This window comes from Thunnus thynnus, chromosome 7, assembly GCF_963924715.1.
Source record: "Thunnus thynnus chromosome 7, fThuThy2.1, whole genome shotgun sequence".
NCBI lineage: Eukaryota > Metazoa > Chordata > Actinopteri > Scombriformes > Scombridae > Thunnus > Thunnus thynnus.
Genome location: NC_089523.1, coordinates 11,088,929 through 11,233,107, shown reverse-complemented (window position 1 = coordinate 11,233,107; position 144,179 = coordinate 11,088,929). Strand labels below are relative to the sequence as shown.

General features: G+C 40.2%; 2 protein-coding genes across 3 annotated transcripts in view; both read right to left on the bottom strand.

Annotated features, from left to right (window-relative positions):
- The window catches only part of gramd1bb (GRAM domain containing 1Bb), a 107,988-nt gene extending 93,704 nt beyond the window's left edge, over positions 1 to 14,284 (bottom strand). The window contains exon 1 of one of the 2 annotated variants that reach the window (XM_067594277.1): positions 13,936 to 14,284. The gene's annotated coding sequence lies outside the window, so the exon portion shown is untranslated. The remainder of the gene's footprint in view (positions 1 to 13,935) is intronic. The other variant, XM_067594286.1, reaches the window with a different exon arrangement.
- A 24,768-nt stretch (positions 14,285 to 39,052) lies between these two features.
- Positions 39,053 to 104,657, bottom strand: clmpb (CXADR like membrane protein b). The gene is made up of 7 exons (XM_067594274.1): positions 104,210 to 104,657; positions 56,568 to 56,719; positions 50,703 to 50,907; positions 47,613 to 47,780; positions 46,051 to 46,173; positions 45,380 to 45,521; positions 39,053 to 43,166 (listed from the first exon to the last, which is right to left on the bottom strand). The coding sequence occupies exons 1-7, from the start codon at positions 104,256 to 104,258 to the stop codon at positions 42,830 to 42,832; spliced, it is 1,176 nt and encodes a 391-aa protein (XP_067450375.1). The 5' UTR covers positions 104,259 to 104,657; the 3' UTR covers positions 39,053 to 42,829.
- Between the last annotated feature and the right edge of the window lie 39,522 nt (positions 104,658 to 144,179).

The following is a 144,179-nucleotide window of genomic DNA, read 5'->3' as shown; positions in this document are numbered from 1 at the left end:
TATAAAGCTTTATACCTACATGTACAGTACATAGCTTGGGTCAAAGCAGTAACATGGATCACAGCAGGGAGCAAGGCTTCATATTGTTTGATCAAGCTCACAGCCAACAACTCAAATTGTTGTCTGTCTGTGGATGTCAGCTCTTCAGTCTCTTTTGAAAAGCTTTTGGTGACAAGCTTCCAGTCCTTTTCAGTGGATGAGTGTTTCTTTTTCATTCTTTCTTTTTGTTAAAGGATAACAAATAGTGTGCAGTTGAGTCTGCAGGCAGGGACAGTCTGTTGTCTCCACAACACTCTGAAATTATTCTTTGATAAAGTGTGATGAAGTCATCGGAGTGGAACTCACGCTCCCAGAGATGTGAGACTGCTCAATATGTCACTGTAGCCATGTCTACATGCATTGTGCACCTCAAGCACATGGCTTTACATTTACTGTAACTTATCTTGACTCACGGATAAGTTTTTATAAGCAGATTCTGATCATAAATAATCTTGCATACATACATTTAAAAAAGCTAAATGTGTGAAACAGAACATACCAGAAAAAACCCAGCAGATATCAGAATATAAATGAGTTCATGACCATCACTTTGGACAATAGAAGTATTGAAGATGTTGATTTGCTTTTGTATTACACAATTTTTAACAACTTCTACCATTTAGCAAAAGCCAGGCTGACAGAGGAAAGTGATGATTTGCATCTTCAACAGATTATAGATTTGATTTATTAGACTCATTCACTTTCAGAAATCAATAAGAAGTCAACCCAAACTATTGTGATTGAAAAGAATCAAGGAAACGGTAATGAAGAGAAACCTGACAGTGTCTGAGAAGCCAGGGCTCTTACTGCTATCAGAGAGATAGATTTTTAATTGTTGGGGACCAGAGGCTGAGTCAGTGTCTGTACAGTATGGTGCCCATGGATGCTGCTTCAGCACAGATAATGAGCCTCGAATTTTTCAAGTATGTCTACCCTGCAGAGCTTTCCCAGTCTTGAAATGATGAGGACAAACTCTGGGACTGACAGGTCAGAACTGCTCTGACTGACGTACAGTATGAACTTTGTTACTGTTTGCTTATTACATGGACTGTAAATGGCTGACAAAGCATCAGCAATATCTTTATGATGGCCATTTGCAGCCCCTTTAACTTCATAAACATGGTTGCTATAGATTTCACAGAGGAAATTAATAATAAAGCAAAAATACTGTACGAAAAAAATATTTTACACATGTATGTGGAGTCATATTTTGAATTAAATCAAGAAAACAAGTAAGAAAAGGAAATTTAAAGAGGACAATAAAATCAGACAGGGATGATGAAAACAAATTTCAATAATGACCTGTTAAATATGCTTTAAGTGATTATCTGGAACATGTGATTATGCAAACCTAAGCTTTTTAGATGTGGTGTTGCAAAGCTAAGTGGTTAAACAGGAAGTCCCTGGAGCAGCAGGCTCTCAAAATTAATTCATAAAATCTGTACTGTAAATTGACAACCAGTAGGCTATACAGTAATTGGAGGACATTCTGTGCTAAACAACCGTCTTCTACATTGCTATTTCATATTAGTATTATTGCAAAAGAAGGATAAAATCTAAGCAAATAACCCTAACTTAGTTAAGGCTTAACTCTGCTGAAATTACATTTCACATAATTAGATGATGCTTAACTTTCTCTGTAGCAACACATTGAAAGGTCAACGCTTCAGGGAGAAGGTTATGTACAGATATAGATAACTGCATGCTTTTATAATTGAGGTGAAACGAGAGAAAAATATGTGATTATGCAAAGGACTGGCAATTTTCACACTTTTCACAACTTCTATTTGAAGATGTTCTGGCTGTGCTGTCAGTGGCATTGCCACCATGCTTTCATTTTAGGGAATCAAAGGAAGTTGTCATGAATATCTTGTTCAACCTATGAATCACTACCATTTATTAAAAGCACATAGCCTATATCATGTCATGAGACTGCACAGTATGACCGCTATATACAAGGCTGAATACTAGACAAAAGTTCAGTGTGTCAAGTAGTTTGTGATAATTTCATTAATTGCAATTATTTTCAGTAATACTGTATGCACCACTAAATAATGTTATAAAATGAAACAACAGACAACATCTGCATTATTACCTAATATTGAGACCTCATTTAGATTGTGAGTTAAAAAAAATACTTATATTGTGCTTACATGGTGCATTATTCTAAATAGATTTGTGCCAAATACATACACAGTGCACATAGAAAGGGAGGTCAATAGGGGCCCATTTTTGCCCCAGGTCCCCTAGTAGATTAATCTGGCCCTGTCTATACAGTACAACAGTAGCAAGAGCAGATGATATACAATTAAAATGCTGTTATATTAGGCTGTTACCTTCTAGCATTTAGCACAAACATTTACATTAGGTGCTGAAAACTTGAAATCTATAATGAAGTTAGTGTGACATTGAATTTGATAATGTCTATTGTTTTGCATGTTGTACCACACATTATGGGGGAAACAAGCATGCAAAAGTTAACTTGCTATTTCAGTTGAAGGCTTGACATCTGTCAAGACACTGTCATTTATAAACAAGCGCATGCTATCTACCTTGATGTTTCAGTGTAAAAAAGCAGCAACGTGTGATTAAGCAGCTGCTGTCAGGAGTGAATAGCCATCTAGAAACAGCCACAAGTAGATAATTAGTGCTGAAAAAATTGGAACCTTTCCAGCTACAGCTGAGGAAAATGTCGAAGATATTCAGCATCTCTCTAGGGACCTCAGCATGAGCTGCTCATTTGCAGTTAATGGGGAAAGGTTTAGTTTTTGACAGTAATGGATATCTTCAATTTTGCTCAGTTTTCCCTGAATCAATATGCTGTTCTATTATTTTACAATGCAGCCCTAATTTGTTAAGTTGAACAACTCTCTGACTACTCTAACTACTCTTACCACTTATATGCTACAATGAGATATTGATTTATATAACAAAAACACACAGGACGTCAATACTTTGCAAACTATCCTTTCCATAACAGCACTGTACACATGGAGTACCCTGAGATACAGCATGAAAAATATGTGAATATGAGTCAACAGGTGTCACAGTCAAGGAAACCAGGAATTCATGCAATTTATTTCTCAAAAGATACTTCATATCTTATATAAGATATTAAAGTAAGTTACAAAACTCACTTCATATCTTATTCATAAACCCTTTTGGTGTATCATCTACAAGCCAGAACCTGTTCATATAATAAAATTCATTTTGTCTCAGTTACCTGCTGAGTGTTCATTGAGATCTACTGTAATCTCTGCATCATCAATTGCTGATGCAATTTGGCAGAATAGACAATGCAGAGAAATGAGAAGAATAGTACAGTGAAAAAAAGGTAAATAGTGAATTTGGAAAATTAATGTGAGCTACTTTTTTGAAAATTGACCACTGGACTACAAAGATCTTATTAATGATTAATAATTTAGCCACAAACATTTTGATATAGTAAATGTGCTCTTGATTAGAGAGTGTGTCTGAGGTGATGACAAATGCATCTGTGATAGAAACCACATCTACAGTGATGTACATGTATGCTACAAGTCAGAAAAACAGAATAAAATGGCTCAATTTCAGCTGTTTCAGACAATGATTATCTAAGCTATAGAATTACTTTGTCCACTAGTGGGGCGATAGAGCAATATGTTTAAAAGTTGGTCTCCATTTTGTAGTCAGATGCCTCTCTGATGGTATTACATTATAGATAAAAATCTGGACGTCTAAAGTGCAAAAACCTTTGCACAGTACTGTGCATATTCATCGCATTTGTCAGACTTCAAGGATACGAAAAATGTTTTTGGGTGAGAAACAATGAACGTTATAATAACCAGTAAGTGATGTCATATAAACTTTTTGCTATAGCTGGCATAAGATGATATGCTGAATTTAAAATTTGACTGCATCTACCCTACACACATCTACACACTGCATCTACATCTCTAATAAGATATTTCTGAAGGGGACGCCAACAATTACCTTGACAAAAAAAAGATGTACGGACTGTCAGAACAACAGGCAGATCATCAATTAATTGACAAAACAAAGGCATTTTTCAGCCATACTTAGGATCAGCACCATTTAACATGGCTGCTGTCCATGTAAATCTGTCATCATGGTCCTGTGTTCGCTCTACTGTATTGTTCTAGCTGGAACAAAGAAATGAATCAGTCTGACAGCGACTGCTAAACAAGAGCAAAACTTGTTGCTAAACAAGTTCTAATAAAAGCTGCCTGGATATCTGTAAATACCTGTTAATCAATGTATAAAAAGTGGAATGACACAATATAAATACTGACAGTCATGCCAGTTTAGTGACACTCCACTAAAAATATGTTTTAAAAAGAAAAAAAATTACACCAATTTCAGTGTGTCATCCCTCTGACCTGTCATGCAGCAGAAAAAAAGACATACATTTGAATCTAGATCCATATGACTCAGATTCATTCTGTGTGACTAACATGATGATCTGTTTGAAGAGGTCACAGATCGTTCAAATAAAAAAAAGAAAAGAGGAATTCTCCCTGAATCTGGAGGGAGAGTCATTTTCCTTACAGTACTTCCCAGTGAGAATGAAAGTGGGAGATCCATCCACTCAATTCATCTGGCAGTTTTCACATTTCACAAACTTATAATAACGGACTGTTTCATTAATTTAATTTGTCCGTGCAAATCAATCGGCACAATAAATAGAATAAAAATGAAATGGCTGTTTCCTTTTGATCTCTAAGGGTAACAGACATGGTTTTCTTAACTAAATTTGATCAGATATTCAGAATGTGAAAACCATAGCAAACCAAAATATGCCAACAGCTCGAGACTTTTAATAGTTTAAAGTTACTTTATATTGGATGACACAGGTCATTCAAGATGCAGCAACAACAGCGATCAAACTTTTTTTGCACTTTTTTGCACTCTTTGTCTATTTTTTTGTCTCTGATGTTCCATTTTTCTTTTGCTTCCACTAGTATTTGATGTTATGTGTAGCTTGCAATTTGAAGACAATCCTGCAAATTTTATTCCCGCCTTATTCCCTTTGCAAGCTGGCAGATATCAAACACATAACACTACTGCATCAGCATTTTATTGTACTTAAAACCATGATAAGTGGTGAACATTAGAGGTTATTGTCTATCTTTTTTGTTTCTTCAAACACATTAATTTGGAAACTGAAATAAAACCCTAATCAAATATGCAAATTTCTGGTGACACAATGTTTTATATCGACTTGTAAATGATTGATTATTGTTTCCAAGAACACAGAAAACCATTAGTAAGCCAAGGCATCAAGAACACTCCTGCGGGGGTTTCAAATTTCCACAGCTGACCATTTTGCTGAGACTGTAAGAAAAAAGTAAAATGTAAAAAATGACTACTACTAGCTGAATGATTCTCTGTTTCAGTGCACTGTTATGTGTATCAAAGAGCCAGAAAGCTGCATGCACAAGCTTGGTCCCATTAAAAAAATGTTTAAAATGGTTGGAGACAATTCTTTTACTCCGTTTCTGTTGTAGCTGAGATATGAGGTGTAGGAGCTTTGGACACATTCATTATGTTACCTCAGCAGCCAAGTGTACCAGAGTTGGATGTTTTTAATGAACATGACATCGCTCCATGTAGCTCACCATTCCGGGGCCAATTTCATTAAATTTGTTATATGTGTCAGCCTGCTTGAGCTGCCTTGGTGTCTGTTAGACTTGGCTGTCTTGCAGGTAGCTGGTGGGCAGGGATGTGCTCCGTTGCACTGCAAAAGCTCTTCTAAGTCTCATTCTCACAGCATATTCTTCAGACATCCCAGTGCTTTTTGCAGTTTGGTTTATTTTTGTGTCTCTGTCTTTATTTACCAAAAGCTCACCCATGTGATATTGTGTTGAGATTTGCAACACAATATTATTTGCTCTTGCTTTTTTGAAAATGGCATGATGCACCTCAAAATGGGTCACTTGACAGTCATGGGTACATTAAAAACTGATATAGTTGAAAAATTCAGTAAAAACGCATAATAACGCACAGAGTCTCACGGTTTTATGGAGCTCTGTTTACTGCAATAGGTTTGTGATGACCCCTGTCATTTTGGGGTTTACTGCTTATGCACCTGTCTGTTCTGCTCCACAGGTAGCTCATTGGCTTGTTACTCCAACTGGAGACACTTTGCTCTGGTGTTCCGAGGTGATAAAGCTTGGCTGCAGCTAGCAGGCTCTGTCACTCTCTTCTGACTGCTTGCGGCTGCTGCTGCTGTCTGCTCTCTGCTCTCCCCTCTAGTTTTGGTTCAGATTTAATTATGTTGCTTTAGTTATTTACTTTGTTTTTATGCACATGACAACATCTACACCCACACACACACACACTCCATTCATGAATCACGCACCTCACACTGACCCCACTGACATCCACATCCCATGTTGTAAGTATTTAGTTAACTTGTTAATTTGTTTAAATATCCTTTGATAAACTATCTCCCGCTCATTGTGGCCGCTTGAGCCAGGTCATGACAGGCTAATATATGAAGCTTGGCTCTTTGAGGTGGACAAGAATGATGGATTAACTGAAACACTGTAACGACTGTAAATAAATCAATCAATTACTCAACATTGACTAATAAATTTTGCACAACCCACTGAAACGGCCAAACTGTTATTATTATTGGTATGGCGAGGCAAAACAAAATTTACTTTTTGGTTAGTTTGGTGAGCACATGACACTGGATTGTAAAATGAAGAAGCAGCAGGAAATACAGGAAACACAACCTGAGGGTCATCAAAGATCAGCTGAGACATAGAAGACAATGAAAGATTTTTTTTAACCACATGAAACAAAAAGAAGCAGAAAGCAGGAGACAGGCCGGTCGAACAGGACAAAGAAAAAAATGGTTCCAGCAGTAATTGGAAAGGTTGCTGTCAGTGGTATTCCTGAGAGGTTTGATACCATGCAGCACTAAAGAGGTGAGAAATGTAGTGCAGACAGTCAGGCCCTCACACAGGAATCTAGGCACACTGGCCTCCTGTGGTGATATTTAAATACTTAAAGCGTAAGGCTGGCGATTTTCTATATTTTTATCATTGCCAACAAATCTCAGAGCCAAACCAACAATGAACTCTTCTACTTACAATATATCTTATTCTACTGTCCTGTAGACCTCTGTTGTTCTCCAAAAACTATTAAAAACAGCCACAATCCTCACTCCTGAGAGAAACACTCTTATTGCTGCCATTACACTGGAGCAGTTTCTAAATAAACAACTGAGGCGAAGGAACATGTCACCCAGTGTGACGGTGTGGCTCATTGACGTGTTTTTAATAGTTTTTGGAGACAACAACGAAGGCACAGAGGAATATGATATATCAGGCTTTGGACACACACATAATACTTGTAAGTAGGATGAGTTCATTGTTGGTTTGGCTCTGCACATGAGATTTGTTAACAATAAGAAAAACATAGAAAATCTCCAGCTTTATCCCTTTAAGGATAGGTTCACAATTTTTCAAGTCTGTCTTAAAACAACAATCTGGTGCCCATATGAGCACTGACAGAGGTCTTCCTCGCTGTAATCATTCCTACTGTTCATTCTGGCTATTAAAAGATCCACAGTGTGTCCACAGTCATTTTGTGCAAAAATGCATTTAAAATTTTATCTGAAGCTTATACGAGGCTTCAGCAATCTGAATTAGTCATATCAAGTGGATATCTGCCACATTTACAGTCTTTTTAGCATCAAATTCCCTCTTTGTGTTTCCTCGGACAGTGTTTCCCTGTTGAGCTGCGGTGGAAGACTTTGGCACCAAAAAGACTGTGAATACATTTTTGCTATGGATTTTGGGCCCCATCACTGTTGTCACATCACATGTTGTAAGTGCATTATGAAGGGATCATCTAATGGCTAGTATGAACAGGAGGAATGATTACAGAAATCTAGTTCAATGTTCATTTGGGCACCTGACTGTTGTTTTAAGACAGATTTGGAAAACTGTGAACCAGTCTTTCTGTTCAGAACAAATATGTTCAATAGGTAACTCTGTGCATGTGTTATATTCCATTTATCACACCCCAAGTGTTGAACAAAGCCAACCTACTGACACAATGATGTCAGTGACACACAAATTCCAGCATTCAAGTTCTGCCTGCAAAAAAGGGTGTCAGACATTAACCTCTATCCTGCTGAAGAGGCCCTTCTAAACATACAACTGAGAAGAGAAGAGGTGACTTACTTGTGGTAGGAAAAGGCTAAAAATAGAGAATACTGTGTTGAAAAAAAATATTGTACACAGGTGCGTCAAGTCTGCAAACTGCCTTTGAAATCTGAAATATTTGAGATATATTTGTGGGTTTCTTGTGACTGATTACTGTTTTAGGACACCTTTTTTTTCACTTTTTCAAATTTCCTTTTCAACATAATTCTACTGTTAGTTTAAAGGCAAAAAGGAAAGGATTAAACCAACAAAATTGACCCCTTCCTCCTCTCACTCCTCCTCCACCTCCGCATCCCTGCTTTCATCATCTGGCACTAAAATTGGTCACTTTCAAACAGATGCTGTGTATCACCAAGCCTGCCATTAATTATGTTGATTCTACTGTAAATTCAGGGCTGTACAGAGGAGATCCTCAAAAACTGTCCAAGCATCTAATTCTTGCCTTCAGCATGCCAAATATTTTCTCCGCCAGCACTGACAAGCTGGGTTTATTGGCCCTACTGTACCCAAGGTTCCTACACGTTTTCCATTTCAAAATTCCATACTTTTCCGTACTGTGGAAAAGCACTAATGTGTGGATTAACCACTAGGATGAGACGCCAAGTCTCCAAAGGTTATCTGTAGAGTGGAAGCGAGTTTAATTTTCTGTTATGGCTAACTCTGACACACACAAAAGGCAGAAAAGCAGTCATTTGTGAAACATGACTCTACTATTTGTAATCTAAATGTACACAATACATGCAAATAACAGCTTTTGGAAACATCCGTGGTTTGTGGTAAGCAGTAATACAAAAACTGTCTTCTCTTATATAAGATTCATAATGGCAGCTGCTAATTATAGATTGTGCTGTGCCCACCCCCTGGTTGTTGTTTTTGTCTCATCTTCTCTCTTGTGTGACATGTACTGTAGGAAGCTAGTTTTGCTTGCTAGTTGCTTGTTAATTTCCCAGTGGTAAAGTAAGCGGTTTCCCTGAATTCGCTAAATGATCATTGGATGTTATAATTTCTCTTCTCCTAGATGGAAAACCAGGAATACAGAGCAACAGAACTGAACTAATATGTTAAACAAGATCCAGAACGCTGATAACTAAACACAAATAACTCAATATAATGGTGGGAGATGTAAACAGGAGGAACAAATATGTGGACCTATTCATTTTCTGTTTGCCATCTAACCCCGTTAATGGCTTTCTGTCAGAACCTTTTGTCCTATACATTCCAAAAACCTTGTTTTCTTCCATATTTTTCTCGTTCGGTAATAAAGTAAGAGAATGTTTTTAATAGAAGATGTAAAAAAATACTTAGAACTCTATAATAAGTGTTAAGGAATCTTCTGTCTTCACTAACTATCTCCAGAGATTAAGCTGAAAGCCGTAACATCCTTGAGTTGCTTTCTATTCTACTTATTTAACTTCTCTACACTGTCAGAACAACAACTACTGCTGTTAAGTCTCTGTCAGATGCTTCAAAATGGAGAATGAAGACCAACACAAGCCTGTGTTATTTTTAATGTCAACATAGTAGTAATGTCTTACACATAATGCAGATGTGGTGTAATATTAAAACAACTTTTTTTTAAACTAAAATCAAGTTTCATCCATCAAATAGTCAAGTGGAACACTGAAATAAAAACTATCAACTTGCCATATGTGACAAATCCTAGAACAGACACAGTACATTTCTAAATTACAATGCAAATCAGTAAGTCACGACCCATTGTGTAGAAAGACTTGGCACTAATTAAATAGTGAACTAAATAAAACTCAGCATGTTGCCCCACAACTAGAGTCAATCTGGCTTATGGTAACACCTGTTAATACCACTCAAACATGCCAACTATGTTAACCCTCCCAGCGTTTGATTTTTATTAGGGGGTGAGCAGGTGATTAGTGGAGGAATGCTAATAAAGATCGTTTATTAGCACAGGGATTACAAGCAATACAATTTCAACACAGCCTCTTAAGCACTGGATTTTATTACATTTATACGACAGTATGGAACTTTATGTGAAGGAAAAGCTTTAGAGCTAAGCCCACATACCACAGCATGTAACCACAGTCTGACCTAACAGAAATAATACAGAGAAGTGTCACACTGGAAGCAAAAAGAAGAAAATACATGCTCTCCAGATGGCGATTGTGTCACCAGATAATGATAATGCAGCTGCTCACTGGAAGGTGGTGAGGGAAGAAGGCTATAAATGATAACAATAATTTAGAGGCAGGAATAACAACGTGGCTATCAGCATCAAATAACCTCTATGAAGTGAAGTACAAGAGAGACTGAGAGTCAAACTCAGACTCACATGGTAACTACTGTAGAATCCATAAATAATGTTACGAAAAGATAATGTGCAGAGACGAATAACTCTTCTTCTCAACATCAACATTGCAATTACTCAACAGCTTATTAACTTACAGAAATGTGCAAGAAGTTAAATAAGTCATGTATTGCTGTATAAAGGGGCAAGAGGGAGGTCGTAGTTATATGAAATCCAAAATGTGAAATAAAAATGTGAAAGGAATTTAAAAAATAAGGCAGAACCTGTCAGTTTGTTACTCCGGAGAAACAGAAATACAGTATTGAAATGCTAAAAATAAGGAAATCATTGCAAAAAGACAATGAAAACCTGATCTTTCTGTGTATCACAGTCATCTCTAGAGGCTTCTAGTTTGTGTAACAAATAATACTCCAAAGGTCATACTCTAATTGTAAACTATGTCTGCAAACCTCTGCCCCCTGACTTCATACAGTACACTCACAATCTTACAAATCTGTCAGTTTGGCTGAAATTGGTTAAAGCACACTGAAAATCATCTGCTTTGTCACTTTGTCTGACTGGGAGACAGGAAGTCACAGCATCCTTAATCTAAAGCTAATGTTGTGAGTTCCAGTATGGGCAGTCGAGAGCAGGAGAGTGACCCTGGGAATGCAGTGGGAAGTAAACTGACATCAATCTTCATATTGAGCAGGGTCAATGAACACTAAAAATAAACACATTAAACTGACAGTGACAAAACACCACAGTTTGAACCTCGCACCTGCAGACACCTCTTTACAAATGGGTAGCTACAGTACATACTGATAAGACTAACTAAAGATTTTTTGATCCACTATATTGTATAGTATAATATGCTGTGTAAAATGATGGAGAGAAGATAACCACAATGCTGTCAGGAACTCATATACAAAGAAACTATGCCTGACCGCGGTTAAAAAATATAAGCACAATATTATAAGATTAATTATTAAAATACTACACTGTCCTGAAGGTTTTGTAAACTGGATAAAACTGTTAACCTCAGAGCAGTCTTATATCTGATGTGACTGAATAGGTCTGACATCTGCTTTGCTATGTCTGCTAAATATTTAATTAGCTTCTGGTTTAGTATTTCTAGTGCACATGCATGCCGAGGGTCTAAGATGCTTCTATTATTATCTGATATAAATCAGTAATATGGAAAAACAGGTTTATAATCAAGCAGTTTGTGTTCATGCAAATAATTGTTTTTTGCCTTACTATGCAACCTTTTATGCAAGCTTTTAGAGGACAAAGACATATTAAAATTCAGTTCAGAGATGTGTTAGAGTCATATCGCCAAAACTGAACACATACGAAGAGTAGACACAATAGAAACATTGAGGAACTATAACTTATAAACTTATAAACTTTTCATTGACAACACTGTTAGTGTTTCATCTGTGTTTAGCACGCAGCATGTTGTCATGAATCTTGAGACTTTGTCATTTGAAATCATTCTGATGTAGTTTTATCTTTGATTTGACCTTTGCTGAATCACTGGTGCTTTGAAAACGCACATATCAAAAGGATGAGTTTTTTAAATAGCAGTTTAACACTGTCTGGTGGCATTCAAGCTAATATATTTCACCTCTGCAGTGTTTATTATAATTTTGTTACTTCAGAGTCCTCTTTCCCTCGAGACAAACTGGTTTTACATTCATACTGTAGATCCCATTTGTAATTTGCATTTCCACTTTATGCATTTAGTTGACACTCTTTAGGAATGGTAGTGAGTGTGTAGGGAGGGAATCATTATCCTGCACAAGGACACTATGACACACCCACAGTTGTTGATGGACACTTGTGAACTTTTGTTAAATCTCATGGCACTATAGTGACACAGTTGATGTGATCATTTAATACATAATCTAATGAATTCTTGGAGATTTCAGTAACATAATCAGAAATATCAAACTGTTTTTCCAGTGTAGTAACAAACCTTAAAATACACACACAGTAAACATGTCCTTTGTATCAAAAAGTCAGATAAGAGTAAAATGATTTTCTTCAATCCAGTGTTTGCTGCTACAAGCCCAGGCTACTCATGTTATTGTGTCACATAGTTGTCGTATTTCACCTATTAAGTACAATCAATGTTCTATTCTGAGGATCGCTCTGAACATCAACCTCATGCTGACGCTGAGAACAGGATTTAGAGGACAGGAGACAGTGGTGCGTGTATGTGTGTGTGTTAGTGTGAGTGAGAGTGAGTGTGATACTGTGTGATACAGAAGGCGTCGAGAGGGAAGGTGAGTGAATTATTACGCAGAAGGCAAGCTCAGACACTCAGCTATTGTTTCTGATGCAAACTTCCCTACATTCAAAAATCTAAGATTCTCACTAGATATTGCTGAGACTTCCATCTATTTTTCTGAGGAAATTAAACAATACATTTCCAACAGTGTCGGCTGTTTGGGAGAAGCTAGCACATTGTGTTGAGAGCATGGATCTTAAAAGAAAGGCTGGCAAATGTCCAACAAGTCATCTGATGTTAATCCTGAGTTACAAACAGACCAAAAAGTAGAGCAAAATCAAAATACCTGAGCCTATATGTATATGTTTATGAGTATGTAACTATTTATTTGTCATTTTATGATCTAGATATGTGTATGTAAATACAACAATACACTTGTTATCTCAGTATGTCTGTTATCTCAGTTATGACATTTTGTGTTTAAGCTTAAACAAAGTGCTTTACATAATTATCAGGTACGAGTGCAGACTCTAAACTACCTTTTTTTTTTACAATAAGATCCACATAGATCCCAAAATCTCTAAGCATCACACCGCAAATGCTACACCTGCAACACTCCACATGACTTACAACTCCACTCCAGGGACACTGCTTATTATTACCAGCACACCACCTGCTTCTGTTGCAACTTGTGCCACCATGATTGATTTGTAACTCAGCTCCAGCCAATGGAAGCATGGAGAAGAGCCATATCGGTTTTATTTACGAAGGTTGGTTGGCAAAAAAAAAAAAAAAAAAAAAAAGTGCAGGTGTGTGCAGCAGGGTGCTGCCCTTCAGCTTGTGGAACTCAGGTTACCCTACAGCATATGAAGGTCAGTCATGGTACAGCACTATCATAAGAGGAGAAATCACTACTGATAAAACACACTTAGTAAACAGTTCCACCAACTGAGCTGTGTTAAATAACTCCACTCTGACTAGGTGCTGATGAGGTGGTGCTTGAGCTACAATACTTCTAGACTCACCCTGTCCACTGTCACATCCCTCTCGGCCCTGCCCCGTGAACTAATATCTCAGACATACTTTCGCACACATTGAGCTGTCATATTCATTTTGCACATTCATTCAAGCACATTCAAGGCAAACAGTGCAGCGGAATGCATGTATGGGCACGTAGCTTCTTTTGTTAAAAGCTGTGGAAAGGAACTGACATACGTTACCTCAGTGAGTGGAACGAGGACTGGTTATTGGGTGAGAGTCAAAGATCATTCTGCCAGTACCATCTGTCAAGCAGGTTGGGTACAAAGGAAGTAAGAGCAAGTCTCCCTCTCCCTCCTTTCTGTGTGCCGCTCTCTTGCTTTACAACAAAGTCCTGTGTTACATTAGAGGACGGAGCCGTACTCCAAGAACAGGGGAATCCTCCGTCAGACAGAAACGAATCTGAAGCCAGTTTAAATCCCCCGTGAGAAGATGGAAGGATGCACCTCCCTTTTCCTGGGGAACCGCGACTTGCTCCTGCACTATCTACCACTGCACAAAGAGCCCCCCTCTCAGTGTGTTTCTTCTGTCTCCTTCTCTGTGCTCTTTCTCTCTCCTTTCTGATCCTGCTCCACTTGTACACTCGCTTGCTCACTCACGCTGGCATGCATTCTTATCCACTGAGGCTCAGGCACCCACAGACACACACACACACACACACACACACACACTGTAGTATACACAAACACAAGCATACCGGTATGCAAATAACGCAGACACACATACACACACACTGTACTGTACACAAACACAAACATACCGGTATGTAAATAACACAGAATGTGTGGTCAGCTTCTTCACAGTCCGTTTTTCCAGAATCTATTTGGTTACTTCCTGCTGTTACAGTGTTACAGTGGAACATGTGTTTTTGCGTTAATATTCCTGTTATCAAACATGTTCTCAAACATACCAAACTGTGAGATTCAGAAAATGTAAGCTCTTTTGACAAATATTCCCATTTTTGCCTGTGCAATTATACTGGATTATATCCATATCTTTCTTAGTGGATGACAACAAATTACTCACACATTCAACCAGAAGCAATGTGTGTAGAGGGATTCAGACAGAATGGAGGATGCCTTAGTGGATATCATGAATAAAATGAATCTTTCAGAATGAGTATGATTTCACTGGCTAATCGTATTTCCCCCATGATCACGTAAAAAAAAAAGCGGGCTATAATGTATGTGTATGTGCCCGTGTGCATGAAGATACCGTACACGCGATTGGATGCTCTCTAGAGATGTTCTATTTTGAGCCTTCGGTCGTAATGCACAACAGAAGAAAGAGGACAGCAAGGCGCTCTTATGAGAATCTCCCCTAAAACTACACCACCCACCCACCCCTCACTCATCCACCCCCCTCCTTCCCTACATCGCCCCTTCCTCCCCATCTCTCTCCCCATGCTGAAAATCTCTATGCTTTAAGGGGATAACAGCAGGAGGCAGCGAGGGACAGAGTTGTCTAAGGGATAAAAATAGTGTTGCAGTGACCTGAGCTATTAGCAGGTGGTGGGGGAAGGTCCAGCAGCTAAAATACTGACGGGTAGTTATTACAGTAGGCTTTGTAAACTGAACTCAGACATTTATTTTTAAAACATGCCTTTTTTTAAAAATCAAATGACAGTCAGTAAATTGGTGTTTTCATGCATTTATATTAAGTTCTCACATGTACCGCTCTGTTGATTTGAATGATGCAGCCCTGCTGAGTGGAGATATGTCAGTAGGGATGCCAGCTGAGCCAATCGTCTTCCTGAGTGGAAGGATCGTCAGTCAAGTCCAAATGCAGTTATAGATTGTTATGGTAACTGGGTTTAATCTGAAACTAAAATCTCAAAAATATAACTCACAGCACTGCATAAAAATGAGTAATACAGAGCAAAATTTGATTTAAGTCTTGTTGCTGGTGGCACTTTTTTACTGATGCTTGATCAAAGAGTTTGTATTGGCAGATAAGGAAAGGTCAGCTGTGTTAAATAGTACATATCTGTTGATCTAAGGATATTAATATTTCACTACCTGTTTGATGTAATTGAGCGAATGTTTTCTCTGTGAAGGGCACATGTGTAATCTACAAAGGAACACACACACACACACACACGCACACACACAATTTGCATCTATCATTACATATACCTGCACACACGTCTCTGCATGAACAAACACACAATTAAACACATATCTGCCCTTTTCCAGTTAACCTTAGACTACATAGTGATAATCAGAAATAAAACTACCGTTCAATGAATAAACTAGATCAAATCCAACAATAAAGTGAGCCAGCACTGTCTACATGTAAGAATTAACATTTTGAAATATAAAATCAGCCTCAATCAAACAAGCTTTGAAATTCTTCCAAGAATTAAAAAAGCACAAAGATTTCTTTGTGATTAAAAAGTGAAGCATGGCAGCTCTAATCTGTAGATTAGCTCAAGGTTTAAAAAGTCCGTGCGGTCACCTGCCTACAAGCAGCTAGACACAAAAACTCACATTCATTCACTCACTTACACTAGTTTGTCTTTATCGAACGACCATTACAAAGCAGTTTTCAGTTGTTTTTGCAGAACAATGCAGTAGCTGAACATGGAAACTCCACAGGGAAAGACTAAGAAGTAAAATACCTTCTGTAGCTTTATTTTACAAAAAATAGAAAAATCAATCCATGTATCACTGGTTGAGATTAAATGTTGAATTATTTAACTCAGTTGCTCTTTATTCTGTTCCTTATGCTGGTAAAACTACAGTATGCAGTCTTTTTAAGAGTAGAAAAATACATTTTTCTCTTGTCTTGGTTGTTAACAAGTAAATTCATGTTATTAAAGTGTGTTGATGGCAGATTTCCCCACACAGTTAATGAGAGACAGGTTCAGGGAACAATAATGCCTGTTAACTAGCACTTACTGAAAATGTCTACTCTTACACGCTGCAGTCCCTTGTGTCATATTGTACGCTTCATTAAAATTAAACAGAAACACTGACCCAGCATCAAAACTGTTGTAGAGGTGTGGATAATGCGCTGCTGCCTTTTCATGAACACTTTTCTTTTTCAAAGGTAATAATTAATGGATGTTGCAAGTGTAATTAGGAATCAGTATTCATGTAACCTGTAAAACATGAGAGCAAATGTATATGTATATAATATAAGTATTTTGATGTTGTACACCTAAAACCGCTGAACTGACTGGCTTTAAGTACTACCAAGAAAAAATTACACAGTGTTTTAATATATTTCATTGTGCATAACAGATGTAATTGCTTTGTAGCTGCCTGCAACTACAGAACACACAGAGCAAATTAGTCTGTAGGGATTTGTGGGAATGTTCACTCTGTGTCTTGAATAAGATTTCATAGAGAAAGAATGAAAACTGGTCCTGCAGTAAACTGTATGCGTTTTGGAAAAAATCTTTGGAAAAAAGGCTTTAGGGAAGCATCAGGAACCTGATCTTATATGCAGCCATCCATGGAGTAAGAAGCTCCTTATTTGGAATGGTAATTGCAAAAAAAGTTAATCTTACAAGTTTGGAAAATGGATTCTGTACCTACGCTACGTATGATTTGTGGTTGAGGGAAATGTCAAACACATAACACCAGGAGAGACTGAGATTTTGTAATGATGAAATGATGTATTTGGGACCCTGTATGGAATTTTTTTCAGGGTAAGAACTTATGGGTTGTATCCAGTGTAAAGCACCTTGCTGTGTAAACTCCTTTTATACTATGTATATACCCTTTCATACTTTTTCAAGAAAAACGGTTTTATATTTAATTTATTTTATAACTGTTTAATTTATAACTTGTTGTAATTATTATGGATGTGTTGTGTTCGATTGTGTTTGTTTTTTAGGTTTTTTTTCCCCTCTATGTTCCCGCAAAAAAATAATGAACATATATTTGAAAAAAAAAAATCCGATAACATTGATTTCCCTTATTTCTACAAATACCTCACACATCTAAACATTTAAATAGTTACAAGTTTATTTTCTGTGGCAGTGTTCAAAAAGGGTTTTTAAGCAAAATTACATTACAGCAGGCCAGCTGTGAGGTCAGGCTGACAGGTGCATCTTCTCCTTATACAGGATCGCAAGTTGGCTGAGTATCTACAACATATCAATAGAAAAGGGCTCTTCTATTTTATATTCCCAGCACCTTCAAATAGGCTAAAAAACCTGTTACAGTACCATGCCAACCTGACCATGCAACAAATGTCAGTCTGACCCAGCCTTTCTAAAAAGCATCATATAAGAGATACACTCAATGTAATAAATATTATGAGCACATAAACATTTCGATTGTCTCAAAGCTTAAGAATTCTGCTCAAATTCATCTGTTTGATGAGACAAATGGAGCACTTTTCCATTCTAATTTTCTAAAATGTCAGTTTATAGTAGAAGTTACCCAAATTATAAGTCACTAAGCATAATTAGCATTAATGAAGTGCAGCTGATAAAAAGTAAAAGATCTCATGTGGAGTAAACACAAACCTAAACAAAGTTCTCAGTCCTAAGTACTGTATGTGCTAACCAGAGTAAACAGGATATAGAGAGGTTATTTTCACTTTTAATCAGTTACAGTTATTATGCCTCTGCTGAAGATTATGCAGCCTTCTTGTTTAATATTGGTAATAAATGGTGACATTTTCTGATTAATATATTTGGTATGAATACAAAAAAAAGGTCATTAGAGAAGATGAATTTGAAAATTACTTGCTGGCATATTTTGAGGCAGAACATCTGGTCAAGCACTGATCAGTAATTGATTCTTTATTAGAGCCACCCAGCTGGGACCATGGGTGCGCTAGTAGCAGTTGGTTCTTACTTGCATTTCCACTGTGTACTGCCTGCATCTTTTAGAAAAACTCAACACTGAAATAAGCGACACATAACTAACTACTTATAGTTGTAATGTACATTAGACCCAGGATTATGTCCCAGATATAAGCCAGTGTAATGGCAGTGAAGACTATAACAAGAATATACTGTAAATAAAATGGCCCAGAAATACATGCTACACTTTTAAGGCTCACTTTTTGTCTAGACTGTTAGAAGTTTTTTTTAAATACTTTTTTGAGAACTTATAACCATTATGTGTAGGATTTGAAAATGTTTGACTTAGGTCTACCCCTGTGGTGGACAGTTTTGTATACCACTACAAAACTGTCCTCCCAAGAAAAACAATGGCTTAAGTCAGCTGTTCAAAGCCTAAAATGATTTATCTTTGCTTGACCATTGATGACTGACTGAATTATGAGTCTTGTCTGTCTGGAGCAAAGGCAGAAGTAGCCTTGTTTCCGTATTCCCGTTTCCTACCAAGAGTTGGAACCAAACCTTAACCATAGTGGTGGCAGAAAATACTCACGTGAATCATTTATTTAATGATCATTTGTAAAGGTTTTGAAAGGCACTAACACATAATGTTACAACACTATACACAACATTTTCTTTTTTAATTTAAAGATTTTTTGTTGCCTTTATTGAACTGTAGAAGAAGAGGCAGACAAGAAACAATGGGAGAGAGATGGGTATGAAATGCAACAAAGGTCTGGCTAGAATCAAACCAGAGACATGTGGCATGCATAGTAACCATTCGGCTACCAGAGCACTCCGGTAAAACATTTCAGTGCAATAAAACTAACTCCTTTTTACCCATATGTAGCTTCATGATGCCAGAGCTCCCTTTTAAACAGGCTCTAATAATGACTAAAAGACAGATCACACTAATCAGGGTGATTGTTCCTTGAATCAAATCAGAAGCCATCTCATCTGTCATTCTGAGTGTCACTTGGTGGCCCTGAAATGAGAGACAGCAGCAGATATCCTACTGTAAGTTGATTAGTGCCTCAGAGATGAGCCCCTGCTGTAAGACTTCACTGTATTATATATTTAAAGCTGAATTAATGAATATTTTATAAACTAACATTACATCAAAATACAACAAACACACATCACTCATTTCTCTTACGTAGATTTTAAGCTTCTTTTAGTTCATTGTTTTGGTTTTACAGGGCCACACAGTTACTATACAGTTCAACTAACCGCTCTCATCACCCGTTTCCAGAAGCTAAAAAAGCTTTGATAAACCAGTTGTACACTAACTGCCCAGAAACAAACAACAAAGTTAGTGAAGAGCTGCTAAAGAAAGCTGAACATCTAGCAGCTATAGACACAGATATTTTTCTTCTAGCTAAATGAGAGCTTTTACATCAGTCAGAAGCCCAAAAAGCACAACTAGAAAAGGATGAATTTTATGACTCACTACTAAAGTAAATGTCTTGTTATACTTTTGCGGTCTACATAAATGAGCCACTATTTATCCTCCCTGATTTAATGGAGCCGAGTGATGAATACGACCTCTCTCTATTTTCAATTCCCTCAATTCAACAACAGCATAATTGAAAGGCTCAAGCACTGCAGATAGCGCTCAACATAACCTCTCTCTCCAAAGCAATGTAAGAGGGAAGCACCAGTAAGAGCATAATTACAGAAGAGAGGGGAGGAAGATTAAAGTCACAGCACATGAGAAGATATTGTTACATAGTGACACTTTATTCCACCCTCTCTTGTCCTTTGTAGGCAAGAATAAAAAACCCCAATATTACACATTTGAGGAGGATTAATCTGGAATTAGGCTTCACGTGGGAGAACACGCACGGGGGTCGCTCAGTGGCTGTTTCTTTTATACTTGTATGTAGTATCTTTACATTTGTTTTCATCTCTGTTCCATACCCACCACCCGAAAGGAAGTGAATCAACCAATCAGCTCGCTTGATGTGTGAGGTGCGACCCACGGTTTCCCTTAATACCCCTCTCTGTGTAGGTTTGCAAAGACATAAATCCAGCTTCAGTAAAACTGTTCTTTCTGCTGACTGTATGTGCTATAAAGATAAAATTATAAGCTTGATTTTGATGAGTCAGCTGAGTGGAGGTGCTGCACTGTATTCTATAACATGTACAGGTATAATCAGTAACAGAAGAGGCTAATTCCTCTTAGGGTGGATGAATGGTGTTTGATTACAGAGTAGCCATTACCAGGCTTAAGCACAGGAGCTAAATGATAGGTGTCCCAGGGTGTTGTTAGAGAGGAGGGTGAAGGAGAACGAGATGTGTGTGTGTTCATATGCTCTACTGATGTATTGCCTAATGAATAATTTAGATTGGTAGCTCAGCTGTGTGGTAAATGAAATTCTGTACAGATAACATTCCCATGTACTGTATCTACGTACGAGTACTGGTGGTTTGTACATGTCGTTGTGGCTTTTGGATAATAGCTTCTATTTTAAATGATTATGTAAGGCCGTTATGGGTCTGTGCCACTATGTCATTCAAACAACCACTCTTGACAAAACAATATCCATAAAATAAATGAACCGGCACTGCGGGAACCTAACTCTGGGACAGCTGCTTAATTAGAAAGAGAAATACAAGGCCTTAAGGCGCTGTACGGCCCTGGAAAAGAATAGAGAACATGATCACGTCTCAAAGTGAGAATACTGTAGATAGAGAAGCAAGAAAGTTGCAGTACTCCCTTGATTATGTGTATTAGTATGCATGTTATATATTGTGTCAGAGTGTAGGGGATGATCTGTTTAGAATACCATGATAATGCACCATTGTTTCATCTTAATCAACTCATTCTTTGGGAAAATGGTAAATCCTGCATTCATACAATGCCAATGGCTTTGTTTATTCACACACACAAGATGAATATAGCAATGAAATGCACCGCTGTGAGACAAAACAGCTGTATAGTCACCGTTTATTATAGCTGCTGTGTGATAAACAGACCTCTCTTTAATATTTGAATGCCCAGCAGTACACTCTCTTACTCACCAGCAGTGTGTGTGCAAACACATTCTGAACTGCAGGATTAGTTGCCAACTGCAGGAGTATTTTGAGTTCTACTTTTCTGGTATAATAGCCAGACAGCTGGAAGGGGAACGAGATATCAATATTTCATATGTTTTTCGCATGCATTGTTATCTTGTTTGATTCAGAAGAATGCAATGTATGACTTCAGAGCAAATGGGACAGACATTCTCATGAGCCTTTGCTGAAATTATGGTCTCATTAGCTGTGAAGATATTTACTTCTCCTTCTGAACTAAGCTGAAACTTGCAAATTGTTGGGCATGCATCTAAATATGATTCACTACCCTTAAAAAGGCATCCTTCATATGTTGTCCTTGATTTCCATTAATAATCCAAAACAAGGAAGCAGCAGACAGAGAGCACTCATAGTCTCTGACATGTGACCCGTGGGTGCTGTTAAAAAGCAACATTCATGCTCATTTCCCACACTCAGCTTAACCATGGGAGCCAGTCCTTGAAACAGTCTGTAGTGTGTGTATGTGAGTATGTCACCACAGTTGTGCTCCAGTGATGCACTGAAGATCAGAGATGTCAGAGATTTGTTTGGATCCCCATGAGAAGAAGAACCATTACTCTTTGGCCTGCAGCTGCAACATCATTTAACTTGTCTGACAGTCTTGGCAGACCCCTGACCTTATAACAAATTTCAGTGATAACCTGAAGGGTAACCTGGTCTGACTCTGTTCATTAATAACACAAAGCCTTCCATTTATCTTTGCATGGTTTTAACTTTCTGGATGCTGTTTTCCTGATAATAAATAATTTGCTAGTGGTTCTTAGCGAGGAAGAGTAATGCTATTGTGCCACCATCTGGACAAAAATCTACACCACACTGAATGATATGGTAACTACCAATGAATAGCTGGGAATTATATTAATTGGTAGAAGAGCTTTAATCATTTTACAAGGTTCAGTTTTAGTCGACTTGAGAGAGTAAAAAAACCCTCTTGATCATACAAATTGTATTAAAAATAATCTTCATGTCCTTAATCTCAAAGGATTTATTTTAACCATACATGCAAAACTAGTTGCTGAAACTTAATGTTGTATGTGGTGTTCTACTGTATGTTGCACAGAAATGCATATTCACACAGTATGTTACAGACATTAATGCTTGGTTCCTCAAGACAGACTGAGTATTATACTACTAGTAGTAGCAAGTAGTGTGAACAGATAGATTTTATTATGTGGATCTAGAAGAGAATTCTGGTTATTTACTGTATTTGTGTAGCTATTATGTGTTAATTACTGGGAATCCAGTATGCCAAAAAGATAACTGGCTTTATCTGAACATGAGTAGAAACTGAACATAATGGAGGACAGCAGAATACAGCAAGGGTGCACTGTTACATTAACAGAGTATAGAGTAAGTGTTGAGCAACTTCGTGCAAATGGTAGCTTTAAGAAATTAAATGAACTTTTAGGAACCTGTAGCACTTTAAATATGAGGTCAGTGTGTGTGTGTGTGTGTGTGTGTGTGTGTGTGTGTGTGTGTGTGTGTGTGAGGGGAAAATTCCATTAAAGCTTTAAGAGTTTTTACTTTGTGTGTATTGTTTCTGCAATAATTTCTTTTTTTTAAATACTTGTGCATACTTCCATTTCCACCTTGGGATAATAAAGACTCGACTTTATTTGGACAACCTTAGTGAAGATGAATAACAAGGCACATTAACACATTAGATTCTGTGGTGTATTACCTCTGGTAAATTGGCTTTGCATGTTGAATGCTTTTTTTATTGTCATGCAAGAGAAATAAATTAAACTAGCCTGAGGAAAAATGCATAGCATTACTTAAAAGAACAGACACATCTTTACAGCCATTAAGGTACTTGCTAACAGTGCAGGATTACATCTATTCAATATGCTCACTAATTAGACCTGATGCTAGTTTTTATTGGTCTATAATTAATCTGGCTCTTCAGTCAGAGGAAAGGAAATGACTTTGGAGGGCTTTACTGAGCCATGACCCTGGGGACTCACCCTGTTTTATCTTTGGCCTGCATGGGATGGAGATAGGAAGGTGGAGACTAAATCAATTTCCCTGCATTGACTCATTAGCTGGGGCCCTTGGGTTGGCCAGGCTCTGTGGTGATGCCCTTGGAGGAACAATCCAAGTCACTTGCAGTGTGGCCTGTGGAGTTGTAGGAAGTGAGAGGCTGTGAAACACATGGTAAATACACATGGTATTACAAATCACATTATTGACAGACATGATGCTTTGTACAGTATAAAACTAAAGCAATGGTGGCAATACACAAAACGGTACCACAATAAAATCTCAAAACACAAAAATTGACAAAAGTTTAACATTTTTTCATGAAACTATTTACTTCTATTTATTTCTTTACCATTTGTCATTAAGGGCTTCCAACCACCATTATTCAAGTATGCATCAGGATAAAAAAGGGTGAATATTGTATGAACAAATGTTTTCTAATGTTTTCAATCACTGCAAACCACTGTTTTGAGCACACATCAAATGAGGACATAAGAAAAAAATGTCCATCAACTGTTGAGGGGTTGAAGGTTGATTTAAATTATTACAGTATTATACTGTGTGTTTTAAATTAACAAATTGTATATTTTTCAGAAGACCCACTCTAAAATCCTGTAACTTCTGGCTACCATAATTACAAAACCTCTCTACAATATTCTAATTATTGTCCATGATCATCTTTAACTTTACATTTGTTACATTCTTTTAAAAAATGTAACAAATAATGCTAATTATCTCATGGAAAGTGTATGAATATACCCATCACTGAAAATGTAAACTTCATGTTATAACTACTGTAACATATAACCATCTGATTTGGCCCTTGGTGAATTTGGTGGATTGCACTGTTGTACTGAGATAGCTATGCCTGGACACATACACACACACATAAACACACATGCACACACATGTGCATGCTGCACGCACACACACAGCCACACACAGTTTCTATCACTTCAGAGGACATTACATTGACTTAGATTCATTTCCTGGAGACTTATAACCTTAACCATAATCACCACATGCCTAACCCTAACCTTAACATAACCCTAAACTAACCTTAACTTTAAATCAAATCTTCACCCTAAAATGAATGATTTATGTTATGGGGACTTGCTTTTTATCCCTATAAGAGAGACGGGTCCCCACAACATGAGTAATAGCTGCTACACACACGCACAGACACACAGACCCATATTGCAGTGACAGTGTGAGGCACGCATACAGTTCTCACCATGACATATGGCATAACATTACTGTTGGTAAACTTGTGCCTTATGATCCAATAAACAGCTCAGTTTTATAATCTCTCGGGCTGCAGTTTGTTAACAGGTCTGCCAGTTTAACACCAACAGAATGCAGTGAATTCGAGTAGGATTACGGCTTTTGTTGTTTGGATTATCTGAATCTAATTACCTTGCAGAGGAGCTTAACTGGCTCTGCAGCCTATCGGCTTGATTTCTCTGCTGTCGCTGAATGCTGGGCAAATTGATAATTTATGGACCAAACGCACCCGCTAGACATTCAATATGTTATGGAAATGAACTTCTGCAATGATAAATGTTGAACTACACAGATAATTGTGGGTTCACTGCTGTGGATCTACACCATACTCCTGCCTGAGGGACATAAAATTCAAGATTCAAGATTCAAGATGTTTATCGTTATCGATTATACAAGTACAGTCATGTGAAATACTTTGGCTGGGAGGCTCATTACAGAAAAACAGTAAATAAATATGTAAAAAAGACATGAAATATAATAAAAAATATAGAAAGTAATAAAAAATATATAAATGTATATATTTTTGAAAATATATATCAAGGCACAAAAAGGTTGCAAACATAAAAATGCAACAATAACTTCAAAGTTAATATCATGTGAGTGGATGGTGTCTATAGGTCTTTTTCACGAACATTTGACTTATTAATAGCATTAACAATTGGCTCTGTTCTATTGAAGTGTCTCACTATGCACAATACCAGGACCTTGAAAATGAAACAGCTAAATGGAATTCAGCCATCATTAATGTTATCATTTACACCTGTACTTTTCCTGTTGTGACATATCAAAAATGTTTTCTGTGAAAAAGGACTATTTGCTGCTCTCATAAGAGATTGTTAGAATCCTTCCGATCAAGAAATTTTGTCTCATTTGAAGTGACACAATCTAAAAGCCTCCCCTTACCACATATATCTTTTTAAAGTCAAGAAGCATATCATATGCCAATAAAGGTACAGTATTTTTCGTTTTTTTGACTTTAAATCATATCAATATATCTTTACACAATGACGTATCGCAACCCTCCTGCACCTTATGTGCAGCAGTTGGCATAAAATCGCTCTTCAATTGCCCTTTCATCATCTGAGGGCAGAGCCTTGTGGTTCAGATCATAAGGTTTTCAAGTGGGACCCCCCCCTCACCAGTGTTTCGTCGATTGGCCCATGACACCTCAGAGGGGCTCCACAGTAGAACCAGCTCTCTGGAACCACCCCTCAGTCCCTCAGGTCCACTCACCACTTAGCTCTGGCCTCCCTCTCCTCTGTCAGCCTGGTTGCGTCATTGCTCACTCCTCTTCGGCCAGAATCATCTGGACGCTGTCTCCATCTGCCTGGTGATGTCCTTGACCAATTTCTTGTGGGCTGACCCTCTTACCCAGGGACTCCAATGCTTTCCAGAGTGACTGCCCTGGGAAGCCCCTGCAACCACCTTCCACCAGGAGGTTCCAGGCTCTCCATTCCCTCTGCTGGTTTTCAAGGATGAGGGATTGATATTTTCCCAGCTTGTGCTTGTGCGCCTCTTCAATCCTTTCCTCCCAGGGTCCTGTCAGCTCAAGGAGTGCCACTTGTTTTGTAGTTCTTGACCACTGTACGATGTCAGGTCAGAGGTTGGTATCTGCAATTTCTTCTGGAAATCTGAGTTGTCTTCCAAGGTCAACTCTTATTTCCCGAGACTCCCGGCCTGTCTTCTCTCCTGGCCTGAGGAAGCCGATGGAGCGATGGCCTTTGGCTTGGAACTTGGTGTTTTTTCGCTTCTTCTCCTTCTCTAAACACATGGCCAGCTGGGCCAGCAACTGATCATGCCGCCATCTGAATCTTCCGTCTGTCAGACTTGTTCAGCATGATGACGGGATGTGTTCGAGGTTGGCTGGTCTCCCGCGCGGCGAACAGCAGGGATTCTCAGTTAGTCTCTAACTTTGGAGGATTGTTGGTGTTGTTAATTAGTAAAATTTTAGCTAAACTACATTATTATTACTATTGTTCTGACTGACATAATATTTGAAAACAAAATCATGTTAATGTAAAACCCCCATAATCCTATATTCGCACATTTGTGGTCTTTGATCTAACATTGCATGTAACATTAATGCAACTTGTATTATTATTATTATTATAATTGTTATTATTAATTGCACACTGCATATACTGTTTACTCCTAGTCAATATTTTGTACATTTCATCTCATTCTCTTCCATTTAAAACCTTTAGCAGCTGTAGCATTTTAACCTTTAGCAGCTGTAGCAGCTCTTCTCACCTAGAATATATTTTACTTTTTTTTTTTTTTAATTGTAAATTCTTTCTTTCTTTTTATATTCTTTAGGATTTAATTTTCTTACATTTTTGACTCTTATGGACCACAACAGCAAGACACATTCCCAACCTACTTGGCAATTAACCTGATTCTGATGAATGGAATAATATAAAGGAAATACAGGAATTTCCAGGCTCTTATAAATCTATGCAGCCACACCTCATCTGTCTTTTGCTTACTACACCGGTTGCCAATAAAGTGTCGAATAGCCTACACATCTGTGTTTAATAATACTGAGAGGCTCACATACAGCAATGTGTAGGCAATAAAGACATGCTAACAGATCCAGATGGGGCAACCAGAGGTCATAAAGACAGGAACACACTAAACACTGAACAACTAAAGGGAGAGACGCATTACTATTATTGAGCAAATTCTAAATATAATTTGGGCATGATGACTGATGGAAACAAGTCTCAAGTCTTGAACACTCAAGTCACGATCCAAGTCAGATAAACTGTTGATGCTTTGAAGCTCAACACAAAGTTCATACTTGAGCTTCAACGCATCAACAGTGAATTAACAGAATTCATATTTGCTCAAGACATGCCCTCTGCTAGTCCTGCAGCAGCTACTCTGATTACCATCATAGTACACACTCCTGCATCTCTGGCACTGTACTGTACTATACATGTTCCTCCTTAGCCCTACAATTCATAATCACTTTTATTTTGCATTTACAATGTATTGTATTAACTTTTTTCTTCTTAAATATTCACCAAAATCAGTTTTATATGGATATTTTAAACAGGCAATACAATTGTGGAGTCAAACTTCATATAGTATCTTTTATTTCTTGCCATTATCTTTCATTTTAAATGGTTGAAAATGCAGTGTTATGGAGTGGATTGGCTGTGCACCAAATTATGGAGATAATGGGCAATTAATAATCCAAAAATGTGCACACAGAAGACCAAGACTATCTGCATTCCTTTGATCAGTTCATTCCTTGCAGCAGCAAACTGTTTCTCATGTTATAGCAATCAGGTCTAGCATGGACTATTTGCCATAACTGGAAAACTAAACCTCCCATGGGAAATATTAAATCATAGATCCAGGTGAAGGACCCAAAGTAAAGCAACCAACTCTTCGTTCAAATGATGAAATATTTGTGAGCGTTCAAAAGGCATTTATTTAAAGCCTGAAATGTTCTCACTGCAAGTGGCATTTGGAATTTAAAATTTTAAGTGTTTTCCCAAGCTTCCCAGCAGGTTTCATGGAGCACTGCACGGTAGAGGAAGACTTAAGACCAAATACAGCACTGCTGCATGCAAATGAGTACCAGTAAAATAAGTAGCACAGAACTCCTTTAATATAAACATGCGCTCGTCCAAATGTACTGTGAAAGAAAACTTGGTTAAAAAAAACACTGCTTTACAAAAACATTTTGATGTGAATGTAGGAAATCCAACAGACTTTGTCTCTCTCTATTGTCAGCATTCAACTATTTAACAGTTTTGCTTGCCAAAATAGATCAGGACCAGGGAGCCTGCTTCTTAAACCCAGATTTAAAATGCACTACGTCATGGCTTTGATCCTGACTGTGTTTGTGGATTATCAGAGGGAGCTGGTGCATAAGATTTTGCAGGGATAAAAGAAAAGTTCAATTCCTCGACCAAGGCTTGGATCTGCCTCATTTACCAATCGCAGCTTTGACTGAGTCCTCATTAGTACCCTTACACACAGACTGGATCCACTGTCACAGCATCCATGCAGGGCGCTGCGACAGAGAAGAAAGTGCTCTGGAATCAGCCGCAGAGCTGGAACTGACACAATTCAATTATTTAAACCACTCAGTCCCCATATGAAACACAGTCTCATTTGAAATGTACATGTTTCCGTAGCCCTAGGAGGCACATAAAGTACATGCATGCATACGTTTTATAAGCAGGATCAGATCAAAGCCTGATATGGCACAAGTCTGGACACTTTCACAAAGGTTGATACATTTATAACTTCTGGTCGTGGAATGGCTTATCTACCCATCAAGCTACTTGTGGCCACTGGTGTTGACTTCCCTGTTGAGCCTTTTGAACTTTTCATTTAAACATGTAAAGCTTGACAACAACATGAAGGCAAAAAATCGAAAACTTTTGCTACAGATACTGTAATTCTTGCTTGAAAATGAAACTGTTGCTAATTTGCTTGGTTAAAAAAATGTGAGAAAGGAAGAAGAGAAGAATGATTGATTAATAATAATCCTGTAGGGGAGCAGCTCTTTCTTCTTTTCTCTCTCATTTAAACGATTGCTACTTAGCACTCACTATAATACTATTTTTTCTAATTTTCTTCCTACCCATATTTCCCTTCACTACATTTGTAACATTTAACACTTTGTGCACCCATTAAACATGTGTGATATAATGTATTCACTGCTACTCTCCATCCAAGCCACCATTCAAGTTTGGTTTGACTCATGACACTGTGAACAATCTATTTCTGGAGGCAATATGTTGCTGACGATGTGGGGCTCCCCTGACCTTGACTGATGCAGCCTTTGCATCACCTCACCCCAGCCAAGTCCACCTCCATCTGTGCTGAGTCATGTGTTACCTGTGAGCTAACCTAAGGTGAAAGCTCAATCAAAAAGACATTAATTACGACAGGAAGATTGCTAACCACGGTTCCATGCGAGCACTGTGACACTAGGCTCCTGGCTACTGCTAGATTTAAGAGATGAGAAGGCAAAACTGAAGCATTTGCACAACTTCACAGCCTGATTGACAGGATGGGATTCCATCACATATTTCTCTATTTGCCCCTATGTCAGTACAACTCACGCTAAACAAAGATGGTAAATGTGGTAAACATCATACAAGGTTAATATCAGTGTCACCATTGTCATTATGAGTATGTTAGCGTGCTGACGTTAGCATTTAGCTCAAACCATCGCTGTGCAAGTACAGCCCCGCAGAGCTGCTAGCATGGCTGTACACTCTTAGTCTTGTTAAAGGGGATATCATGCATATTTCCAGGTCTATATTCATATTATGGGGCTTTACTGGAATATCTTTGCATGATTTACAGTTAAAGAAAAAACTCCTTATTTTTTTTTATACTGGCCCTTTACACAGCCCCTCAGTTCAGCCTCTGAAACAGGCTATTTAAACTCCTGTCTCTTTAAGGCCCCCCTCCAATGAGCCCACTCTGTTCTCCGCAGACTTCCAGCAGTTCTTGAAGCTACGTAATGGAAACTTCTCAAATACATCTGTACATGTTCAAGTCTGAATCCGAAATATATGAGTGGATGCAAACAACCCATCGAACAACCGAACAACAGCCTTAGCAACAAAGGCTACAGAACGGATATCTGTTTATGAGCATGCATGAACAATCTCATGTCATCACAAAGAGGAAGTAGAAGTAACTTTGCAAAGAGAGCTTTCAGAGGAGGTCAAAGCCTTGGCTTTTGACTTACAATCACTTAAAGTTTTGGAACTTTGAACATAGACATCCAACATCATAACGGTATAAAAATAACAGAAAATCTAAAAAAAACCCCATTATATGTCCCCTTTAATATATGTATTCAAATACACTGTATAGCTGTAAAGTGTAGTCACATATCACATTCAACAAGTTCTTTCGCCTCAGTATAGTGTGAAAAGAAATTAAAAGAACACACCTTTCTGTGAAGAAAAGTTACAACGCCATAACATTTTACAAAATACCATTACTGCTCTTTTAGCAGTTTGATACCCCTTAACTTCCTTCTCTGTCCTCAGTATCCCCAAATAGGTCTATGACATCATGGTTGGCAGCAGTGGCTGTTAACTCTGCTGACTGGAAATTAGTTTCTGGAATAAAGAAAGCATCGGTACTCATCCATTTGGATTAATGCTAGCCTAGGAGAAACATTATGGGCTGGAAAAGATGAATTCTTTATTAGTGCTTTCCTAAGAGAAACTGGCAGTAAAATGTCCAGTAACTGAACCTGTACGCTATGCGCCAGAAGAGCAGAGCAGAAGTTACAAGTTTTCTGAATAACTAGTACAAGTTCTGTGACACTGTCATGTTGTGTTGACACAAACTTGCATAAGATGAGTTTTGTAAGTTGTCACATTATGATTTGATATGTGAATCTCATCATTTGGTCAATGAAGACAAACTTACTAGCAGGCAATGCAGAAAAAATTATTCATTGATGAGTAATGTCACAGGTTTATAACTGGCGACCAGCAAGACAGCGCTGACATTTTTACAGTGTAATACTGCAACAGAGACAGCCAGAGGGGCTGGCACCACAGTTACATGAAACCTCAAATTACATCCACCTAGTACAAGCTCAGGCACCTGACAAGTGACAACTGTGCACCATTATTAAAGCTGACATTTTACTTTCAGCTTGTATTTTCACATAAAAATTGATGTCACCTGTTCTTCCTCGGAAGTGCAGGTTAAAATGGTTGCAGACTCTACTGCAGAATATTTAAATGAAATGCTATTTGCAATATTAAAATGTACCATGATGCCTAAAAATTGCCAGTGTGAAGACATTATTTGTACTTTGTACAGATATTTAACAGTTAACAGTGTAACACACAAACACACAAAAATACATTCAATTTCTTTCCCTGGTTACATGGTTCCTATTTGATTAAAGCAACAACACCGAAGCAGCTCCTTAGGCTAGAAAGCACCCTTGTGAATTTCTGCCCTATGTGAGGGTATGTCATAAGAAATTTGGCATATTTCACACTTTTGATTTAATCTGATCACTGTGCAGAACAAAGTTTTACCAGCCCAGAAGCTGTCTATAGAAACCACATCATTAGAGAGATGTCCCATAGTGCTGTAACACTATCACTGAGCTGTGTAATCCCGCTATGACACAGTTTGCATGCATCACTTCTACCCAGACAATCACAAGATAGATTCATGACATTGGATGGTCTGATAAGTGTTCAGGAGAGGAGGAGATGGATGCCTAATCACCATACCACTGTGCCTGCTAACAGCCAGTGTTCATATTAGACAAAGCCCCAATTAGAGCCTAATTATCCCAGGTGACAGCTCCCGTGGCAACAGGCAGGGACGTCTGCAGTTTCACAGCAATCTTTCATTCCACAGTTGTGTTGTAACATCTTGCAACAGTCAAGATCCTAAACTTTAACTAAAGATTCATGAACCAGCCTCAATCACACCAAAGAAAATTATGACAATACAAACCTAACTATGGAATAAATATGGTGTCCCGGTTGCTGTATGTGTGAATATAAAATATCACTATTTTGACATTTACTTGACAAATTAATTGAGAAATTAAGTAATTTTCCTGATTAATTTTAGAATAAGCATGAACCACTTCCCAAGGATTTTATATGTTTTCTTTTTGCGTATCTAAGATTTGTTTTTTATTTTTATTATCTTTGAGTATCTCTTTAATTTCTCTAGGGCCTTTCATTGTGGGACAGTGTCTATTAACACCAGTGAGAACACACTCTCAAGTCACACAATTAGAAGGCCTATATATAGTGTGAAACTGGAACGTGGAATTACATGAATAACTTTGAATGGGATTCAGCCCTCTTTAATGTTGTTAATTGCACCTCTGCTTTTCCTGCTTCGACATGTCAAAATGTCTGCTGTGAAAAAGATCCATTAAAGCTCACAATCTGACACCTTTAATTCCCACATCAACAATCTGTGAAACTGTCATTAAGACAACAAGAAACAGCTGGTCACAAAAAGCTGTGGCTGCCTTTGGAAGAACTTGTTATCAACAATGAAAGAGACTGCATTCATTTACATGTATCACTTTGTTGGTTTAATATTTCTTTTTTGCATCAGTCTAACTTGCTATGTGCTTATATGTTTACCAGCTTTAGCTACTATAACTTAACTGTAATATAACTGTAATATCTCTGACAGTCAAAATAGCAAGGGTGAGGGTTGAATTTGCACTCACAGTGGATTACTATGGTTTATTTTTCATGACAGTATATGATGAGCTAGGCTTCAGCTGTATATCTTGGCACCCAAATCCTTTAAGCATCGTCTATTTTGGCGCTGGAAGCCTTAACCCCTCGTCCCAACAGCTGTATATAACTCTTACTTGTGTCGCTTTCTGTCACAGCTGGGTGAACTTGACTTCCCACGTTGGTTGTGTCCACGCTGGAAGTGGCGGATGGGGTCCTCCGCTGGCTCCTCCAGCCTCAGCTGAGGGATGAGATGCCCAAAGGCCATGTCCTCCGCAACACGTGTGCACTGTTAACGATCTGTAACAAACCTGAGAATAACTGCCTGCTACTGAATTCTCCCACTGATATGTATAGCTGCTATAGTCTGCAATTTAGTGCGGGGATGCTACCTGCTACCTACACTGTTATTAAGCTGCAGCTGGAGCGTCTCTGTCCTCTCTTGTTACGTCTTTATTTGAGACGAGGGGGCGTTTGAGTTTGTCCGTGTCTCAGTGTGCACAAGAGCAAAAGCATTTCAACTCAGTTTTCCAGTTTTTATACTGTAATTGCTTAATAAAACTTTACTTTCATAAGCTAACTGTAATGTTTATGAGGTAAATGTAGCCTGGGGTCTTTTTTAAGGTGAAAAAGTATCATAATTTTGTATATTTCTTTATTGTTAAATAAATGATGTATTCTTAGTCATTTTTAATAATAATTTTATAATTATAATTTAATTCTTCTGAAGAATAATAGATTTTTGTCCATACTGATGGTTGTCTGCCTGATAGTAATCCTACACCACCCATCTTTGATTTTACTGTGATGTGTGGCTTAAATGACAAACACCAAAGGCACATTTTATTATAATTATGGTCATGATTATTCATCTTGTGAAGCACAAGGATCAGATATAATTAGGGTTCCCTTGACACATTAATTAGTTGTAATAACAACTTTGTTAAAGTCATTGCAGGTGATTTCTATAGGACATAAGTGGTAAAAAAAATGTATTAAAAGGTGTTTATCTGCCATCACCAGGTGACATTTCATGCTGATGTTTGTTTTTTCATTTACCTGCTGTTGTAATACAGTCTGTAATAATCTAAAGAATTATTAATGATGGCTTTGTGATGATGAGGAATGAATTTAGAGATGATGCAAACTGTGGCAATAGCCTCAATGTAAAGCATATTTGTGGCAGCATTTCCGTAAGTCGATATTAAAAGTTTCCATTTATCACAGATGAGAGTCTTAGCTCTTGATCCCAGACACTGACAAGGTAAAATCTACAGCTGAGTGCTTCTCCTCTTCCTTTGGCCAATTAAGCCTACAGTTAATCAGTTAATTCTACTTGCTTGCTCCATTAAAAGATATCATTAATTGCTTCATTTTTCAATTAGACGCACTAATAGCTTTCAGAATTAAGATTCCAGTTTACTAAATTGATATTCATGCTTCTTTGTCTCCTTGTTAAATAAATAAAACCAGAACTTTCATAATTGAATATTAAGATATGTTACTGGCTATGTATGTTCTCAACACAAAGCTTGTGTGAATTTTCAGCAGCACTAAATAAAGTGACACATCCTGCACCGGCTGAATTAAAAGCTCCATATGAAACACATTACATTTGTTCAAGCAAAGGAATCTTTCCAAGCAATAAAGGTCAGAAAATCACATTGTAAATTTATGCTCATATTTATCATGCATATCATAGGTGCATTAATCCTAATCAGGGTTGTCAGATAGCACAGTATCAGGTTGTTAGTTTGCAATATAGCCTCAAAAAATGGATAATGGATAGTTCATCTGTATGCGAAGACGACTTAAATTTTAAAGTGGAATTGAAGCAATGAACGAGTGTCAAAAATAGCATGCTATTAACCTCACTATCTGAATTTATAGCAGCACCATAATTAGTGTAGTTGTCAGAGAGTGAAACATACTGGGGATGTGGGTCACAGCGCAATGCTCATTACCCAGAGATAATCAGTGCAAAGACTCACACTGCACTGGTAAAAGTTCACAGTAATATTCAGAAAGATTGGCAGCTGTGAAGCCAATTTATTGCCATTGTGTGCTAAAATAGTGTTCTTTTACACCCTTCTTTTTAAAGATAAATGTGAAATATAATCAGCTGTCAAATGAATAAAAGACATGGATGAAAGGTTTGATTAAAATTACAATGAATTGCATGTCAATACCTGCATACTGTTTGACAAGCAAAGCCTGTTTACTGTACCACACTATGTTTTAGTATCAGAACAATCAACTTTCTGTCCACACATCTCCTGCACTTCTGTTCATCAGTGTGCCTTCAGTATGTGTTGCACTTGGTACATACAGTAAGTCAGGTTCCACCAGAGGGAGCTTTAAGCAAAGCCACTGCACAGTCCCTTTACCCAGTGACACCCACTAGCAGTACTGCTGTTTTGTTCTCTCATTGAGTCATGTAGGACAACTGTGCACAGTGCATTGCTGGATAAGTCGCTAACTTTTTATTTTTCTCCTCTAACTTTGTTCACAAACAAGGGCCATAGTTGAGTTAGATTTAAGTTCTAATCTGTGATGATTAGTGCTAAGGTCAATATCCTTAGAAACAGACACAAAAACTCAGATTTAACAAGGGAGGCGACACAAATTCAACCCCCGAAATAAGACAACTGTGATCCAAAATCTGCTGGAAACTTCCATTTCTGTGTATATAAGTTACATATTATATAGTTTAAATAGATGCTGGATATTTGTGGTTGAACTAATCTAAGCTGACGATGCATGATGTGTGACTTCTTATTCTTCTCATCTCATTAAGAGCCTTCCAGCAAGAGCTATCCCCAATAAACACCAGGGGGTGCAATTATATAAGTGACTTCAATTATGAAGGCCTGGTGTGGAAATCTACGAGTATTTACTTAGCAGATTACAGAGGGAGACCAAGAGCAAAATATGATTTGATATTAATTAGGCGACAAAGCCTGCTCAGAGCCAAAAGATGTATTATCTGTATGATATCACTTTTGTATTTGGGCTAATTAGAGTGTGAGTGTCCCTTTTTAGTGTTAATTCATAATTGTGGCAAAATGCTGGTAGATGATTTGCAACACCAATGCTACCTAGTTTTATGTTGACATGGTAAATAATATGAAAGTGTCTGAAAAGAAATGTGGATGCTGCATATTAGCTCCTTTTTTTTAAAAAAAGATAGATAATTAAAGTGTAAATAACACATATTATCTGTACCACTAGAAATTACCATCCTGATGGTCCAAGCTGTAACCAGATGACGTGAGGGCAGCATATGTATGCATTGATAAGCGTGTGTGTTCTTGTGTGTGCATGGGCATGCCAGTGAGATGGGTTTATGACAGTGTCATCACACATGGCTAATCATGCGGAACAATGGGCACAGAGGCATGGAGCAGAGAGCGGAGAAATGTGATCTGGCCTTGAAAATCTGATCTGGCTTAATATGGATGCTGTGTTTTGAAAAGATGTAAATTTAGCAAGCAGTGCTCAGCCAACTCCTCAACAAACAGATGTCGGCAAACACACCGGTAATTGTATTATCCCCCATGGATTGCCCATGTGCATTTACTCAGGGTGCTATTTCCACTTATGCAATCCACTTTTGCAACTTCTCTTTATACCTTTGTGTGCATCCATGGAGCATAGATAAAGTCACACTCTGCCTCTTTAAATAGGGTTGACACAGACACTTGGCAGTTCAATAGATTGTCAACAAATAATAAGAAGAACCTTTTAGAGGGAAGAGATGAATGTCAGTCAATAAGTGGTTGACGGGTCAATAGATATCTATGACCTTGAGTGTCACGTCAAGAGGCTGGAGATCAAGAGGGACTGTGGGGAGAAGGACATCCCTGCCCACTGAGTCAGAATATGGTTCCTCAGGGATTTTTATTTCATATTAATATAAAATAACTAATGCAAATCACTGCTGACCATTTTACACAGCATACTGCAAATTTATAGATTTTCTGCATTGAAGAAGTCATCTTGCTGAGTCTTGAAACTTGCTTGAGATAGCTAATCCATCACAGTGAACACTTAATCATTAACCAGCGTTACATTGCCATCACCTACATTGGCAGTACAACTTGGTATTGCAATTGTGTGCAAGGATGTTTTGAAATCTGACAGGGGATATGGCCGCTGAATAGAAATCTGTTCAGTGCAAAAATTAAATATTCACATTATGCTTTTGACAGCATACATGCTTGCTCATTTTTGCCTTCAGGGTTTGATTTTTCTGACAACTATGGCTCATGAATGTACAGTAATGCTTTTCAGCAGCTGTCAAATTTTAGTTTAGTCAGCCAACTCATGTACTGTAGAATGCAATTATTATATTGTGAATATTTAATGTGCAGTAACTGTACAGGGTATGTATAGAGTTTATATTTTAAATTTAGGCTATGACCTCATCACTCCCCACCAACATACATAAAGATCAGAGGAGATTGGGGAGTGACAGTAATACATTCACAAATACACCGCAAAGGAAAGCTTTGACTAATTCCTGCACTGAATATACTGTAAGTCTATGTCACTCAGGCCAAGGAGTTATTCTTCTGTTTCCTCTTTGCAGAGAGGCCAGAATCCAAATCAAGAGGCCACAAGACCAAGTAGGTTGTCATTGAATATTTTATTTGCAAATGAAAGAGTAATAACTCAGAAGTCGTAAAAATATACATTTTTTACTTGTGATATTTACATGGATTGTTTTCATCAAACGAACAAACAGAAATTCTGTCCGGTTTTACAAAACCAAACAGAATCCACGGCAGAAAAAACAGATGAGAGTAAAGAAAACAAAAGTGTCTTACATTTCCCTTTAGTGACGCCGCACTGAGCGTGTCTCCCCCTGACATCTCAACAATGTAGTCAAGAGAAACAGCCAACCACACAGATCCCACACAGGCCGGTGATGAGCATAGCACACAAAAAAGTGCAAAGTACATGGATGAACAATTCAAAATAAGGAAGAAGACAAAAATAAAGCTTCATAAAATTTTCTGTGAATATATTTACAATTGTAGAGTTTCTTTTTTTTTTTCTTTTTTTCTTTAGCCGAATACAGTTATGTTACATCAAAGCAAAGCATTCCCATTCGTCTGCTCAATCTCCTATGACATGCAGGTACCTTTGCTTTCCTTCTTGAGGTTGACATCAGCCCCGTCCATCTCTTCTCTTTAACAGTAGCAATACATCACATTCCCCTATACCCAGACACAAGGCCAAACCACAAAGCCTGAGCATAATTTTGCCCTGCTCAACATCTTTAGTCAGAAATAAAACTGCTTAATAGAACATAAAACATTGTGGCTACATGAGATTCATATTCCTATCATATAACACAGGATAACCATAAATGGCTTCATGTTTACTGCACCTTTGAGTGTTGATAATATGACAATATATAGTGTTGATGGATACTGTTTTAAAGGATGATACTGGATGTGCTGCTGACACTCTGAGGTGTGTTAAGACTTTCTTTCTCCGCTCGCTACTGAACTGACAAAAGCTCCTTAAAATTAATTTGTTGGAAAGAGTGCAAGTTTGTCAGGCCACAAAGCTGCACACGAGAGGAGAAATGCAACGCGAGGGCTCATAAACTGGGGAATCTGCCACCTGAGACTTGCAGTTGCTGGAAAGCAAATCAAAAAGCTTGGAGGAATTTAACAGCTGGAAGACTTGCATCCCATCCTCCACCTCCACTGCTACTTTCATCTGTGGTGGAGGGAATTTCAATGGCAAGAGCCTACAGCCCTGGCTCAATATCAATCCTGTTATACCTCTACTGATTCCCAGAGCTACTCTGACAGATTCCTAGGGAAAAAAAAGTCTTGGAGAATATGCTATCCAGATTGTTAAAATGCATTGCAGAGTCTGTCTTTCTGAGTGCCTGTGTGTGTTTTGTTACAGTAGCTGTTTTTGTCTGTCTGTGTGTGTGTGTGTGTGTGTGTATCCCCTGGGTGATGCAGTATAGAGTGTCCCTTTCTGTGCTGCATTTAGTATCCTGGTTCCATCAGTCAGTCGTAATACCTCCAGACATTCGATCCATCAAATTGATTCTGAAGGAGCAGAAATAACAAGGTTTGCTGTTTGGGCTTTTGTTTGTGCAAACTGTGTGTGTGTTTGTGAGCGAATCTGTGCATGTGCAAATGTGAATGTGCATGAAGCACATAGTACCTGTATTTCCGTGTGCACCTGAATGTGATGTGTGTGTGTGTATATACAACATTTACCTGTTTGTATTGTGTGTGTGTGTGTGTGTGTGTGTGTGTGCGCGTGTGTGTGTGTGTGCCTTGAGACGCCATCAGTACACCCAGGGCCAAGTGCATTCTATGTTAAGAGACAGCAAGAGCAGGGAGAAAGTGTACAAGTGGCCTCCAGAGCTGACGATAGTTATGAATTATGGACGTGCTTTGTCTCGAGACACCACCCCCACAAGCAAAAACATGACTGCTTCCTGTGAAGCCACGTTCAATAGGCATATAAGTCCATGAAAACTAAAATAAACACTGCCAGTCTGCAGTCGTATCAATTTGGATAGAGGTTACTTTGCCTGACTGGATCCCTCTCATTCACTGAATGGCTAACATGAGAATGTGTGGGTGTGGCCCAAGGGCTTATACTGAATTTACATGCACACACCCACACACCCATACTCACACACTCACAAGCATGCATGCATGCACGCACGCACAGACACACACATACACACGCACACACACACACACACGCAGTAGCATCCCTGGTCAAATCTGAACTGCTGTTTGTGGTTGAATATAAAAGGCATTTTTTTCTCATCTTCCCTTACAGTAACATCACATGTGAAGTCCCAGTATGTGAAGTCCCAGTATGTGAAGTCAAACTACATGTGTTTTTCAGACAGATGTTGGTTGTCAAACATTTTAAGATTAAATTCCTTTATCATATGTGACAGATTTTACTTCAATGTGAAAGTTTAGATTTATGAGTGAAACAAGACAGAAGCCCCACTTGAGAATAACAAACAATTCAAGTGTTGCACAGAAGATACTGAATATGCAAATCATTTAGAACCAGTGGTGGAGCTTGGATTGTAAAATTTGTCCTGAGAGTAAATACCATGGGGCATTCAAAACAGCTTATTTCCTTTGTAATACGAATGTACTCACAAAATTTAATGGCAGTCTGCCCATTAGATTTTGATATATCTTGTGCACAAGAGGAAATTTTAGCCGGATGGTGCGCCAAATGAAAGGTAAGGGATTCCCCGAAATATTCATCATGCCTTGATCATGAGTTCTCAGAACAGATTTCATGGAAATTTGGCAAATAGTTTTCAAAATAACAAAAAATCAAAGGAAATAAATCTCTCTAAGATTCCATATATCTTATGAGAGAATCTGGCTGGTCCTTGTATAAATATCTTGCTCTGGATCACAGCATTGGATGAGCAAGATGGTCAGAAAACTAAGAAACTGATCCTCAGACTGACCAACATCGCCATCCTTAGGCCTTTTTTTCCCCTCCAATCTCTATTACATATGATAATATTTGTTTCATATGAACATAGAGTTCAAAGATAAAAATGCCAAAGTGACATGTGAAATAGAGATTTGACTTTTTCACTTTGAACACAACAAATGTACAAAAACACATGGTTTAAATTCACTTTTGGGTTTCCCATTTGACTCTTTTGTAGGGGAGAAAATCTCCCATCACATACCTATATTTATTAAATTAAATGACATCATGTGCGTATATCTATCTGTATGTACAATATAAAACAAGACTGATTACAGAATTTACAGTACATTGTCCTGTGGCATGGGATTGCTTTCTCACCATGGATAATTCACTCTGCTTTGTGCTCCCTGGGCTGTATCTGTTATTACTAGGCAAGTTTTGTGAAGTTGTATCTCTCAGCGTTTGCTGCTGTTGACCCTCAAAGCTGGATGTGAACAGAGACTTAACCACTGGTGTGCTGAAGATAAGGACAAAGAAAGAAACCATCAAAGGGAAGAGGGATTGCAAAGGCACACTAGATAGGCTACTTGCCCTTTTTTTTCAGCTACTTTCAATCAAACCGCACTGGGTCTGTCTGAGGATACGACAAAAGGGGGGATTGGCCAATACCACAGCTCGACCAATAACCAAGCAGGATCCGGTGATTCAGTGAGACAGCAATCGAGTGCCACTCCATTGTTATGGATCCATGGAGAGTACTGACAATGATACCATACACACCCTATACAATTGAAGTCTCTAGAATCATACTTCTTGCTTCCCTCATTCAGACATAGTAATTGTAAAATTGAACGTCAAGGTCAATTCTTTGTGCCTTAGCTTGAATATCGATTCAGTACCTTGTAGGAAGCTGCAAGCAACGGGATCCACCATCTTTGTACATCACACATTCAAGGTGACAGATTTTGGTTTCAGTTCAGAAATGTAGCAGGTAAACAAAAGAGTAAAAAAAAAGCAATAATAATAACCCATCCTAGGGATTGGTGGCACTTCTTAATATGGATGAATGGACACACAGCTGTCTGTCACCCTTTCAACCTGCTCAGATAGAAGAGACAAAGGAGAACAGAGACAAAAGAAAAGAAAAACAAGACCAGCTGGTCTAACAGATGCTTATCCCCTATATTTAAAATATTGACTGTCTATAGGCCTAATACATACTAGTTAATTACTCAGGGAAGATATTCAGTACCAGAAAAAGGTGTCCATAGATGTAGACAGGATGCGAGAGGGGGTAACAACTCCATTTGATTTGACGCCATTGTCAGTGCTACATCCTTGTACCTGAAGTTTCCCCTGCTGATTGGTAAAGCAGATGAGCTGTTTGTGAGCCAGATGAGTCAGTCTCGGGACCACTGTGGTTTCTCGTGGGTTCTTTTATGAGAGCACGAAAGACCGAGAGCACTGAGGCACATGATGCACACACACCGCACACTGTCTGTCCACATGAATGGGCACAGTTGGCCTGACCCACGGGAAGCAAAGGGGTTTGTGGTTTTAAAGCAGGTGCTGGAAGCAGCTAGTCGGAGGTGCAGGGTGACATGAATCAGTGACCCCACCCCCCACCCCCCTCCAAAAGAAAAAAAATCAGTAGCTGTCTTATGCTCTTGCACTTTCTTCTCTTCCCTGTTTCGGCCCTGCTTGTATCTGTCTCGTATTTGTTGACAACCAAAGCTCAACAGCAGTATGACTCCATTGGTACCAGGCTCAGAGTCTGGATCTAGTTTATTATCCAGCTTTCACTGTTTCCCTTTTTCCCCTCTTTTTCTCCACTGCATGCCTAACCCTTTGATTTGATAAATAAATAAAAGCTCTGCTAGGGGGCTCCTTCCACCTCGCTGCACATGGTGCTTCCCTGTGCCTTCTGAAGCCAAAAGAAGGAACTCAAAAAATAAGTTCTGCCTTTAGCCATGAGACACAAACAGTGTCGCATCTCGGGTCTTGTTTTTTCTTTTGTTTTGTTGTTTTATGTAATTCAGTAGGGGGCAAGCATTTCTATTTTCCCTTTTTAAGTATGCATTCATTAAAAGTACTTTTGGACTTATAGTATTGATTCTTTTAATTACATCCTTTTAACTAGTTGCATTTCTTTGTTTATGGAAGAGTCTTAGTCTTTGGGAGGGGGGCATAGGTGCTGGGCAGGGATGGGAGTCTCACATGGCTGCAGGAAGGGGTTGGCTTTCAGTCCTACACAGTCTGGAAGGCCTTGGTCTGGGCGGGGACCATGAGGGTTGGGGGTGTGGGCCCAGACAGGTTCCTGGAGGTGAATTTGGGAGTGGTAGGGGGCTCCGGGGTCTTGGGGGGTACCACTGAAGTGTAGGCTGGTGGGGACTGAGGGAAGCCTGGAGGCTGTCCATTTTCCTTGAGGGCTGCAACAGCAGGTGGGCGAGGGCGGTGACCACGCTGGGCGCTGTTGTGCACCATGGACTGGGTGGAGGAGGCACCGGAGCGCGAGCTGCCGGAACGGGACGAGGACAGGGAGTTGGGCTTCACTAGCTTGGCTTTGGGAGCCTCCGCATCCTCCCTGTGGTAAGAAACACCCACACACACACACAGAGCACACAATGATGATAAAGGTCCCCTTATTTTATATCAACTATACCTCTCAAAATAGAAAAGCAAAGCACACACATACACAATAAGCAACACACTACCACTCTCTAACACTGTTCTAAGGCTGTATTCACATGGGACCAGTATTATGTTGGGACCTCATGTAATTCATGAGATACCCCCCAGGTCTGAGTTTTGTGAAACACATTTGCACAAAATAATGAAATCTGCTGAAATCACTAGTTCCCCAGATACAATTTCAAGGCAAAAAAAAAAGTTTTTGCTGAGAACACAATGAAAACTTTCCTGTATAATTCCACTTTTGCCTTACTTTTTCATGATAGGAGGCTAGAAATCAAGAAACTGCATGGCAAAAACAACTTACTGCTTAAAAGAGTTCCACAGACAGGAGCATCAGCAAAACTGGGATAATTCGTGCTGTAATTGTTACTGGGATGATATTAAAATCACAGAGGGTCTTTGCAGTGTTTATAAATCACTGTCACCAGGTCACCAGGATGTATAGGATGTGAGGCTAAGTCAGCAGGTAATATTAACCCTATTGATACAGGGCTTATATAACTCTAATGAAAAAGTCAGAAATAGAAACCTCTCATTTGTGCACTGCTGGCTACATGCTACTTCTCAGACAAGCCAGAGATAGTTCCAACAAAGTTTTCAAACAGCACAGAGGTTGGTTATAAATGCACACGCAAGAGATGCATGACTAAAGCTGGTGGTCTAGTTGAGCACATTAGCGGAACGGCTCAGACTCTTAACATGGTATAAAAACAGAAAACACTTCATCACATGTACATTATTTACTGGAAGCTGTCCCTCAACCATGCTACATTATTCATTGTTACATCAGTAAATATGCACCTACACTGACTCCAGTCTGTCACCAAAAATCCTGGTGCTTTTACAAGTGTCATTAGCGGGTCCACAGGGTCCACCAATGCAAGCAGGCTTTAAAGGGAGGAATAAACACTAGCGTGATCCCTCAGCTCTGATGCCCCCCACACACACACACGCACTCATGAAATACAAACATGGCGGTAAGGGTAAGGGAGGTGTGAAAAGGAGGCTCTTAAAAGATAATCAATGAACACTTGACCTTGCAGTTGTTCATAGTTTTTAGATGCACACACACAGGCAGGAAGACAGGTAGACAGAAAGTATCCAAGCACATACTGTAGGGGCTGTTGCTGTGTCATTTAGCATTTTACTTTCTTATCTGTGTTGTAGAACGACTTCAGTTAAACTGTTGCTTCGGGTATAACACGCTGAAATGGGATCTTTTACTCTTACATTTATTGTTTTAAGATTATGTTATACTGTCTTATGTTATACTGTCTTACGGCTAAGTGCACTACATAATAGTCTGTCATCTCTGCCTCTCGTTTTAACATGTTCCACTGCCGGTTCCTGACAGGTGTGGATAAGTTAACAAAAGTGAGCTGTGACAGAGGCAGAGGAGGAAAGATAGATAAGGCTATGAATGAATAGAAAGAACACTGTGCAATAATTAAAAGACACCTGTTAAGATGACGAATATGTAACACCCGCCTTTATGTACAAATACAATAATTGGACTTCATACAGTATCTCTTATAGCCTAGCAAACTGGGAGATCCACATTTGCATATGTGAACTCTATTTATTACAATAAAACTGTGAAACACAAGTTGCTCTCTGGGAATTCATCTTTAAATTTCCACTACACACACACAAATCAACAAACAGCTATGTGCTAAGATGAGACAGGCGGATATTACACATTTTTAATGTAATTATACAATATTACATTAGGTTTGTACAAAGAGGAGTAGTTAGAGTAAATCTACAGAATAGATGCCATAGCTTTACTGTAGGAGGACATGAAGCCATGACAGTATCAGGGTTTAGACACCAAGTGATTACTTAGTACACAGGTTTGAACTAAAACACTAGTTAAACTGCAGCTAAGATAACAGCAACAGCCCCAGACACACTGAGATAGATACAGGAAACACACATATGCACGTGCATATATACATTCACACAAACAGACATACAAATGAAAATCTGCATTATTAATCCCACACATCCACACAGCTTTTAGCGCACTACATTGAATTTTTTTACAAAATGGTGAAAAAGTGAAACAAGCACAAATAAGGAAGGAAAGAAGGATGAATAAACCTGATCTCATTTGGAGTCTCCTCCTCCTCGTACTTCTTTTTCTCTTTCTTCCGGAAGACAAGCCAGATGATTAATATGACAATGAGGACACCGAGGGATATTCCCACCACTGCACCTGCTACCATACCTACATCCCTCACATCTGTGAACAGAAAAGAGGAATTGGTGAGTGATGAGAGATAGAGTCGCTCACTGCCTGTTACATATTATTCACTGATAATCAGAGCTGACAGCTGTAGTTTTCATTCTAAACTTAAATTCACAAATACTTGTGGGCCATACTCATTTACTGGCAATATTTCCAACTCCATACGTTTGTGATATAGTGCCCACATGCAATTTAACACCAGGGCTCTCAAACATTTTCTGCTGAGCTACTAGATCTGTCATTTTCTCTACATATGACCCTGACCACCCTGGGCCTCTCAGGAAATGTATTAGTGTGACAGTGAAACATAACTGTTGGAGCATAGGTGGTGACCAGTAGCCACAAGTTTTAGTTTAGCGCAGTCCCTTGTGTTGGAGCACAGGGGGGTGAGGTGGTGGGGAGGTAGACGGAGAGGCAGACAGGGGAATAAATGTATTTCCAGCCGCAGTTTGAAACAATAACCATCAATCAGTGTGACAGTTTGGTGTGAGGTGAATGCTGCGAGGTCGTTCCCAAAACTCACGCTGCATCGTAACCTCAATGGTGCAGTTTTCCTCTCCCACGTCATTGCTTGCTGTGCACCTGTAGACACCTGTGCTATCCATGGTGAGATTTCTCAGGGTCACAATCTCTGGGTTCTTGAGATCTGGGGAATAAAACAGTTAATACAGACTGCAGAATGGACCAATATGAGTAAGTATAGTGCTTAAGTGTCTACTGTACATTGTCTGTGCATTGCTGCATGTTTACTATCCCCACTTTCAATTGCATTTGCAGGACAGGAGAGGCAACAGTAATATATATTGTGGCTTCAGAAAGAGAGAGAGAGAGAGATAGACAGCCAGAGCGTGAGGGAAAAAGAGAGAGAGAAGTTGATGGAGTGTTTATTTAAGACCTAGGCCCATCACACTGAGGAGGACTGGAAGAGAGTAGCAGGAGTGTGTCTAAGAGAGCGATGGAGCCCCACAGCCCCATGGGATATTTAGTCATTCCCACCAATGACAACCATGTGATATTACCTTTCACCAGACACATAAATAATGGCTGCTGACGCTGTGTGTTATCATCCAATGAAAACTAATTAGACTGAACAGGTGTTGTTTGGTGGAGGTCATTAATTTGAAGGTTTTTGTCTGGGCACGTGCCATCAAGGATGCCAGTTGAACACTGGGGGGAAAAAATGAGACAGAGGGGTTTGCACCCCGAGGGTGTTTATGCCAGTTTAGAGAATACACAGCAGGGAGAATTGCCCATTAGCTTTTCTTCTACAAACTGTCTCTGTTACTGTTTAGAGGAAGATATGTCTGGTTGTGATCCAAGAGGAATGCCAGAATCCACACCATGTGAATGAAGTGTGCCTCAGGGTTACTACTGAGCCAATGTTCTCTTTTTTTGGTACAGAATGCTGTGGGAGCTGCCAGTCCAGTTCTGTGTATTACATTTGATTTTCTCCTTTTTACACACAAGCCAAGAAACACACTGACTTTATGCATGCAGGTATAATTCACCTGAGCCAGGCTAACATTTCAATGTCACAGACATCTTCATCAGATCACAGTATCAACCTAGATACTTGTGTTTATATAAGTCATCCCAACAGAGTACAACTAGAAATCAGATAGCTGTGCTCTGTTTCATTTTCTGGAAAAATATGCATGCTTAATGTGGACTTCAGCTGTAGATATGTCTTGCGCAAATTTGGGGGGCAGCAGTACTGTAAGTCTAAAGATAAGAAAGTCATGCGGAATCAGTGGCCTAATTGGAACAATCAAAGCCTATCTAAGTGCCCTTGAGCAAAGCGCTGTAACTGTTAATTACTCTGGTGAAAGCAGCTCAGGGAGCAGCAACAGGAGAATAAAGTTGTACTGGGCAGATTTAGCTGTCAGTGTGTGCAAATGTATGAACGTAAAGGTGGGAGGAGGTGAAGGAAACGCAGTGTGCTCAGCAAAACACTTCCTTGAATAAATGCAGCCTATAAAAATCACAGATATGAAAATGAATCTTCATAGCATTACTCTGCGGAGGGCTTTAGCGTGGATGAATGGTGAATCAGCGTGTCAGAATACCGCCAATTATTTTTCTCACCTATCAGTGCCAGGTTTGGCAGTTTGCCCAGACTCTTGCCTTTGTCCAGCACTCGGTCCCACTTGTAGCTGATGGGGTCTGAACCATCGCTGGACTTGCAGCTCAGCTTGACATCACTGCCTTCCAGGAGTTTGCCATCCATCCAGCACCTTGGCTTGGAAGGTTTGACTGTAAAAATGCACGAGAATCAGTTTAATCCAATTGTGCAACAAAGGAGACAAACTTTTTTTTATTTATTGCATCAGTACAGCTATCTTCACAATTTAGTGAAGAGAGAGTTTTGCATTAAATTTTAAGTATTCATAATGCTTTGAGCAAAGTAATAGCAGATACAGTTATCCCAAGAGTCTTACATAAATTATCAATATGTGTTGTTTACAGCTTTTGATGTAAAAACCAAAAAATATATTAAATGTATTCATTTACATTTACATGATCTTTAGCTAATTATCTTATCTGTGGATAAAGTAGTCTATCAGTTAGCCAAAGATTAATCCAGACCTTCTTCAGTTGTTCCATTGACAGTGAATGAGAACTGTTCCCAGTGCAATTATAAGGAAATACAGACACATTTCATAATTTTGAACTGTTATTATAAAATATAATTGCATTCGATTCAAGTTAATAAAATCACTTTTCCATTCTTGTTGGATATGTTGATGATGATACAATTTAACTGTACAAGATGGGCTGAATTATAGTTTACAATGAATTTTCTCTTTTCTCTTTGACACGTGTTATTCTACAATGTAAAGCAAAAGTAAGTATAAGCACAAGTATATGTCACTTTAGAATAAAACACTGCATAAAATTCAGAGGAAAGGCATAAAAGTGACATAACACTCATTCTACTACTACTACTCATTCTACTTTAAGTTGAAATGTTAAACATACTGTGTAAACTTTATTCGAATGTGTCGATCTATATCCATTACTGATGTCATTTACAACTTTTAATGAGGGGTAGGTTAATCCATGCTTTCCATTACATTACACATCATTTCTCAGAGCTGGTGACACACACACACACATAGAGTCCTATAGGGAATGGATCAATGTGACCCCAAAGCTGGCCGTGAACGCTTATGGTGATATGTTCTCCACAGGTCAAAGGTTTTGGTCAAAGTCCAGTAGCTTGAGGCACAGTACAGTATAGCTAGAGTCTGCTGAGCCCTGTACAGCTACTCTGTTTAGATACGTGCTGAAAGGCACCGCTGAGCTATGAAAGCAGGAAAATAGCACACAGTTTTCTCCCTTCCAAGTGTCATATTTTTAGATCAACGGTGAGCTATATTTAAACATCTATTTTGTATTTTTGTGATGCTGTCATATTAGCAGTGTCGACTATTGTGTGCTTGTCAGCAGAGATGTAGTATAAGTATCTCTGTAATACTATGATGTAGTGAGTTAGTGGTAGCCGGTACATAAACCCAGATAGCTTATGCGTATCTCTCCCTTTGTTCATCTAACCCTCCTTTTCCTGCTCTCAGAAGCAGAGTGTATTCTGCTCACACACTCAGTAAGGAATATAATGAGAGGAGCTGAGCAGGGAGCACTGACGCTTCGTCTGTGCATCTTGCAGCTCTGTCAGGGTCAGTTAGGCCTAACTGCAGCAGGAGCAGTTGGAGAGCTTAACTGCAGACACACACAAATACACTTGTGTTTGGCAGTACATACACACCTAAAAAATACAAACAAATACACATGCAAAACACACACTCAGTCATAAACCTTCACATTCAAATCCACTCACTCTGCAGCACGAACGGTTTAGGCATCCAGGCATGAGCTTGCACATAAACACACACAGACACACACACACACACACACACACACACAGCCACTGGAAGCGTGCATAAACCCTGGTGCGCACACAAATACATACACTCGCACACTGTCTCATGCCAAGCCAGCTACCAGCTCGGCTGCCAAGCTATTATCTTAGCGTGGGGAGCAAGAGAAAAATGCAAATGTTCGTCTCTCTCAAAATCGAAAGTGTCACCGCAAAGCTGAGGGCAATTTGTAAAAATTGAGGCACTAACTCACTGAAATGTCTTCATGGAAGAGAGAGGAGAGTGAGAGCGAGAGGATTAACAGACTGTTCCATTAGAAAACCAATAACCGTGGGTTGAACTAATCTCCCATGATGTTTTAATAAATCGCCTGCTTTTCTGACATTGAGAATGATCTCGCTCCTTCCGCTGGACTTTGTGACTGGCTTTTGTGGTACAGACGCTTCCCTTTTTGCTGTCTGTCCTTCAGAGTTGTTTAGCTATGTGAGATATGCAGGCGGAGACACATATTACCACTGAGCTGGTTGTGAAGCTAAGCCATGTATAACCATCTGTATATTGGGCAAATGAGGAAAACAGAAAGCATGGGGAAAAAAAGGGGGGGCTAAAACGTACAATGATGACTTTGCTGCGGCTTATGAGTCCAAAACAAGCTTTTCTACATTTGTAAGAGCTAAGACATGATTTGTACAAATAATTTCCCTAAGTAGCTTATCTCTTGTTAGATTGATGGCAGTGCAGTTTTTTCAATGTCATTTTCAACAGCTAAATTTGATTACAGAATGCACCTCAAACTTAGAGCAGGGTCTGTTGTCTGTTTCGTTTCTTATCTGAGAGGACACAAATATATTAGCTCTATGTGCTACAGACGTACTGTAAAAAGAATTGAACTTGATGCTTGTCCATGTAACTTAATCAATCAGTTCTGTGCTCCTCCAGGCCCAGTCGCATGTTTCTGGTCTCACCTCATCAACAAACCAATCCAAACGAACCCAAACAGCATGAGCAAAATCAAATCACACTGTCTGAATCAAATTGAGTCATTAGATCAGTCAGCATGACGGAGGAAATGTGCCAGGCTAATGATCCAGTGATTAGGTCTGTGTGTGTTTATGTGTGTTTGTGCATGAAAGAGAGGGAGTGTGTGTGTGTATGTGCATTTTCCATGTAAAAAATGAGTTCAGGTCTCTTCATAACCTTGATAGCATGTACATGGACATGCATGCGCGTGTGCACCTGTGTGTGTGTGTGTGTGTATCTTTCTGCAACCTGAGAGTGTGTGTATTACAACACTCACCCAGCACAATGAGGTTGACCTGGCTCCAGTGATACTTTCCACCAGTCTTGACTTTACAGTAGTATTCCCCAGAGTCAGTCAGCAGGAGGTCACTGATGAGCAGGGAGGCGTCTCCCCCCAGGTACTCCCCTGCGAAGGACAGACGGCTGGCCTCGCTGCCCGTCGCCTCATTGGTGTACACCTGGCCCCCGAAGAAGGTAATGATCTAGATATATCGAAGAGAAGAAAATCAGAGATGTATTTTAACATTGTTTAGTGTATTACAGTCCGGCCTTCAGAGAGAGAGAGACAGAGAGAGACAGAGAGAGAGGGAGACTGTTGTTTGATCATTTAGTATCACCAACATGCAATAATTTTGCAATTTTTTAATCTGGTAATACAATAAATACTAATGTTTTAACTGTCGGTTATATCAGTTTTCATCTAACTAATGCAACTAATTCCCTGAAAAAGGAGTTCATGTCACTTATCAACATGTTTGATGTAGTCAGTTTCTATGTCTCAATAGTTGAGACATAGAAACTGAGATACTCGATATACAATATTTGACTAGCAGCCTGCCATGAACATTCAAAATGACATAACTCTTAAGATAATGTGCATATTCACATAGTTTCTCACTGGGTGCACAGTCTGGAGAAAAATAGACTACTAGCACTCATGGGAGACATTGTTAACAATCACTTTTTAATTAACACTTGGGAAATAATATTTTACAAATGAATGCATTTGCTGAAATGCCAGTATCCTGCCAGTGTTCATTTAGGCTGATTATCTGTGAGCACTGTTATCTCCTTATGCTTTCTACTCGCAGATCTGTCAAATTGACCAAATAAAAATCTATTCTGGCACTGAGATAAAAGATTAAAGTACCCACTGAGGAAATGATGTGATAGTGGCATTCTGGATGAAATATCAGGCCAGAAAACCAAAAAAAAATGTCTCACACATAGTCCAACATAGTCAAGAGTATGTAGTACTCAATACTGGTCATGTGCCAAAGAACAAGTGGGTTGACTATGGTTTAGAGCTAAATCTAATAGGGCCATTCAAATATATAAAAATAACCAAAAGTAAGGTCTTTTGAAGTACATTGATATATAAATTGATGTTACTATGAGGGAACAGAACAGTGCACAAGTAGGACTTCCTATAAATTAAATTGAGGTAAAGGAAATGAGAACGAACGATGAAAGACAGGAGTACATGGAAAGTAGGACAATAAAAATTCAGTCAAGTCTGTGTACAATATGCATATGTCTATGCATATGTATGATTGTATCCGTACATGTATATGTGTATGTAGGCCTGCATGTATGCATATTTACATACACATGTACTGTATATGTGCTATTCTTCTTTCTTATATCTTCTCTGTTTATGTATCTTTATATTGATTTCTTTGTGATTTGCTTATTTGAGGACTTTAGTATTTTTCTACATAGCAAAATAAAAAATATATAAAGGGTGTCTTCATCAAAACCTTGAAATAATTAGTCTAGTGAAGCAAAAGCCAGTTGTGTCACAGTTTGCGATTGACACTTTTCTTTTTCTTTTCAGCGCAAGGTAAATTGATGTTTGCACAGACTGGGCCTTCAAAGGAAAAATGAGATGATTTGAAATTTCAGTGTGGACATGTAACATCTGTAAACATGTACTGAAAAGTTTCATCCTCTCCTCTCTGCCTGTTTGTATCTTTGCTTATTTCTATCTTCTCCTTGTTTTTTAGCCTCTCTCTCTCTTCTCTCATTCCATCCACATCCACAAACACAAACAAACACAGCTGTCACAGTGGCCTATTACTCAGGGCAAGTGAGAGCCTGCAGATGGGGACTGCTAAATGCCGGTGCCACAGCGCATCAGCGCCTAAGAAACAGGGGCACCTGCTGTGATCGCAGGTGACAACTGGCCATTTGCACACACATGCACAGATATACACACACAAAACACGTAGCGGGCAAACACACCACGAATGCAGACATACATTACAGTGCAACAGCTACAGGCACAAACCCACATGGCTTTGGCACCTAAACAAAGTGGGACATATTTTAAAAACATCTGCCTATGGGCACACTTTTGTTGACTTCATAAATTCTAGACATGTATTACTCACAGACATGTGAAACTAGACTACACTACATTTGTATGTGTATTTATGCTCCTGGTTATGTCTGTGTGTATTCTGAACATATGCTTATGAGACCGATAGAAAGATAGTGAAAGTGACGGTGAATGTGAGGAATTTAAAACGAATTTTGTAAAATGGCCACGGGCTGTTAGCATAGTTTACAATTAAAATGAGGTGGTTTATATATTCAGTAATAAATGAAATTACTATGCAGGCATGGAGTGTCCCTGCCTGCTCTGGTTTTATGGAATGGATAAAACGCAAGTTTGTTGGCAAAAATAGAAAGGTTATTTTCAGAAATAGTATTTATTAAGAGTACTGTAGTGGCTGTGGTAAAATATAAGATTATCATGTATAATATGTATTTTACTTTCATATCACATATCATACTTCTGTTAAAATTGAATGACAGATACATTCTAGTAATTTTCTCATTTAGCGTCTGTCCTGTTGCTGTAATATTCTCTGTTTTACAGTTTAAGACAGGGTGCAACGTTTGCATGCTTCTCCCATTAGAGCCAGCTGTGACGTGAGTGCGTGTTAGATGATGTCATTGCATTGTGATTCGATGAAATACATGTGGGGAAGGCGAAATGCATTATGGGATGCTTTTTTTTTTGTTAGTGTGTTTTTATGAAGCCCCCAGGAAGAGTGCCGGGCTTTGAAGCCGAATTGACATAGTGGCCAAACCGTGGAATTACAACTTCCTGGTCCAACAAGGGCCCAAAAAGCATTTTTCCCCACACATGATCATGAGAGCGGCTGTAAAACGGTGGATACATTTTTTTGAGTGTCACAACCCCCGAAAAATAACTCGTTTTACTATCAGAATTTGACCCATTTGATCCGATAAGTCCAGAGGAGCTGCACAATTGAATTATTTTAACCCTTATCAAGTTAGCCAGAGGGCTAAACTGGAAGTTAGTGGAAGTCTCTGGTGTGCATTCTCCATGGGTGTATTGGGCCCATAGAGTGTGCACAGTATACATTCATTTCTCTACAGCGTAAAGTGGCTTTTTTGGCTTCACGTGCTACTGAGCAGCTTCCATAGGAATGAAAGGGGCCCAGCCTCCAACGATGTATTTTTCTTATCTTATCTTTTATCCATGTTTTTTTTTCAGTGCTCTTAGCACATTTTAGTCCCAGGTTTTAGGAGATTTAGAAGGAGGTTTTAGAATGTTTTTATAGAGGGCTCCTTAGGTTGAAATGGGTTAAGGATGATTTGGAACAAGTAACACAGAAACCAAAAGAATTTAAACATTACCATATTATTAATGTATCCATCTGTACAGTTGAGTAAAAACAGTGTGTCATGCTTGTCCTGGTAAAAAATCATAAATTGTAATAAACCAATAAAGTCAATTTCGCAATGAAAATCAAGAGCATACAGTAAGTCTTAAGTATAGTGGTTTATTTTTTAAGAGGATGTTAATGTGGTAAGTATTTATATCTTTACACAGCCTACCTTCAACACTCCAGGTTTATACCACACCTGTCACTATGTTAACACACTTTTTTTTGTTTTTTAAACTATGCTCATGACAGGTCGCACATCAGCACAGTGAAGGAGATCCAGTCTTTTACTATTCATCCTGAACAATTTAGGAAAATGTTGGTGTGACTCATAGAGTGGACCTCTCATGTCCCATCTCCAACCCCTCTGTGTCCATAACACATGTAGCCTGTACATTTGCTAACACAGGCTAAATGTTGACAAGATACTCTTTCCCTCTCAACACGGTCTTCCAGCAGAACAAAAGAATGATTTATTCATTCAGCTACAGGCGCAGTCTCTTTCCTAATCAAATTTTCAGACATTTGATTTTAATGTTATCTTCCTGTTAAATATTCATTGCAATGTGGCAGCCCCCTTCTGAATCATCAAAGCGTAAGACACTTGTTTTCCCCTTTCTTTCATTCCCAGCCCCTCTCTTTCCCCTCCGCATTCTCCTTTTCTTTCTCACAGTGTTACGCTTCTCTGTGCAAACCAACACATCAGTGCACGAACAAACGACTTCCAAAGAGAAAGGAAATCTCTTTCTTCTGTCAGAAAGCTGGTGAGATTTTACGCTCTGTCTATTATCAGATACTACGTTCAATTTGGGTGAAGAAAGGCAACGATTCAAAGCCAGCGAAACGATACCATGAAATCTTCAGAGGCTGTGAAAAAACTAAGTTAAGGCCATTTAAAGACTTTCAGCCAGGTGAAGCTTTACTTTAGACAGAATAGTTCTGTTGCTGTTTGAGGTTAAAGTCTACAGAATTTTTCCAGGATAAAGAACATCTGTTTCATTAGCTGCTATCAACCGATTTCATGTTCTAGTTCTAGTTAGTTATAAGATTTAAGGTGGATACAGTAAATGAAACCAAAAACAATATATTGCTTTAAGTGGAGCACGTATTTGGAATCAAATGTTTCGGTCTGATTTTTTTTTCTTTAAAAAAAACTGAAATAGTTGAAGAAATATGGATAAAAAGAGAGAAAATAGTATAGCTGGTGAGATCTAATTCCAGTCTCGTAATAAGAAGCCTTAAACCGTCCAAGGTTACAACCACAAAATGAGTTGGGGAACATTTTGTGGCATGATTGTTCCTTTGTGGAAGGCACTAAAACTTGAAGTGCCACAGTAACACAGTAACAATGAGTTAATGGTCAACTATTATGACTCCTGTTGGAAATCAATCAGCATGATTCAAACAGGGGACAGATAGAAGATAGATAAAAACTCTGTGTGTGTGTGTGTATGAGTGTAAGAGAGAGTGAGTGGGGGACAGAGCGAGAGAGAGAGAGAGGGAGGGAAAGATAAGATTGATAAAAGTACTGCAGAAGTCAACAAAGGTCTGTGTTTTAGCATAAATGTTCACATTTTGATTTGCTAGGTATCTACCCTCTAGCTAGGATCACAAAGTGTGTAACCCTAGGATTCAAAGCAATGAAAAATGTGTTCTCGCATTTATGTTTGGCCTATAGCATAAAAACAGTTTTACTTTTTGCTTCAGAAGAACACAGAAATCCCATTTGATTAAATCAAACTGCACTTTGATACCATTTATGCTCTGCATTTTTTCAGCATTACTTATTTACTCTATAAATAACTCTCTATATAGTAGTTGACATTGCTAGTGGCAGAGTCCGCCATTCCAGAGCTTGATTCAAATTGCCTTTACACAAATTCACAGGAAATGAGGCATGCATGTATTCCAACATTACTGTTCTTTTAATTTTATCACATTGATACTAGTTACAGCGTCACTGTCCACAGCCATGTCAGAGCTGTATTAAGTCACTGTTAAAGTAAATGAAACATCCCACTGCTGCCGCTTCACATCAAAAGCATTCAAGTGGCGAAATACTGGGTAGCTTTATTTGTGAAGCTGTCACAGCAACCACATTGTATTTGTCACTGGGCATTGTTAAAACATGAGTTTGTTTGGCTGCACTGTAAACAGATAAGTTGTTCTTCTGTTGTATTTTAGTCAAAGTAGCTGCTCTAGGGGTGTTTCATTTAACTACACATGCTGATATCCCCTGTAACCATGGGAGTCACCAAATCAACCACAACTGAAATCTTAAGGGATAAAATTTCATTTTGAAGTAACTTCATTATGGCCTAAAAGCCAAAGTAATAATGTCATCATTACTTAAGTCATGATAGAGTGAAATTACAATCCTTTCAATTAACCCTATGGGAAGGCGAGGATAAAACAGGAAGGAAAAAGTAACCTTATCTCACCACTTTCTGTTTGGAGTTTGGTTTTTGCAGTAGCCACTCAATGTCAAGTGAGTTGGATGATGGGAACTGGTGGTGGCAAGGTAAGGTAGCATTATCCCCAACGACCTTCTTCATCTCCGTCTGGGCACCTACTGACAGCAGGCTGAATAGAACTGAAGGAGAAGAAGGGAGAAAGATGGGGAGAGAAAAAAACAGAAGAGTTAGAGAGATGTCAGATGAGAACACTAGCTCGATCCAAACTTGAGACAAGAGGCAGATGCTACGGATAGGAAGCAAAACCATGCCGATAGAGGAAATTGAGACAGAAGACAGTGAGAGATATGACCCAGAATCCCAATCACTGTCCGACAGATGTGAAGATACGTCACAGCCGGACACTGAAGGGAGACAGAATGGGAATTCTTCTTACAGGAAAAAGAGTTTGACAGAGGAGGTCAAAGAGAAGCATTATGATGATCTTTTTGTTAACCCTTTTTGACAGGGGTGGTCAAACATCACATTCTTATTCACAGCAAACACTTTGGGAAGTCGTGGCCCGGGAAGGAAAGGTACCTAGTGAATTGCTTGCACATGGACATTTCTGCTATAATAAATATGAAGGGGAAATAAATTATTGTCATTTGAATTACAAAGATGTTTTAAACCAAGTAGACAAAATGGGAACGTCAGAGATAGGACAGATACCATCCACAACTATTGCAAATGGAACATACCAAAAGAAATGCACAGTCTACCTAGTAAAGTGCTTGGGTAAAAAGTAGCAATAATCATGTGTGTGTGTGTGTGTGTGTGTAAGTGAAGGACTTTGGGCACAGGCCAGACTGTCAGGGCTTGTGTCTCAGTTGGGGAGCAGCGAGGCTAATTTATTGGAGGATGGTGGACAGCCCGGCGGGCTTGAGTGGAATTAGCCAGAGGCGTCACGGGGGTTTGCTGGAAGCTGAAGCTGTGGCGTGTGTGTGTTTGTGTGTGTCTAGAGGGGGTGGTGCACTGCTGAGATATTCGACTCTCTCCACCTGGTAGAAAGACTGTACAATAATGCAGAGCTCCACTGAGCTTATGCACTCAAAGGCGTCAGATATTTTTGGCTCTACAAAATTTAACTTAACTACCTGCTTTTAATTTAATAGTTGAACGAGCTATTAGCTCCTGGGGATGCTGAGCGCTTAAAATAAAGTTATTCAGCTTGGCAGATGCTCATCTGGACTCATGCAGGAATGTACACGTTGTGTAAATATTGTTACATCTCCTTTTTATTATTGTGCTGCTTAATAGCTGCTCAGAGGTTCAATAGTTCTTCCTGTTTGCACAGAATAAATAAACATCATGGTAAGGGTTGAACAAAAACTATGTACATGCACAGCTGTTATATGTATGTATGTATCTATGCTGTGGAGTGATTAAACCCAAAGCCAGTTGCTGAAAGAATGCCTTTGTGCTCACTGGACAAAATCACATGCTGTCAAATGTTCCACAGGAGGCCAAATGTGGTCTGTGAATGCATCAGCGCTCACTGGGCGCCTGTCCACTTGTCTACTGGTCCACCCTCACAGGAGCCAACACCCTGTCCCATAAGTGATCTTTGGGCCAATGAAAATGTCAGCTCTGTGCTGTGAAACCAATGAGTCAGTGCTGACGCAGGACACAAAGGGGAAGAGTGGTGAGCTTCACCCATACAGATAACATCATGTTGTGGGTTTCAGCAGTTCTTCAAGTTTTGTTTTCTTGTGTTTTCTGCTATAAACTTGAGCTGAGGGCCACTCACTGTCAATCAAGTTTCCAGTTGGCATTCACCAGCTGGACAGAGAAAGAGTACTTTACGGTTGGCAGTGTGTTTGCGTGTCCCTTTGGCAGCCCAAGAGTGACAGGACGAATTGCTGAGGTTCTTCTGCTCCTGTTGGACCACCTGCTCAGTTCAAATCATCAGTCAGCAGAAAAATAAGGGCCACTCCTCCTCACCAAGGAGCTCCTGGACCCTGAAGTTATCAAGGTTTATGACTTTTTAATGTAGCATTTGCAGGGTCAGTCATCTTGTGGGCTCCCCTCCGATATTGGTTTGGATGTCAGGAGAAAGACAGAGCTTTGCAGTATTAAGAATATTCAAGAGGGAGAAGGGTCAGACTGTGCAGTTGGTTGAATCTAATGGGGCGAGTTAATGCGTGAAGGTGGTTAAAGGGTCTGCTGGTGTGCCCACTGTCTTCCCTCGACTCCTCAGGCAAGCCTCTGTAATCAGTGCTCCCACACTCATCAGCAGCCCAAGGCTGCACCCTGCACAGTGTAGCAGGCCTGATAAGAGCTCCCTGCTTCCTTTCTCACCTCCCACCTCCTCCTTAACTGCCCATCGCTTCAGCTATGGGCTCTGTAAATGGAAGAGTTCACCTGAAAGATAGATAGGGCCGGGGTGACCGAAGAAAGCCGGGCATTGTAATCTTTTTCCACGAAACACACTTGACTTTCCACTAACCAACTTAAATTGACCTTCAAACAATGACTGGGGGTTAGCTCACTAACTGTGTCAAAAATGTGCTTCACTGCCCAACAGTGAGGCTCAGAGTGCCATAAACTGTATGTATTTCAAAGAAAAAATGGACAGCAAATATGTTGTATGTGTCACAGAAAGAAATCTGTCTTAGTTTTTGTCAGAAAGACTCGGCAGACAAATCAGAGGGGGTTTTGGTTGGTATACAATCGCTGCTCCCCACTTTCCCATTTATTTATGGTCTTGCAGAGGGGCTTTTGTGCTCTGGAATGGATGACACAGTGGTCCCAAAATAAGCTAGCCTTGATGTGAGTTTGGCTTGCATTTGAATTGGCCTCATTCACAGTGTGCACAGCTGGGACGATTGGACTGCAAGACCACATCATTTGTGTCAACATCAATGATGAGACACAGTGGAATTCACCTCTGTGGCAGCTTTGCACACATAGTGTGAAAAAAATGTTTTGTCAGTCAAATTTGGGTTTATGACCTTTAAAATTGCAGTAAGGTGACCTAGAAACAATAAAAACTGTGAGCCATGTTAGCTTAAACCCAGACATATATATATAACAGTCCTCATCACAGTGCTGTGTGTGAATTCACATGTCTTTATGAGATTCCATAAGGACATGGGGAAGTCTTATCTAAATAAACACGGTCATCTTGAGACAGAGAGATGTATGTGGAGAGGACTTTTGAAATGGTAACTTGTACCATATCACAGGACATATCCTCCATCCCTCTTTCTCTTCCATTGTGTCTGCTTGTCTCAGCTCCATTTGGCTCAGCTTCATGCTTCCATTTGTGGCTAAGTTCAATCTTTACCCACAGAAAGAAAGGAAAGAAGCATATCATAATTAACAAAAGAAAGTGGGGAGCTAACACCAGAGGTTTAGAAAGAGAGAGTGAGGAAGTGAGAGAAAAAGATAGACACTTTTGACAAAGAGAGGGAGTGAGAAGCTAGGGTGAAATATGGAGGAACCAATTTCTATGAAAAGGCCCTAGGGGGAGTTGTGCTCCAGTAAATCCGCCTTACAGAGCCCCGCAATCTTATTATAGTGTGGCCAGTGAGACGGACAGACAGACAAACAAGGCAGGCCTGGATCTTTCACACTGCCCAAAGTCAAGCCCCATATCCCCTCAGTCAGCACATCGGTCTGGCCGGGGCCTTTGCCATGTCCAAAGCTTATGACCTCTGGTACTCAAACACAGCAGATCAGAGAAGGGAGAGGGACATGGAGAGAGATAGAGGGTGGGAGTGAAAGGAAAGAAAAAAATAGGTTGAGGGAGGGGTGGAGAGATGGTGCAGTGCCTTATTTTGAGCACTTACTGTAAGTCACTGGTGTGGAGGATGGATTATAGCATCACAAAGGTGGTTTTAGAGACAGGTTAGAAAATGCACAAAAGGAGGAAAAGACTGGGTGTATGACTGTTTTATTTCTGCTGACAATTTCCCGCTGTGTGTATTCACACTGCTTTTTGTCTGTAGGATACATATGTGCCTATCTACATTTGATGTACATGCGTGACTGCTGGCGTGTATGATGAATGCTTTATGCTCTGTCAGAAAGACAGTTCCACTTCCGCCTATCTGCATAAAGGAGATGCGGAGGACTATCTTTTGCCGACAATAAATCATGATGCTTTAGCACAAAGACCTATGATTTGGGATACAGCTGTCATCAGGCATACAGACTCAAGTCACATGCTTCACTGCAGCAGGAAACAGTAACAATCATCTCCCAACCCTGCCAATCTGTACAAAAACTGTTTATGTTCCGTCAATTACAGGCTCATGATGTTACAGAGAAAGAGAAGTGTTTGCGCTGTATGACCTCCATATAAATTCTCTAAAACACAACTTCATGCATGTAACTAGCAAAATCTGACGCGGCAAATATATATACAAAGCATCAATTCTTATTGCTGACATAGAGCTAGTTTTTTAGCTGAGTTGGAGACATGCTGAGAGGAGCGTAGGGCTGATGAGACAATGGTGAAATGCTCACGGCTCAGAGTGCTGTTTAAAAGAATGTGTCTGCCCCCACCCACAGTACAGCAGTCTTATGTGACCTGAATTAGCTATTCAAATGACAAACATTATATACTATAAATACCACCCAATGTGGCACAGAGATTCACAGACTGGAAGTTACATCTTGACCTTTTCTCTTTCCTGATGTCTTTGAGGATTTGGAGACAGCCTTTCTTAAAACGGCAAAAAAAAAAAAAAAAAAAAAATCTTCAGATGTCTCAGCAGACACGAGGCCGCCTCCAGTTGTTAGTGCAAATCGAGCGTCTACAAAAACAACCCCTATGCTCACTCTATAAGAGAGACCTTTATTCATACAGCCACAGCTCCCTTTTTAATTACGGCTTCTTAAGGAGTAAGTCTCTTTAAATGTACCAAGTTATCCCGCCCTATTAAAACACACGTTTTGCATATGGCACACTACACCAGTCTCCTTGTAGTTTCAAGGTCCAACTCATGAATATGTTGCTCCTGTGAAAATCAAAGGCGCTGTTTTTTTTTCCCTGACTGGAGGCTGGCTCTTTGAAGGAATAAAATCCCATAATCCTCCTTGCCTCACACCCAGCGACCAACGCTCCCTTCTGCTGACACAGAGCTTTTGTCTGTAACATTTTACAATAACGTATATTAAGTCATTACCAAGGCATGAGTAAGGAGCAAATAAGGAACTACCTGCTTATTAGGAATAGCTAACAGGTAGTTCCTGAAAAAATGATTAAGTACAATTTTTGTGCCCCTTCAATGAACATAATTTATCATTCTGAGTTTTACTAGACATAATTATTGGTTATGTGCTATTTAGTATCTGAGTGTCACCCTTTTATATTTCCTTTATTTGCAGCACTGTTCTGTTGCCACTATAGCTAAGTTAGGAGAGCCACCACATGTATCATGTTATGTGCCTCTGGTTATGAGAGCCACCAGAGGAGTAAGCCAACTGAAGCTTGAGAGGAAAACATCTAAAAGTGAAGGCCATCCTGTTCATGTTCATCTTTGATAAGCGGTTTCTAAGAACTCTGGCTGGAGTGGCAATGGGTGGATTTGATGAGGAAAAGAAGGAATAGAATCATTTCCAAGATAATCCCTTGAACCTGGAGGGGGAAGGCAAATGGGAAAAGACAGGGAGGACTATTGGGAATGACAAAAAGATAGATGAAATACCACCGAGGCCTGATAAATGTGAGGCCCTGTGGTAAATGTTCACCTTGTGCTGCTCTTATTGCCTTCATTAGCATCCCTTTCATGGCCTCGTCATTGCTGTCGTGTGGAGTGATCCCGCTGTCAGATCCCCAAAATAGATTCAAAATTAGTTTCACGACAAGCACTTTTAATTCCCCCAAAGTATTCTGCATTTTCCCTCAGCAAAATAAGAAAATAGGGAGGAGATGGGGAAAAAGCTAATTACGCCATTCCCCAAGGGAGGGAGAGTCAGTGAAACCTGCTTACGGTGCTATACACGTTATCAATGCTGCATCTGGTGGAGTCACCCGCACTCATGGGTGTAGCTGTCCAAGATGCTACGGTTGCTCCATATATCTTCTACACATAGCCTGAAACAGTCAAAAGAGCATAGAGCTTCTGATATAGGCCTACACATTGGTCTTATGTCTTTTACTCCCATGCACCATTTTCATCAACCTGCATTGCAACTGTTGCATCTGTCCAACCTTCTGTTTGTTTGTTCCAAAAGCAGTGGAGTGTCCAAGCTGTGTGCCGCTCTATATTTCCTCCCTCTCTCTCCTTATTTTCCCCTCCTGTCCTCTCTTGTCTCTCAGGCATCTCTCGCTGGACCAGCACCCATCCTGGAACCGCTCTGCTTCCCTGGCTGTCGGTGCCATTTCCTGAGGTTTTGGATCTGGTTCCCCATCCTGCAGGAGTTCAGTCTCACCTCATGTCTCTCTCTCTGAATGATGTCTTTATCCCTCTCTCTCTCCTCTGTGAATAATGTCTTTTCTTGTCTCTTCTCTCGTGTATGTGTGTCTCCCCTGTGTGCATGTGTAGTCTGTCCTCCTGCCAGGTGTCCGTGTTGATGGAGGTCACGTGGATCATGTATTATTCCACTCTGGTGGCACCTGGAAGCTGCTTGGCATTGTGCTCTATTCTGTACACACAACATCTATTGTATGTCTGTCCATCCTGGGAGAGGGATCCCTCTTCTCTTACTCTTCCCGAGGCTTCTTCCATTTTTTCCCCTTAAAGGGTTTTTTAGGGAAGTTTTTCCTTATTTGAATCAAGGGTCTAAAGACAGATGATGTTGTATTGCTGTACAGACTGTAAAGCCTCCTGAGGCAAATTTGTGACTTGTGATATTGACATGATAGATCCTGCATGTTTGAGAGGCATTTTACTATGCTGGTTTTAGGTTGATCTCTTAACAGAAACACAAATAATACATGTATATATTCTTTTTTACAATGGAAGAGAGCTCTGAGACACTACACATTATTGTAAGCAGTCTGACTTTAAATTCTTTCCAACTTTTTGTGGCTTTTGCAAAAACTGCAACTGGACACGTGACCAAGTGGAAAGAGTGACAAGCAGAAGACTCAGAAGAACTCCAGTCTCTTGCACAAAGAAAAGTCGTTGTCATTGGCTGGATGTTTTTTTTCCTTTTCTTTTCTAATTAAAAACCAATTCATCATTTTGGAAAGGATGGTCCCCATTTAAAATGTTAATTACAGCAATGCATCTTAGAGACTTCAGCTTGACTTGCAAAATAATCTCTGGAAGCTTATGTGGTGTTAAACCGTTTACAGGGTTACATTCAGCTTCAAAAACACCATTCAACACATTTTTCCTCCCTTTAATGTGTTCAGACTGAACAAGGTCCAAATGTCAAATGGTCTGTTTTGCACCAGATAACACGCTTCAGTTAAATGGGGCTTGGACAGTGACCTCTCTATTTTGCTGCAGCAACGGATCCTCCCAACATCTGGCAGAGCCTAAACAAACCAGCATGTGTGCACATTCACTTTGTTCTGCATGAGCATCTCCAAATCTGAGACAATGGAGAAGCATGCAGCAAAGACGAGAGAGTTAATGTCTTGCAGAAACATATCACCAAGGTTACTGAGTATCTAGTGTGTGTGGGTATGTGCGTGTGTGTAAAGGGCAAATCCTCCCTGCAGCACATGCACACAGGCTTGAATAAACCTGCAGTACCCCACTGAGAAAACACATTTTAATGGAGGTGAGTGAATCCTTTGACATATTAAGACATCGAGAAAAATGTTTCATTTTAAAATAAAACTTTTTTTTTGCCGTTGCCAAGAACATTGGCTGAAACTCATTTTCACTAGCAAGTGTGGAAGAGAAAACGACTGCTGGGTAAGTCAGCAATTTGGGCTATCAAAAAAGCACAACTCCAAATCCAGTTAGTGAAATGATATTTGCTTTGACAGATATCAAATTTGGTTTCCTGACATAAACAAAACTTTCATTCCTGCAAAGAATATTTTTCATATTCCTTCATATTCCACAAGCTTTTGTCCCAGGGCTGAGCTTATTTTTTGCTCTGAGTGGCATTAAGGTATTTTTGTTGGCAGGGGTTTGAGAATAAGAGAGGAAAATATTCATCACAGAGATCCTGAGTGTAGGAACAGACACCACAGTATAGACAACACAGTGGAAGGATGTTCTCAGTTCCGTTCAAGCTCTGTTTGACCCTGCGTTCCTGACAGATGGCACAGTGAGAAACAAGATGAGCTGTATTCATTAAAACACTGTAGAAGACAGGTTTGCCTGCTGCTGATCAACTTAAAGCTCTCCTGTTGGGCATTGATATGGTATATATCAGCAAAACGCTGCTGGAGTTTGGACAGATGGGCTAGCTATGATATAAACAGCCATAATGCCAACAGTGCACATATAAACAACCTTTTTCTCCTACCCCTTATCCTGGCACATCAGGCAAACCACAGTTCCCCAAGACACAAAATGCTCCTCAATTTCCACAGTTATTTATGTAGTCTAATCTCAATTTGTGGCTGGCAAGCGTGTGAACGAACTCCTCTCACATTGTTGGAGTAGCTGGACATGGGCACTGACCTCAGCGGATCAATACTTAATAAGCTTTTGTGCTGCCAAGTCCATTTTGCTGCAATCTGCAATTTTTTATGTCCATTAGGTTGAAAATAGAGCTGACTAGGTGTATGACCACAGGAAGTGGAATGTATCGCGGTCGCCCAGGCTCTCTCTGATGATGGATGCTTCACAATAGTGTGAGACCGATGAAAACTTCAAATACTATCTACCTCATGCACTATAAAGCTCTGCACCCCTGACTTTTATTAAATGCAATTCAATACCCCAGTGGTGTTTCAAAGAAGCATTTAACAACGTGTGGAAAGACAATAAAAGCCACAGTGGGGTATACGGTTAAGTTTGGAGGCACATGATGAACAAGGAGAATGGGATGAAAACAAGACAACAGCTAGTGCTATATTTAGAGCAGCATTAAAGCTAAACCTTTAGAAGTATTGTAAGATATCCCCAATCTGGACATTTAAGCACCACATATTGAGAGCTCATAGTCGGGAGGGTGCAGAGATTCTGGATGCTCCTCTTATTCTTCTCCTCCTCTTCCTCGCCTCTCTGCACACACAGATTTAATTCCATTATATAGGTCACTGCGATTATTTATCACTGTCTAAAGTCCAAGTTCACCTGGGGTTAGACAGTGAAGCCTCTCTCAGCGAAGGCACTAATTTACTTCACTGGATTCACGGGAGAATAGGAATTGAATACAACAGAGCAGCTCCCATGTTGTACATTTCATCGGCTAATTGAAAACAGACGGGACGCTAACTCCCTCTCTCCATCCGCCCAGCACTAGTGCGCTGCGTCACTGACATATTAGCGCTGTCGCCAGTCCTATGGTATGCATCTGACATATCATTTTACTTGATCGGTTGAGCGGAAAATAACAAAGCAGGGGGCGCCTCATACACAAATGAGAGGATTATATTGTTACAGCTGTTGCTGCTGCTGCTGCTGCAAAGGACAAAGAGGTAACCTATCCATCCAAGCTCGTGACTAGGAAGGACACGTCAATGGCTGCCATTTCCCCAGAGGTGAGCAGATGCCACGTCTGTTTTGGCAGCTGTATGCTGAAAGGTGTTGACTGGTGGGGCAGCTGACATAGGCAGAGTGGTGGCTGCATGATGGTCAAGGAGGTCAACAGGGGCTGCAAGGCTTCCAGGAAAGGCCTCACTTATGCTCATTTAGGAGAGCTAATGGACCAACCTACCATCTGTCCTTATTATTAGCTAAGCCCATTTATGCAGGACACTAAACTTATTCACCTAGACACACGCACAAAATACGGATAATTCATACATGTAGTGAGAACAACAAACACATAAAGTAACCTCCTACAGGGTGTGTCTTTGGTCTGTAATTTAAAAAACAAGTTGTATGATCAAAAGAGCAAGTAAGTGGAATGGCCAATGTAAGTATGTATAGACTCAAGACAAGTGTTCAATCGTATATGTTGTCTATTTCAGAAGGGCAGCACCATGCATTAGGCAATGCAGTAACCACAGTGAGTCCCTGTCTGCATGTTTCTAGCTCTTAACAATGATACAAACACACACTCACTCCTCCAAACAAATATTCCTGACCTTTGTGCTGCTCAGCATCACTCCCCCCCCTCCCTCCCGCCCCCAATGTCTAGAAAAGGAATGCCCATGCCGCCACATCCGAGGGCGGAGAGAAGATTGAAACCAGATGAATGGAGCTCGGGTATAGCCTGCTCCTGAGGCCCATATTTCACTCCCCAAAGCCTGATTAAAACAAGGTGTGGCACTAGCTGGGCCAAGGGAGCTTATTCCGGCAGGGAGAAGGACATTTGCTTGCAGTGACACCCCGAGCGAGGAGGAAACGGGGCGAAGGTCACAGCTAAAGTCTCTGCAATTGGCTCACCCTGTCCCTGTAGAGGTTTCCTTGATAAAGCACAGCCAGAGCTCCAAATTTTCCACAGACAAAATGAATCCACAGTCCTTTTTCAAAGATGCTTTTGACTGAACTTGATGCTGCCTAAAAACAAGGAGGAATCTGTCACTTTCTATTGTGATGTTTTAAGGGGGTGCAGTGGCTGAGGAGGTATAAAGTAGGCCATTGGCGTGGAAACTGTTAACTGACGTGCCAAAGGAAATGAGGGCAAACTGCAAGAATTTGTAGAACAACAACTATTAGGATTAGACAGAAGTTACATATACTGTAGAATGTAATATAGATCACATGAAAAAAAGGCATTTGATTTGATATGATTCCATGTTTGTATTATAGATACATTATAATGTTTTTTTTTCCTGAATGGTGCCGACAATGCCTTTTTAAAAAATGCCCCTTTGAGAATGTATGTTTTTAAGAGTATTGGGACCCCTATAAAGATTCATATGACATATAAAGACCCTTTGAAGGAACAGTGGAGTTTTGATGTTACACAATAGTGTGCAAGTTAAGAACAAGTCCTGAAAACTGTGAGAATATGACTCTGTTTTCAAGATCTCTGAGGAGCAGTGTTCATGTGTTTGTCCTCAGACATTACAATCAATGTTGTGCAATGTTAAAATCTCCCTAAAAGATATTCAGTGGGACTAAGAGGAAGGGGAAAAAAAACAGCTAAGCATGCCACATGTTGTTCTCTCCTGCCTTGACCGTTTAGCGTACTCACCCACTGTGTGTCTTCTCGCTGGACGTCACGTCATTGTATTTGTGTATATGGAGGCAGAGGGTGTCATTTGCATTGCTTCTATGTAAATGTGTACAGACAGACGGCGAGGAGAAAAAGTCATAGAGGGAGTCTGGGGTGCTGTAGGTGTGTGTCTGTGTTTGCGCGTGAAGCTTAACACATGTGTGAGTGTGACTGACCGATTAGCAGCGTTTTCATCGACTGTCTGCAGTCGCCTCTCCTGAGATAGAGAGGCAGTGGGAGAATTTCGTACTATTTTCCAGCACTGGCTGCCTTCTCTTTCCTCCCCATGCAGCTGGTTGGCCACACTCACGACTCAATGCCAAACACACTCCCCTCTATCCCCTTGACATTTTAGCTATGTTACTGCTGAGAGAGTTGTGGCTCGCCTGCCTGCCGCCTGTCTGTACACATGGGTAAATAAAGCCCAGCTCATTTCATTCGGCCATAATGTTTAATCTACATTTGCGTGGTCAACGAGAGGTTAATCTCATTACCTTGTGCTAAACGGCATGCTCGGGCATCTTCTGACAAGACGTAGGCTAGACACAAGTTAATTAAAAGAGCAATTAAAAGAAGACAGTAAGTCCAACTGAATGGCGGTAATATGTTAATTCCCTTGACGCCAGTGCAGTGATGTTGAATAACACTATTCTCCTGTAGTCTGTCACTAATAACAAACCACTGTTCATTCTCAACAAAAGAGAATAGTAATGGGAGAACAATAGAAAAAAAAAACCTGGCCAGAGACTTGCTCGTTTTGTGGTTGCACATGTGTTTCAAACTAAGCTTTAGCACTGGTTGTGGTTTACCTACTGTGAGAAGCTTTATTAAAAACAAGCCTCACCACAATATAGACACACAGTTATTAAGGCTGTTAATCAACTATTACAGGTTGTTTAAAATCTCACATGCAATTAGTTGAGACTGGAGCACACTTAAATGTCAAGGGGAATAAGGGTAAAACATGACTTAGAATCTAGCTGGGATGCTCTGAAAAAAAAGACTTGTATAAGACTAAAAATTGTAAAGGAGAGTTAGAGCTGATGTTAGTTAGATTAAAGGATAGGTTCGCAATTTTTCAAGCCTGTCTTAAAACAGTAGTTAGCCCATTTAAACACTGAAACGGGTTCGTCTCTGTAATCATTCCTCCTGTTCATACTGACCATTAGAAGATGGTGGACAAAATCCACAGCCCTCGTTTTAAGCAAAAATATATTTAAAGGTTTATCTGAAGATAATATGAAGCTTCACCCATCTGAGTTAGACAAATAAAGTGGATATCTTCCACATTTTATTAAAAAAATCCCTCTTTGTGTCTCAATGGACAATGTTTTCCTGTTCAGCTGTGGTGATAGGATTGTGACAACAACAGGGAATTACACTGAAGGATATTGACTTGATTTGACTAATTTGGACAGCTGAAGCCTTGAACTTTTAAATACATTCTTGCTCAAAACAAGCGCTGTGGATTTTGTCCCCCATCACTCACACTGTAAGTGAATTATGAAGGAATCTCTTCAAGGCCAGTATGAACAGGAAGAATGATTACAGAAAGAAAAACACGTGTCAATGTTCATTTGAGTATCTGTCTATTGTTTTAGTATGGACTTGAAAAACTGTGAACTGATGACTCAAATCAATGATCACCACATGGCATGCAAAATATTAATAAATAAAAAACAATTAAATTATGCTTTACTCCCTTTCTAAAAACAGCAAATCATACATCATAAATCACAATTTTAATATATACCCCATGAGGCAGGATTTACGTCATAAAGATTTACGTCAGCTTGAAATGTGTAATCTGAATGTACAAGAGTTCTCCCTCTACGTCATCTCTACATGGGCCATTTAGAGATTCAGCGCTCTGTTAGCATACAGGGAAGCGAGGGAGCTGGGGAAGTAGCCTGCTAGCTGCCTGCCCTGTGGGTACTACTACCGGCTCCAGCCTCCCTCCAGATGAATCATAAACAAGTCCCTTGGCCTCCGTGACTTAATCCCCTGTGACATCGCCACAGGGAGACGGAGAAAAAAAAAGGGAGTGGAGAGAAAGTAAAACATGCCCTGTGATCAACTTTCAAGTGAATTAAACATTAGGATGAATGTGTATTAGGTGTATCTGAGGATATTGTATGTCATTGAGTTGAGGTAGTAATTTAACAGATGATATCATCTGGATTTAGGGTGGAGATATGGAGGGGTGAGGGGACTTTATTTTTTGCTTCATAGAAGAAGTAGTCACTTCATCTCAGGCTCTACCTTCGTGTTTCCTCTTTTTCTCCATATGTGTATTATGCAAATTCATGTCCCACAGTCCTTTCATTTAAATTTGGCCACACAGCTTAAGCTTGGGTAGTCTACAGAGGGTGGCAGCTAAAGCTATAATCAACATCGTGCTTCTTTTAGGCATGAGAAAGCATACCCAGGAGGGAGCAATAAATGGATTTATTTTAAGAACCAGAATGTAGAATCTTAGTTAGGGCCAGACATGCTAAGTGCTTTGTCCCTTATGCATCAGCCCTAGGGCAACATTTCCTCCTTAATTAAAAAAAGAACAAGGTGCAATAGGAAAACTGTGTAGGCAGTATGCTGTAACCGAGGTGGGAGCAGCCTGGTGGTGGATTTTTTTTTTTTCTCTAAAAGTTTGGGATATGATTCTCACTTTGCCGGCATTCTGCAGGTTGTGCTGATGCAAGGAGCTTTTTGTCTTGAGATTAATGAAAGACGTTTGGCTCTTTGGCATTTTGGATCCCACACAAAGGTTAAAAACAGCCTTCTGACCAGTGAAAGGTTTATGCGGGGCACCACTGAGAATGTTCTCCTCACTCTGAGAGGCAATTCTTTTATTGTACTCTCTTCCATTTTTACCCAAACAACAAATAAATTTAAAAAAAAAGTGAAGCTCAGCTGTATTTCAAATAATTATCTGCAAGTGCATCTGCCTCTGTCTTTCTTGAGCTGTCAAATTACATTTCGCTCTGCAAAATAAATGCTATTAGCCCAAATTTTCTGCAGGTGCGAGCATGTACTTTTATGTCTGTGTCCATGTGTGCCATATTTCACCATGCTGACAAAGTTAACAAACAGTCTGGTAAATGTATGTCTATGTTGGGAAAAGGCCTTAGTATAACAAGCAACCTGAATATTCCATGGGTATGCTGGCATAGCTATTATTATCTTGAGGAGTGACTCAGAGAGCCAGTTGGAAATTACAGGTCCCATCTGTCTGTCTGGCGAACGGCAGGTGACTTACAAACATAACTGATGTATTCAGATTTTTTGTTTCAGGAACTAAGGATGAAAAGTTTAAACTTTTCGCCAGGCTCGAGGATTCTAGTCGGATACATTCTTTACACCTACTGTACCCTGATCTGATGTAGTGAAACTGCTCAAATGTTGTACCAGGTTGTCCCTGGGGTGAACTTTTAGAATCTCTTTTGGTGGGGCTAAAAGAAGCAGGTGTGGACATCAAATTGTACTTGACAATATTCAAGATTAGCATAGAACCTTCACGCATGATTAAATTAAATGAAAAGTGCAAATCCTGCGGGCTAACCTGGAGGCCTCTAAAGAAGAGTGTTGAAAAAAAGACATCTTTGATGCCCTGATATAGAAGAAATGAGCCACTGGCCACACAGCACCTCCTGATCTTTGCTGTAAAGTGCACTGCACAGTCTCCAAATCCACATCCCTGTACGTCTGTTCAGATGGAAAATGAGGCTGGCAGCCTAAAGGGAAACGTTACTACCAACACCAGCTCCACTGCCCCATCCCCCATCATCATCATCTATCTTACATGGCTCTTATCTCTCAGCCTTGCTGTACGTCAGACCTCATAGAGAATGCAGACACACAGACATTGCTGAAGAAATACACTTTTTGCCCCTGCATGGCGCCTGCTCACCCAAGAGTACATAATGCCTGTGCCATGCATGGCTGGACCAATGCCAGGACGATGACAATGTTCTCCCCTGAGTCCAGAAGAAGAAACTGTTCACACATCTCAGCTTTGCTGCGACGTGCCACATGCTGGCCCTAACAGCTAATTCCATCTGAAGAGGTATCAGGGTATGAGTAATAACACCCCAGCTGAGATCAAGGCCAAAATGTAGCCTTGTTAAAACCATGGCCACAAAAATACAGTATCAGTCAAAAGTTTGGACACACCTTCCTACTCCCTTGAACAATAAAGTGTGTTAAAACTTCTGATTGTCTTATAACAAGAGATACACTAAAAAAGAAGAAAAGTTTAAGCTGACAGATGTGTTGAAGAGCCATATAAAAAAGTAATTTACTGTTGGACGGGATGAGGAAATTTACTTTGTATCCAGTACAAATGAATGTGTACTGTACTGTAAAAAGTTTTCTTAGAACTTTAGACCATTCTAACTTATTGTAGTTAAAACTCCTGAAACAAGTGAAAGTGCCTTGGAAAACAAGTGACAGATTTCAATGATTTCACAGGAAGTAGGATTTTTAAGACTAAACGTGAGACTAAATGACTTGATAAAAATTGCCTTCTGCGGCGTGGATCCATTTGCAACAGACGTGTTTATTTATCCCAATGTAGCCAATCAGGAACAATTCATCTCCCCTTATCCCTGGATTAGGAACTAATCTGTTTGCAGAGGGTAAGAGAGAGGGGGAGAAAAAAGCCTTTCTCTCTCATCTTCCCCAATATATATATATATATATGTTTTTTGTTTTTTTTAAGATGATTTTTTTTTGGCAGTTTTGCCTTTATTCGACAGTCATTAGTGAAGAGGCAGACAGGAAACAAGGGGGAATAGATCCAGGGGTGTTGTGATTATGTGGCATGCACAGTAACCATTCAGCTACCAGGGCGCTCCCCATATTAATATTTCTATTAGCGATGCTTCCCAGTGATGCAATGTGACACTTGTGGCTCTGCATGAGAAGCCAGGCTAATAGGAGGATAGAAGAAGAGGTCAAATCAGGGAGACAGAAGATTTCTTTCCACCTGAGATCCGTCACCACTGCTATTCTGTGCGTGTGTGCATGTGTGTACATACATGTGCACCATGCATACATAATCTGTGTCTGCATAACCATATGGTGCATATAAGCACATACAAGTGAGATCTGCTGGACTTGTTAATGCAGATGTCCATTTGGTGGGTAAGCAGTGTGATCAGGGCTGCACCGTATGCTGATTAAGGCTCTGTGTGCATGAGTGATGGGACTTTTCCTGTATGGTTTAATGAGCAGAAGAGTTTAGCCCCAAGCCAGGTCTTTGGGAGCAAGCACACATCCAACGGATAGACAGAATGTCCTCTTCTCTGCCCATATATTCACTAGATAGAGCATGCATACTTAATTACACGTTTGCGCAAGCACATACACGGACGTGGCACAAGCACTCACATACACACTACTTAGATTATGCACACCTAGCAGATCCGTAAACACGCGCGTGCATGCACACTTGAGTGAGAGAGTAATGCTGCCCTAAGCAATGTGCTACCGACTCCATGGTACGACCTTCAAACCCCGATGTCCTTCGTCCCTGAGATGTCCTTTATTAGTGCCTTCAGTGCTCCTATCCCACACTAATGCAAAGGGAGAGGGGGTGGGAATAACATCTGCATAAGCACGAGAGCGAGGATATAAGAGGAGAATGGATGAGGGGGGACTCCCTCTCTTTCTTAGCAGATCTATTCTGAATATCTAATGTATTCTTGTCACTACTGTAACAATGTGCAATTCCCTTTACTCATACCCAGCATGCATATCTTTAAGTAACAAAAGCATGTGTGCTGCAGAGCTACATTCTGCATGCATTAACTGTTTAACGCATGCATCACAAATGCATCTAACATGTTAATGTCCTCAGTAATAAAGGTGGTTTAGATTCTGATCACGGCTAGAAAGAGGCCATGTCCCTCCCCTTCAATCCCCCTGCTACCCTGTACAGTATATGTAGACCATCTCAACTGCTAAAACGACAGAGAAAAATGCCTAATGACATTTGAAGGGCTGCTCATTGCCACAAAGTTCCCGCTAGCGTTTTCCTGACACAGTACCACATTCTTCTCTAAAGAATCCAGTAGATTAAAGATGGCCAGTGAATGCCTGCGCTCTAGTTGGCCGATTGTTGCTGTAATGTCACTGGGTTTTAGCAGGAATTACTTATAATGTCACTCTGTCTCCCACACCTGAATGTCACTGGCTTTTAATTGGCCTGCTTGTGAAATGGCAGTGTTACTTTGTGGCTGGGAGCTATGGATGGATAGGAGGTGGTTTACATAAACTGTCTATGGTTTCATTATATTCTAACCAGTTCTAGTTTTGGGAGTAAGCTATGGTACAGTGCACAAGAGCCTGAGCCAAATACTGAGAGTGTTCCATTACAAATGGACCGAACCCCATCGTAAATGGACTGCTCCGCTGCTGCATTGTTTCATTACTGCCAGGAATTCCACACAATGAAGTGTGAAGAAAAGTGCACAGAAGGTAAAAGTTTCGCTTTCAATGCCAAAATATTTTTTATTATTATCACATATAAAAGCTTTCTGAAGTGCCACTGATGCACTGCAAAGTTTTATACTATAGTAACAGCCCCAAAGCATTTGAGTGGCACAATACCAATGATTATGAATAAGACAAAAAAGATACTATATTATGCCCTTCCTCTGTTATACAGTCAAGAAAAAAACATCAGTCTATCGAAGCAAACGCAGTACCCAGGGATGTACCCTTGGAGTAAAATATTCAGAGGTCAGAGGTCAAACCAGTCACAGCTGCTCTAAAATCCATGGCCGATGGGCTCCCGGGACACATGGAGACTAATCAGACACACACGTTTACTTGCTCTTTCTCTTTCTGTCACACACACACACAAATGCATACCCACACAAAGCGAAAAGGGCGCCAGTGACATTACAGTCTACAAAAATCTTTTATCCAGCATGACATCCATAATGTTAACCATGTATTAAGAAACTAAATGAAACCACAGAACACCCACAAACATCCAGAATACACACATACACACACACGTCACATGGGGATGACAAAGGGATTTTATTCTGTCTTTTCTTCTCCTTCACACACACAGACATCACATCACTGGACATCACATGCCAAACTCTTTGCCAACCTCTTTCTGCCATTTGACCACAGTGACACTGCTGTGAGTATGCCAGGCTGGTGGCCTCACAATAGCCTCTTGACCATTTCAGGCACACTGCAGTGAAGTTAGTTCCAATTCTTTGCTCATATACATGGCAGTGCCTCAGAGGGGAGTGGCTATGGGACTGTTCAAACATCATGATTCAAGCTTAGTATTTCTACATCCTAAACTTTTCCAGCAAGAGTAAGGAATGGGTCAGATTTCAACTTTGTTGAGTCTACATTCAAATGTGTGCTTTTGAGTTTGCCTCTTGTTGATTTGACTCAGTTTAAGAAAGAGAAGATAAAAGTGACAGTTTCTGTGATCTTCGGAGTAAGTTGGCTGTGAATGCGAACCTCATGTGTGCTCATCGGACCTCTTAGCTCACTGGAAAACCCGCGACATAGCCTTGTCGTTGACAATCGTCTAATGATCCCTCTGGCTCAGGCAAACAGTCAAGTTTCCAAACCTCAACTGCGCATTTCGCCAGTCACCCTGAGTAAAAGTGCAGATCCACTCTCAGTGGTTAGAGTTTTGAAATGCAACAGGAATCTGAGGACAGAGCCAAAAGGGAATGTGTTGTGCAAATGTTTGGAATGGGGGAGAAAAAAAAAAAAAAAACTTATATGGGGTTTCCACTTTCAGGAAATAAAAATGAGTTGTTTTTGTATACAGAACTTTGAGTCTTAGAGGAAGCACTCAGACTCAGATAAACACATGACAAAGACGGATAAACACATGAACAAGAATCACATAGATATTGAGAGAAATAAAACTGTTGCTATGGCACATGTGCCTGCAGCCTTTGCATGCGTGTATATGTTTGAATGAGTTTTCTCTCCCTTGTGTATGATTCTGGTGCAGACTGAATATGTTATAATGAAAGTGAATTCATCCTCTTTCTGTGACTGTACATGGCAATCAGGTAAGTCTGGGGATAAGAATAGCCCGCCCACCAAGAGGCGCCAGCAAGTTAACACAGCACATCCATTCAAGTACACAGTGAGAATACTGAGTCATATGTAGGCAAACACTCATACACACAAGTGCGTGCACACCCACAAATGCAGGGAAATGCAAGAACACACATGGACCAAACATAAAGCCGGTGTCTGTCTCTCTCTCTCTCTCTCTCTCTCTCTCTCTCTCTCTCACACACACACACACACACACACACACACACACACAGACAAACAAACACACCCTACCCCCCAAACCCTCACCCCCTCCCAGCACACTCATCCCGGTTGACCCTTTGCGTCTATGACCAACAGTGCAGACATTCTTCATTCTGGCTCAGCCTGAGCTTTGTTTGGATTAGCTGAGAGAGAGCAGAGCCCCTTTTGGTCCCTGTGGCTGCACGGCACACGTCAGCCTGCTGCTGGGCTGCAGTCACACAAAGATACACACACACGCTGACATGACATATACTCAAGTGAGGGTACAGACGCACACACATGTAGCATACACAGGCAAACCCAAAAACCTTGTGTGCGTGCGCAGGAATACACAGTGGTAAATACATTTACTCAAATGCCCATAGATAAACACACACATGCACACACAACCACACATTCACACAACACTGGCCAGTCATCTGGCCTTATACAGGCATGGTGGCGACCCATTGCCTTTCATGGAAGCTGACTTCCTGACATCCTGTCCTCAGGCTCTGTGTTCTCTGCAGCCCAACTAGTTCACAGCAGGAGAGGAGGGGGGGGGAGGTAGAAAGATGGAGAAACATAGATAAAAAGCAGGGGTAGAGTGAAAATGGATAGTATGGAGGAAGAGAGACTGGAGGAGAGAAAGAGAGAGAGAGAAGGAGGGAGAACAGGATTGTGGCAGAGGGAGAGAGAGATGAAAGCACTGAGGAACACACGGCAGGAGACAGAGGGGATGAAGTGTGCTCTCACAGTGTTTAGGTTTTAGTCGTTTGGCACCAGCCTCTTCCCCTCACAAAGCCTCTGTTCCCAGCCTCCTAAACACCTGAGAGACTCCACAAAAATCCAAGCCGAGCAAAGATGGCTGGACTATGACAGCAGTGTGTAGAATAGTATGTGCCTTGAGCTTCTCAACAGCTAAAGTTAATGCACACTAAGTCCTGTCTTCATTATAAATATGGAGTCATCCTTTCACAGATGGGTTCTATCTGCTGACGTGTAACATAAAATGGGTTGGGACTTGTTTTGCGTCGAAGGCTAATTGGATGAGGCACAGGATAATGCAATGTAATAAAATATAATTTTACAGGCTATGGCGCGAGGATGAACAGCAATGAGATTTGACACTTTGACAAACTGTTAAAATAAATACTGAAGAGACCTAGAACTTAATCAAAGGGCTTGCCAAATGCACCCAGTCTATATCAAAATGCCAATAAAGATTAAAGAACCGGAGGTGAATAATATGACCAACATTGAACCTGACAGGTCACACCTGAGCAGAAAAATGCCAAAGACATGCACCAGCTCGAGCTAATCCAAAATAATGTGAGCTTTTAAGATGATGTTCCCCACAAAACTGATCTGGTGTTGTCAGTTGGTAAAGAAGTCAAATATCAAATTACCACCTGTCAAATGAAGGTATTTCAGGTGCATAGATCAAAATTAAACAACTTAAAACCAGAGGAAAAACTTCACACTTGGAAATATTACAACATTAAGTAGATCAGTTGGACTGCTAGAGCTGCTGGTAGGTCTACCTGAGGGAGAAGTAAGCCTGGATGTATGTGTATTCCCCGACATCTGAATTCCTGCGTACACATCTAGTGGGAAAGGAAATAGCTTAACGCATCATTAACACCAGCTGAGGCACAAATTCCAGGAATTGTAGGCTACAGAAACTTACAGCAGCTAATGCCAAGAAACTGTGATATAAAATAACACATGTATTCATTTTCACAGATCTATCTGCTGATACATAGAAGAAGTGGTGCAACATCTGCTGCATGTTTAACCCCTTATCAGACACAGAAGTGTGTTCCTGGCTTGACTATTTACATGCTTTAAGGTGTCACAGAAGAAAGGAAAATGTACATTTGACGAAGCTGCTGAATTAAAAAAAAAAAACAATGAAATTATGGTATTTTTCTAGAGATTTGGCGCAAACACTGCTTAGTCTGATAGTATTGGTTTAGGACTGTTGACCTTTTCCCAGTGTGGACCATACAGAGCTCTGTGAATTTAACACGGGCAGACTGCATCCAGGCTATTACCACTACGAATATTATGACTATTATTGTGGTACTTTCCTGTGTGAATAATTGCCGAACCACTTGGCTGCGTTCTCAATACACCACACTTGGATAATATTTCAGCCATAATCTCTATGAGTTATCTAGAGTATGGAGATTTTTTTTTTCATGATACACTTTTGAAACGGGACTGTAAGTTGGGAACTGGAATTGCTTGTCTAAGATGTCTGACTAAGAAATCAAAGATAAATTTGACGTACAAAGTAAACTTTTTACAGTTTCCTAAACACATACATATGTTGTGCATAAAGGAAAAACGCAAAAATTTGATTCACTTTTCCAGTCATCTTCATGGGAAACCTATTAAAGGATTGTTAAAGGTCTGATCATTTGTTTTCATTATTTTCTGCTCATCAGATCTCAGGTGCCTTCAGAAATCACTTTAAAAGCATGAATCAAAGATCTATGAATAGCTCAGTGGAGGAAAGCTTGTGAGGAAGCACAGAATTCATCAATAAATACTTGCTCGTCACTGGCTGATTTATGTGCATGTATCACGAATCACGCTGAATAAATCTGACAATAAAATCACAGACATGTACTAAATGCAATGATCATAAGAAATGCTGTTACATTGCCGATGGAAGTGCAGGATAAGTGACTTGTGAGCTTCTGATGGTATCTAATATTCATTATGAATTTATACCCCAATGATTTGAACATAAAGCCAATACGCATTCATAGGAAGCTGTGAAACAGCTTGCATTGATGAGAAGCTGAAAGGCTACTAGCTCTTAGTTGGGAAAGTATAAAGCATAAGCACATGGATTATGGAAATGGTGTCATGTGTGGGTATGTTGAAAGAAAAGGAAACCTTTAAACTTCATGTACAGAGATACATGTACTGTTAACTTTGAAATAAAGTATCCTAAGATAGAAAAACAGGCCTATTCTCACACTGATCAATGATGACTTTTAACAAAATTTGCTGTGGTTTTACATATTCAGGCTCCATGAAATTCACTTTTTTTGTGCTTTCTTGCTGTGAAGTGTTAAATTTACAATTATAACCAAACACAATGTGCTAAATAGAACTGTAAATTACATCCCCTTTGTGCACTAGATGCTAATATCACAGCATAATTTCTGCACTCTTGTGTTACAAACACTGTATGATGGCACATCCCTGCCTTCCTGCTCCAACAGGAGGTTCTGGTTGACTGAACAGTAAGACTCTAGTCTCCAGCATGACTCAGGGGAGTCATAACCGACTCATTATAAATGAATGAGCCAGGCCGAGGCTACAGTACATATGCACAGCATGGCAGGCACAGTGGGAAGGGGCACTTACAGACGTTTTTACCAAGTCACAGGAAATTCACGGTCTAGAATATTGATTCTACGTTAAAATATTATGACAAGACTTAAAAGCTTTGAAAGAGCAGCTGGGTGGATGTTTATTGCTATTTTGTAAATGACCCCACCTTATTTGCTCCTCCTCGAGAAGGAAAAACAAAACAGGGTAGGTGGTGGCCAAAGCGATGCATATGTATGATGTGTAACTGTGAGGCAAGTGGGTGTGGGACGACGTCCCATGGTGGAGGTGAGTCACTGGATAGTGTCTCAGCCAAACAGCCTTTTACGGACACGATAACTGCTCTGAAGTCTGTGGTGGAGAACAAGGGTTGTTCTGAAAACCATCAAGGAGCCAATGTTGTAGTGCGGCTTGAACATCTGCCAATATCCTCCTCTGTCGCTGCCATGAGCTAATACACACTGATTGCAATAGCAGGTCATGATTCAGGGTTACAGAATGACCATTATAAAAGCGCCCATTTCTCTGTGCTGCAGGCCCCTTTAACGTGCGCCAGCGATATACTACATTCTGGCCCTCGCTGGCCGAGCCCTCCAGGAAAATAATGCATGTTCCCATCAGTCATGCTACACTGCAGTGCTCCGCAACCCCCTCCGCTTCCATGCACCCTCGACCCAATCCATCATTCCTGAGTATGGTGGCCTCAAGGCACTGTCTGGGAGCTCTCTCTCCTTCTCTCTAAAAGAATGGAGGGGAAACAAAAGAGCAAAAGTAAAAAAGGGAGCAAAACAGAAAGACAGTGAGTTACAGACAGAAACATAAGGAAATAGAGGGGAGGTAAAGGAGACCGGACAGGATGCTCTCAGTAGGAAGGTGTGGTGCAGTCAGCGGCCATGGCAGACTGCAGGAGGCCCCTCCCATACTGTTTCTGCAACAGCTCTCTGCTGCTTTGTGGATCTACATTTTATGACGTGTTTGAAAACGGAATTGAAACAGACTGTTTTTAATTTTCTTCAAGTTTGTCATTCCCTTTTCCCCCCTCCTTGTCCCCATTGTCTGCTGCTTTCCCTTGAGCGCAACTGTGTCTCTCTGACGTCTTCTCTTTTTTGCTGTTGCAGTTCATTTCTTGGTTTCTTGTTTTTCCCCTTTCTGTGCTCATTCCCGTTTCTCCCACATTTTTCCCTTTGTCTTTCTAGTTTTCTTTTCCTTTCTGTTGTTCTTTCTCCATCCTCTCTACTCTCTCATTAACACACACCCTCGCTCCCTTCCACTGTCTCATTAGCTGACAGCTACAGCGGTATTCCTATGAGAGGGCCAGATGAGATCCGGAGAGTGCTGTGACCTTCGTTTCACGGAGGGGCCACTATCAGTGACAAGCCATCAGCTGCAATGCCGTCTAAGGTGCATACACATACACGCACGCACACAAATGCATGCGTGTAAAAACACATGCAGCATGAAGTAATAGGCCACACAAAACCATCAGGAGCACTGAGACTCACACACACATGAACACAAACATCCAACACTCGGCACATTCTGGCATATCATGTTCTGAGCGTATGTCAGCAGCCTTCAACCTTCAACCAGCTTTTCACCAAGGCTAAAGAGGTGACACATCCAGCAGAAAGAAATGACAGCCATCTTGCCCCCCCTTTCTCTTTCCCTCACATGATCCATTGCATGACTGTGTGATGGGGGGTGGGGGTTATGAAGCCAGGAGCCTGCTGAGTCCTTGAGACGCATGCACAGAACACACGGTACACACACATGGGCCATGCAGTAAATAACGTCCATCAGCCTGTGTTTTAATCAGCTTCAGGGACGCATGGGCGCTCCCTGTGACGCTAACAGGCCATCCTTCATCAATGCAGTGGGTGGTGGGGTCATCGAAACATGGCTGTAGAGACCTGGAAGGTCAGTGATCAAGCCCTCTGGTTGACCCTTTAGGCATGATAGTGACAAGTTAGCAAAATGCTGCACCATAAACCCAGGATGAAATAGGCATCGGCCAAGAGGAGTAACAACCTTGAGGCTAGACATATTTGCAAGATGAATGGGGACGGTGGACACAATCTATCTTCTTCATTGGATCAATTACTGGAAATCAAAGTGCTATCTCTTAACTCACTCTACCTGTAATATCGTTGATTCTGCACTATGAGACGGAAGAGACAATCAGGATTACATAGGACCTCCACTGAGATGATTGCAAAGATCCACCGGATGCCAATACAGCAAGAAGCGAGAGGAGCTGCAGTAAAGACAGTGATTGCTAATTGCCTTGATTAGTTTCCCCCTTTAAATTCCCTGAATTCGAATGAGGTTGTTTATTCTATATGGGAGTGTTTGAACAATATCATACCCTTGTAATAAATAATGTCACACCCTGGCGTATGTGTTTGTGGCTTTGATTCTGTTTTGGAGAGAAAAATATGCTTTCATGTTCTCTAATAAAGCACAGCATTAGAAAAGGATGAGGAGGGACGAATAAGGATAAAAGAAAGGGTGGTTAAATATAATGACATCACAGGAACATTTGATGTCTTTGGATTGGGATTTGGTCTGAAACTGGGGAGAAGAAGGACTGGGATTAAGGTTGCCCACAAGCACATGTGCCAAGGCGAGAGCCGCCTTGACTGTGCCAAGCTTTTTCACATCTTGCATGCTGCAAGGCCAGCCTTGCCATATTCCGTGCATGTCCACAAACATCTGGCACCCAACCCATCCCAGCTCATCAGTGACTGAGAAACCGGATTCCTCCATCCCCCTGGCCTCTCATTTAGTGAGTCCAACCAGGCTTTCACAGGCCTCTTTGAGGTTACACACTGATGGGCTTCTTCTTCTTCTTTCCATGTTAACATACCAGCTGAGTGACTTTCTAAACTTTGCTCCACTGACAAAACGCAATCTATCCTGAACTCACAGTGAAAGACTTTATTGTGATATTCTTTTTTGTTTTAATTAGAAACTAAATATATTGAGCTGAATTCTAATGTACTGTGGTGGAGTTGCAGTTCATTTAAATTGCTAATTCAACATATAACTCAATAGATAACCTACGCAAAGCAGGATGAAGTACAGTTCTACTAAAATGAAGTGATTAAAACTGATGGGGAACAGCTCTGGTAAAAAAAAAAAAATGAATAGTACAAATAAAAAACATGTTGATTGCATGCCAGAGGATTTAAACTTGCTATCATCAAGAGATTCTCATTTCCTCTTGCATTTTGGATCGTCGGCAGTTTTATTGTAATTAGCAAATTAGCAGCTATGTAGATGAAGTGGAGCCGAGGTGTCAGAATCAGTTGCTTCCAGAGAACTAAATGGAAACTAACTGTGTGAAATATGCAAAGCTTGATCTGGTGCACCTCCAGGGCCTTATGTGGCTTCTTCAGAACTCTATCCCTGCTGCAGCATATCACCAAATGACACTGTTTTCATTATTGTTTGTTTACAGCAATTACATTTGGCAAACTGATACGTTTTTGCCACAGTATAAAAACCCCTAAGTAAAGAACAATAGGCAGAGACAGAGAGAGAAAAAAGGATCCAAAGATCGTGGTTCCTCTGATCTCTGTCTGTCCTCTCAATAAATAACAGCGCACACCTTGAGCTGTGCAGACTCCCAGTCGCCTTCCTATTCCTCAGGAATGAAACAGCATTAACCACACTCCCGTAACCTCTGAGGCTCATCTTCAACAGCTCTCTTGGTGAGTCAAACACGCTTTTTACCTCCAAAATCATCTTATTATCAGTCATGTCTGATTCTCAGGCTTTGCTGTCGTTGTCTATTTGTATCCCATGCTAATTTTCGAAGACACGCTGGTGATGCAATGGCTTTTGTAAAATGAGCTTTTGTAAATGGCATCTTGACTGATTAGGATGCAGGTGCAGCTGCTCAAATTTACCAGATTTATCCATTTAGGGCAGATTAATGCGCTTTAACGCCCCCTTTCCACACAAACGAGTTCCACTTTGCCCCATCTACGACCAGCATGGCAGCGTGAGGGGTGCCAAGCTCAATCTCAGAGTAATGGGGGCGGTGTCTCTCTTGCTCAAATGGATCATTGCGCTCCAGCTCCCAGGATGAGGCAAGAGAAAATTTGTAGGGACAGACAGTGTCTCAAAGTAGACTGATTCAGTTGGACAGCCAGGGTCCTGGACAGATGCACCTACTAGAAGCAAGAGGGTTAATAAAAGCCATCATAACCCCTCCAACAGAGAAGAAAACCTGAGAGACAAACAAGCCTCTGATATAATCCTGTGGGACTAGTATACTAGCTAATAGCATTCTTTAAAACCCCCGATTCATAGTCATCCCTGATTACCTGTGATCATTTGAAGGCAGCAGGATTCAAGGAAGTACATATTAGACGGACCAAAAGAGGTCAGCCGGGCTGTTAAACAAGTTAATTAACATAAACTCTAATAGCCCATAAGCATGTGTGGGGAGACAAGGTTTAACACTTTAAACCATTAAGGCCCTCTATCAATGGTGTGTTGGACTTCCTACTTCACTGTGTTGCAGCTCAGAAATTGCCACCAAGACCTCCATCCGGCCAAGGCCATGAGAACTAGAGTGATAAGGATCGGCTCCCACACTGGCAACTACCAACACTGCTTCATCATCACAGTCATCCAGAAAACAATAAAACAAGAAATAGGCTGCGATTAAGCTGCCCCTTGCATGTACTTGTTTTTTTTTTCTAATGAAATGCTCTGTAACAATTAATTTGGGGCTTAATCGTGTTAGATACAGTCATGAAAATTTTTCGAGAAACTGTACCTCAGCAAAAATTCCTCCTTCCCTGCTTTAGATGCAACCATCTTCCAGAGTCTGAGGTGATAAAATATTTAGATTGGTGCGACTCCTACATCTTGGGATTGATTGTTCCCTCTGCTCTCTTGTCTAAACGAGCCTAAGTCAGCCAGAGTTCAAAGGCTTTGTTTAGCAGACTTGCTTTGCCAAATGAAGCAGACATGCAGAAACCCTGGGTGGCGGGCTGCAGAGGAGGAGTAAGAACGAAAAACGGTATACTTCAAAGTTCTGCTGATTGCAGTTTGCTCTACCTCCACAGGCCAGCTACATAAACAACCAGAAAGTGTACAGCAAGCACAGATGTGGTCCTGGATATGAGCTGGAGAACAACAGAGAACATAAAAACACCTTGTGTGTACGGGCTTTTGCGTCCAAGTCAAACACACCTCACGCAACCTGCTGAAGCATAATCTTCACAGCACAAAGCCAAAACAGGAAAAAAAAAGTATTAATATATCATGTGTAGTTTACACTCCCTCAGAGAGTAAAATAAATGGGGACAACTATCTTATCATTCCTGCCTCCTTGTTCCACAAAATTCACATCTATTAGAGGCACATGTACCCCGAAAACTGAAAAGTAGCTCAGACATTATTTTTAAACTCCAAACTTTTTCAGATCTCCACTTGGAGACACTAGAAGTATCTTTCATCATTTTATAGTTTTGAAATAGGCGAATAATAATCACCAGTGGTTTTCATATTCTCTGCCTGATGTTGAATTTCAGCATTACTCTCATGTTAAAGGCCTGAAAATAGTCAAAAGTGAAAAAACAGCTCTTCTCAGGTGACCCTGATCTGCTGCTCGAATTTTTCTTCAAGCGGATCTGTCAGTTATGTATTTCCTCTCTTAAAAATGACCAAGCTTTCTGTTAGATAATCATTATTGATGAGCGTAGGAGTCAGACATTTACGAGAAAGGACATGAACTTTATGATTCAAATCTTTAGGGTGAAAACGTGGGTGTTTCTGAAGGGAACAAGTTTGAACAGGATGAAGATGAGGAAGGATGTGGAACCAGAGCTTATAAAAACAGTGTCATATATTGTAAAAATGCAGCACAGCCGTCACAGAAAAATAATAGGGTCTGTGTTGGAAATGCCTATTACGGTGTTTGTCTTGGCTATGAAGAGATCTCATTCTGGCTTGGTCACACCTTAATTTGCAAAGCTGTGGGAGTGACAGACAGAGAGAGGAATAACACACGCACACACACACACACACACACGCAAAGCTATTAGGTCTGTAGTGCAGGTGGCCCCCCCCACCACCACCCCGATGATTATAAGCTTGACTTAATAAGTGATGGAGGGGCTCCAGGTGTTTTTAATTGTGCATAAGGCCTGTTTATTATGACTGACTGAGAGCTTCGCAACAGGATCTGCTAAACGCCCTTAAACATCTGCACTTTTTTTTCACTTGTGCCTCTTTCCTTTTAACTTACTGTCTGTTTATTTGTTTGCCCCACATTCAATGGCTTTCCCTTTCACTCTCTGCTTTCCTCTCTGTCTTTCTCTCCCCCTCTGCGCCTCTTGAGTCTCTATCTTTTTCTCCCCTCTCCTGCCCCCTGCTTTGTATACAGTACATGATAGAGATCTGAAACTGAACCCGAGCTCCAGATGAGCTTAACAAATGAAGGCAGAGTTTGAGCCCATTTTTATGTCCGTAACGCAGGTTTGTGTAGGATTTGCAAATGAAATGCTACCATTAAGCATTACTGTTAACATTAAAATTGCAATGGTATACTGTTTATACATCTTTTGATTTTCTCCTTGAATTACTATATCAAACACGTATTCTGCAGCACAAACATTCAGAATTGTTGCTCTAACAAACAGAATTGACCTGCCAATTTAGCCATTTGGCAACACTTTGTCTGAATGTGTGTGTGGTTGGCTAACTAATGCTCTGTGAGAACTGGGTTATTACTGTTTGTTTTCATATTTACAGCTGGTAGAGGATGGACTTGGACCTGAATGAAACGCGCCTGGTTGGACTTGGGCTGAAATTTTAACCAAATTAAAAGTTTGAAAACCATTTTTTTTTAAAAGTACTTTTGGGCATTGCATCTTACATACTTAAAAACACTTTTCCTCATCTTTTATTGCATGGTGACACACTTTCAAAGATTAGGTAAAGACTGAGATCACACACGCACATGTGCACATGCTCTATTGGCACACAGTCCCATGATCTCATGAAAATGTCAGCTTTCACACTACTGGAAAATAAAAGACAACAATACATAACTTTGTATTTTTTCTGAGTTTTTACCCACTGGTCAGTGTTCCTGATGACGCTACAGGAGTGTCTCTGCATTAAGAGACATGTGATTACAATAAAAGCCTTGACACTTCATACATATCATACATGTTCATCTGTGCTAACGATGTAGGAAGTAAAAGCAAAATTGTGTCTATAAATGGACAAATATGTGTGACATGTGTATTGTGTCCAAAGTCCTATTATCTCACAGTCTTTCCCCTTTCCCTCTGCTACTAAAAGCAGCTCACATGCCACGAGATGATAAGGCAAAAGAGAGTGATCAGATTGGACAGGGAGAAGCTAATGGTAACGCTAATGCGCTGACAGACATGCACATTAATAAATCTATAAACAAATATTCATAAATGCAGACACACACATAGATAACACAGCATGGATGTGCATATTCCCTGTGCTGTATTTGAGCACACATGCAGAGTTACAGTTAAAAACAATAACACACACATTCACTCACTTACACATGGATGTATTTTATCTGCATCCACTGAATTAAAATGTAGCTAAATCAGCATCCATTATGGGTTTAACTTGATTCACTGACTGTACAGGATACAAACAGCTTTGCCCCTGAAACACAAGCACAACTGCACCCACTGACACAACTATTTGTACAAATCTCTATGGTATAATATCTGTGGAGCATCTGTCCATGCCCGGTGCGGTAGTAAATAACCCATTCCCTTGAAGGGAGGGACCTGCTAATGAAGTCAACTGTATGCCACTGCACTGCGTAACTCACTGAGGCTGGCCGGCTGCAGCACGGGGCTACTGCTCACCAGGGCACTGTGCCTCGCTCTGCTAGTGGCTTATACTGCAGCGACATAGATCGATTCATGAATAAGAGAGATCATGCCGCTTTTAACTTGTGTGCTTTACTGTCGTTTTCACTCACATTCCCCATATGACAGAGATAGCTTTGAATGCAGTCATTAGAAAGTCTCTGATAGAACTGGGAAGCAGAATGGGATGCAGATGATATAGACAGATAATAGAAGAATCCTCCAGTGTAGGGGCCCTCCTCCTTAATGTGTGCCACACTATCATCTTGATGTCTTTGTGCCGGAACATTGTTCCCTAGTTTGGAAAATGAGGTAAATCGGATTCAGAAAACAAGTGGATTAACTTAATCACCCCTCGGCTTTGACAATGACCTTCGCTTCTGAGGCATAATAAGGATTAGTTAGAAGTGGAAGGACATATGCCATGCAGAAGAAAAAGATTATAGTTCTCCCATGACAGGATGATTGAAATGTGCTATTCACCATTCCTTCATGGTGAGAGGCTGTGATAAGAGGCCACGGAGCAATGCACCACAATGCTTGGCTGTGATATTCAAAAGCGATATCTGTAACCTACACAGTGAAATAGCTTTTGGTGTAGTTTTCTCAGTTGGAAATCTGCTTTTAGCGTATAGAAATGTACCTAAACAAACCACAAAAGCATCACTGAAACAGGAAGGGAATAGTTTACATTTACATTAGGGCTATTGATTCCAGGCTGGCTAGCATATATTCTCTACGATTCCTGTCATTATTGCGAGGGAAATAGCGTAATATTTCTTATGGCCCATGCTACATTATTGATCCCCTGCACAGGAAGGAAGTTATTCTCAGGGCTGTATGAAAGACAATACAGGCACGCAGCGGCTCAATAGGACATTACAGTCAACAAGGTCATGCAAATTAATAACAGGCGTTGACCTTCGGCCTGACTTATGGGAAAGGTGAGGTCAGGTGGGAATATGAGGTCGCTAGGCACGCTGCTACAGGCAAATGGAGGAAACAAGATCTCCAATACAAGAGGACTGATGGCAATTGATCTCCAGTGACAGAACAGGCTGATCAATCAGCCACCAACCCGGCATGTCCTAACAGGATGCTTGCAGCCCAGGAAACTGATCCTTTTTAAAATAAAAAGACAAGTTTGGAGAACAGACAGAAAGGGGTAGAATGTGCTGACGTGGGTTCAGTGAAGGACGCGGCTGTCCATCACTGTTGTTGTTGTTGTTGGGATCAGGATTTATGCTATTGTTGCTATTGTCAGCCAGAGAGGGGTTATCTATAAAAGGAAGCTTATTGAGGAAAAACTGTGTGTGTGTGCGTCTTTGTGTTGCCTCTGCTGATGTATCAGTAGATTTGCGCATATATGTGTGTGTTTTCCTCTTTCCTTGTATATATATCTATTTGTGTGAGGTGGCAGGAATGATTAGCAACTGTTTTAGCTGCAGATACAGGACGCAGTAAGACGGCAGGGGGGCAAACGTGCTGCAATCCCTCAACTCCTCTTTTCCTCCACATACTCCTCTTTCTGTCTCTCCCAGTCTCACTCTGTTCTTTCCCTTCATGCCTCTCTTCCTTCCTCTCCAATTTTTATCTTTCGGATTCTGTTTCCCTCTCGTACCCCCCCCCCTCCCTCCTCCGACAGTAAGGTGCTGTTTTGGGAGGAATGAAATTAAAATGTGGTGACTGCAGTTACATAATGGGAGATGGTGGTTGAGCTATTTCCGCATGCATCTGTGTCTTTTTATTTGTGTCTATATATTGAGCAGCACCATCTCACCGTACGTATGGGTGTGAATTATTATGGTTGTTTACATCAGTCATGTGTTAACTATTGTGTGCCCACAGAAGCCTACCTGAAATACACACAGTGCACACATAGAGTAAATGCACCACAAACAGTCTTTCTCTTGATGAGGAAGAAAGTGGCAATGTGTGTTGCATCAAGCCTGCTGCGGCAGCACACACTGATCTAGAGCTGAGAAAAATCATACGAGCGTGTAACATTATCTCACTATCTGCCACACTTTTTCCTCAAACCCTCATCTCTTGCTAGATTTAATATTTATTGCCAAGCATGTCCCCTTGACCATATGACCATCACTTTTGTCAGCTGTGACAAAAGTTTGTCCTTAGTGAGCCAGTGCTGTCCCGCATGGGATAATCTGTGGAGAGAGTTGGAGGACACGTGCAAACACACCCACCTCCTTGAGACACGAAACAGCAGCAGCAGCAGCAGCAGCACCGGCTTGGTGCTGGCATTGTCTTCTCAGAGGCGAGCGTAAACAGATTGATTGGACCGCTATACCGCAGTTGCTCAATGCTGACTCACCCTGTACATTACCAGCGAGGGAGAGATGCAGAACGGGGCAGAGAGACTGCGAGATACTCATAAAGCAGCCTCATCTCTCCCCCTTCTCTTTCCCATATGCTTCCCTTCCTCCACCCTTCCCAGTCAGTCCAAGGTTATCCAGCAAGGGATGGGGTTGAAGGGTAGGAGTGATGGGGGTGGGGAGGGTCAGAGAAGGTGACAGCCCACCTGAAGCAGCTTCACTAAACGACCGTAGAAAAAAAACGAGGGCCCCTCAATAGAGCGTGGCTCGGATTAGCAATCTGTCCCTGTGGATACGACGTGTAAAGCTGACGGCAGGGGAACGAGTCTGAGATGGTTAGAGGGATAGTTACTGTGGCGTTTAAGCTGGCTGGTTGGCTGGAGGATGGGGGGGTGGGGTGGGGGTGGGCGACGGGCATCGGCGACGCTGGAGGCGGATGCACCATTTTTCTAGTCCAAAATGAGCCCAATGTCACCGTGGCAGCACAGTGCTCCTCTGAGGGCACCGCGGGCCAGGGGGGAAAATGATGGATGAGTCGCCAAGCAGCCTCTCCTGCTTCATCACTGTATACACACACACACACATATACACACACTCACACTCACACACACACACACATACACACACACAGACACACACAAACACAAATATGCACTCAAAGTCAGGGAAATACATACACATAGTTTACTCGCACAATGACAATTTATACCCTGCAATATGTCCACACAGAGGCATCTCTGGATGCATACATATGCACTCACACACAAACCTGCACAAACAGATTACACACACACACACACACACACACACACATACACAAATACAAATATGCTCACACAAGGCCATTTGGGGATACACACATACAAACACACCCATGTGCACACACGCTTTGAGTGATTTCTTTGTGTCCACATGAGTTATAATTAATCACTGGGATATAAACACTCCAGATGCAGATATTTACAGGAGTTGTCAGTTACACACAGACACACACACACACACACGTATACACACTCGCGCAAAGAGCACACGGCACTGGCTTCATTATGACTGCAGCCCAGGCTAATGCCACAGGATCAATGACAGATCCTCTCTCTCTCTCCCTCTCTCCATCCCCTCATTTCTCTGACCCAAAAGCATGAGTGCGTTGCCATGCAGAGCACCCTGCAGCGTTTATTCCTTCTATGACCGAGCAGTAGCCTCCTATAAGGCCCTTGGGTCATCCCGTTGTTAATACTCCACCTCGACATATCCATCCATCCCCCACATATCCCACCAACCCCGACCAGCACAGCACTCACCACATCACCAGTTATGAGGGTTAGGGGGATTACATTCGGAAGCAATTACTTAAAGTGCTGATTACCTGCAAAAAATTGTAACCAATACTGCTGCTCGAAAAGTTAATTTACATCACTCTCCTATGAGTGCAATCGGTTAAACAGGGTGTATTTTAATCTACAATTCTGCCAGACATGAAGAAAATTCCACAATTTAGATGCCACATTTGCACAGAGCAATGTAATACGTTAAACTCTGAAGCATCATAGGCATCTGTGATCTGATTACTGCATATTTACAGTAACTGCAACAGATTACAGATGTCATCTTTTTGGAATCAGATTACTGTAATTCCATTACATCTAATCAAATACTCCTCCTCTGCCCTGCTGAGCTCACAGAAAGCTACATCCCTGACTGTCCTCATGCAGATGCAGGTCTACGTGGGCAGTGAAGGAGAAATATGGCCGGCCTCTGGTGAGCAAGGCGCGTATAGCTGAGTGGCCATCCATCACGACCCTGCGGCGGAAAGCTATACACACTTGGTCCGCTCAGATCCCTCATCTCATAAGAGGGAGAGGGGATTGGGGAGAGACAGGACAGTCAGAGAAAGGGCTCATAAACATATTCCTTCAGGATTGGGGGAGGGTGCCATGTAAAATCCTCCAACATGGGCTTGGAGAAAAAAAAAAAAAGTCTGGCCTCTTAGATTGATGGACTAAGCTTCTGCGCTTGTAGTGTTTTTCCTGCAGCACAGTACACAAGGGTGTATGGCTATGATTACTTGTAGTCAAGCCACGGCTGGGAGTGGATGGCGGCTACAGTCTAGATATTAGGATTAATGACCATGCTGGTCAGTCTAGTGAAACATCATTCATACTTCTACTGCGTTCCAATGCTATGTCACCAAAACAATGGCAAACCGAGGCTATTTGGGGTGTGTGAAAAATATAAAATCTATTTGTTTTTCTACCCTCCAATCAAATTTTAACGCTGTGACAGATGTGATAAATAAAGAATAAGTGGGATTACTTGAGCTGAAACTACAGGTGAAGTAAAACAAAAATCAATAGCAGAATAATGAGGGCTTTAACAACTTATGTTCTGCTGGTCATGCTAATGCAGTCAGAGGATAATGTGAGCAAAAATACATCAAAATGTCCACCCACCGGACAGTTAAGGTTAAACGTCTGTTCTCCCCCCCACCTGTAATCGCCACTCTCCCTTCCATCAGATCAGCTGTAAACAGTGATTATATGCAGTTGATCTAGCTAAGGAAGAGGATAATAGAGAAATGAAGCGAAAAAAAAAAGAGGCCAGAGTGGGTGGTGCTCTAACTAGACCGCAAAGAGAGCTCCATGCTTCAACGCAATAACTTTCATTACATTACAAAATGTGCTGGCGCCGTTGCATTGATGATTTACCTAAAGAGGCAGTTACCAGACGACAAAACGGCACTAACTTGCATGTCAATGAAAAGGTCTCCCGATACACCCCACAGGGGCAACCATATTGACATCACTTCAGAAAAACTGCACCCAGGCTTATCTGTCTTCACAAGAGGGTTACTAGCTGGGGCTAAAGGACAGCGTTGGTATATATATATGAAGCCAAAGGTCAGTCATATCATCTGCTCAGAGTCTGTAGCAACAGACTGTATTAAACTGTGACTCTACCACATAAGTGCACATGCTCAATACAATAAGACTAAGAGGGTTCCATTGTTTTGTGCTGCTGCGTTATGTGAGCTGAATATTGAATGAAATGAAATGAGGCATTTCTCAAGGAAATGTCAACATAAAAGCTCTGTCACAAGTATGTGTAAAGAAAAGGATTAAGGCTAGAATGAGTTTGTTGTGTTTATGTAGCTATAGTGTGTATGAGTGTGTATGACTGTATGGGTGGTGGACCTCAGAAAGAATAGCCAATGCTTATGCTGGTGATAATGGGGATCATAATAAAGAAAGAAAGAAAGGGCTGTATATATGTGACAGTGGTGGTTTCTGTGTTATTCAGTGTATTTTGCAGTAAAGGCATCAAGTGTCAGTAATTTTAGCCAGTAGCGAACAAACGTGATCAGTGGCCTTTGCTAACTGTGCACTTTTTCTGGCGCCCTTGCCACTATGCATCTTTAGTGTCCTGTAACTGAAAACCCGTCAGCTCTGTCACTCTCCACCCCCTGCCACTTCAGGATCATCCGTGTCTCACACACCAACAGAGGTAATCTCTCAATATTGATCCGGTCACATGGCAAAGGCAAATATGTTAAAGTGGACAGTGAAGACCTCCACAAGAGGGCTGAGATTTGATGCTAGAAGGACGCATGATGTTCACGTCCTTCTTTATGTTTAAACACCATGTACTGTGCGTACATTGGTGTGGTTTAAGCACACCTTTGCCTGCGTATGTAAGCTCCTATCAATTTGGTCCTATAAGTTGCGGCAGCTACATACTGTACAGGAATCTTCGGAAGACAAGCATTGATTTCAAGCAAATCTGTCCGGACATCTCCTCTTTCTGGTTGGGTACACCTTTCCACAGCTAATGAGCAGCCGTCTTCATTCCGCCGCCAAGTGAGACGTTCTTTTTCATGCCTTGTGTCAAGAAACACCGGCGATCCATTACCAGGGAGGAGAGATGGAAGAGGAAGGATTGGAGGAAAAAAAAAAGTGTATGATGGTTAAGCCTGAGCTTTAAGACAGACAACTATGTCCCCTAATCCCTTCTGAGCAGCCGTAAGCCTTCCGTTATCACTCGTTAGAATTGTGCATCCCTTAAACACATTAACTTAGACCCTAATGCTGGCCTCTTTTGTATGACACAGCAGCTGCTCATAGCAGCCCGTCACTAAGCTAAGAGGGAAGAAACATGCTAATTGCTGTCAAACATTTAATTGGGTAACAAGGGTGTTTTTTTTTTAATGGATGCAGAGTATCAGCACATTTTGAAGCAATCAACGTTATCCTGGAAAGTGCTTTAAGGTGGCTGCAATTCCACTCTACCCCTCAAACATGTGTCAGTGAGGGAATCTGATGATAAAATCAGGCACAAACACACACACACTGACGGGAACTCAATTATGTATGCATACACCTGCTTCTATATCCAAATATTTGTCTTTATTCCTCCCACACACACTGCATTGATCTTCTATTTATCAGTATACAGGTGGAAAAGAGAGGCGGAACCTTGCTTTTCTTGTGAGTCTCGTGGGACTAGAACCAGAGTAACGTCCTTACTCCTCTCCACTGTACTGTATGTACAGTATATCTCCAGCTGCAGTGTATGCCACTTCTAACACTGGCCTTCAGCAGCCCACCATCCTCTCAGTCTGTCGACCAGTGAGAGCTCTTTTAGTTGCATGAATAACTCATGAAATAATGGAAACACTGTAAATACTCAAGTCAACAGGACACATCGAGGCTAAGAAATGAAACAGGTATCAGGTTGTGTTGGAAATGTAGGCAGCACTGACATCCATTTACTGCTCTAAATATAATAATATCTTTACTAATTTGCTTTCTTTAAGTATAATTTTGCTTGAGATGGACTGTGAAGCATTAACAAATAAATATCAGGCAGTATTTATTCTGAAATGCACTGTAATGCAGTAAGTCCAATAAACAGTGCTCTATGTGCTATTTGTATTATCCCAAAACAATGTGCAAATAGTTGTGGCTATGTTACACAGTCCCCCCACAATGGCTTCACAATAGATTGCAAGTAAGAGTGCAAACATCATTTTATTTTAGTGTTTTTCTTCCATTTCCACTTGCTGCGATTCAGTGCACATGGATAAATATGGCCTGATGCTGCCTGTGATCTCCAGCTGTGCTAAGGGTCGCACTGACAAGGGAGAACCACAACGACTGGGCGACCACTACAACAAAGGAGGGCTTGTTATGTATTCTGACTGCAGCGCGGCTAAGATGCTCGGTGTTTGCTGAGACAGCAGATGACTTGCCTTGCTCTCTCGGCCCCTTGCTCAACCAAGGCAGGATAGACTTAATTGCCTCATTAGCAAAAGGGCCAGTGAGGAGTTGGCCTCTTTCACATTGTTCAATGTCAAGAGTGCAACTGAGAGGAAAGGTTAATAGAGTAAATAGCATCCCTCTCCTAAATGGAAAAATGTTTGTTTTCATGTATGATGGGTCAGTGGCCAAAAGCTTCATTTCACTCCACGGTGACAGAACTATGCAATTGATTTCATCTTATTTGCGCATTGCATATTTTAACTTTCATTATTACTAATTTCAGAATATAACACAGCTTGCTGTCGCTGTGTGGTAACTACCAAAGCTGTCTTTTTTTAAGCTTGGACCCATCTAGAAAGCAGAGTCATCATGCCAAGTTTAATTATTTTAAGAGCTTGAATTTGCAAACTCCGCTATTTCCTCCTCCACAGCGTCTTTGGACCGTAGACAGCAAATCAAGCCAAACACTAACACTCTTGATTTCCCTCTTGAAAAAAGACACACAAAAAAATTATGTCTGCTGCTGGGAGAGAATGTGTTGTCCAAAAAAGCCTCATGTTTAATAATTTTGAGAGAGACATGAAGCTCAGAGAACAGCACAGTTTTCACTCAACTGTGGTGCTGTTCACATGCTGAGAAACATCACAATCCTCATTCACCAACCACAATAAGACAATTTCATACAGAGTGTGACAGTTTGGACAACAATGCCAAATTATGACAGGCATCTTGAATGCAGTCCTAAGCCTCTGTCTGTGTCTTGAATAGAGATGTGCTGATCTATAAGTTGGGTCTGACAAACTGCATGATGGGCCAGCCTAAACAAGTGTGCATGAAACCGAAATGTAGAAAGTGACAAAAACAAATGGTCTTATTAAATGCACTATGAGTTTTGATCTGACAGTTGTTTGCTTAGGCACACTAGATGACTGTGGTGAGTTTACACAATTACAAAAGCATCACTAACTTACAGCTAACAAGCACAAACACACTCAACATACACTTGGTTTTTATGTCCATGTAAAGCCAGAAAGCCCTCTTCTGGGAAAGCACAATGTATTGTACAGCCTTGTAAGATACAAACGCTACATCCATACTGTGGGTACATCAGGCTGTGGGTGGATTATTCCACCCTTACTGTGGAGCACTTTACCGCAGAGGGTACATTAAAAAATGTACAGCTACACATCTGCATGGGCAGTACAGCGTAAAGGCTCCATTTCATCAACAAGTCAAGTCTAACGAGTCGGAAAAAACAAAGGTGGTGGTGCCATCTGTTCTGAACCACTTTGCTGGGAAGAGGGAAAAGAAGTGGGAGGATAAGAGGGGAGAAAGCTTTTTCAGCTCTGTACTCTGACCACATCTGAGCTCCTGAATAAGCGATTTCATCTCCTGTGGAAACAAACTCCCAACCTTTCGGCCTGATAAAGGACTCTGCGTTCTTTAATATGGAATACTGTGGGTAGAGCTGTAGTGCAATCAGTGGCATTGCATACTTAATTGTGGACAACCTAGCAATTGATCAGTGATATCCAGTTTACAGTGTTGTCTCTGTGGTATGAATGGCCAAATGGCTGGCACTGTGGTCGGATAATTAAACCATCCATCACACAACATCCGTTGCAAGAGAACAGGGATGGCAACTACAACTGGATCTAAGTTATTCCACTTCACAGTTCCTGCTGAATGGCAATTACATGAGGTATGGTTTGATGATCAAGGATCTCATCCCTATAAAGAGTTAATCAGCAGAACTGCAAATCTAAGAGCTTAAAATAGCTTTAAAGGTCATTTCCAGATTTTTGTTACAGTCAATAAATAGATTAAGCCAACTCTTTAAAGGCACTGCACAGTCAATTCCTTTTTTGCTTTTCCAACCAATATAAAATCCTTTCTTCCTCACATTCAGTTTAGATCTAAACTGGACAGATGGCCGAGTCCTGACTTCAGCTATCATGCACTTAGAGTGGAGGGGATCCTCCAGATGGTGTTCAGGTCTTGTGCAGGTAACCGCTTTGTCTTCCACCGCTCTAATCAATGGCCACAGAATTCCCTCCCTTCCAAACACCATCCATCTTTAGGTCTTTCCAGGCTGCTCTGTGACGACCAAAAGCGGCTGAAGATAAATGTCTGAAGGGCAGAAGGGCCTTTACTGATTAAAGCCTCAAACGCTTTAGGGAAGAATGGCAAGCAAAAGAGGAAATGGAGTGAGACAATGGAGCATGCAGGTTCAAAACACCTAATGGAGTGTCCTGCTTGCTGGGCTAATAGACTGCTTCAAATTGAAAGGAACAGCAGGCGTCTAAATAGAGCGACGAGGAACATTTCCTCCTGTTCATTCAGTCAGTTCCCAATTGGAAAAGCAGGAGAGGAGGGAAAAAGCCTCGCCTGGGTTGCCATTGTTTGGTGCAGCAGAAGTTACTTTTATTCATCTGCAATCAATTCTGGAGATTGAATTACAGCTGAATGTCATGTAGAGTGAAAGAAAAGTCAATATTTTGTGCATCTGCACCACACTGGAATGAATAAAATAAATGAACACTTCAAAGTTCTTTCTGTCTGCACGAAAAATCTGATACTATAAGATTAGTGGGGGAGACTTCCTGTGGTCACAATCTGGCTGTGAGCTGTTTTTTCTTGCTGATTCTCATCTCAGCAGCATGTTTGAATGTCCAAGTTGATATTTGGACATGATGATCAATAATCACAGTGTGAGATGAGGCACCACACAGGTTGGGGTCTGACAGGTGCACCCCATGACCGATTAAAGTGCTAAGCGACTGATAAGAAATGATCAATTATTGGCAGACAGTTTACCGGGGTTTTGACACTCTGTCACTCACTGAAAATGTTAGCCCAGCAAACATGAGTCCAGCCTGGTGCAGCGATAAAAACACCAAAATGTCCAATCTCTGCTGAATAAGGACACAGTGATTCCACATAATCTTGACCTGACGTATACAATCAGCATGATCAGGCTTGGTCCACATTCGTCATGCTACCAAGCTCTCCAGATGACAGGGGAAACCTTTGAAGAGACACACCGGCTTGACCTCTACTGTAACACAACCAATGTCACTCCTGCGCTGCTCATTGAGTGTAAATGTTTTATCAAGAGTTTTGCTTTTTCTTCCTTTGTGTCATTGATGTAAGCACTATGCTAAGCTGCTTAAAAGTGAAAGACACCTCAGCAATGGGGATTTTGCTTTTTGAGCTGTTTATTTTCCTGCACAGTTGGATTGCACAGCTGCACAGAAAACAGATATACCTGGTTTCAGCGACAGAGAACATAGATCAAAAGCGTGTTCTGCTTAAAGAAGACAAGCATGCCAGCTTTATTCCGCACTGCCAGTTTTCACTAAGGCAGAAAGCACTTGAAAGCACCACGACAGAGCTGGGAGCTCTGTGATGATAGCATCTCATACCCCCACTACTGATAAACAAACAAACATTTTAAATGGTATTTTTGCAAGATGTATGAATTCTGATCACCTTTGCTCTTGGAGAGCACTCGGTTGGTAATAGATAGAATCCCATTTCCTGCACTGTCAATAGCTGCAAAGAATTAATATCGAGACGGACCTTCGGTGGGGTGAATCAATGGGAGACAATTCCATGCTCCACCTCGCCGACAGCATCAGCGTTTATCTCACCGTTTTGTTCACTCTTTGATCTCCTTGCTGCTTACATAAAACAATCATAGACCTTGATTAAAATATTTATGCTCTCAAGCTGCAAATCACTTCATGTTTTCTAAGAAAATAGAAAGCTGTAATTGTGCCCGCTCCATTAACTTTCATGGTTATTCACTACTGCAAATAAGTCAGAAATCCTCCCTTTGGAAGGAATGTCCATGTCTGTAAGGATTATAGGAAACTAGGGGCTAAAACAAAATTTTTAAAACAAAGGTTTAAAAGGCTTCCTTCCTATGTTAGTTTTGGACAGTTTCTGACATTGTCATAGCTCATTTACAATTAGGTATCCAAAATGGATAGAGGCTAGGGTCACATAAAACTTCATTCTGGATGCTATAATGCAATGCCAAAGCATTTTATTGCTGATGACATGGTCATCTGAATCAATTTCTGCTGAGGTCAGCTGTTGGTAAAATCCAAGGCAGTAGGATCAAGTAATTTAAGAGGTGAAAGGTTATTTTCTAAGGTGATTACTATTGTCATTGCTGTCCTGTGGTCACCTAATAAAGCACTAGATGCAAAAAAGCCTTCATGGCTTATACTATGCATTTTTTTTTTTTTTGCATTGATCAGTGGATACTGGAGTCTATTAAATGCCAGAAAATAGCCACAATCACCTTTTCACACAGGCCAAGGTGACATCTTGTCTAGCCTGTTTTACCCAAAAAGCAACAAATTCCAACATTTGAGAGGCCAAAAAGCAGATAATGTTTGGTATTTCTGCTTGGAAGATTACCTAAATGATTCATTGATGATCAGAATTGTTGGCAATTCATTTTCAGTTGGTCAAATAATTGATTAATCGACTGTTGTAATTGTTTCAGCGCTAAACTATAGTAAAATATGTGTAAAACTGGCATAAGCATTTCCTCTAATCCATGTCCTCATTATTGCAAAACTTAAATATTCATTTGAAATGTTTCTCATCTCAAACGGGCCCATGGTCAACCCATTTTTATAAAACAGCCGGTAGTTATCACATGTTTGCGTGTCAGCTTATCTGCACAAAATGTCTTTAATTGTTTGTGTACAGCAGTGCAGCATACTAGTGCAGTGTAACGTCATGTGTAGATGTGCATGTGGCTCCAGTTAATGTGAATTTGAGTCTTTCCAGAACATCTGTCAAAGATTAGCAGTAAAGTGAAATAGGCAGTTCCTGTTCATATGTTCCACAATAATCTGGCAGTAATTTTCCCGGTGAAGGATGAAAAGGGGGAGGGTTTATAGGTCAGAAACACTACACAAAACCAGCTCTGTCTCGGCATGTGTCTTGTGTTTTACAAGAAGAAGTGACAAAAGGCCCATACAGAAGAATGTTTGGACAGCTTGGAAATTATGGGTGTGGCTGAAACACACCAGGGAAAAAAGATAAAGAAAAAACGAAATCTTGTCGAATCAGCCGACAAAGTCGATACGTTCATTCCGCCAGTCCGACCTTTATTTTGGGCTCGGATGTCTTCGGCTGCTATAAAAATACAACCTACTTCGACCGTCTACTAGTAGGAATAAAAGCACTTACTGTACTAAGCAGGTACACTTTCACCTACAAACACTCTCATTCTAAACGTGGCATCCAGCTTTCTGCGACAGAATAGAAAGACCTTCTGACTAAAAGCACCACGATCAATGAAACATGAAGAATCCCTCAGGTACAAATTGTTATTCAGGGAAGCACGCTGTCATTCAAAGGCCGTACACATCAGGGGGAAAGTGCTTGGAAGGCAAATCAGTGTTTGTTAATGATATGAGTCAATTGTTTTGAGGACGGCTGGACCTCTGTACTCATCTGTAGGCCTCCTCAGTCACCCTTGGTGGAGGTTTTGTATTCCAGAGTGCTCTGCCCTTGCTGAGCCATTCAGATTTGCCACTTTTGCTTTGAGTAATACAATCCTCTCTTGATGGAAATCTGTTTACATTTTGTTCTGCATGTCAAATCGCTGACATTGTAGGTGGAAGGGAAGTCATTTAAGTATCTGGAGCAATGCAATGCTAGCTATTTGCTATTTTTCCCTCTACAGCCGCAGATGTACTGCAGTCTATGTCCTACAACTTGAAAGCAATATCTACTGGATATTGATTCCTGAGTGCATATGTGATGTTTTGCATTGTCCTTTTGCTCAGTCTGTGTGTAAGAACGCACTGAGGCTCTGAAAGTGTTAATAGGTCTCGGCGTCACGTTCATGACATAAACTGTAAATTAATTGTAGCTGCCAATTAAAGTGAGATTGGAAGTCATTTAAAGGTTTACACTCCTCCAATGTGAGATGAAGGTTAACTCCAACATAATGTGCCAGACTCTCCACCTAAGTGACAAATGCTTCAAATATCTTACAAGTTCAGGTCCCACAAGGCATATCTGCCAAATTCATCACATGCTCTAAAAAGCAAATATTTTCAAAGCTGAGAAGATACATAGGGGATGCCACATGAGGAGGCTAAAATAATGTGAGTAAAAAAGAAGATCAAAACAAAGCCTTAATGTATGGTAACTAGACGTCAAATATCGAAATGTCTGTGGGTTTGTATGAATGCCAGAAGTCGGTGGCTGGGTGTGTGTGTGGGAGTGTGATTCAGGCGCAAACACATCAAGATGTCACTTCATAACCTCTGGCTCAGGAGGCTCCTGTCATCTTCACATTTCAGAGATCCTCTGCGTACCCCGGCAGACATGCTAAATATAGAATGGGGACAGAATTTCTGTTTGGATCCACTGCTCTCTTTATCTACATCTAACACTAGCTGCACGCATAGGCGCCGCCATCTTCTCACTGTTAAACACATGCATACACGTGTGTAAACAGACATAGAAGCCACTGCACTGCACACTAATTTTAAGACTCTACTGCGTTCCCATGATCACTGGCAGTCTTATAGATTGACGCTCAAACGAACATAAGACTCACAAGCGACACACCAAGTCAGGCTGCAGAGGTTGGAATCTCACACAGAAAAGCTGCTCATTCTTTCCAATTACATTTCTGTCAAGTGACTTACACTATGTTATTACTTCTTGGACAGTCAATTTCAAATTCCCTCATTCAAAATCATTTATTCCTGGCACAAGGACAGATCCATCACTAGTCTCCTTTTTCTGGCTGAACCAGGCTTTACTTTATTTGACCTTGTTCTGTTTCTTACTTTGTATCGGCAGAGTTACAGAAGGGAGCTACAGAACTCTCTGTGGCAATTAATTGCGCTACTTATCTGTAATGTGAACAGTGGATATTACATCTCCAACAGATACTAAATTAAGGATGTCTCAGGACTTGCAAGGCTGAAGCCAAATAAAAAGGAAATGAGCCACTATTAATGACTATTGATTCTTTTATAATAAAACAGCTACTTCCTCTCTTTACTTGGCTTCGGTGTTGATCTTGAATTAATACTGGCTATAACTAGGAAAATGTCCTTCAGTCTAGCACAGCAGAGCAGCCTAGCCTGAAAAGCTACATACATCTCCTTGGTCAGGGAAAATATTCTTCTGGCTGACTGGCAGATATTTTGTTCTCGCATGAGAGACACATAACCCAGGTTGAAACTATGCTGGATATTCATGCTAATGATATCATTTTCAGCTGCATGGGTTGCTTTATACAGTCCTATCTTGTGATATGACATGGGAAGGAGAAAATGCCTCACCATGGCAACAACAAATCATTTAATACTCTAGGCATAAGGCATAAGCTTATGGTTATTTTTAAGAGAAATGTACAAATGTGATGTATAAATCATTGCGTATGACGTTTGCAGCTTCCACCTTGCCATTGCTGGCTCAGCATTCATCATCATCACCATCATTATCATTATCAGTAAAGCGCTGGTATTTAGATAATCCATGTGTTTAGCGTGAATCATATAATTATCAAAAAAAACAAAAAAAAAAACAGGGCTGATGAACTAAACCAAAAAAAATGTGCTGGTATGCAGTGACTGCTGCTGAGTCAGCTCCTTTAGTTAAAGTGCAGGATCTGTGACCATCACCACTGAGCACATACCGCACATTCATTGGTAGACCAACGAAAGCCTTAAGAAGTCAGCATGTATGCAGGTCTGTCTTTTCATACTGCTTATCTTATTCAGGGTCACAGGGGACTGGAGCCTATCCCAGAATGCATTGGTAGAGGAGTAGGATACAACACAGACAGGTCACCATTATAACTGAATAACTTATAGCTTATAACTTCCAACTGAATAATGGAAGACTCTTTAGGCATTTATAAACCAACAATACAAAGCCACATCTAGCATAAGCAAATAACATCAGCTGTACGTCTAAACTAATGGCATGAAAAATTAAACACAGATGCTGTGGTCGTTGGATTTCTCTCCAGACCGCAATATGATGAACAGCAAGCGTCACATAGACTAGAGCACAACTCAAACCAGATCAAACAAGCCTCAAGATCTTCTGTTTTCCTCTGAATGGCCACTCTTACTAAAACTCTGCTTTCCAAACTTTTTCATACCAAGTACCCTCATCCAGAGACACATCAGATTGTTAACTCAGCCTTTTTCAAACATTTCTAGGTTCTGTCCCTAGTTACACTCAACAGGGGAATTTTTTTTTCCCGTTTCACTGCAGGTGATGAGACAGCAGTGGGGAGTGTGAAACCTCTTACTGGAAGTCATTTTTACACACTGTCTCACAGTGCTACAGTAACTTCCAGTCAGAGAAGTCACAGTGGAATTAAACAATCCCTAATTTGGCTCCGAACCTGGAAGCTCCTCCAGGCCCTCCACAGTACATTACTGTAATATAAGTAGTACAAGTAATAACAGCGGCAATCGTAGTAATAAGAGCAGCATTAGTATCAGCAGTAGCAGTGATTTAATAAACTACTGTCACTGTTGATACACAAAAGGAAGCTTCCATTTCTCTTAATGTAAGTGAGGCACTTGTGATCATGAGAAAATACATTTTTCAAGTTCCATTTCCAACTGAAAAACAAATGATATATGTAACAATAATATATACAGTAAAATAATGTTCAGACCACTTGAAACAAGCCAAACAGTAAGCACCTACATATGGAAAATGTCTCATCTAACGGGCTCTTTGTGGTTACTGTATGTGCTATATTTTGAATTGTTTGCCTTTGTCTACAAAAAAAATGGCAAAAATCATTTTGCTTGTCTGCAGCAGGCCCACCTTTGAAGGCATCTATTGACTGCAAACCCTGCAACTATTGACTGGTTGTCAATACATGCACATACAGTCTCAAAAAATCTGTATAGCCCGTTTCAAGGGAGGGGTCATGTGAACTTTTATCCTCTCCCAAATCTTCCCGTTTCTGAGGGCTGCAGCAATTAGAGCAGCCTATGGAAATGAAATTTGATTGAAATATTTTAATTTGCGCACTTAGCAGAAATAAAGTATAGGAATGACAACGCACAACAAAAGGAAAAAAGAAATATTGTGAAATCATTCCGAATCGAGGCTGAAAACATTTGCCAGACGTGTTGTGTGAAAGAATGAAAACGCATATAAAATATAAAATCACTATAAATATGAACAACGACACGCATCGTCGCCCACATCCTCAGTGACAATTGACAGACAAACGCTCCACTGCTTTTTAAAATGAATAAATCATCTTTTTTTTAAAGGCATGGGAAGTGACTTACCCAGAAACAAAGAGCGAAATGTTGCAGACATCACGGCTGGAAATCCCATATGCAACGGAGCTGGAAACAATGCGCTCAGACTGCCTTCAAACGCATTCGGGCTGACCTAAGTGCAGGCACAACGAAGCGGCACCATCAGCGAATTGAAGAGCGAAATCAAGAGAGAAATAAATCTTCATTGAGCATATGAGTCCAAGGACATCATATGTTGCACACGCCCGACATGTCTAAGCCTCCCAAGAAGAAGTAGAAACGTGGCTCTTTCTCTTCACCGTCATTTTCATCGCAGGCTACTTGGCGTCAAATCAAAGTTCCCTGTGCTGTCTGGCTCTGGCGTGGGACGTGTTGTCTCAGGGTCCCCTCTGTCTCCTCCTCAACGGTCTCTCCTCCTTTGCTCCTCCGCCGCACAAAATGCTAGAGAGGAGGAGGAGGAGGAGGAGGAGGAGGAGGAGGGCGAATAGGTGGATGATGAGGGGATGCTGAAGGATGGAGACCTCTAGAGTCTGAAGTTCTCTTGCACAGCCCGAGCATCCTGCAACAAAAAAACAGCAACAAAAAAACCCTCCAACAAAAATCAAAAAAACTTAAAGGCTTGTTGTGATGATATGGGTCCAATTGTGTTGCAGGCGCGAGTGAGCTGATTTCTTTGATATGAGTGGAATTAAAGTTGCCTTTAATGAAAAAAAAAAATCATGGTATGAGCTAATCACAGTCCTACAATAAATAACTGCATTGATGTTTTATAGTCTTTGCTGTATTTATAATGAATTTCCAGCTAATTTTTCCCATATATCTACAATATTCATTTGGAGATTGTGTTATCTGAAGAAATTTGCAATCTAACATAGTAACCTATCATCATAAGATTTCTATAGTAGCCTATGTTATACGTATTTTTTATATATATTGTACATAAATTCATATAAATTTGTTATGACTGTAGTAATTAGGATTATTAGCTTATTTTTTTACGTCAGGCTAACTGAGCAAGTTGAAACAAGAACTACTGCGTGCTTTAAATGCAAAAGCCTGATATATTTTCAAAGCTATTTATATTTTTCTAGCTATGATGACGCATGTTTGTGACCACAGGCAGTTTAAACATCTTTTTTTTTTCCAACCAGAAGGCATATTTTTGGCTGCTCACCATTTTCTTATTTGTCCACCCACTTCTCAATCTTGGGATTATTCTATCAATCTTTTCAAAACTGCCACCTGAGATTTATTCCCTCGTCGGCTATGGGTTAGATGTTTTACAAGAACAGCATGATCTAAGTTAGGTAAACAAACAGCAGAGGACTGTGCTGCTGTCTGCTGATGGCTGCTCTCAGACCTTGAGACAAATTAATCCCCCCACACTGTGTCTCAACAATCTACAGAAATAACAAAAGGATTTTCACTTTTGCCGGTGGCCCCTCTGTTCTATCGCTCTCCCTTTCCCCCTCAAGTGGCCTGCTCTTCAGCACCAGCCTTCCTCCATTGCTTTCCGTTCCAATAACTAGATAGCTTCAAACAATGTCTCACATGCACAAGCAGACACACAGACACCCTCTCTCTCTTTCTGCCTCTCCTTCACACGCACACACACACAAAGAAGCACATATACACAGAGAACAGTTGATGGGAGACAGAGCAACAAATACACAACATAATTCCAGATGTTGCAAGGGGGCAGATAAGACACGGCAAACTGCTGTCTTCCGTCTTCTGTAACAATAATAACACTCAGCCTCTTTTTTTTTCTTCTCTTTTCTTGTGTTGCTCTGTTTTTCTCTGTATTTCCAGCTGGATATAAAAGGTCATGGTCTCATTGCAACTCATCTCTGCAGAAGTCTGTATTCACAGAAGTCAGCTACAGCACAGTGTAGTAAAGTACACAAGCAAAAATAAATAAATAAGTAAATAAATAAAAGTGGTCACTACTCTCAACTGGTGCAATATCAACTGTCAAACTATGATGGATGGCTGGATATAAGAGAGATGTTTGCCCCTGCAATCATAACAGTCCTGTAATTCAAGTTCAGATAAAAAAAACACTTGATTGAAAATGCACCTTATAGCCAACATATTACATCTATGTGCAATTTTTTTTTCTTTTTTTCTTTTTTTACGCCAAAGCAGGTTTTTTTTTTCTCCAGAGAGATGAGATGTGGTGGCAGACTACAGCTGTGAAATAATACGGCGCTGAGGTTATCATGATTGCTCCTTTAAAAGAGGACCTCGCTCATGTACAAACGGATGACAGCACTACATGAGAGATGAGGCAGATGCATTGTTGATAGCAGTGATTCTGCGATAGGTTTACTTGTCTCACATGCAGTGCGGATTGTGCCATGGGAGGCAACCTGTCTGCGTTTGGTGGCTTGGCCTTGGTGCATGATGTAGCACCCCAATGCAGATGGCCTCACAGATGGTTGATATTTATACCACAGGGCCTTGAAAAGTCACTAGTGTGGAAACTGCTCTTTCTCCCTGATTAGTTTCACATCACCAAGAGCACAACAATCTCTCCACACCCATTTCTCTCTGCGCTGAAAACATACGTATGTCCAGTTTGAATATTTATTATAAGACATTAGGAGAAATGTATGATATTGTTACAGAATATGCATCATATGCTGTGTGTGCTGCCTCTTTTTTGAGGTGATGATGATGATGATGATGATGATGTGTTGGGACTCTCCCTCCTTTTTCTTTTTAGCGCATGAAAATGTAATTCTCCTAAGTGCAAGGTCCATGATTTTTTAAAAAACTTCCAGACCCAACACGGCTTGCATTTTAGCTGGGAGCACTCTTGACTTATGTACTTTAAGTGGATTAGCAATTTAAATTGGAGCAACAAGATGCATCTCGGACCTCCCGGCAGGGGCCAAGCGCTTCACCGAGAGTGTTCCCATCCGCTGGAACAGCTGTATCTCCTTCATCATGACATCACAGGGACGTGTTAGTGTTTTGTTGACGCATGGACGACACCCTGCAAACACACACGAGCACGCAGGGATGCCTGGCTCTGGCCACCTCTCTCTCCTGACCTCGGGGAATGAGAGAAGTGGATAGTTAAAAGGATTCTTGAGTAACAATATGGATGTAGAGGCAAAAAAAAAAACTCTTTTGTTTAGGCCTCTCTATTTTTAGCCACCAGTGTGATGCTTCGCCGTTAGTGTTTCACGGCTCACAGATCCTTCATAATTTAATGAGGGAGAGGGCGACCCTCAGAGATTTATGGCAAGAATCTCAAGGCAGCGTTGGCTACTCGGCTTATTGATCCAAATTGGATGTTTGTTTATGAGTCAGTAAAGCTCTTTCCCTCTTGTATCATGCAACCCCACCCAAGGAACATTCAAATTGTCAGCCTCTTCTTAAGCCAATAATATAAATGTACTCCTGGTCAATGTTCATTATTTTAGTCTCTCTTTAAACATACAGCAGATCCTGACAGCCAATCAGATGTCTTAAACGGCAGTGCCATGCTGCAGAGTCAGCAAGCATGGATATAAAGAGGCTGCAGAGGCTACTGTAAATGTTTTGTTTTTCTTTTCCATGTCATGCATGACTTTTATAAAGATGTAAGGTTATTGATCTACAGAATAAATGATGGACTCAGTCCAACAACCACATGAACCCAGTTTATTTGACATATGTGATGACGTGATTAAGAGCTGTTAAACTGTCCTTTGATCATGCAGTGATCAAATAAAAATATAATTATATAATGTATCACTACCTGCATTCTTTGTTTTTTTTTCTACACAAGGTCAAAGGAATATATACACATACATGTAACATATACATGTATCACCACAACCACCACCAACAGATTAGAAAAGAAGGGCAAAAAAGAAGGAAGAAAAAAAAAGAAATTCTTCCTGTTGTCAGTGTAGGACAAAAGGTAGGTTCATATCTATATACATACAACTGAACCCATACATACATACATGCATATACGCATATACATATAGCTATATTTACATACATACAAATCACATACACACACACACATTCATATACATATCCACATACACACACCCCCTTACATAATAATTTGTTCAATTATACAGTCAGAAAACTTATTTACACCCCTTTAGTTGGTCTTTATCGACATCCCAATGTTATTTTTATTTATTTATTTGTTTGTTTATTTTTAACTCCAGCCTTCAGCCTGACTCAAAGCATCCCACCCACGTTCAAAAAATAAACTCTGTTCTTTATTCCTATTAACATCCTTTTCAAGAACACACTGATACTTCCAAAACATTTTTTGAAACGTTCAGTGTTTAGTTGCTGTCTTTTTGCAACTTCAAATATGTATTCTTTGTCCATCATGATGATGATGTTTTTCAGGTCTTTTCCTTCTTCATCGTCCTTTAAATAACCAAACATTGTGGTTAAAGGACAACTGTAAAAACTTGAGTTGTAAAGATCTACTATTCAACTTTAACCCAAAATAATACAACTTCCTTACAATGCCAAAATTAAAAAAAAGATCTGACTTCCTCCCCACAAAATCTGTACAGCTGTAGTCTGCTGGTCGACTGGTCGATTAGTTGGTCGATATGCTCTCATCTGACTAAATTCTCATTGGTCGAATAATCTCTGTGTTACTTTCATAAGGAGAGAAGTGCTACATCAGTAGCCTTCCAGTATTAATCCATTATTTCCTGCGGCAGGAGGGACAGACTAACAAATTACCACTGAAAACGGGGTATGTATTCAAAACACCCCCGTTGTTTTCACAACTTTGAACTTGCCCAACCTAATGGAGACTGCTGGGTCTAACTGTACTCAACAGTGTTTACTGAATGTACTGAACATTTACTGAATTAGCGTTTCTCCTGTAATGATAACGAGAAACCCCCTCAGGCCAAAAAAAAAAATTTTAATGCCAAAAATAAGGCCAAATATCTCTTCATTCGGAAATCAATAGCATTTGGGAGTCTCTGTGCAGCGCTGTTCAGAAATGTGAATCAACCTCTGTGTCATTGTGTGGGAAACTAGGGCAGTGCTTAGTATGTTTGCGTAGCGAGTGGGAGACAGCGAGCGGCAGAGAAGTGACAGTGGATGCGAATGGAGCAGAGGAAAAGGTTAGCGGTAAATTCTCAGTCTGGCAGTAAATGTACAGTACAGACTACAGTGTAACAGTTAATAAATGCTAAAAAGTCAGGTCTGTTGTTTCCACAAGTACTGGAAAAGTGAAGGGGGTTAGCTCCAAAGTTAGCAACAATAGGTTAGCCTAACCTGAAGACGCAAAACAGAGAAATGGAGGATGGAGAAATGTGTGGCTGCTGAGTTTACTGTGCACTCTGTCCTGTTACATCAGCGATTTCAGTTGACCAAGATTTTCTTTGGTTGACTACAGCCCTAATGAAAATACATGTAAAACTTCCCTCCATGTGATACATTTGTTTAACAAATCCACAAACAAATATAAACATTTTTCTTTGAGATGCATGTATAACTGATATATTTTCTTCTTTATTTTTCTCTTGTTCATCCATGTTGTATCCTCAACGTAAGGGCAACATGCCATTTGTTTTGTACATAATGATAGTTTCCTTTTCCAGATCTGTAGTATAGCTGCCTGGACTTGATTATAGGTCACAAAGGTCACAGATATTACCGTATACTACTTTAAGATCATCATAAGCCATGATTTCGCCCCCACTGTTCAACAGATCATTTACAGTTTATGTTCCTTTTTCAAAACACTGATTTAATAAACAAAGGCTTATCCTTAATCAAAATATTTCTCTTGTACCATAACACTCGGCTTTGGATTTCATAACAGGATTCTGGTTGAAGATATTGATATTGAAACCAGCTGACTATGACCTCTTCCAAAAAACCTGATAAGTATAGAAAAGACTATTCTATTATTATAGTGAACTGAAAAGCAGTTAACTGAAGGTAAACATAGAGTTCTTTATGGAACAGAGGATGAACAGATGTCAATAACTTTGCTGAGAACTGCTGCAGATTTAAAACAAAGGGAGGTATAAGGGATGCTTTTAATGTAAAGTTGAATGCCTTGAGGTCTAACATTTTAAGTCCACCATGTTTCTAATCATTATATATTAACAAGCTCTTTTAATCTTGTCCAGCTTACCACCCCTTAAAAAAGTGAACACATTTTATTCATATTTTTTAAACAGCAAACCTGCATTCTTTGTTTTGCTGTCACCACATATTGTATCACTTATAAGCCGCTAATGCCCATTTTCGACCACTTCCTGTCATGTCCTGCTCCACATTCCTGTGAGCACAGCGTTCTTCTTCTTGTACTGTAAAGCCCAGTGAGTTCAAAAGTGGATGTTCCTCTTCAATTTATTTATGAGCTTTTCTCCGGGAACACGAAGTAGAGAGGGATAGAGTTTAAAAACATGTTATCATGCTCTAATTAAAGGCGAGCCTGACAACTGAATCGCATCTAGGAAACCCAGCAGCATTGCCGTTTTACTTTACATCTGTTGGCCTGCGTCTGTGGTGAATGGGTAAATGAATGAGCTGAATGGGGATGACTGAATTATCGAGTGAACGAATGAATTCATCATCTGAAGCAAGAGTGAATGGCTGCATAAACCTAAAACACATGATGGTGTCATTTGGAAGAGTGAAATAAGACTGATTGCTGACTATTTATAGACGCATGACTCTGTCTTTGGGAAATGTAATAATCTTAAATTGTTGCCTGCTCCAGTCCAGGATAAACAGATCAATCACGTTTGAATATAATTTCCACCACATTGCACGCTGCAATAGAATTTGTTTTCCTCAACACTGGCATTTTCCACACTGGCGGATACAGGAAAACGCTGCAGCCTGGCCATTTCTAGAAACCTATCAAAAAGAGAAAACAACTACATTTTTAATTAAAGGAGGTTGTTTGGTGTTTGACATATTTTTATTGGTGTGAGGACAGACGTGAACACCACACTACCACCACCAAGGTGTCATACTGTATGTATGGCAATTCTTTCACTTTTGTTCACTTAAAAATGCATCTTAATCAGTCCCATTTATGACCTGGATTCCTGACAAATAAACCTAATTTCACTAAAACAAACTGTATTTAATGCATTATGTGTGTATTAATGCCATGATCTACTGATAACAACAATACACCAGAGCATAAATTAAATTTTCTGTGACTCAATTTGCTTCCTGAATCCCCCAAAAAAGCACCTTCTCTGTCCTTTTGTAACCTTCTAACCAATGGTGGCAGACATTTCTGACAGCTCGTACATGTGAGAAACTGTAACAGTTATATAACTCAACCCCTCTGACCGCAGTTAAATGACTTCTGTTAAATGAGAAAACAATCTTTACATTCATTACCAGGACATTTGAGTAGCTTTTGTGGAGAGCTTAGGATACCATATTGAACCACGCAAATTAGCTGATTAGCCTCGGATTTAAACGTAAATTGAATGCCTTCTTTGTCATTGATTGCTTTTGCCTCTTTAGCTTTATTGGCATGGGACAGAGAGCTCGCAAGCCTGTTTTCGTTTAGCAAACAAACAAGCCTAGCTCGATTGAGGAATAAGCATGGAGGAAGGGGGAGCAGGTGAAGTGCTGATGGTGTTTGTTTGATTTGGCTGATTTTGAAATTCCCGTCCTTTTCCCCCACTTGTCCAATGCCAACCATGACTATTACCACTACTGCTCTTTCCTTGGTGAAGTGGTCTCCATCCTGGTCATTGTGGAGTGACTGATGTGAGCCATATGGTGGTGAAGAGCCAGTAAATCAGAAGGCGCTTTGCATCATACTGTATGTCAGGTGTGGGTGTTGCTGGAGAGGCATCCATCTTCGACACATCTCTATTCATCACTCGAGGAAATAACCAAGCTGTTGATAAACACTTTGAGTGTAATACCACAGGGCATATTTAAGAATTACCCTCACCAACATATAGTGTATTCATATCACTGGGGAATCAATTACTTAAGTAGTGGTGTCTAAATCTGCACTCAGTGGAAACTGAAGCACTCAGTTTGAAGCACTGAAGTCTGCATTGTAATTGTGAAGAGCAACCAGGCTAAAACTATACTGCGTGTTAAAAGGTGAAAGCTTTTGTCATGTCAAGGGGCTTTTGAACAAACCTATTCCATTTGTCTGTTAAATGACTGAAGGATGCTTGTCTATTCCCTTACGATCTCTCGGCCAGCGGAGCCAGCAAGGTCAAATGTGTGATTGCATTTTTGAAAGGATGATTTGGACCAAATGATTCTTCCCTTAGCGAATGCTAAAATGACTTTATTTCAGTTTTTAGACATGAAATGATCTGTTATGGAGCGAGGCTTGAGCAAGGGAACAATTATGCACTGGTGAAGGTAAAGCAGAAGCACGCGTATCATAACAAAAATGTGCCATTACAGTTCAAAAGTAAATGTATGGATATTAATTATGGCTCAGATATTTGGGGGTTAAAATATGCCTTCAAATGCATCTCATTAACTCCTGCTTCAAGTCCCAACAAGCACACAGAGCAGGATCATGCCACAAAGGGACCAACTAGGACTGTGTCTCAGCAATCCATATACATAGCAAGTATATACATGAATATAAGTCACGTACGAGTCTTTATTTTCTCAGTAACATTGATTAATCCTTATGTTCCCTTTTGGGGCCCTATAGACCTTGGATCCTCTTTGACAGGCAAGGTTTACCTGTTTGACACTTTTTTGAGAATTACTAATAAACACAATTTTGAACTGATAAGATGTTTCTCAATTCTGCCACAGAAAGATTATTTTGGTTTCTGCAATTGGAGTTTTGTAACAGTTTGGTCATAAGACGTCTAACAAGCAGTTTGGCCTCTCTGACCTCAAATGTAAGTCACATCACTACTGTTTGTATAATAAGCGTACTCTATACGGTCCATATCACATCCATAGACAAAACATGAAATCTTTCCGTATTTGGTGTAATAACTATGCATGGTTATTTCAGTATTATGTCACCTTCATCAAATGTGCATGCACAGATTGTGGCAAAGTTAAGGGTTATCCTTTCAATACCTTTTCTACATATTGGGTTTAAACCTTCAGATGATAAGAAAAACAAATATTTGAGGGGATTTTGGTTGATTTTGCAATTATTATTATTTTATAGGTTTCTGGGTTGGTGGGAAACCAAACAATGAGGAAATAAATGTCAACATAACACTAAGGTTAATTAGATTTGGCTCTGTAAAGACTGGACTATATTTTTAGGAAATGTTGTCACATTGTTGTGTCACACAGAAAGTACCCAGTAGTAATACATGGGCATGATTGAGAGCTGTTGGCTACTCATTTCTACAATATGAAGATAAGGGAACTCCTGTCTGATAAAGACAGGGCCTAGTCTCAGTAAAAATAATGAAATAAAACATGGAAACATATACAGTAGACGAAGGATAAAATGGGCTGTGTAATTTTTTTTGAACTTTTGAACTACACTTGTGCTTTCAGGGCTGCTTGAATAACTCCAAAAATTGGTAAAAAAAAAAAAAAAACCCAATCATTTTCAAAAGGAAAAATATGGTATTCGTCACAGACAATTCCCTGCCTTGAGCTGGGGACTATTCTAAAGTCCAGGCAATTTTCCAGAGCAACTACAGGCTGAGGCGTGACTGATGCAGTGGCCAGTGAAGAAAGATCATTTCTTAGACAAGCCCTACCAAGAAAGAATGACAAGAAACGAAAAGTTCAGCATGAAGTAATGACACCCTATTGGGTAGTGTGGACCATGTGACACACACATCTGACTGTGCGGGGATTTCTTTTAAGACAAATGATCATGTTGCCTCACTGAGTTGAAGTTACTCTGATCAAGTATCAGTGATGCTCCATAAATATCTCTGCAGTGGCACAATCTCAGTGCAGTGATCAAACAACTAAAAGAACTGGCTTTTTAGTGAAATATCAAAGGTTGGCAGCAGCCCGCAGCCATACCCCAACATACACTCGACCCCCTCTGTCTGAGCTCTGATATGTGTGCTGTTTGGGCTACTTAGCATTCTCAGTGGGAAGCTGTTAATCATGCTGAGGGGATTTTAGGACCATCTGCAGGCAACCAGGATTTCCACACTTAAACAAATCAATCAATCAATCTGTCCATTCATAAAGAGTCCAAACTGGTGTTTGGTTCAGCAAGATTTCTTGATTCCAGCTCTCTCAAGCAACTATTGAATTACCCTTTAGCACAAACACACACATATATGAAATAACAAGTCTGCTTCAAAAAGTGAAAATGGAAATGGAAAAGCAAAGATACAACGTTCGCATTTTCAGTTCTCATTTTCAGTTCTCATTTTCAGTTCTCATTTTCATGATGCTGTTTGAAAACTGTTTGAATGAGTAACATTGTCCACCAACTCACATCAAATCTGTTTTTGTTGATGGATTGGCTGTTACAGCAGCAGATTATCAAAAACAGGGAAGCTGCGACTATACAGACAAAAAGTTCAATTGTGGTTATCATTATTTCTATTCATCACCTTTCCGACTGCCCACACAAGTCTTCCTCTCTGTCCTGATCTTTCAGGCTGGGTACAGGTTTCATTCATCACAAAAGTTAGAAAAGAAAGATATCTTTATAGATCACTCCTTCTTCTTTCTGGTGAAAGCACAACAGTTAGCGCCAACATTCTGGTTTTATCCAGGCCAGCCATTTGGGGTAAATCAAATAACTTCAGTTTAAGGCCTTGGAGGCACTCCTCCGATGTCTGTCTTGATTCTCTGCCTCCTTCCTCACAGACAAGTTTATTCATGGTCTTCCTAATTTGGCCTGATGGGATCTCACCATTGTGCAGACCCAGTCACAGCTCAGATAGGACACGTCATGATGAGAGTAGTTCCATATAAGACTAACATTAGCTAGAGAAAAGAGGAACGAGTAACCTCTTGTCTTCTGGGAAGGTTTGCCTGCATATGAGGTGGAAAGCTCAGCCCTGCATGTGTGGTTTCCAATAACACAGGTAATGAATATGATAATGGAGGTTTGGTCAGTCTCATATGTCAATCAAGTTTGAATCAGGTAAAGTGGCACATGCTACGAAAACGATCACGCTTGGGTTGAGGCAAACGCTCCAGGGACATGGACAGAAAAAACACAATCAAATGCAGCTCCAAGTCTCAGAGCCCTCTGGGATGCTTTGCTGCTAACTTTGAATAGAGATTGCTTCAACCTCTTGCTAAGAAAATTGTCTTTAGAGTTTGCTATTCCCATTTATTCAAATGCACAAACCACACAAATATTGCAGAATGGATATTATTTCACATGCATGTTACATTTGTGAAAACAATCTATTCCTAAATATTTAATGTGAAAAAAGCAACATGTAAACAACTCTGACAAATAAAAAGAATGAGCAAGTAATGGAGAGAATGAGGTATTGGCTGAGGGAAGGTGTGGTAATTTAAAAGGGAAGACCAACTATATTAAAGATCCTCCCTTAGCCAATAAGTCATGCAGAGGAACTTCTACATTATGAGGATTCAATAGCAGTACAGACAGTAGTGTAAATAGCTATCTGGTGGATAAGCTATGAACGTTTGGAACATTTGGAATACTGGCGGAGAAGTCGGTTATGCTGTCTGAGCAGTTTTTTATGGGCATTTTGATAATATGTGACAAAACGTTGTTGGCTGGTTTCCAATGTAACTGTTGTGGATCCATGCTAACTGTGGCTACAGTCCTCAGTGAAGGAGCAAGCTAAAGTTACAACTTTCTAGAGCCACCCTTTTTAAACCATATTTAGTATCACGTATATTCACAACTCAAAAGATAGATTTTCATTGGGGTATTCGAGAAAGTGTCAGGTTTGACTTATCTGTGGTTACATGTCTTTCTTACTTTATTACAAAGAAACATATCTGGATCGCTAATTGGCTAACATTACCCACCTGTTTGATTTTATGGTATCTCTAGTGGAGGTGCAATCAATTGATTGGCAGATGAAGGGTAACGGGTATCGTGTAATTAATCAGCATCATAGATTTTGAGATTGACAGCATTCTGGACAATGAACTGAAGCTTTTCAAAACTAATGGACACAGTTTACCCCCAAAGCCAATGTGAGCCAGAGTGGGAAAATGAATCTTTTCAATCTCTTAAATAAATGAATAAATAACTAGATAAATAAATAAATACATAAATGGGACATTGACTGTGTGTGACTGTTTGTGCAGCTCTTTGCACCCAAATTAAGTTTAAATTGTATTTTATTCCCATTTGTTGCGTATAATTTGAACTGTAGTATATTTTGGTGTGACTGTCTGTGAAGCAGACCCAGATTTTACAATTCAGTGACTTCACAGCTCTGATTTCAAGCCTCATGAAAGACTGGTGCAAGTTTAGAAACACTGTACAAACTGTCCTAGGGCAGAAACACAACATGTCTCCTCAATGGTATTTGTGTAAATATCTTCTTCCAACAAAGCAGTTTGGAATACATAATCCAGTGTGATACATAAACCGGAATGACAAAAGCATCTTTTTATTCTTCATGAGCTAAAAGCTTGTAAACCAGTATAATTTTTCCACTATAAACCACATTTCACTGAAATTTGCACAACACTGGGGTATGGTACAATACAGTATACTGTGGCTCAGCAGAGATATGATTGCATCTTGCATCAGTCATCGTGATTGGAGGTTTTGTGTGCTTGAAACTGCTGTTTACTTACCAGTGAAATACAGCTTGTGACACATTCTCACATGTAACGAGCTTGGACACTGAACTGGGGTTTTATAAGAAACAAATTACAACCTAGCATGCAGCTGTCACTTTGCTTTAGTCAGGTTGGGCCACCCACTAAATATCACCTAGCTCATTACTGTACTGAGTGCCATGGCTGCTGAACATAAAAAAGAAAAGAAAAAAAAAATCAATTTCAGAGGTATTTCTAATAAGGACACAGTTTGATGTACCACAAATAAATCCTACTCTGTATTCACCTTGCATTTCAGGATCTGAAAAAAGGTTTTGATATATTATATTCACTAATAATACATACTGCAATACACACATGCAATACACTGTTATAGGTGTCAAGCTTAATGCTACTCTCTTCTTTAAAATGGTGAAAGTCAGTTTAACTGAATGTACACTCACAAGATAAGGTTAAATAAGGTATTTTTTTGTACACGACATGCCCTGTGGGGATAGTTGCCATTTATGCATGACTGAACTGGCCTGCACCACGTTGGGTCAGCCGCTGTGCTGTAGGTAGATACCGGGGCTGTATTTAATGCTCCTAACACAAGTGTTTATTAAATAAGCTAAGCAAAGAACTCAAGTGAATTAAAAGCAAAATGCTTTCCAGGTCCGCTCCGGTGGGTGTGTTCACTTGCACCGCAATCCACTTTGATTGTGTTCCAACACTGTGAGCACTTGCTGCTGTTTCATAGCAAACACAAGTTGTGGATTCTGACTCACATAACACTGACTGATTTGTGGCCCCACAAAATGAATTCGTTGGGCCGATGCCAGCTGTGTGTAGCCTCTCTGTCTTCACATTCTGTCACTTCCTCACTCGTTTTCCATCTACAGTCTTTCTTTCGTTTTCTCTCTCCCTGCTTTCTCTGTGAGTGAGGACATTCACTGCTAGTTGCTTCTCCACCCACTACTCAAATGAGACACAAATTACAGCTTGTTTTAAATTGGTGTTGAGTCCGTAAGCAGCGGCTCAGGTTATTAAGATAGGGAACACAGAGCAATACATTTAGTCCATGCATGAAGCATTGGCTGTGGTCATGACTTTAAAAATGGAACGAGAAAATGATGTGTTCTGCACCGCGCTCACATCCTGCATGCGGTAGCCTTGACAACACAGTTAACTTCAGCGTTGAACACGGGTGGCGGAATGACCTCTGTGCTGCCTTCGAAATACAGATAAGAAAATGCCATATGGTTGCCATAATTGTACCTGCCACATTCAGCACCAAAAATAACTCTCAGTTATATCTTTTTTCTTTCTTTTTTCTTTCTTTCTTTTTTTTTATTTTTACAGATGAATGGGTGGAATAAAGGAGTGGTTCCACTGTGCCGCTACTCTCCAGGTCTAGAGTGACAGCTCACAAATTGGATATTTTTAGAAGATGATATAATCACAGAGTCATATCATTCTCATGTCTTTGTCTCTCTTCAAAAGTGCCCCAGAAACAATATGATCAAGGCAATCAAGATATTATCTTATCTGGTGATTTTTTAAAGTAGTTGATAACATTGTACTCTTTGCATCTGAGGCAAGCAGCTAAATCGGGGAAAGGGGAGAGATTTTTTTTTTTTTTTCCTGGCAGATCTGTTTCTTCTCCTTTGGCAGGATGGAAAGGGATAGTTAGGGGTCAAAGGAAAAAAAAAACCTGAATGGAAAGACAGAGGTGTTTTGTAGTTTTAGGAGGTAGAGAAGGAAATGTTAGTCAAACAAAACTGAGGTGACAAATGTTTAAGAGGAGAGTGAGAAAGCACACGTGAGGGAGGAACACAGAGAGGAAGAGAGAGACAGCTGCTTCTGTTGCTGCTCTCAGCTTGTGGTGCTTGCATAGTGGAAGAGGAGGAGTTCTCTTGCCTGCATTAGCACTGCAATGTCAGTGAGGACTAGTGTATATCACTGACTGTATGAATGGATTTTTGCATATATAGCTCCTGCAGGAGATTATTTAAAGCCTGTCTGTGCTGTTCATTAATTTGCCACTGGATGAGTCAAATTAAAAGAGACATAAGTCTTCTAAAAAATAGTGCCTATACAAATCTATGATATTCCCACTCTACATTTTATTGTTTTCTTATTCTCTGCAGCCAACTTCTGATTCTCATCGTCCGTTGCCATATGTGAGATAAAAGAGGTGGAAGAGCGTGACACCTTGCGATTTATCAGCGCATGGACACAGAGGTGGACGTAGCAGCAGGAGGTGAAAGAGGGGGCAATGCACTGATGCCCAGCCAGCACATGGTACAATTTGCAACCGTGCAAGAGAGAAGATGAGTGAGGGAGGGAAAAGAAGGATCAAGGCCAAGCACCAGCTGTTAAAAATAGCTGTCCTCCCTGGCATTTTTCTATACCTTCCAGCAGTTCTCTTCCTAATAATAGCAAATATACACACATAGCTTTGGGCCACAGCAAACAAAGTGGGGAGAGGCAGACCAACATGCCTGGAGGATAGATGCACCAGGTTATGGTAATGCTTTTGGAAGACAAGCTTCCTCCTCAGGACATACTGCTCACTTCACCCAGTCCCTTAGCCCTGTTTAATGAGCTCCAACAGACAGGAATGAAGTACATGGATGGAAAGGGGAAGGCAAAGATGGCATGGTGATATACTGTTTGCTTGTCCACAGTAAACAAGAATCATTTCCAGACATACCATGCCTAGTAAGGAGCCTAGTAAAGAGCACATTTACAGCCTAGTAAGGAGCACATTTAGAGGGAACCTTTAAGAGGAAAAGCATCAAACGCTTGGGTCACTTAATTGTGTGGCCGTCCAATACAATGACTCTAATTACATCCATTTCAAGGTACCACTATAGCAGCAATGTCATGGTCAAGTAGACAAGGTAGTGTGGGAATAGTCCAACAAATGATGGATGCTTCCCTCCACAATGGTGTAATACTAAATAGGTCTTTTAAATTCATTAAATACTTCCCTTACTTTGGATAAGCCCATGCAAGCCAGAATCATTATACTTGCAGATCACTCTGGCACCGTGCAGGCTGAAACTCATTCCCAGAGATTTTTACATATCTGGCCACTGTGGCGGAATATCCTCTGTCACTTGCTGTTTGTGATTGGTGAATACACAATGTGTGTTTTCCCCTGGCATGCCAAACAACCGGGGAAATATCAGAACATTGCTTGGACATGAGAGTTGTGCTTGAAGGAGCACACTTTTTTTTCCTGGCTGAACCTGAGGGATGCTCGTTGAACTGAGAGTGGCTTTTGTGTGATTCAGCAAACAAATTACTCAAAATGTGACAGAAAAAAAAAAAAAAAGAAAGAGAGAGACGAGCTCTCCTGCGCACACAAAGAATGAATGAGCTCAGACAAATGGTGTGGGCTTCTGCACCACTTGAAAGGAGGGTGGAGAGGGGGGGCATTCATTCAAGCACGGCAGATGAAATGCAGAATGCAATGGAAAACAAATACAGCCAGTCGTCTGCAATATGATTTCTAATTTGCTATTTGCCTTGGCAATGTAAAAGCAATACTGTTTCAAAACAAAACATCTGAAGGTGTAAATTGGATGTGCACTGTGACAGGGAGACTGTTGTTAACAACATGTGGGTCACACTTTTCCCTACCACTGCCTCCACAAATATGTCTGAAGGCATTTCTTGAGGCAAGATGGCATACATTTACAGAGCGGAATGACATTAGTGTGTGTATGTTACCATGAGCAGGTGTGAAACAAACAGAATTCATCTCATTGAGTTACTGTGGGATCATTCTGAGGACACATTGTAATATTAATAGAAATAAACTTTTACTACTCTCCTTGGGTTTTGGGGAGCTCATTAGCTGTAAAAGTACAAAATTAAGTTCATGGAGTCATTACAATGATTTCTGTCACAGAATTCTTAAAGTAAAAATATTATCATTAATACATTTTACAGACACCTAAAATCATTACAGCCGTACAGTTCACCTAATAATCTGCTAACGTTTTCTCATTTGTGAAATGTAAAAGTTGCAGAAAAAAAACATGTCTGCATGTGTCATCACAACAGAGGGCAAAATCATAGTTTATTCTAAGTTTGTATGTTTTCACACACAAATAGTGTACCAATTACATTTTTCTCCCCCTAAAATATCTATGATAATTCCTCTACAAAGACTGAACCAAGGCTTTTTAAATCCCAAATGGTCGTGTCATAATCCAGTAAATTCAGGAGCCTAATTGGATTTTTAAAAGGCCCAGAATAGTAGCAGAATATTAAATACTGGCTCTGTCAAATTCTGTAATGGAAAAGGGGTCAAGTGGAAAAGCCATCAGTGACACACACGCCTACTGCGGCCTTGGAAGTAATTTTTCTCATATCATTTACCGTGCCAAAATGTGGTCAGTCACCAGAGCCAAACACTAATGGTGAAGTTAAACTGCAGAACAAATATGAGAAGTGTTTCAACATCCAAATATAGACAGCAAGGATTGTAACATGGAACCTAGAAACTAATTAAAGCCCGCCTGTGTGACGCATGCAAGCATCCAAATCAGCCACTTTCGCTTCAATATGCTGAGAGCAAGGGTGTTCAGACACCGAGCGTCTTCAAGCACTATCCGTCTCATTCCACATCACAATGGATCCGAGCAAAGCCAGACACAACAACTTGCTTCTGTCCGTGTTCTTGAAATAACTGGCATCTAAGGAGGGAGTAAAGAAGAGACAGGAATAGGACCAACAAAATACACCAAATCTCCAAGCTGTCCTTTTAAAAATGCAAATCAAGCCTGGTTGACTTTATTGTGGCTCAGACACTGGCTAAGGGGGCTGATGTTTAAAAATAACACCTTGTGAGTCGTGACCCAATTTTGCCTCAAAAATAACTCCCTGGAAGACCAGAAACCAACGGTGGAACATGGGAGTTAAACCAAATCTCATTTGCATTTCAGTCACACTCTCAGATGCCGCCAGCATTATTTATTGATAACATTTTGAAACAAGAATAATACAAAAGTGGAGAAGAATTGTAGAAAATCAGATGTTTTTGTTAATTAGCTCATTATGCGTTTTGATTCATAAGACTATTATTAAAGTGATCTCCGTGAGAGATGAGAAGTAAAATCAAAGGCCATATAATAGTATAATTTTGAGGCTGATGAGTCTGCTTGAGGGACGTTTGTAATATTCTTAGGCCACATCTACATACAGTAAAGTATCTTGATTTGATGATTTTCTAGCTTGACCTTTCATCCTCTGAGGTTTTACCCATCAAGCTGTTTCCGTGACACTTGAGTTACTGGGGGCATTTTCTCTTAATTAGAGGCTGAACCTGGTCCAGAGCCACAGCTTTCTTCTCCTTATGCATATTTCAGACACATCAGTGAAGGCAATACCTCTGGGCGCCCTGTGATTACCTCCCCATCATTTCTTTTAATTGCACCTAATGCCACTTAACTGCTAATGGTTGTCATACTTGGAGAAAGCTCAAATCAAAGGTGTTTATGAGGGGGAACATTCCTTTTCCCCTTGATAAATACCTCCCTGTGAGAAAATCCTGACAGGTGAGGAATTGGAGGTCTGTGTGTGCCGTAATCACGCCTCTGTGTGCACACACTAATGAATGCAGTGCCTGATTCATTTCCCAATCTGCCCTCTGTAATGAAAAGAAGAGAAGGCCTTCCCCTGCAGCACTGCCTTGTAAGCCAAGTTAACACACACACTCATGCCACCCCTGTGACTTGCAGATTGGATTTGCCATTAAATTATTCACTAATCTCTATCTACAAAAATGCCTCCTTAACAGGCTGCTGTATACTTCAGCCTGGTATGTTATTTGCATTTAAAGTGCGGGCACTATTTCAGGGAGTGGGCGAGTGGAGGTGGGTCTGGCAGAGGTTTGCACAGGATACAGGTGTTTCAGATGGAACACAACGAGCCGAAATGTAGTTGATGCTTGTCTTCTGTGATTTTAGGATTGAGAGCATGCTTAGTGCATTGTGTGTTTTAAACTACTCATTGTGGGCTGCTGAGCATCAAACTGAATCTTTCCATACTCACTCTGACAACCCTCAAACAATTCAAAACCGGAATGCAATTCATTCCTTCTGTTATAAGCACAATTATATGATATCTTATTGATATTCTCCAGAACATGACTTTGACTGGGGTTATGAGCTGATGTGTAGAATGTGTACGCTTGAACTGTAACTGCACTTATTGAATGCGCCTTCCTGTCTTTGCCAAAGGACCTTGGGAATCCTGTAGGTCATTCCCCACTCTGACAAACCTAAAACAATTCAAAGCCGGGGTGGAATTCATTCCTTCTTTTATAAGCACATTATTATATCTTGGATGACAATAAAAATCTGGGTAAACAGTTTACTGAGAGCGTATACTGTACAGTATTTTACATTAAGGTGAATGCTGACATCTTGCCTGGCAGTAACACACCAATACTCAAGACAACAAAACTATAACAACAAAGCCACAAAAGCCTGCCTTGCCAAAGCCTGCAGGCACAGTATCTGCAGCCTGTCATGAGACAAACGTTCAATTCACTGGTTTCTCGTACCTGAACGAATCGCTGAAAGGCAGCACTCACTGAGACGAGCAGTATCTCCAGTGTACAGTACCACCGAATGACACACTGAGCCAAGTTTGAGATTGCAGTAAATGGGTCACATGCTTTTACTGAGGGCTGTCAGCACAGTTATACTTCAATGTGTACAAAAGCCCTGTGGGGAGCAGAGGTCAAAGGTAAACAAGTCACAATATGAAAAAAAGTTATTTCACTTACATCTTGATTGATATCTCTCAAAACATTATTTAATTTGATAATTGATAATGGATCACTAGGAATAAGTAATGGGCTAATCATGCTCTAGGACAAAATCTCAAAATGTGAGCATTAGAAAAAAAAGTGAGCAGTTCCACTGAGTATCCTGAATTGAAACAAACGAGTATTTGGTACCACTAGGGGTGGAGCGGCGATTTTAAAAGTGTGGGGGGTTCTAGAGGTGGGACATGAGCATGGCAACCCCCCGCCTTCGAGCCCTGTTCCAGTCTCAACATGCCAAATCAAAATGAACGCCATGCATTTAAACAATTTTTTCTACTACTGTAGTTGTAACCACTGCTTCAACTTACCATAAAATAATTACTGAGACCATATGAGTGTAACAACTCAGCAGAATTTATTTAGGGTCTCATAGCAGTTTACTACTTACATCCAGTTATTTGTATGAATTGCTGTACTGGAGCATAGCTATCCTTATTAGACTTAAGATAATAGACTTAATAAATAATAGACTTAAGAGTATCTTTATCCTACTTCCTTACATGCTGTATAGACATAAAATGAAAGGAAACTTACACTTCTATTAAAATGAAATGGATAGTTATAGATGCATAACATCTCTGCCAACAAATCAGTATCAGTAAAGAGTCATTTCTGAGTCCATGGACTAGTACAACCTAAACTGTCTTCAATTTTTTTTAAAAAGTGTCTCTTTTAGTAGGAATCCAAAGGGGACCTTTAATTGTCTTTAATTGGGAAATTAAATACCAAAAGTTGTCCCAGAGGTTTTGTATCAGCAGGCGTCAGTTCCTCTCCAACAGCCACCGGGAACAAGCGGTCCCTCTACATCCGAAGTCCACCTCAAAGCTAACAGGAGAATATCACATAAGCAGGTGATTTGAGGCTAGTGAGTACAGAGAGTGAGCAACTGGCTCTCACAGGCCACAGCTACAACTATCTGAACCCTTTTTAAGCTCAATAATAAATAGTAATATTACTGTGGACTAGCTTTACACAATACAAACTATAGCTCATTCTAACTTAGATTAAATGCAAAACACACATTACTCCCTAACATTAGGAGTAAAACTATGACGTCTAAAGCAACATATTCCTTTGCAGCACTATGTTTTCCCTAAACAGTAATGTCCAGACTCTCTAATGTCCAGGCTTTGTGAACAAGTTACTTTTGTTATACATTGATATTCTGATGTTACTTTGATAAGCAAGTATTCTGCGTCCTATTATGTGCATGTGAATGCCAACAGTCTGTAAACGGTCATATTCTCATTATAAATTCAGGCATGATAGCAAACTTAAGATATGCTGATATTATCTGTGATGCTAAGCATTTAAACCTCTTGTTATTTACTGATGGCTTTTGTTGACTCTACACTATGTTTTCCTAGTAATATCGACTCTTCTGTTAGCTGTTTACAGGAGCAATTGTGTTTGATATTTGAAGAAATATAAATAGCTTCTCCAGAATATGACTTTGACTGGGGTTATGAGCTTGTGTGTAAAATGTGTAGTATGCTTGAGCTGTAACTGCACTTACTGAATGCTCCTTCCCGTCTTTGCCAAAGGACCATGGGAATCCTATAGGTCATTGTGGCTGATCATCAGAGGAACTTTCTGACCAGTGTCCAGTGCTGTGGGGCCTTCATCACTGCTCCACTGTCTATTTTCTCTCTTTACCTCACTTTTCACCCCCTCTTTACCTCAACAGTGTTCAACCTATCAAACTGTACCAACCTCCCCGTGCTCAGTTTACACTCCACTGAGTCGATGTCATCATTCCTACACATCTTGCCAGGTAGAATTGGCCTCCTTTTCTCCTTCCTGTTGTTCAACTGCTAAAAATAAAGCTCCCTTTTGCGGAGCTGCCATGAGGCTCCAGTCTGGTCCTCCGCAGGGCTTAAAACTTCACTTCCTGACAAACAGACTCCACATTCAGTGGTCAGAGGCAAACCTGGTGGGTTGATTATTCGAGTACAGAGGTACAAACATGTTTAAAGTCATGTCAAGTCAAGTCAAATTTATTTATAACGCACATTTAAAAACAACCCATGTTGACCAAAGTACTGTAAAGACCAGAGCAGGTAGCTAAAATCACAAATACAAGAAACCCCGACATGCACAACAAGGCACACAGCTCATAGGCACAAATAGACAACACACAGAAGACAGACATGGAGATAGACACAAACCAAAAATCAGCCACATCAGGAGGATTCAAATGCTACTGAATAAAAGTAATTTTTGAGCCTGGACTTAAAAGAGTTGATGGAGGGGGCAGATCTGACAGGGAGGGGGGTATCCAATTTAGGGCTTTATAAACAAACAGAAGAGCCTTAAAATCAGTACAGGCAGCCAGTGGAGGGAGGCCAGGATAGGTGTAATATGGTCCCTCTTCCAGGTACCTGACAGGAGCCTGGCTGCAGCGTTCTGGACCATTTGCAGACGGGACAGGGACGACTGACTAATCCCAGTATACAGGGAGTTGCAGTAGTCCAAGCAGGAGGATATAAATGTGTGGATGACTTTCTCGAGCCTTTCTTCAGCCCCAAGCACTGTGTTGATTTCATTAATGCAGGAGTAAAAAAAATAAGTGGTGGAGAGCTGAAATAAACAAGTGGCTGGTGATGAAAGCTGAACATCTAGCAATTGCCATTTACACTGAATGTGTAGGAAGGAAATTGTTTGCATTGGCTTAACAACAGGCAAGTATCCCAGGAATGATGTCATATTGTCCAATCATTTTGTACAATTTTGCACTTCATGATTTTTTAGTGCCTATGTAGGAAGTAGTGTGTTTGTGTCCTGTTATTGACCTGCAATTAACATTTTTAAATAACTGTAACCACAGGTTTCCCTAACCCTAACCAAGTAACCAATTATCTTAGATGCCTAAGCTGTCGGTAAAAAGGAGGTTCTGTTTGCTTATGGCTTCAGAGACCTAGTTGCAGATACAGATACAGATTGTGTACACGTGGCGAAATACTTAATGCTTATTAAGTCTCAAATTACCACCACTGAAGTATGCTTTTTATCTTATTTTTTTATTAATGTTGTCAAGTGGGTTTTATTTTCCATATTATATTACATTTTTTTTATTTTTTTTTTTTACATGCTTTTATGTTCTTTTTTATGTCCTTTTCATGTAAAGCACTTGGTGCATGTAATTTCTTTTGCTGTTAAGCACTTTGAGCTGCATTTCTTGTATGAAAGGTGATCTACAAATAAAGTTATTATTATTATAATTATTATTAAACCTACCCACACGTTAAGTGTAGCCTATTCACCATATACATGATCTTTCCCTAAAAACTAAAGTAAATAACATTGAATGTTATCCAGGAATTTGCAGAATCTGCCAATATCAACATTCTTGTCTGGTGATAAAGTTTCCATAAAAATGTTATAAGCTGAAGTCCTTCCCCACTTCCTAGCTTGCATATTTTGACATATTTTACATGCAGGATTTAGTGTGTTCATGGCCATTTCACCGGAAACATTCACAAGACTATTAAATTATTTTTACATTTCTGATACTGGTATTAAGACCAAATACTGGTGGTAACAACAAAAACAGCTAAATTTATTGCAACTAAGTGTGTAAAATTCAAAGCCAATGATCAAGAGAATATTTTGGCTAAATCTACATCCCCCCAGTCCTGCAAGTCTACGTAACACTTTCATGTGATGCAAAAAAATCTAGGATAACATGATTTAAGTCATTCTCCCTTAGGGAGAGTCTTTGTTGGCTCTTGTGGAAAGAAGCTCATAAGATGCGTACGAATGTTGCTGTGAGCGAAAACTCTGCAGGCCATGTTCCAGTCTCCTCTTTAATCCACAGCACATGTACATGAGTCAATAAATGTACTGTAAATGACTCACTCATTTTTACATCATGACAGCAACTTTGTTGAACTTCTTGAGACTTTCTCTGTCTAACAGGCATAATTACAGCTCAGAGTGTGCTAAGTGGAATAGAACTGACAACAAAGGAGCAGACATCTATCCACACTTGAAAGCTTAAAAGCTAAAAACAGTATACAGAGCAATCAGGGATATTTTTTTGCTAGGAATTTGTAAAGTAATTCACATGGACATAAATGCATCTTGTTCTTTGTTTTTGAAGCACTTTGGGCAAAAAAGAGACATTTAGACAGGCAGATATACCTAGATTGCCTCTACAATTTAAGTCCAAAAGCCCTTCTGCTGATCGTCATCGAACATGGATGAACAAGACAAGTTTGAATGGGGCTGACGGCTGATTGCTAAATGGGACATAAGGCAGTAACTTAAAAGTAAGGCAATGCTGTGTTTGGGACGTTTTCAATAATGTATTGATGCACTAAATCGGAGGCCAGATGGTTTCTTCCCTGCACAGTCTTGTCTTGTTTTGGCTGTGCCCACTGAATGGAAAAAGTGCTGAATGATACAGTGACATGGCTGGATTAGTCAGTTGAATTAAAAAGGTCATAACGCTTAGTCAGTGGAACTATGACTTTAGGAGGAATATTTGATGAACTGTCCCCATGTTGGCACGTTGCTGACATTAGAAAAAAAAATGCCCCATAGCACTTTATCTTCTCGGCACAGTCGTAATACAGATTAGTAATGACCTTTATAAATTGATTCTATTTCACACGGAAAATACGATGGAAATATACTTTCACATAATTCTTGAAAAACTAAGTAAAATTAAATTAAGTATCATAGATTGTTGTGTTAAAAAAACACTGTTTTTGGATGTTGCCATTTTTATCTGCAGCAAAACATCTCACCAAAAATAGCAGTGATTGTCTGTAAGTAGCAAGTGCAGGATAGCAGTCATTTCTCTTTTGAAACATTACAGTTTCTGGAGATGTATAATTTCATTATCATTCAGGAGAAACACTTTGATTTTTGGTTGAAAAATGTCTTCAGCCCAACTGTCAGTGCAGGTGGTTGCTCACCTTGATCACTGGTCAAGTTCACCTGTGAGCAAATCCTTGTGTCTTCACAGATGGGACTGGACAGATGGAGATTTTAACAGGGCAGATGATGTCCTTGGGCACTGGAGAATTTAAGTCTTGTGGATGGAAAGTAGGTAACTGCCCAAAATTGTACTTTGAGTGACTAATTCTATTAATTCAAGCTGTGGTTTCAACCCAGGTATGCTGCATGAGACAAATGTCTTGCCAGAACTAGCTTTGACACACTATAAAAGAATAATGTTTCTGTGCACTGTGTAGATATGACATAATAGATACATTGATATCAGTTTATATGAACATCTACAGCATTGCCTCCATTAGAGTGACATATTCTGACAACTGGAATGGATTGTCATAAAATTCGGTGCAGAAATTTATAGTCTCCAGTGGATGAATCCTTGTGATTTTTGTGATTCCTTTAGGTAGAATATGGTCTCCCTCCCACCACCCCCTTCAACATTTTTGATGGTGGCTGATGAATCCATTTCACAAGCAGATATTCTTATCTAGAACAGCGTACAATAAGACAGCGGGTAGGTGTTCAGTGTCTTGCTGAAGAGCACTTGAACATTGCTGCTGACTGACAGTGAGACTCACACTGGTTTCAGGAACTTAAGACAGTGTTGCTCACCAAGAGGCCAAGCTGCTGCTTGAGGTCTGTAGAAAAATAAATCTGCTATAGAAATAGTTTGGCTGTGAACATTTCTGTATATCTAATGTGTCTACGTATACATACATTAGATTTGTAGACACATCAAATGTTGCCCGCCACAGTATAAGAATAAGATTGACTTTGACTGCTTGATCTTAAAGGGCCATGATATAAAGTGCGCTAAACCCTAACAGCATACTTCTTAAGTTCTTCACTTCCTATCTGTCTTCACTCGAGGGGTGATTACTTTCATCATTTTCATTTTCTAGGGTGGGAAACTCTTACCAAGAGGTTTCTTCAACTCTGGCTCAGCAGATACAATGGGATCTCTGAATGACCGTAGGACAGCCAAATCAAATCCCTTTGCCATTACTGGAGCAGTAGAATGAAAAATGACTGTGGAAAATGGTGACTGCAGTGCTCTGTTTTGGCAGTTCAACATGCTCTTATTCCAAAGCTGCAATTGACATGTAATGATAAGCATTCAAGCTTTATAAATCAATAAAACAAAAAGGTACTTTCAAGAAAAGCTTGCACCAGAAATGATTCATTTGCTGACTTTTTATTAGCTTTATTGCTGCAATGCACTGATCTCACTCCAGATATCCTCACAAGGCCCTCCTCACTTGGTGTTTCCCTTCTACTATCCTATGTGTGGACTCAGCGCCACAATAAAGCTGCATTGATTTTTTTTTTTTTTTACCCCCTTGATTTTAAAGGACAAAGGAAGGTGAGTCCATAGAAAAGACAGAGGAGACAAGCTTGCCCTGAAGAATCCTCTTTAATGGAAATGCAGACAGATGTCTTGTCTGCTGGCAGGTGTCACTCACAGGGACCTATTGTGTTTGTATTTCCAGGGACACACTGTCATTATTTTATGGAGAAATCGAACTTTGTTGTAATTAGTTTGTGATAGGAGGTGCGCTAACAAGCTTAGGGAAACATTTTGTTTATGCACTCCTCTGGCTAATTTCTCAGCTGGAGTGTTGTTTACTTAGTGCATACAATTACAGAGCACATTAGTGTACCCATCGGCCAATGTCATTAGGGACATGTATTATATAACATTTCAGGTTTATAAAACATCTTTTGATGATATTAAATTGTGCATTCTTTCTATCTTTTTTGATCGCTCATCACTAATTTTGGTTGAAAACCGTGACACTAAAGCAGCTTTGAAAAACAAAATCACTAAATAACATTGTATTTTACTATATAATGCCTAAAACAAAAGAAGAAAAAAAGTAGATTGTCTACGTCTACCTGCTCACATTTAAGTGGGCAGGGAACGCAAACTCCCATCATGTCACATAACTGCAGTGAAGTGAACAATGGATCACAGCAGTTTATCGCTGCTTTCTATTACCCATTGTGTCAAACCAAAAAATGGATCCCGCAGGTGTAGTTATTGTAATTAGGCTGCTCAAAGCAACTTGAGGTAAGAGCCAGCGCTCTTGCCAGTGGGGGGTAAGAGTGAGTGAGAGGAAAAGAGAGAGGAACTGGCTTCGAAGTGTGGAAAAAGGGATAAGCTCAGACAAAGAAAAAGTGCCACCATTTATAGAAGTCCTCCCTCAACAACAACCCAAGGACAACCACGTCAGTGAAATTGACCCAGAGGTGTTATGGTTCATTGAATATATTCTCATCCCTCTGTCAACGTGGTACCACCAATACCTGAAGGATGATTCTCAGTAGCTGCAGCTGCACTGTAGGAGCTTTGTGCAAGGGGGGAGGAGCGCCCTGTGACCTTTGAAGTACAAGAAGGTGGTCTCAATTAGCTGCATATCAGAGGGAGCAGGCTTGTCTTACAGTCCCAGTGGACGAGTGCTTTAATCACATCTAAGGAAGGTAAATATATGTCTTTATGACTGTGTTAAGAGAGGAGCTTGGCTGGGAAGCCCAGGCTGCACATTGATATCAGGCTACTTTTAATCCCCATATTCACTTACAAAGATTTAGACACTGAGAATGGCTTTTTGTAGTTCTGAGGAATGGGCAATATCTTGTTTTTACTCATCTTTCTAAACCAGTGTTTCCAATATGTAGGTCAATAAAATAAATCATCAAAAGATGATTAAAGGTATAAAAAAGAAAACAGACAGTTTTTTTTCCCCTGACTTTTCATATTTTTTCTTTCTTGTGAAATACTGAATACTTTGACCCCTAAAAATCATTCAAACTATAACCAGTCACAACTAGATGTGACAGAGTTTTAAGTAATTTTTAGTTATTTATTAATTAAATAAAATATGAAACATTGACATTTTGTAAAACATTCTCTTGCAGAGACTTAGATGAAAGTGTCTGTCTGGTAAATATGGAAACAAGGGGAAACAGCAAACCTGACTGTATCCAAATGTAAAAAGAAATCCGCCTACAAATACTTCTGGAACAATTATGTCTTGTTTGTTTAATTTATACAATAACCAAAATGTAAAAATGACAAGTTGCAGATTTACAGGAGGCTGCTGGACTATTTTTTGGCTGGAAGCAGCTAAGTTAAGCTAAGTGGCTGCTGGCTGTAACCTTATATTTACCCGACAGACATGAGACATGAGAGTGTTATTGATCTTCTCATCTAACTCTCAGCAAGAAAGTGTACTAGCGTATTCCTCAAAATGTCAAACTCTTACTCTAAGCCAGTGTAACTCAATAGAATAATTCAATAATAATCATAATTTACTGTAAATCCAATATATACAGAAAAATATACTGCAGATGTACACAAACCTTTGCCATCTTGTTATAGTAAAGGATTGTGTTCTACACGTTTTTAATTAATATACATTAATATATACAATTTAGAGCATAGCAGCATAGTAAAATATACTGAATTTGCAGTTTGAGCCTTGAAATATTAAAACATCATCAGTATATTAAGAGCTTTATCGAGAGCTGGGTGTACGTGTCTTCATGCCCGAATAGAACCACATTTAGTGGGCATGCTGTTGCCTCTGGAGCCCATTGTATTTCCCAGCCGTGCATACACTTGTGAGCAGCTGATAGATTTAAGAGGGTCACCTTGGACTGGATGATGTCACCTCTCTGCCTGTCTCTCTTTCAACTGAGGCAGCAGTCCTTAGAGTTCGAGTGATTATGTGCTTGTGTGTGTGAAGCATGTGTTATCACAAATACTCATACATCCTCTTTCACGGCGGCACACAAGCCACCACTTCAAACTGCTAACATCTCCATCGATATACAATTACCTCAGTCTGATGGAGAATTTATCTCTGGATTTACCTTCAAGTAAGAGACCAAGAGAATCATTTGCAAATTCAATTGAGTGAAACAAAAGGTTAATAGGTGTGTGGGAGGTGGAGAACATAAATAGTTTGCAGAGGAACTTGGCAGAAGTGGATTCTCATGTGAGAGAGGGTTAACTAAATTTTCTCGTACGACTTGATGCGTGTCTCTCCGGCGCTAATCTGTATCAATACATCTGATAACCAGATGGCGGGGTGTCAGGGAGTGGGAATAGAATAACTGACAGGCAGAAGAGCTTTTAAGACAGATAGAGAAAGAGATGCCTAAGTAGATACTGTAGTGCTAAGAAACACACAATGGAATTCGACTTGGTAAGTAATTACCAAACAAAGAAAAACAACAAAAAAATTGATGTACACTTTTGAAAAAATGTACTGTGGTATCACCTTTATATGTAGACTATAGATTATATAAATGAACACATATAATCAGTATGAGAGTGGCCATAATTGTAAGAGAAAATACACACTGGTCACATTCTGATTGACCACTATGTCATAATATGAAGCAACCTGTGCAAGGCTGTAAACAATCTGCACTGAATAGTCCTATTTATTTGATATTGGTGCAGTCCCACTCACACAATGAATACACAGTTGAGAAGCAGATAAAGCCGAGCCATGCTGCAGCAGAGGCCTGGTGGGATGAGGCATCACCTGCTGTCAGAATGGAAAACCTCCAGTGTGTTGATGCATGTTCTATGCAGCCCACTCATTCAGCTTTTTTGCACAGTCTTGTCTAAAAATACTTGACATTTTCGAGCGAGTAAAGCAAACTCACAAACACAAACAGAGCCTGTGCTTTCCGTTGGGATGGGGTAATCCCTGGACATCTGTTGGTGAGGAGTCCTCAGAGATGGGCCCGTGAAGAAGAAAGTATTGCCGTTTATTTTGGTATTTTGAGACGATGACGGGCAACGTCCTGAGCAGAACAGTAGGAACTGGTTGGGCCAGTGGCAGTAAAAGCAATTACAGAGAACAAGGAGAGCCTGTAGGCACAGCAACTCTCATGATACTGTTATTTAAAACTGAAAGTCCTGTAGACATGAGAATCCAGGAAAGGGACTTCTTTCAGAGACATATGAGGCAACTTCTTTCTCTCCCTTGCACCCAGATACACACATGCATGTGTGCAAAAGCTAAACAGACACAGAGGAGGAGGCTGAGGAAAGGCAGATAGGTATGGGACCTGGGCTTTGTACATGCCACAGTGTTCTTTCTCATGTTGTGACACCGGGCTCTGTTTACATGGCAGGTAATGTGACAGAAACCAAAACTTCAAGTCTGGACCGGAGTTCAGGAAATCTTCTGTTTACACTCGAGTGATGGTTCCGCTTTGTGTAAACTCTGATGTTTTCCTCTGATTATATGTTACACTGTACAGTTTCAGTATGAGGCCCAGTGAGTTTCAGAGTTAATCCTTTGCACCTCAGAATTGCACAGCTCGCTTGGGGCTAATTTGATGAAATTAGGAAATATGCTAATTGTAAAATACTTTAGTTTACATTACATTATAAAAACAATAATGTTACACTTGTTTGTTTGAATAGGTGATTACTTGATTCAAAAAGCGATACTGTATGAATTAACATTTTTTGCATATATTGAAATAATCAAATTCAGTCAGCTGAAGAATTTCTAATTCCATTTCATTACTTAGATGATTGCAAGCAACCCAAGTTAACACCATTCATTGAGTCAGTATGACCTTTCCATTGGATGACACTAGTAATTATGTGTTTCATCAGATAACCAGTAATCTGTAGCAAATCATATTTTTTATAATAATCTTTACAACCTTGATATTAACCCTGTTTACATTCTTCAATAGCATAGTAACACAGGTTTACCATTCCCTTATACTTCCAGTCATATTACTGTTTACTTGATGTTGCCAGCCAAGTTTATCATGGAGCCTGGCCAATTTTTTGAGGCTATGTTGTATAGACAATACATAACAGTTGTAAGAAAAACTATACTAACTATATTAAGATGAAAAGTAATATGGCATAATAGTTCTCTATAAAAACAATCTTTTCTAAGGCCAACATGTGTATAACATCATGTGTGAAAATAAATCTATGTAAAATAATGGCAATTTGAGAAGTATGACATATCGCAAATAGTGGTGAAAGGATTAGAAAAATGTGCAGACATAACACCCTGACAGAACAACGGGTATATATATTATACCTTCTGACATAAATACTAAGTACTCTTTATAATTGAACATTAAACCAGTGAACTGTAATATCATGTCTTATTGTTTTCTGTACTAGAATGTGTTCTGTTTCCATGAGTTGAGCTGAGTCAGTGGTGATTCAGGTCAGGTATCATATAAAATAGGTAAAACCTCTCCAGATATGATCACACCTTTCATTTATTTTTTTGTCCAAACCATACCGGAAAAGTTTATTGCATTTTATATTTTATTTTGATTTTCAAGAAAACCATAGGTTGTTAAAAAACAAAAAGTCCAATGAAATCAAAATCATACTCTCTTGTTACAACATAATATCAATGGAATATACTGTGTAAATATACTGTATGTGTAATGTGATCATGCATCATTCAGCTCATGTCTCAGTGAGGGGACTTAAGGTGAGAATGGAAGTTTGCACCAAGTCGTGAGGCAGCAGATGAGATTGCTAATACTGGCAGAATATCACGGGGCCTGTTGGGTGAGCGAGCTTCGGCATAAATGAATGCAAATGTTGGCTAAGTGCCCACAGAAGGAGCTAGCATCACACAGCCAGAGCAGGTCTGACAACTTGCCCAGGTACAGAGAATATTCTCTCCTTTTCTGAATCATATGCCAGGAGATCATCAATCTGAGTCATGCTGACTCGTGCATTTGGAAAGGGTACATTTTCTTAGTTCCAGCACAGAAAACCTCCCACAATATTTCTGTACTTTCCAACAATTCTTTCTTTCTTAGTTGTTCTTACTATCTTTCTTTGGTGCAATTCTGTTCACAACCAGGCACTTCCTTTTCAATGAGGGCTGTAATTGAGCCAGTTACCTTATGGCGCCAAACAAGCGAACACTCAAGCAGGGTAACACACTCCAGATAGCAAATTGAATCATAATTGGAGTAGACACTCATGTTGGGCTAGTGGGCACACAGATCGCACACTGTTACGCTACATGCCTCTCTCTGATAGGATTCCTGCCCCTTTACATTTAGTGAGAGGCATCAACAGGGATAAGTAGAAGATCAGTGGTTTCCCCCTACAAATAGCCTCCATTTAGTTTAGCCAGAAGCTGGTTACAAACTGCAATTCCACTGCTGCACTACCCATTTGCACTACTCATTTAGGGCAAGTGGGGACTCTCGCCTTTTAGCCCCCACACAAGTGAGAAAATGACATCATTACTCACAGTTTAAATGTACTTGTGAACCATCGCCATTATACATCATCCTTTATTAAATGACACTTTATAGGCCTTGCCATCTGGAATCAAATAGTCTCAGTAATCAACAGGAGCTGTTTTGGTGTTAAAGAGAATAGAGCACAGTGAATTGCATGCTGCATGTGTCTCACATGACTAACTCTCGGCTGAATTGAATGAAGTCTAAGCAGAACCAATCTCATTTCCAAAAAGATTTGATGTGACCCATTAAAAAGTGACAGTGAAGAAGACAGGACTCACCTTATCCCAGTAGTGTGACCTTCCAGATTCTTTCCGACTGATTACTTCTCACAAAGCTCCCTGTTATTTACTTTTTGCCTGTCTCATGTGTATCAAAGTGCATGGACAAGGAGCTGCTAAGAGCCCTTTGCAGGCAAAGTCTTACCTTCATTGGCTCCCTGCCTCTCTCTGTCCATCCCTCAGCCAGCCTCTGAGGGGTGACTGAGGAGGTGTTGGAGACAAGGTGTCCAGGATTTTCAGGATCTTGTCAGGACTGGGGCATGGGGGGCATAGAGCCTACACTTGTCAACAGAGGTGTCAGCAATCATCAGCTTACGGGAAATACAATATGATAGGCGCATGGCCTAATATTGGGTGGTTTTCCCATAGTGGATGCTGTTTAGGGAGGATGCCCAGACAGTTACTTAATGACCCTTGTCTGCCACCAGCTCTGCCTAGGGGAAGTGAAGAATGGTTTGGTCGGATGGTCCATCAGGAAAGAATGGGGTTAGATGCAAAAAGAAGTGAAAAGAAGTGTGGAGATGCCCTCCCCTGCAGCAATGAGTATCCTGCATCTTCACACTATGAAGAAAAAAAATCTGGTAACTGACAACCTGTCTTTCTCTGATTGTCTGACCATGAATTATTAATGGGCACACTAGTTCCCTTGAGCCTTGGCACAGGCTTATTCTCCAATTTTAAAGGCCCATCTTTTTCCCTAAGCTTCATGTGGTCAAGTAGTAGTGGTGACAAAAAACTGGGGAATTTCACAATATGGGACATAGTTTAGCAAGGACAATAGCCTTGGATTGGATCCATTCTGACTTTGCTCTGTGTTCTGTGCGTGTTTGTGTGTATTTGTGTGTCCTGCCCATTAGACAGGAACTTCCAGGACCAGCAGTTTCCATTAGGCCCGCTGATCAGTTCTCTCTGTTTTCACTGTTGATTTGCTGTGGCTGACTTCCATGCAGTTGTCACTCATTACACCGAAGTCCGTCCACTAGAGCGTGTCTGGCTGGCTCCAGAACATCGGCCTGTCATTTCTCTCTCCAACTGGAGACTGAGAAGGAAAAGACAGAGAAGAGAGGGGGGAATGGGAGGCAGAGGATGGGGTATGGAGTATTCTATTGTAAACTCAAATGCAGACGTGACCAAATCCCTCTAAATGCGATGACAATGTGGTTAATGTTTAGCTGTAGATGTAAGAATAAAACCAGAATCTACATGAGAGAGCCGGAGCTCTGCAGTGAATTAAATGGCAATGATGAGTGGATGTGACAGGGCTATCATGAGAAAGAAAGAACAACAGAGCATCAGGCATATATCTGATTTAATCAGAAGTGATATGAAAGTAATCCCTATGTTAAGTCTAAGAAATAGAAATGCAGATGGCAAGAACAGCACAACCAAGTCATCAGTTATGGTCATCATCTGCAGACCCTGCCCTGAGGAGCGTGCCTAGGCAATAACAACGCAGAAGCTCTGACTCAGCATCCAAACCTAATTCAAAGGGCAAATGCCATATTATAATAGTAAATTACTCCTTACTCGGTTAAACAGGCTATGAATTAATGATTTTACAAGGGGATTATTAGGAGACATTTTTATGCTGGATCATTTCTTATAGTGCAACGCTATCCTAAGGCACCATTCATCATGTAAGGCTGAAGCCTGTCGAAAATAGTTCAGCTTTGATTTCGATCCTGTGTTGCTGCTCTTCATTTTTATTGCCATCTTAAAAATGCTAAAATAACAGAGTGTAACATTTTTTTATGATCATTAGAAAAACCCCAACAATAGCTTTTCTGACAATTTTACATGTGTAGACTCAAAATTTGGGAAATTTAGAATTTTATGCAGTCAGTCCAACAAGCATGTTAAGGCATCTTTATCTAACACAAAATGAGATCATGGCTATTTTCTACCCACTACAGTTGAAACACACTTCTTCTTCTAGTATCTCCTCTTCAGAAGTTGAGTTAGTCGCTTGGCCTGTTGCACTATAGCAGCATCTTGATTTTCAATAATTTTATGTCCCTGTCAGTAATGTACCATATTTCCTCAAATAAAAGATGGTAGTCAATTAAAAGCCAGGTCTCTGATAATGTCTGGGGGCATGGTTGACATGAACAAGTAAGGGCTGGCCCCAAAAACAGGCTCGGGAAAAAACAATGGTGGATAAACTCCTGGAGCCTGTTGTATAATGTGCAGACCAGTTAAGCATAAGTAGTAGTTTACTGGATGTAACTCCAGTTCTTTAGTACATGCGTTGCCCTGTCACAGAGAGGGGAGGGGGATGGAGGAAACACGATATAGTTTAAAAACAGGGATAGTGGTGCATATTTTAATAATAATGACGGCAGCAACACTACATGAGCATGGCTAACCAGGGTAACCAGGGAAACTTGGCTAAGCTGGTGAGCATGCATCAATGAGCATGCTATCCACATGCTACAGCTAAGTGGTGCACAGCCAAAACATTCTGCGTGGAACTCAAGTGCTAGAATTATTGTTCTGCATGTCAGAGTAAGTGAATTATGTGAGGAAAAGCTAATATTAGCTAAAAAAAGAAGTGGCACCAAAACTGCTGGGAAAAACCACAAAAACATGCAGGCCAGCACGCCAACATTTCACTTTCACCCAGCTATCTTTTTTTGGCTAATAATAGAAATGAGTGCACAGTAGTGTAGGCTGTCAACCATCTAATCATCATGGGTGTGCACCATATGTACTTTTTATATAGTTCCAGTGTAGATTTTATCAATTATAAACAGTCTTTACTTGAACAAGTCTTTTATGCAATGATCAAAATGATCAGTCTGCAAGTAGATCGATTTATCTGTGGAGGTGCACTGTCCTCTGTCTGCAGCATCTCCATTTTCCCCACTTGCATCAATCATGCTTATGTCCCATAATGCAATCAAAAGCCTAATGGCAAACACGGCCCAGCGGCACAATGCTGATGCAGGACATTTTTCTTGCTGGCATAAGTGGACACGCAAATAAGTGAGTTAGGGTAATCAGGGAGTAGAGATAGTTGTGGCTCAGGGTATGTGTGTGTGTTGATGTATGTGTGTGTGTATCCGTCTACCACGTCAGCCCAATATCGATCACATTCACAGTTGCAAGCCCATGTTGGGCAACCTGCCTGCTAGTTTGACAGGTGCCCTTGTCGGCCTAATTCCTCTTGCACCGCTTTGTTTCTCCTTCTCTTTTCCTTAACGGGGCGCAGTACCCTAGAGGGCTGTTCATGTGACAGGTGTCCCAGTCGATACGGAAAGCACAGACAAAGACAAAGGCGAAACAGAAAGACACCTGCTTCCGTGGCTCCTTTTTTAATATGTCGCCAGTGACCTGTACGCAAAGTCACGTTCACACTTAACAAATGCTTTAGCACATAAGCAAACATACAGACGTGCAGGCAAACAAACACCAAGGTGTCCTCATATGACTGGATTGAGGTCAAGTGTGAACCACCGCTGCGTGTGAAGAATCCTTGGAGTAGATGCTAGATGAGCAGCTGTGTGGCACACTGAAGGAGGAGAGGTAATCACTATTCAGAACGCAAAGGCTCTTTATTATAGGGATACACTGCAATGATGCAAGGCAGTCTTGCATGAAATTGAAGAACTGACATACTGTGTTTTCATCTCCTTTTTTATTTGTCAGCTTTGCGCAGTTCAATAACAAGTTCAGTCAGTCACTCACTCAAGTCGAGTGACACTGTGTTATTGTTTCCCCTTTTCTTTCATGCTCAACTTTTGGTTATCATCGCACTGAGTGGGGCAGATGATTGAAGCAACATTCTTTCATGACACCTGAAAACTTGCATGTCTGCATCTGGAAGGTTGAATCTCTGTGATTGAAGGAGAGAGACCTTCCTTTGACATGCTACAAAAATATGTCCGGGAGAATGGGTGATAAAGGGGTTTTGGGAAAGGACTGTCAGCAAAAATGAATATCAGCACAAGAGGACACAACACAGGCAACGGTTCAGTGGTTCACCATGTCCTGGCAGTTATTCACAACGACAACCTTTCAAACACCGCTTTGCGTGACTTTATTTTTCAAATAATGTTTTCGTCTGAACCAACAGAATCGACCTGGATTATGAAGAATGTATTCCAGCCTCCATCTGTTTTAAATAATGGATGGACCATCTGACCAAAACATTTTGCACCGCTTATGAGAGACTGTATCATGTTTAAGGACTTGATAGCTGAGGTTCGACTACTTTGCTCACATTACTTGTAGGAAAGTTTCCTGAGCTGTCCGCAATGGGCCGTTGATGCAGTCATTGGAGTGGATTTGGCAGAGATGCACATTGAGGTGTTATCGATTTGACAGACTCCAGCCCAAAGCATGTGTTTGAAGTTTCTCCATCCTACTGTCCTGCAGTGTTCTCTCTGGTACTGTAATGGCGGATTTACTGCCAAAAAAAGCTTCATTTGGAGTAAGCAAACACCATAGTCTGCTAACAGTATTAACAATTTCATTGAGAACTATTGACATAACTATTATTGATTGACATATTGACATATTCACTGTTAATTATTCTTGTTGAAGAGTATTTCTCAGTCAGTTGATACTGGGAAAAGAAAGTTTTCTTTTCATAGTTTTGGCCCTTGATCCATTTCATTCACAACAGCATGTGGTGCATGGGACATCTTCACACAAGCTTTTAGTATTTAAATAAGTTTCCAATTTAACCATAAAATCAAAACTAATTTTTGGTTCCTGTTTATGAAGGTGAATGTTAATTGTTACTCAAATTAGCTTTGCATTGCTTTGTCCTGCTGCTGTAACAGCAATTTCTGGAACACTGATCGTTGTTTTCTCTTGTGGTGCCATAGACTGTCTCTTCAAAAACAAGACTAGGTCAAAACCTAGTATATGACTGGACTGTGTATGGTCAATGTGTCTAATTGCGACCAATTTGTTGGTCAGAGTAGTGTCTATAATGTGAATTCCTGGATATTAAATGTTCATCCGCAATTTTCTGTGGTGGTCACAGCAATGTTTGTTATTTGTTATAATATTTCTTAACGTGTACTGAAATAGCATATCAAATGAAATGGTTAAGTAATGTTTGAGTCAAAAAAAGGGTATAAATGCAGTTTCAGGATCAGTACTTTCCGCTCATATCTTGGGATGTTTGAATTGAAAGACTTGTTATATGAAAGTATTTAAATTTTAATTATAACTATTCTAATTATCTGTCAACTCCCCCTGCTTTCATCTGTTTCTATCTGCGGATGTCTGTAAACATATTGCCTCATCCATATGTTTACATAGGATTAGCATGTTAGGCTAACACTCCGTCAGCTGTGTGACTTTATATCCACACCATGACGTCTTTCAGAGCACACAAACACTGTAAACACACCTGTCACCTGCCCAGCAAGGTGCTGTTAAACCAGAAACACCACAGCCACACCTTATTTTTTATACAGTCTGTGGGCTACACACAGCATGGTACGGCTATGCTAACAATGCTAGCCATGCTAACTAGCTGGTAGCCATCGTGCAGGCTGGTAAAATGGATCAGTTGTGTCTCTTTGTAGACACTTCGATTGGTAAATGTGTGTTTTTAAAACATATTTCGGGACTGCACTCAACCTCAGTCCTGCTGAGAGTGAGCTGCTGTAAACGCTCTGCTGTAAACGCCCCCTGAAGATGTAATTGAAACTGTTCACGCCGATTCATTTTGAAAGAGCAGCGGTCAATGGGGAAACTCCAACACTGGGCTGGCAGACCAATGGTGTACCTTCATCACTCAGTGAGTCAGTCAGTCAGTCAGTTAGTCATACATTTGGGGTTATAGGGCTTGTCCGTGGCCGATCCAGCCAAAAAAGTGGAGAGTAAAATGGTATTGTAAGTGATTTTTTCTTGTCTTGTCTATTGTCCTGTTCAGCAGTGCTCTTTAAACAAACATTTCTTTTTTTCATCTCCCCCTCCTTTTCTGTCAAACTCTCGTCTCTCTTATTCCTCTTTGGCATATCTCACTAGGCCTCCTGTCCCTACACTGCACTCTATACAAAGCATTTGACCAGCTCTCACAAAACATTTTCTATCCCCTAGCTAAGCCCATTCTCCTGCATCCTGCCCTAAATTCTGCCATCCATTAAAACACAGATCCCCAAGGTTTATGATTAAATTCTTTTGATGTTCTTTCACTTAAAAAAAAACAACAAAAAAAACAAATCTCATTTTTATGACTAACTAGTACAAAATGGGACATTTTGCTCTTACAGAAACTATTAAGAAACTAGTGATACAAAAGAGAGAGTATGAATTAGTTTAAGATTATATAATATCATACATGTCCTGATTTTGGAGGAGTGGGCACTCTGGAAGATAAGTTGATGACATGGCAGGACGACTTTTAGTCCTGTTTCCACTGAGGCTACTTCTTGAATTAAAAATTGCAGTAGATAAAATTCCCAGCTACACTCAGCAGGCAGTGCTCAGATCTCACACGAGGTTGGCAAGAGTGACACAATCAGTGAGGCAATATCAAATATCAACCGTGTTTGATAATGATGGGGACAGTGTGAGGCCCAACTTCTTCCAGCATAGTGGTGATGAGACCCTGCCAACACGAATATTCTGACAATTCTCTGGAACTCATTTGCCATTTAATGGGAACTCATCTCATGTGTAAGTGATCACTGGTGTTAAGCTGTCTTTATTTCTGGACCCAAACAAAGCTGCATTTATTCTAAGAGTCTTCAGAACTGTGAACAAGACTTCAGAAATATGTGAAATTTTGTTTAATGACTGGCCCTGTGTCTCATAGTGTTTGTATTTCTGCTGTCCAAACATAAGAGAACAGAGCAAAAAATAAAAATTATAATTTCACATGAGGCATAAACTGAGGTTAGAATTACACTGTACTTGAAAACTGTGTCATAGCAAACCAGTTTGGTGCACAGAAGCACAGTAGCAAAGATGAATGTTGCACCCTCTAAGTACTCACCACTTATGAATTAATAAAATGCAGTAATTTGCCTCTTTAACTTCCATATAAAGGGAGGCAGTAGCCACTTTTAACACAGTAATGAAAACACTTTCACATATTATGTAAAAACGGAGCTCTGACCTTGAGATGTCAACCTCTGACACGGTTTCATTACAACTTATATATGTGTGTGTGTGTGTGTTTGTATGTGTGTTTTATACTAAGCCAGCTAGCTCTGTGGTTGCCATGGTGTTTTAGCCTTTTAGTTTGAATTAAACCTCCTAGATTTGCTATTTTAAGATGATTCATTCAATATTCCTTGTAATTATTTTTTAAGAAGCAGTACTGAAAGCAGTGTAAATGAAAAACAGCTTCTCATGGAGTTAAAGGCCATCACTGCTAAGATCCCAGTGAAAGAAACATCCAAGACATTTCAGAAAAAGAACCTAAAGTGAAAGAAACAGCAGGGGAGAGCTGAAGTCTTTGCTGCCCAGCCACAGCAGTGGTGGATGGGTGAATAGGCAGAAGCTGGGGTAATAGTAGAGACTGTGGGTAACATTGCATATCGGTATAGTGGGAGGTGGAAAATGGGTGTATGGAATATGAAAAGCCCTAACACTGTTATCGTTGACTGTCTACGCGTGCGAGATGCGATGTGACAGCTGAGCAGGGCTGTGAGGGCAGAGATGAATTCACAAATGGTAGCCCTGGGGACCAGTGGGTTAGGGGGAAGGAGGTGGGAAGGGGTGAGGGGGGTGACGGTGGATGATGGGGAGGGAGGGTCGGGAGGTTATCAAGGGCTAGTGAGGTTAAACTATCTGCAGTGCAGCCAGAACTCTCCCTCTACCTCTCTGCCCTTTCTTGTGATGTCCAAATACAACTATCTGATATAACAATGTACAATTCACCATTTATTAGTTCATTTGCTATGATGAGACACAGCTGAGGAAAACACTGAATAGATATGTTGATTGTTGTGTCAAGACATCATTGCAGATGGTGACATTCAAGGTCATCAACAAGAATAATACT

Coding starts and splice junctions, on each gene's coding strand:
- clmpb (XM_067594274.1), bottom strand. CDS start 104,258: ATGGGATTTCCAGCCGTGATGTCTGCAACATTTCGCTCTTTGTTTCTG. Junction 56,720..104,209: donor ATTTCGCTCTTTGTTTCTGG/GTAAGTCACTTC, acceptor CTTCTCCTTCAG/TTCTATTCAGCCTGCTGTCA. Junction 47,781..50,702: donor GGTCAACCTCATTGTGCTGG/GTGAGTGTTGTA, acceptor GCATTTTTACAG/TCAAACCTTCCAAGCCAAGG.